The 144,179-nt window shown below is 47.4% G+C and overlaps 1 protein-coding gene, 1 long non-coding RNA gene and 1 pseudogene across 2 annotated transcripts; 2 read left to right on the forward strand and 1 right to left on the reverse strand.

Annotated features, from left to right (window-relative positions):
• Positions 1 to 6,550: 6,550 nt before the first annotated feature.
• LOC144134664 (uncharacterized) lies at positions 6,551 to 8,145 on the reverse strand. The gene is made up of 2 exons (XR_013315201.1): positions 8,002 to 8,145; positions 6,551 to 6,726 (listed from the first exon to the last, which is right to left on the reverse strand). It is a non-coding gene; the product is annotated as an uncharacterized LOC144134664 (long non-coding RNA).
• Positions 8,146 to 11,535: 3,390 nt separating this feature from the next.
• LOC144133821 (DNA-directed RNA polymerase II subunit RPB7-like) lies at positions 11,536 to 102,063 on the forward strand. Its single transcript, XM_077666906.1, has 6 exons — positions 11,536 to 11,640; positions 11,824 to 11,929; positions 12,916 to 13,091; positions 20,395 to 20,460; positions 89,650 to 89,831; positions 101,822 to 102,063. The coding sequence occupies exons 1-5, from the start codon at positions 11,536 to 11,538 to the stop codon at positions 89,809 to 89,811; spliced, it is 615 nt and encodes a 204-aa protein (XP_077523032.1). The 3' UTR covers positions 89,812 to 89,831; positions 101,822 to 102,063.
• Positions 21,012 to 24,900, forward strand: LOC144133612 (uncharacterized; annotated as a pseudogene).
• Positions 102,064 to 144,179: the final 42,116 nt, after the last annotated feature.

Genomic DNA, 144,179 nt, shown 5'->3' on the forward strand with positions numbered 1-144,179 from the left:
CGGCGTGGCTGTCGATACTCGCTAACATTCGCTTACAGACGAATGTCTGTGCGGAATCTGCTGTGGAGATGGCGAAATGTTCGTGTGTCGCCGATGTCTGTGAAAACGGAAACGTGTTGGCACTGTGTTTATCCATTACTACAGGTAAGGGCCTTGGCATCTTTGCCATTATTTAGCGGGACGGCAAGGCCGCGCTCGCCGGTGGTGACTCCGGTTGCCGCGCTTTTTATCTGACACGTTTGTTGCCGCCAACTTCTTGGTAACTGTCAGCAATGAACAGGTCGAGTCGACGGTATATTGTGTTCTCAGTTTAGAATATGCAGCTGTCTGTCTCGAGACGAAGCAGCGAATTAAGTCGGGATGTGAGTCTGGGAAGCAATCGCACAAAGAGAAATATGCTTTCGAAGAGATTCAGTCTTGTGCATAGATAGAGCATTCACACTGCATTTTCGCCGAAGTGGCCCGACAAAAGTTTTGCGTGACCGATCGTGTTGGTTGCCTCTCTCGGTGGCGTGAGGTTTTCTGTGCTAACGCTAAATCTGAAATGGTAATCCGTCAGAGAAAGTTGAGAAAGCGAAGGTGGCGCAAGTCAAATCCTATATCGTGTACGCGGGGTCGTATACCGTGACAACGTGGGGGCGTATACGTGACAGGTGATACTTGCCAAAAGTCCGCATGCTGCGTAGCCTTTCTTTTTCGTTTGTGCATCCATTACAGCTATCGGAGACCGTAAACTCGTTCCCGAGCGAGAAGCTCTGAAGCAGCCACTTAAGCAGGCATTCTGATCAGAAGCCCACCAGTAAACAGGTGTTAACAGGCTACTCTAACGACCTACGTCGAAATACATTCCGAGAGAAGTTTAGAGAAGCAGAAGTCGATTGCCTTCATCATGGGCCAGCGGGGGCATAGTCTGCTGTTTTACTTTCCTGAAACTTCACATCTTGTTATGATGAAATTAAAATAATTTTTTCATCGATTCGTTTCACAACCCCTTTGTGCGACGTCGGATATTTAGGAACTTTTAATTTGTAGGCACCATGAAACACACACGTTAGACGCACTGTTACTTTGACGAGGCAGTCTTCACAAATATTTTTATGTTTATGCAATTTCTGCAAACTCCAGTGCTCCTTCGTTTACAGGTGAAAATTTTCACTGCTCTCATGGCTTTCTTTTCCAACAGTGCAGCTAAAAAGGCATGTCATCCATGCTCAACTACTTCGCAGGATGTGCCTTGGCACCGAGCTAAAGATCTCATGCAGAACGGTGGAAGACATCCTGAGGCATGTATGCGAAATGTATAGCACACAAACGGTGGCAAAAGACAGAGTCTGTAATATGCATCATTCTTTAGAATGGCTCAGATATCGAAATGGACCCTTCACTGCAAGTATTGCGTATACATCTGTAGTTTGTGTTAATACTCCTCATGCAAAATTCACATGGCACATTTATTCATTCCTTACTGATATCCTATGCAAGACGAATTTGCGTGCCCTCCAAACTATACAAGGTCAGGCACTTCGCACATGCCTGGGTCTCCCTCGCAGTGCATCAACAGTTGCTACCATCGCAATCGCCCAGGACTAACCACTCTCGACATATATAACACTTGACACCCTGCGGATCCACATACGGCATCTAACAAGGATCCCCAGCACCACCTTGTGTCAGTAGCGGATCAAATACCACACGCACCGTTTCTAAAGGTTATAGCAGCCCACCAGTCGTTCATCCCATCACAGTTCACCCGGCAGCATGGCCTTCCTCTGCGCTGTGGTATCTGCGGGAGCCATGCGTGCGCCTTAGAATTCCGGGCATAACGAAAAAATCGAACTTATGAACTCCGGCCATTAAACAGTTGACGCTCTACCTACTCCACGCCGCATGTAGTGACCGCACTCATGTGTATGCTGATGATTTAGTCTCAGGTACAAGTTAAACCTACGCCGTGGTCATTCCTGCGAGACGGACCAGTATTATCCAGCAAACATCGCATCGGACAACCTCCACCGTGTCAGAATTGGCCGCTCTTCGTGCGGTTGTGCAGTACATCGGTGCACAAACACCCCACAAATGTGCTGTGTTCTGCGAATCAAAAGCAGCCCTAGAGGGTCTTAATTCTGCTTTACACCATGGCGGTCACGATCAACTCGTAGCTGAATGAAGACATCTCCAACACCAAATGCAGGAAGAGGGTCATGACATCGTCTTCCAGTGGATACGGGGACCCTCTGGCATTGTCGGAAACGAGGCAGCTGACGCTGCAGCTCGAGCGGCTTACGGCAGTGCCAACATTGTCCAGATACCGTTTACAAAAGCCGACGCAGAAAGACATCTGCGAATGCTTGGCCGAAGAGAGCGCGCGTAGCGTCACGGTCTTTTACAGGCAACTCCACATGCCGTCTGCACCGCCTAGACCCCTTACTCCAGCTCAGTCCTCCATCCGGCCTCTCCTGTTGCGACGCTACGCTGTTGTGTCGCCTGTGGCTGGGAGTGGCCTTCACAAATGTCTACTCCCACTTAATTGCACTGGCAAACTCTCTTGCCTATGAGATCTGTGGGTGCGACGAAACAATAGAACACCTTTGTAGCTGCCCTCGGTTTCAGCGTGAGCCTGCACTGCTGGCTGCAACACTCCACCGTTTAGATCCTCGGCCCCTTAGTGAAGCCAAGATTGTGGGTCCTTGGAGTAAACCTTCATGGCAGAGGACAGCTTTGAAGGCACTGTTCAAGTTCTTGAAGGACTCAGGATTGAATGCAAGGTTGTGAACTATCAGTGTGTGCCCTGCAAGTAATGGCCAACGGACATGTGGAAAAGTGATTATCTCTCTTTGTTCTCCCCCTTTATATCTCTCCCTCCGTTCCCCTTCCCACAAGTAGGGTAGCATACGAGGCGCTGCCTAGTTAACCTGCCTGCCTTTCCGTTTGTCTTTCTCTCTCTCTCTCTCTCTACTCAAATCCTGAGAAGCAAACATAACTGAACCTTAGCCCTTGCTACTTGAACCGCGAGAGGTGACAGCCTATCTGTTTCATACACAAATTGCAAGAAATAGAGCCAAGGACTTGAGACGTGCAAGAAAGGTTTAGCTTCACACCTGTTCTCTTGCATAGGGTGCTCCACTGATGGCATTGTCTGTTCCTCACGTAAGCGCTGTAGGGAGAGCGATGGTTTAGAGACCATGTGCCCATTTAAGACACGTAATAGCTTTAAAACTTATGAAGCATGACTTGAACGGCAGGCACGCGACGCAGCTCGCCTTAACACAATATAATAGAGGCCACTTCGCCTTTGGCAGTTATGATTACTTTTGCTGTATTAGTGTGCATTATGAGGCTACTGTTTTTGATGCATTAGTAATATAATTGATAAAATGTACATGGCACAAATCATGTCACAGTTCCTGCAGGATGTAAGGTGTTGGGCATTCCTAGTTGACACTGGATTTCTCACAGGTAGTCTATAAAGGATTAAAGCGTCACTCACAATCCTGCAGCTTAGTATAAAGTGCGGCACAATGGGAAATGCTACATAATTTTGCCCTAATGTACAAATATTGTAAATAAGATGTAAACTTCACGTAAGAGTTAAATTTGTACAGTATACAGTGAAATACCACGCATGGTATCTTGTGGGATTTGTTTTGGGTTCACAACTTAAGAATGACATGCTATAAAGAAGGCTTCATGTGGTTTTATGAAAAACCATATCACTTTATTGCCACCCACATGCTATATCTCATGTGCATATTCAGCTTATTGCTTTAAAAACAGTTGCTGTGTGTACTATGTAGCTCGAGATCTGCAACGATTCACACGATCACTTTTTGTGTTGCTGCTATGTCATTCATTCACTTCAGATTTCACTGTTCGTGAATGTTCACCAGTGTTGTGGATACTGCTGGTGGAGATGGCATGCATTTTCTACAATGGGCTTTAATAGGGGCGATAATGTTTTTCAAGTGAATCTGTGACTGCTGTAAATAGTGTTTTGAGTGGCTGAGCCAGGCGAGAGCCATGAGACAGCAGACTCGTTTTTCAGCAATAAAAGGCACTTCGCACGTACCGTAAACAATAGCGTCGTTTTTTCAACTTTGGTGTTTGGTGGGAGGTCATGAAATTATCGATACTGAATTGCACTGTTCCCTCCCTGCTGAAAACCAGGAGAGGGTGATGAAGTATTTGGCACAGCTGTTTCTAGCGGAGCCTTGTATGTCATTCTTCTGTGGTTTATAATAAGAATATTCCATGCATATCGTCCATGTGAGTATGCTTATTCATGGATAAACAGCAGAATTCCTTCTCAGTGCAAGCTCATTCTAATTATGCTGTGGTTGAAGCAGGAGAGCACTGGTGTAAAAATTGAAAATTCGGAAATAATATTGAAGTGTACGTCAGCTCGAAGTGAGGGCATAATGCATGAAGCGCAAATCCAGTGGCAGTGCAAAGGCTATGCGGGTATACAGCAGCCAATAGCTCCGTTAATACCATGTCTATGAGTGTTGCCATGTATTGCATTTTATGTAAGCTCCGCAATGGGGCAAGGCATAACAAATGCCTTTGAGTTATTCTGGACGGCTCCTATATTTTTTTTACTGCTCATACTACATTATATTCTGCACAAATCGAAGATTGACGCATTTGCTGCTGTTGCCCACTAAGGCTTAGAATGAAGTGTGTTAAATAAGTGAGACTAGTGAAGTAGTATCAAGAGGAGTATGTCAAATGCATGTGCATCATTAAGTACAGAATGTGACTACCATGGGGCACTGAAATATCAATGCCTTGTGAAAATGTGCGAATCTATTGAGAGATTTCTGACAGCTAGCCTTCTTGGCTAACATTCTGCTGAGCCTGCGTGGCTTATTATTGGGCGCTTAGCAGGTTTTGAAACCAAGTTCTGCTCCTCTGCATTTGTTTGATTCATGTGGACGCACATTAAATCTACAAAGAGCTCCAACATGCTAACGGCACTTCCTTGCAAGCGAAGAAGCATACCTTCCAGCGCACGTCTCGCCGCTGTTTGTGTGGACTTGGCCCCCAGGCGTGCGCCCTTCTCGAACCTAATTGCAATAAATGCACTTGTATAACGGTTCCCGTGTCGGCCTATCGTCGCTTCCTCGCAGTCCCCGCAATAAAAATACAGGGCACAAATTTACAGTCCGGAGAGCGATGCTGAATACAAGAACGATCAAACAACTCGCAGCAACGCGCGTGGTCCAATAGTGCCAGTGAGGCATTGAGAAAAGATGCGGCGAAAAAAGCCGAAAACCACGAATTGCTTGCCTGCACACATTTAGCGACAGCTTTAAATTAAAAGCACGAGTTTGAAGTGCGCTCTAACCTTAGCTGTTGCAGTTTACGCATGCCGACGTTGCGATAGCAAAGGTGAGTAGGAGCACAATTGCAGAGAAGTCTCGCACCTTAGTAAACTTAGGAGCAGATATTAGGCACTAGGAGACACGAAATCGTGCCACTAGAACTGGCGAGCATAGTACTGCTGGTGTGACTTTCGCCATCACAGGAAAAGCTCAGTACGACCAATCCTGCGGCGCCGATCGTTGCAGCACGAAGATGATCTATGAAATGGTGTGTCAGTGCGTTGTCACGGACAGCGGACCAGTGCAGATATCGTTTCTCGTTCGCATTTTCGGTTTTTGCGGCTGTATGAGCGTTCTGCCATCGTGTTTCCGTTAGTCTGACGAGGGGCGTCTGATATTGTACCTTTACTCTCCGTTTCTCGCCTGCGCCGCTAGGTGCCGCATAGATTGGTTCATTCGAAAACAGGCCTAAATTTCGACCGCTCCATGGCAGCCCTTTAGCGATATGTGAAGTACCTTCAGGCAGCAGACGGCCACGTTCTTCAGAAACACTGAAATGGAATCAGCGCTAAATACAAACAAGTAAAAGAAACATTTCACTGATTGAATAACTTATATTTACATCAGAAAAGACATTTCTCCCCGCGCCCGGCACGCAGCCCTGGGAGACGGGGAGTTGCGCGTCCGCGTTTAGAGGCTGGCGGCCAGTCATTCGCTGGTAGCGGCCTCTTCTGCAAGATAGAAAAAAGTAGATTGTGACCAACTTTTGGCGGAGTTGGAGCTCTCGTGTTTTATAGTACCGCTAAAGAAGAAATAAAAAAGCCCGGGAGGTAACCAGGGTTGCCGCTTTCGAAGCGCCAAATCCTATAGCCCTATATATGGTGGCAGGGTTTGACCAGGCAAAAGTAATGACTAGGCTGTGTTTTTATGGTTTATATGGATATGGCGTCCCAAAGCGACTCCTGCTATGAGGGACGCCGTAGTGAATGGGTGCTGAATTTTTGACCACCTGGGGTTCTGTAACGTGCACTTAGAATTTCGCATCCACAGAAATCCGACCACCGCAGCCGGGATCGAACCCGCCTCTTCAGGGTCAGCAGCCGAGCTCCATAGCCACTGAGCCACCGCGGCGTCTCAACAGGCTGTGTGCGAGTCAATGAAAGTAGCTTTTTTTTTAATTGGGGAGACAGAGAAAACTTTACTGCCAGGAAGGTGGTGATATTCTTGGGTCACTTCAGCCACTCCAGGGGGCAGGTAGTTTAAGTCTGTCGGGGACCTCCTGCGCTCTTGCCGTGGCCCGGGACTGAACGTCCGGGTCCGGGCTGGCGAGAACAGTTTCCCGATTTTCAAGGAAGACGGATCCCCCGTGCAGTTCCAGGTTATGTCGTCTAAGGTGGCAGGCTCGCTGCACAGGTGACAATACGGATTTACCAAATTATGAAAGATATTGGAGTACGTCCACGGGTTTGGCTTCGACCGCGTTTGCAGTCGCCACCACGTGGTGGCCTGTTCGCGCCTGAGTGAAACGTGCGGAGGAGGCAGGCTCGCTCTAAGCTCCCCGTAATAATTGGTTACGGCCTAATATGTCGTTTGCGCCTCGCCCCTGGGGCATCCGCGTCCGAGACCCCCTCACCTGCTCGGCTGACAAAACCTCGAGCATACTGGTGAGCGGCCTCGTTCTCTGGAACAGCCGTGTAGGCCGGGACCCACACCAGATCCACTTCCTTCCTATCATTTGGCACCGTAAGAATATTTTTTATGCAGTGGCGGAGATACGTCCCTTGGCGAAATTGCGAAGTGCTTAAGAGACTGCCGAGCTGCTTTCTGCGAGTGGCGCCACAAACGGAAATCCTGAAATAAGCGCTCGGCATCCCCGGCTGACACGAGGCGCTTGCAGTTGGAGTCTAGCAGTCAGATATCCTAAAAATAACGGCCTCCTGTCCAGCGGATTGTCTCTCTAATAAGCACCGACGCATGTCACATCTGGATGGTCAGCCTAGACACATCTTGTTGCAAATAAAAATAAAAGCAGTGTATGACAGGCTATGTATTTGGTTGATTTTTAAGTTTACTGAACATGACGGGAGACAGCTAGGCGGAGCGTGAATTGAGTGGGTGGGGTCGTGAGTAATTATAGTGTAGAGATCACGCGCATGAGTAGAGTGTCATATGGAATTATAACCGTAAAACGGAAATAACAGCTGTGATTTATATCATGGCAATACCAGATGAGCCATCACCACGCCAACGAGCCTGGTTTGAATAATTTAGCAACAGAACTGAATACATATAGGCTAGCGGAATAATTTGTTACTGTAGCAAAAAGACGCATATACCCTCGGCAACTATGCAAAGTGCGAACTCTTAAAGCTAAGTTTAATTTGCGCAAATATTTACTCACTTAATTACTCTACGAAACTAAACCGTACAATTATACTAGAGAGGGATCGAAAATACACCACAGGTGCTACTGGCGATACAGTTAGTACGCAAGCATGGTGCATATTTGGGGGTATACTACCGCCATAATTATGGTGGTGGTATAAAGTGTAAATAGAAGCTGCCGAAGTAATGCAGCCAAATCAGAATAAAACGATCACATGCCGTACTGCGCACTGGCATGAAATCACTGCCACCCCGTAAGCATGACGTGCAGAATACGCAAGCGCACGAAGCTCACCAGATTCTTGCAGTGCAGGCCACCGGTTACTTCGGCCTTCTCGACCAGGTGCCTCACGTTGTCCTCCATGCCACCATGCCTGGAAAGCTGATGGCGTTGCCAAATGCACGCGCTTCCTGAAGTGGCAACTTCGCTCGGGGTGATCCTGGACGCTGTAGCGTTAGCCGGTAGCGCTGTGGTCAAAACGGTGTTTGTCGCTCACCGAGGTAGCGCGAATGACGCGCTCGCTGGCGAATACGTCGCCTGGTAAGGGCGTAGGCTCGCTCAGTGGGTGTGCCGGCCTGTACTCAAGGTAAAACAAACAATACGAAACGAGGCGGAGGCGTCTGCTATGGTGCCTGCCTCGGATATTTGGATGGATGGATGGATGGATGGATGGATGGATGGATGGATGGATGGATGGATGGATGGATGGATGGATGGATGGATGGATGGATGGATGGATGGATTGATGGATGGATGGATGGATGGATGGATGGATGGATGGATGGATGGATGGATGGATGGATGGATGGATGGATGGATGGATGGATGGATGGATGGATGGATGGATGGATGGATACGGCTGAACACTTTAAATCGGGCGGTGGCTCAAGCCACCTAGCCATGACTTATAAAATTTTACTCTTCTCTTGATTTTAGCCATCAATCAGATAACCTTCGCTTGGTTACTTCTACCCGCTGAAAATCTACTTTTCCTTCAGTGTCTTTAAACCCCAATGCCTTGAATAAATAAGCTCCGCTGTTTCCAGTGTAGGGTGAAGCCCTTTACAGAAAAGTATCAAGTGTTCAGCCGTTTCCTCCTCCTTTCCGCACGCAACGCACTACGTGGCTATCTCAAAGTACCTGACTCTACATGTCTTAGTCCGCAAAACTCCCGTCCTGGCCTCAAACGACAAAGAGCTTCCCCTACATTTATCATAGATATTTTCTTTGGCAATTTCCTGCTTAAAAAACCTGTATGTTCCAGTGCTGATTTTGACAGCATACCTGTTTACCACAAAGCTCTCTCTGTTTCTTTAACCTTTTTCTTAACTGATAACTGCTTATTTTCCCCCAACTGCTGTCCAGATGTCTGCTTGTCAATTTTCTAGTCCGCTTTCTCCAATTCGTATCAACATTCCTTATATGCAGGTATCTGAAAACTTTCTTAGCCCGCTGCTTTTTCCCAATTTTTTTTTTCAATCGCTCCTCAAATGCTATCTTACTGCTAGCTTCTCTGCTCTCGAACGACGCCCACCCCATATCACCTTGTACCATCTGATTTGGTGTATTGCCATGAGCGCCCAAAGCTAGCCTCCCTACGTCACGTTCTTTATTTTCTAACCTTGCTCGAACACCTGATCGCATGCACAGGACCGCATTACCGAAAGTTAGGCTAGGAACCATCATCTCTATCCAGATCCCTCTTACCACTTCATACGTATTGTAATTCCACAGTGCCCTATTTTTCATGGCAGCTGCATTCCTACTAGCTTTATTCATTACATATTTTTCATGCTCTGTCAGATACTCAAAACCGTTATTTATCCACACCCCAAGATACTTGTACTCATTCACTATTTCTAGCGTGAACTCCTGTATTCTATGCTCGCCGACCTTATCATTAAATACCATGAGTGCAGATTTTTCCTTACTAAACTTGAAGCCTAATCTATCTCCCTCTGTATTACATATGTCTATCAACTTCTATAAATCATCCTTGCTGTCAGCCATTAGTACTACATCATCGGCGTATATTAGTCCCGGTAATGATTGCTTAACCAATTCTCCTTGCTTGAAAAAAGAAAGGTTGAAGCCTTGTCCGCTCCTCTCTTGCTTGGTCTCCAACCCTTGCAGTTACAACATGAACAACAAAGGAGACGGAGGACATCCTTACCTAAGCCCCCGCTGTATCTCTATAGGCTCTGATACCTTTCTTCTCATTTTATAAGCACTCTGGTACCTTTATATGTATCTTTTAAAAGATTAATTACATTATCTTCCTCATCCAATGTGCCCAGTATGTCCCACAGATACTCTTGAATAACGTTGTCGTAGGCCCCCTTAAAATATCCAGAAATGCTTGCCATAAGGGCCTGTGTTCCTTTTCAGCAATCTCTATATACTGCGCGAATGAAAACAGATTGTCCTCAAACCTCCTTTGTCTCAAGAACCTATTTTGTAACTGCCCTAGCACCCTCTCGTTCTCCACCCAAGCCTGCAATCTGTCCTTTATAATCTGCATCACCACCCTGTACACCACAGATGTCACTGTTATGGGACGGTAGTTACTTACGTAAGCTTTGTCCCCTTCCCCTTATATATCATGTTCATTCTATTTAATCGCTTTTCATCGGGGACTTTTCCATCCACTATCATCTTATTCTCTACCTGTATTAATGTTTTCTTGGGTTTTGGTCCTAGCTTTTTTATTAACATAATCGGAATACCATCTGGTCCTGTTGACGTGCCACTAGGAACCTTCTTCTGTGTCCTTTCCCACTCTCTTTGCTCAAGTGAAGCTATTGCAGAAGCGGCTCTATCCTCCGTCGATAAATTATGTGCAACATTTCTGTAAATTTTTTTGTCATCTTTGTTCCTATGTGTTTTATCGCTTCATCCCCTTCTAGTCGAATACCTGATCTGTAACAATAAACCTTTGCTCTAGCCTAGTCATATTACTCATTGCATTTAGATGCTTCCAGAAGCATCTAAATGATGCTTCGAACTGCTTTTGAGCTGCTTTTCTATCCTTTTTATTTACTTTCCTACACCTAAAACCTCCAGCACTACGCAACGTAAAAGCCTGCCAAAATTGCTACACAAAAACCTTCGGCACACACACTTCCGCTAGCCTTCCTACCCTTAACTGGGTTTAAAACTACCGCCGACAGCACGTACAATAAATAATAATATTAATTAGTTTTTAGGGAAAGTAAATGGCGCAGTATCTGTCTCATATATCGTTGGACACCTGAAACGCGCCGTAAGGGAACGGATACAAGAGGGAGTGAAAGAAGAAAGGAAAAGAGAGGTGCCGTAGTGGAGGGCTCCGGAATAATTTCGACCACCTGGGGATCTTTAACGTGCACTGACATCGCACAGCACACGGGCGCCTTAGCGTTTTTCCTCCATAAAAACGCAGCCGCCGCGGTCGGGTTCGAACCCGGGAACTCCGGATAAGTAGTCGAGCGCCCTAACCACTGAGCCACCGCGGAGGGTGTCACGTACAAGCGCAAACACCAAAAAAGCACTTAGCTTCAGACGTAGTCGCTGGAGCTCCGAAAAAAAGCGTCCTCCTCCGACAGCGTCACGAGCGAAAAAGCCGCGGACGACAGAAGCGCCCCCTTCCGTATGAAGGTTTTGCAGTTACGGTTTCGTTTTCAACAACTTTTGCATTACAAAACTTCCACACTGTTTGCAGAATTTGTTCAATAAAAATTACCTTGCAATTATTGCAGTTTTTTATACGTTTATCATTTTTGTCTGATTCCTTCGCATTAAAACTGTTAAAACACAAAACTTCGAAGCCACTGGCGTTTCAATTGCGGGATGCATCAATGCTGCAGCTCTTTTCTTGTGCAGTGCGTAGATAGCGTGGAGCATCTTTTTTCTTTGGCGCCCTGCGCTGTTTGGCGTGTCAAGACGTTTTACCACGTGAGTATTTCAGTGGGATATATGCAGACCTCTTGCGGAATGAAAGCTGAACATTTTAGTATGCGTCTTTTGTGTTCATTACGCGCGGTTATTTGCTGGAATGCATCGGGAAGAACAGTGCGCGCTGTCTCTCAGTGGCCTTTGTGTCACGTGATTGTTCCGCTTGCGTTTCGCGTGTTTCAGATCTCGCTGGAGCACGAAATCCTGCTGCACCCCCGATACTTCGGGCCGCAGCTGGTCGAGACCGTGAAGCAGAAGCTGTACGCCGACGTTGAGGGCACCTGCACGGGCAAGTGTGTATGGAGACCTGGTTTAAAAGCGTCGTGATTGGGCGACGCAATTTGAGCGGGCCGTGAAGTGCTTCGTTCAGAGTGGTTGTGGAGAAGTTGTGCTCAGAAGCTGCGATACAGGAGACTTTACAACATACAGTGCATTGCTTCGCAGGCTGATGGTTTGACGTCGCCGCAGCGGAGCTTACAGAAGTCCAGTGCAAGACGTTTTATGTTTTCTGGCATGAATAAATTCTTCACTTTAGTGGCTGAATCAGATTCAGTGCTGGAAACGCACAGTAGCACAGTAATATATCCCCGCCTGGCACTCATTATTACCTAACAGAGGAAAAATTTGCAGACCTTTGTGACGAACATGAACGCCAAACTTGCACTGGAAAAGTTTAATTGTGCAATTTTTTCGGCTCTTCCTGTGTCCACTTCTTGGCGCAACGCTGTTTTCAGTCTCAGTTATATCTTATATTTTTTACTCATTCATGTTGTATGAGGTAAATATGTAAACAAATCAGCATATTTTAGGCACTTTAAATACTCAAGATTACAATAAAAAGGAAACTGGAATACCCACACACTGGAACCATAAAATGTGGAAGAATGCATTTTAATAAACACATATCTGTGTTCATTTCGCGCACCTGCCTTAAAATGGTGCCACATGTTGTGTTCAATTTCACCCTAGTTTTGTTGCTTTCACTTTAGGGGACCTTATCGGTTTCATGTAAGAAATTGTTAGCGTTCAGGTTTTCTCAAAAAGTGTGTTTGCAGCGCCCAGAAAGCATGTGGTCTAAGCATTGTTTGGTATCAAGTGGCGTAGGATGTGTCTGTCTACTATGAAATCTAACTGAACCGGCATTCAGGCTTGAATTTTGTGTTTCATGCAAATGTCCTGTTAGGTGTGGAGTTATTGTAGTTCGCTAGGCAGTGCTTTGATGTGCCAAGATTATGGAGGCAACTGTGTCAAAGCATGCTCTCATTTATTGTGCAGTGCAATCTGGCATTAGGTATGGCTTCGTGGTTGCTGTCACAAACATCGACAACATTGGTGGCGGCCTGATACAGCCTGGCAGGGGCTTTGTCGTGTATCCTGTCCCGTACAAGGCCGTCGTCTTCAGGCCGTTCAAGGGGGAAGTGCTTGATGCTGTAGTCACACAAGTCAATAAGGTACGTTGTATGAAGAGATATGTGCCGGTTTGTTGTTACAGTTCTTCCTTTTTGTTTGAGAATTCACTGCTACGTTTTTCCGTGCTTAGTATGACCAAATTAGTGTTTTACTGGAGATGAACACTCACAGAGCTTGACATGGCCTCTCTGGAACTTTCATGTGTTCATAATTGTGGATATGTGTACTCTGTGCAAAATTAATTCAGATGCAGCCTTTCTATATTTGTGCAGTATAAATGTGTGTATTGTCGGTACGTTTATTGTCGCCACATGGCAGTTCATTGAACATGTGCTTAATGATAGTAACCTGCACTTGTATACAGTGTAAACACAGCACTAGTAATTCTTCCGTCAACATTGGTGCTATCCTTGTATCGTGGAATGACATCAATATGTTTAGAAAGAAGTGGTTCAGAAAAAAATGGCTGTGGTTTAGCCCGGTTAAACCTAGAGTGACGCGATAGCTACATCTGGTCGAGGGGAACTTGTTCAGTCGAATTGCACGGTCAGTCTTTTGCTGCTCCGTTTCGCTGGGCATTCCTCCTTCATCTTCGTCCCACTTGACACGACTCATGCGCACAGCTGTTGGAGGTGTTGCACGCCTCGCCGCTGGCAGCTGCTCCACTCCACGTGACCAACGGCTGCACCACGTGACCAACGGCACCTCCACGGAGCTCAAGTAGTGCCGCGCTGCAGAGTTGAAGAAATAGCATAGTGTAGCTGTTTCTTCAAAATGCATTGTTCATGAGAGCGTGCAATCACAAGCCTCCCAGAAAAAAATTAACACACAATCATACTATGTGATGCGACAAATCTGTGTAAGCAGTATTAGTTATGCATTTTTCTTTCTCAGTGATCACCTTCCCACTGTGTCAGAATTTGATTTCAGCATTGCTTTTTCGTTCTCATGCTGTATGGGTCTCTGGTGGGTAGTTGTGGGTAGCAGCTTGTAATTGGAAGGTGTAGTTTTACCAGCGATTGCCCCAAGGTGCACCCACTGCAGGGTTTGCCTCCGTAGGGTAGAGGCTTCACACACACACACACACATACATGTGTAGTAGTTAGAGGGTGGTGGAGGACTTCTGGATGTGGGGCAGAGGTCGGTGATAGGTGAAGGCTTGTGTTTTGGAGATGAATTTTTACCGTTAAAAGGGTGCTTCTTCCGGATGAACACAAAGCTTTTTATCGAAAAGTACTGTACTGCTAATGCAGGGAAAGAAAGGAGTACAAGCTGGGCATCCAGAGGGCACACACTCACCATGGCTTTTTGCCAAAAATGAAAATTGACCCAGGATTTCACCATAAAAGTGCCGTGCATCCGTGATGTATTCAGCTTTGAAAAACCACAGTCTGTAGCAGGAGTTCTATGATCTGGACCTGCTGTTAAACACTTGTATGCCACCGAACTCAGTTGTTGCCATGGCACAGTCCTGACAGGCACTTTCTGGAGAGTTTATAAGCACCAAGTCACCCTTGTTTACACCTCCTATATGAGTACAGTTGTAGGCTGACAGCAGGGTATTTAATGGCAAGTGAACAGCAGGTGGCATTGCGTAAAATGTGGTAAGGTATGCAGTCCCATGCAGTGTGCTCATACAGAATGCGATCGGATGCGCAGCTGTCTTTGGCTTTTTCTGCTAGGCATGCATAACAAATACATGACATGAGTTATTTCCTCTACACTGCCACAAGAAAACAGGTTGTCAGATCATGGGATATGTTCCTTATGTAGTGAAAAAGATGGCCACCATCTTCAAGTGCCTCTGGAGAAACTAGGATGTGTTGCAAGTACAGTCGCCGACCGATTTTTCAGACTCGAAGAGACCCGAAAAATGCTCCGAATAATCGAACAGTCCAAAAAATCCGTGAAGTACAAAAATATCACTCTATTGAAATGACATCGGATTAAAAAAGTCGCTGATATTATCTTGCGGCACATTTCTCTTGCTCGCGACGATTTGCGCCTGCATTTGCACCATAGTGCTTTCACTGTACACGCTAGACGGCAAGGTCACGGCGTTTAGTTAAATACTTCCCACGCTTCTTTGATGGACCCAGCGGGGTCATATTGTCCTCACACCAAGTGCGCACCACACCGCTCGTCAAACACACGCAAAGACAAGGCACTTTTCATTAAAAGCGGTGGAATAACGGGACGCAATCACAAAACGGCGAACGGATGCAACTTCGTGAAGGCAGCGCCACTCGGTCGATGCGGTCGGGGAAATCGAAGTGACGAAACGACAAATGACGCTGTGGTGGCTCAGTGGTTAGGGCACTCGGCTACTGATCCGGAATACCCGGGTTCGAACCTGAGAGCGGCGGCTGCGTTTTGATGGAGGCAAAACACAAAGGCGCCCGTGTGTGCGATCTAGGTGCATGTTAAAGATCCCCAGGTGGTCGAAAGTATTCCAGAGCTCTCCACTACGGCACATCTTTCTTCTCTCAGTCCCTTCCGTTATAATTTCCCTAAATGGGCGGTTCAGGTGTCCATCGAGATGCGAGACAGGTACTAAGCCATTTCCTTTCCCCAACAACCAATTTTCAACATATGAGACAAGTGATAGCTGCTAGCGGCAATGTTGCCCAAAATGAAGTTGGCGGCGATGACAATCTGACTGCCACCTCGAAGTGCCAGAGATCGCAGGGACCTCTACTGGCAAAAATGAGGTGCCGAAAGTTTGCCAAGCCAATTCAAATGCAGAGTAAATCCACCTCAATCCAAGATGGTGCCTTCTGCGGCGGCAAAAAGCCAATAAGATGGTCAATTTTGGACCTTAGGTGTCTGGAATTAGTCCCAAAAATCTAAATTTGGGATTTTTGAAGTCCGAAATATCCGTCGCGAATATGAATACGCTTCTATGGGGTTGCGGACGGTGCCTCATCGAAGTCAGAAATATCCTACAAGTTCGAATTATTGGAGTCTGAATTATCCATCGTCTTCTGTACATACAGTCAAATATTGATAAAACGAACATGGATATTCCGAACTATTGGCTATATCGAATTCTTCATAAATATTTTTAATAAACACATGTAATTTTCATTTGATGTTTCGAATGTGATCGGCCTCCAATCGGATATATCGAACACGCCAGCAACATATGGCATCCGCTCGGATGGCAGGTGTCAGGCTTCACCACACTATACAAGTGACTGATAATGGTGCCGCAAGCATTTGTGCCAAGATTCGCGCTTTTATCTCGAGCTGGTGTTCAGATCTTGTATTCGCCAACAATGCCATGGAAGTTAGAACGGCATGGAATGTTGGTAGCCAGGCGGTCAGCATGTGTTACGCCTCTCGCAGATGTTGACAACACCCCAGAAGCAGCGGCATGGATGGTTGTACCATTGCAGTGACCATCCTACGCTCATACCGACTGTCTCGGAAGTTATGAAAACACCAATAGCTTTCGCTCTGACATGCCATTATCCATGCTACTCTGTTGTGAAGCGGGGAAGCCACCCTAGCTAGCTCTTGACACGCCGGTGGTGGTGCTGTGCGGGGAAGACAACCTAACTACTGGCATTCACTTTTCTTTGCAGTCTCTAGAATCGCCGCGAGCATCTTCAAAAGCACCGCTAAAACATGAGAAAAGATCTCCCAGTTTCTTTGGTAAACATTGCCTGAGTTGTCGTCACTTCAATGACTAAAATGTACTGCTCTTGGGTGCATTGTTGACGATATTTAGTATTATGAATTTCGGCTATATCGAACTGTTTTACGTGTTTTACGTGTTCAGTATAATGAGGTTTGACTGTATACTATTGAAAACAAGAATGGTGCACACTAATCGAGCTGGGGTAGACTTCATCTTGCTGTTGAGACATGCAAGGAGGGGCCCATTTTTATCTCTCAGATGTGTCCGTTTGTTTTCTTCAACATGTGGCACTCCTGCTTAGTGGAAATGTCATAATGCATGGCAAGAGTCTCATGCAATGCATGGGTGCAAGTGGTGGGTGCACTTGCAGGTTCAGTGGCAGTAAATTGGACTGTTTGCCTTTTTCTGTTTGCCATAACCTGTTAATCGCAAAAAGTTGATTGAATGTCACACTCCACTGCATGCAGCTTGCTTGCTCTGATTGCGGCGTTTATTTCCTAATGCTAAGATGGAGAGAATTAGTTCAGGGATCCTGTATACAAGCAAGTTTTAATTGGTTTTGCTTTCTGGATTGTACCCTTGAAGGGGGGACACTGGTCTTTGGGACCAAAAAACAACCCAAAAATCAGTTTTAAGGCGCCCGTGTGCTGTGCGATGTCAGTGCACGTTAAAGATCCCCAGGTGGTCGAAATTATTCCGGGGCCCTTCACTACGGCACCTCTTCTTCCTTTCTTCCTTCACTCCCTCCTTTATCCCTTCCATTACGGCGCGGTTCAGGTGTCCAATGATATATGAGACAGATACTGCGCCATTTCCTTTCCCCCCAAAAAACCAATTATTATTAATAAAATGACATTTTTGGACCCTATATCTATTATTCTGCAACTCTTACAGCTTTTTCCTCCAGGAAATCGGTATTTTGACCATAATATTAAATTTAGATCACTGTGTGGGTTCAATTTGTTCAAGAGCAGGCGATTTAACATCATGGAAAATTTTGGACACCTGGCTGTCTTAGTACGTCAAAATCTCAATGTCTAGGACCAACAGATATATCATATTGTTTGCTAAGGGAAGCTGAAGGCACAATGTATCTAATAATCGAAGCACAATTGTTGAGTTCCTTACAGCCCCTGTGCAGCTGTGGCATGTTGCTTCTCACATATTGCACGGCCATGTGGCACTGTTTAAATAATTTATTGCATTCAGAAGAAGGCAGCTTTATGCAGCTGTGCTTTTCTGTTTGCATAGAAGAAAACTGCACTGTTTAACGACTATGCACCGAAGGATTTGTTCGCCATGTTAAAAGTGCTTGGGGTCTGTTGCAGGCTGCTTGAACAGGCTCATAGCAATATATATCATAAAAAGACCGTCATGTTATTCATGTGCATTTCATTCATCTGTGACCAAGACCATTCTTAGCAACGTTTTGGGTAACTGTCAGGAACTTTGATTGGCAAAATAAAAGAATAACACATTTGTTGTGTACAGCCAGGGACGATGGGTGGCTCCGTTATTCCATGAAGCCATTTGATAAAAAAAACACATTTTCTTGTCAGTTTCATCCCACACAGTGTTAGTCTCGAAATGAAGTTTAATTGTGTGGCATGTTTGCCCTTCTATACAAAAATGTATGGCAGCCTTTCAACTTCTTGCTGCTACTGCTGCTGGTCTGCCTGAAGAAGAGTCCACACTGGTAGGTATGTCAGTATGGGAATTTTAATGCTGATCCTCCAATACCAACTGCAGAATTACATATCATGGAAGGATGCAGTGACATTGCTGCTGTAAGGAAGAAAGAAAAGTAGGAAGGAGACATTACTTTTGCAGTCTGGTAACTGTGGTGGCTAAATAGGACAGTGTACTGTGGTGGAGTATGTGTACTCAACAAAGTGGGGACACTGCATGGGCCCTTTGAAATTTATATGAATTAGTGTATCATTGATAGAGAGCTATTTGAAAACTCACTTTATCATGGTGATTGCATTACCACCAGCTATTTACCTTTTTGCTAGAGGGCAGCCTAGAATTGTTGGACACGATGGATTATATCATTTTTGTCCATCGTGGCTGCATTAGTGTCTTGGTAGCATCCTAGGGCACGCCATATAGTAGTGATTTCTGGCTTGTACTGGGACCTTTTTGTGGCATTGCAGCAGTGTGCTCACATCTCTTTTTTTAATTTAAATACGAACTGTGGGTTACATATTTCATAACAGCTCTTTTCTTGGCTGGACTCATTAAACATTTGCTGCCGCTGCTTTCTTAGCCCTATACAGCATTCGGAATTGGGCTGGCCGTCTATCTGCAACCGTATTAAGATTGCACAGGCTAGTTGCAGTCCGGAAGTGGCAGGCAATGTTTTCAATAGGGGAGGAAAAAGACAAATTTAACTTTATTGCACACAGTAGCCCTGAAGTCCGCAACCCCTGTGGATAATCCGGTGTCATGTAGGCTGCAAGAAGCATAAAGCAAGAAGTGATTATCGACTGCAATGAGATGGTAGTATGATTTGCTTGTAAGTGATAGAATCCTGACAGAACCAGAACCTTGCCTGCTATAATACAAGGCCAGTGAACAGCCCTGGACAACACTTCACGGGATGAAGGTGTGTGGGAAAAAATTTGTAATCATGAGAGAAAAGCCACCCTTCATCCACTGGAATGAATATCAACTGATTGGGTGGCAAGGTAGTCCTGCAGAAACATCTTTTTCTACACGCCCACTTTTAATTAAATATTATTTTGCGACGGCACATGCCTTACCAAGGCTGGGTTCTTGTGTTCATTTCATCTGCTTTGGTTGTCGGTACAACCAGGCAGTAGGTCACATACTTAATGGTGCATATCCGAAAAGCCATAATACGCGGCTGATCTCCCTGGCATGACATTGATCTACTGTATCAGCGAAAATTTTTCGGAGCCCCTTATCTGTTGCCAAATATAAACAGTTGCATACAATATAAGGGTGCTTCCGTTTGGCAGCACTTCACTGCTATTTCTGCGGATGCAAGCAATCTGCAATTGCTAAGAATGGTAAGCTGGCTGAGTTGGGCTGCAAAGAGGATGCGAGTCAGTACGGCCTCCTTAACTATTTTATCTTGACAACAAATTGTTCGGATAATGTGTGTCCACTGCTGCGTGATAAGGGTGTTGTCTCTGCCCGCTCGTAGAGCTGCGTGATTGCATCGGTATCATTGCAAATTTCTGATGCCATATAACCTTGAGCATTCTGGTTGTGTTAACAGCTGGCTTTTTGTATGTTCCTTTTACTTTCCTACCACTGTGTTATTCCTAGCTTTTTATTTTTCTTTTCCATTCACATTTTAAAAGCGAGTAAAAGCTCAACAATTCCCTTTAATGTTCACTTGTGGTTTGACGTTTTGCCTTGAATGACCGTTCAGTTTCTTTCAGTTTTCGAAGCATTTATAAATTGTGAAATGAAGGGCTTGGCGGATGTGTGCTGTTTTCTTATCCTGTTCGAAATTGTTCTTGTGTTCATATCTTTATTCCTTTAATTGTATTTACTCTGCAAGAAATGAAGGCCACTTTTAATTATGACTTTATTTCGGCTGTGTGCAGTGTCCTTATTCTGATTGTTTATGAGTTTTGATTATGATTCTTTTCTAGCTGGTTGGTGACTTGTCGTGAGTTTTCACAATTCGTTACATCCTTTTCTATTTTCATTTTTATAAATTACAGTCCATTCCATCAGATATGCAGTTTGACGCGAACTCGAACCCACCATGCTACAAGACTCAAGACGAGGTGAGCTGGACGGGTTTCATATGACAGTTTGTAGACGCATGAAGTACTCGAGTTCTTGAACTTTTTAGCCTCAGGAAACTCTCAAGGCTTTCAAAAGTTGCTGCGGAACCTCCACGTCTTCGCCGCCATTGATTCCTCCTGACATGCATGCAGAAACCGTGAGCTTCCTGGTACCCAGTTGGAGAAATCCCGGCTGAACTCATACTGCAGATCAGCCGTGCAGTTTGTGCATTGCAGTTGAGTGCGATGGAGGACTCCTAGTTAGTGTTGAACCGCCACTAAAACGGCCAGTTGTTTATTTTACCACATGGTGTCGAGTAAAATGAACTGCAGGTTTGAAGACAGTCTTTATTTGTCATTACATTCTCGCAATGAACTCTACCAGAATTCTAGACTGAGCATAGACTATGCTTCTGTTTATTAAGCGAGCTTAACACGCTTCTCTGTGGAATTAGTAAGCACTGGGTTAGCTTTATACGTAACTTGGAAATGCATGTCTGAAAATATGGGCCATCTGAACTTTTCCTATGTTGCACAATGAAATCAGGTTAGCAGCCTGTGTTTTTTCACTGCATATGTTGAAAGGTTGTCTTGATGAAATTTGGATGTTTTGAATTATGGCCCGCAAGAAAACTCAAGAGGAGGGAAGTTAGATAGATTTGCGATGACCCATGGGTGCAAGACACAGGCATGGCACAAATCTGTTTCTCATGGCAGCAGCAGCTGGGCAATCTGAAAGAGGGGGCATTAGGGAAGCAATGGGCGCGTCGGTCTCACTGTTCGAACTTTTCAGGGGCAGCAGATGCTGTGCAGTCGTACACCTTTTTTCCAACTGTGTTTCCTCTACTGCTGTTCTGTTATATGAAACTCTATTTAAGGGGGGACACGGCTCATTCGGGACGAAAATTCGCGAAAAAAAATGGGGTTTTCAATTTTGTCATATTCGGATTCACGAGGTCATTTTGCACCTGACATCGAATTTTTAGAAAGAAATAGCCAGTATTTGCTTAGCAGTGGTGCTCCAGCTATGCCAATTGCGCCATTCTAATACATTTACATTCTCCTGCGCCATTCTGCTCCAAAAATGGCAAATTGATCAATATTGCGCCATTGCTGTGCCAATAACACGACACGGTTGCGCGAAAGCAGCTATTTTTGGAACCTTTCAAGCTTTCAGTTGGCAACCTACTAAAACGTACCCGCAGTTGGCAGCGCAGTGCGCTGGTGGTCCGTGGTAGGATTTACCAGCTAGTACCTGTTCATTCACGCAACTAGAGTTTACTCTTAATGCAAACGAACATGTGAAACGAGGCAGCAGTGCAAGTGCGACCTTCAGCATCGGAATTCGGCGCTTCTGCTACTGTGATCAAGGACGTGGTTTATGTGACATCGTTCGTTTATCAGCTCTCCGTAGGATCATTGATGATGAACAAGCGTAAATAATTTTCTGCACTTGTGGGATAAAAGTGGTGTGTGTGTGCAGGCATGGTTTATCATTCTTTGTTTGGGCAGTTTGTTAGCACTCTTTGGAGTTCCATTAACATGAAGCTACATTAACGTTAACACTCTTTTGAGTTTCATTAAAGTGAAATACATCAGCGCCATTTTAGCTGTTCAGGTTAGAGTTGTGTAATCATACTGTATGAAATTGCAGTGCGACAATCGGATTGTAGTTTTGAAAAAGCGGCATAGTTTCAACAGGTTGGAAATTCTCCGGCAATTCGCACTGCACGTTATGGCGTTCGCTCAAGCGCTTGCATGTGAAACAGGTTTTACACGGACATATTGAGCTTTCAGAATGCGCATTTTGCCACCACCGAATGTCTTTACATGCACAATCAGACGACTATAGTAGGAAGCTTGTTTAACGACCAAGGGAATCGCCTTGGGCAGGTTCACATTTGAGCGTTTTCGCCGCTCAGGAGTTAACTATTCGCGGTTTCGAAGTTTGCACTTTAACATGCGCTTGCGTATTCGTGGCTATCGAATAAGGAAGCTAATGTGTCCGTTAGCAAGACTCCACACAGATTCTCCGATTTTTTTCTTCAGGAGATTTACTTCGGGCTAATGTTTCTTGATGGGAACATGTGTTCAGTGTGGAATTATTTATTTCCTTCATTTAAAAGTGTGATCCTGTTATTTGTAACGCAAAGTTTTGTTTTTTCTTTCTAGGGAGAAGCACAAAATCTAATGAATTCGTCCTCAATGAAGTAGATTCCAACAATGCTGTCATTAATATGTGGTGCGAAAAGACAACTAAAGAAACAGATGCCATTTGTGTGCTCTGCAATAGTCATTTCATGTGCTATGCATTGAATTGCAGCCATCAAATGCCATGCAACGCTGAAAAGACACATTGAATTTGCTGTAAAGCACAGGGACAAAGATGGAAACCTGCAGCCACTGAAGCTAGTGCAAACTACGTTGGTCTTCTCACACGGGACAGCTGGCATGTCTGTCCAAGATCAAGTTATGAAAGCAGAAGCCATTTTTGCTAAGTCCGTTGTCTTCAAGTTGGTACCTTTTTCCTGGGGAGACACAGCAACAGAAAGGTACCAGTCCATGTTTCCAGATAGTCAGGTTGCAAAGGGGTCCAGCTGTGGCAGTACCAAGTTGTCCCACATTGTTTTTCATTGGCTTGGTCCTTACTTCAAATCTCAAGTATTAAGTGAACTGTGCCACCCAAATGTCTACTTCTTAATAATGGTTGATGAAACCCCGAAACCGGAGCAAAGGGTGCAGCAGCTGGATGTACTTGTAAGATACTTTTCTAACAAGCAGTAACAAGTGGTTGTTGACCACCTCCAATCATTTCATCTTGGACGTGGGACTGCAGAGAAAATTGTTGAATGCATTAAAGATGCTTTGACAGAACTTCCGAAGCAAGGGCTTATTTGCTTCTTTAGCGAAGGCCCTAATGTCATGAAAAACGTCAGAAACAAACTTGACAAGTACACAATGTCAGGCCTGGTGGACATTGGCCACTGCAATTTGCACGAACTGTATAACGCCTTTTCAAAGGGACTGGAGGCATTTAGTGCAGACGTCGAGGAGCTTGTGCGAAGCATCTACTACTCTTTAAGGGCGCCGTCCGCAGCGAAGGCATTAAGGAATGCCAAGATGCGCGAGGAATTTCTTCCCATGTGTTTCTTAGGCACGTCTGAAATCACTGGTTGACGCTTCAAGATTATCTTTGTCGCATACAGGAGCAATTTGAAGCACTCCAGACATACTTCCGCAAAGATGATTTACCTGTACGGCGCTTCGAAGCTCGAAACCTGCACGACAAGCTTTTTTCGGTATTTGCAGACAAAACCCTGTATGCTAAGCTGCTGTTTTTAAAGAGCTGTGCAGACCTTTTCTTGGGTTTCCAGAAGTTATTTCAAAGTGAAGAAACACTTCTGCACGTGCTTCACTTGGCGATGATGTCGTTAGGGAAGCGAATCCTCAGTCGGTTTTTGCGAAGTGAAGCCTACGTCAACAAAAGTGCAGATGACTTGAAGGCTCTCAATATGGAGGACCCCGCGCTGTGGAAAATGAAACACGAAGCTGGTGCGGACACCGAGCAAGCTATGGTGGTGTGGAATGCAAGTCAATGAAAGCGATTGCGTCTTGGTGCACGGGCATTCTACACTGCATGCTCGAAGGACCTAATGCAGAAATTGCCTCTGAACAACACAGTTCTTCAAAGTGCAAGTAATCTTGGACTTGAGCATGACAGGGTAAATCCCGAAGTGCGTTCTTTACGAATGCTCACCTGCGAACTTCCACAAGTCATTCAAAGTACTCAAGTGTCTGGATTAATAGATGAGTGGCATATGCTCAAATGTGACTTGGCTAACGACATTCACCTTGCAAAAGGTCATAAAGATGATCGATGGGCAAAGCTGGTTCAACAAAAGAGTGCGGCTGGTGAAATTAAGTATCCATTTCTTTCAAAGCTGGTAAAAGCGTTATCTCTACCCCACGGCAATGCTGACTGTGAGCGTGGCTTCAGTCAAAATAAACGAATGCTTGAAAGTCGAGCTTCACTATCCACCGAGAGCATCAATGGCTTACAACATGTGAAGATATATTTAAGAAGATATGGCAGTGATGCCACGAAGGTGCCTTTGTCAGCGCAGCTTCTACAAAGCGTAAAAGGAGCATGAGCCAGGTACGCAGAAATAATTCAGAGCCGAGCAGCAGACCTAAAAAGAAAGACACCTGAGAATGCAGCGGGTACGGAGATGACTGTGACGTGAAACGGTCACAGAAGCAACTCGAAGAAAAGGTTGCATCGTGTCGATCAACCTTGAAGAGGGCCGAAGAAGTCATCTCTTCTGGGTTGAAGAACAAAAGCTTGGGACAGATCGAATGTGGTCGAGTTTGTTGGAACAAGGAAATTCCAGCCTTGCTGATTCACTTCGCGAGCTCGATGAGTTTAAAAACAATTCCTAGAAGCGTTAAGATAGTGCCGACATAAAAAATGGTTATAGTAAACATGTTCTTTGGACTCTAGGACACTTGACGGACAGGCCGCCATTGGAGTCTGAACCTGGCAACGTTTAACGCTAGATTTTTAGCTAGTGAGGCTAGCCTAGCAGTGCTGTTTGAGGAACTAGCGGGAATTAAATGGGATGTGATAGGGCTTAGCGAAGTTAGGAGGACAGGTGAGGCGTATGCAGTACTAAAGGAAGGACACATACTGTGCTATCGCGGGTTAGAGGATAGACGAGAACTAAGTGTGGGATTCCTCATTAATAAGGATATAGCTGGCAACGTACAGGAGTTCTACAGTATTAACGAGAGGGTAGCAGCTATAGTAATTAGGCTGAATAGGAGGTACAAGCTGAAAGTGGTGCAGGCCTACGCACCCACATCCAGCCATGATGACCAGACCGTTGAAAGTTTCTATGAGGACGTAGAATCAGCAATGAATAAAGTAAAATCGCAGTACACTGTACTGATGGGCGACTTCAATGCGAAGGTGGGCAAGAAGCAGGCTGACGACCACGCGGTAGGTGACTATGGGATAGGCTCTAGAAATCGCAGGGGAGAGTTATTAGTCGAATTCGCGGATAGAAATAATTTACGGATCAAGAATACCTTCTTCCGCAAACGAGAAAACAGGAAGTGGACCTGGAAGAGCCCCAATGGTGAGAATAAAAATGAAATCGACTTCATACTATGCCCTGAACCTGGCATCATTCAGGATGTGGCCGTCCTCGGAAAGGTGCGTTGCAGCAACCACAGAATGGTAAGGTCTAGACTTAGCTTAGACTTGAAGAGGGAACGGAAGAAGCTAGCGAAGAAGAAGACCATTAACGAGTTAGCCATAAGAGGGAAAGCACAGGAGTTTAGGATAGCGCTGCAAAACAGATATTCGGCTTTAACTGAGGAAGATGATCTTTATGTTCATTCAATGCACGCTAATCTGACATCAATAATTACGGAGTGCGCAGTACAAGTAGGCGGTAGGACAGTTCGATAGGATACCAGGAAGCTATCCCAGGTGACGAAAGATCTGATTAAGAAGCGCCAAAACATGAGGGTACCTAACCCTACCGATAGAATAGAACTAACGGAGCTATCAAAGTTAATAAATAAGCGCAAGGTAGCCGACATAAGGAAGTTTAATATGGAGAGAATCGAGCATGCTATAAAGAACGGAGGTAGCCTAAAAACAGTGAAGAGGAAACTAGGCATAGGTAAAAACCAGATGTATGCATTAAGAGACAAGCAGTGCAATGTCATTAGCAATATGGATAAGATAGTCAACGTAGCCGAAGAGTTCTACACAGACCTGTACAGTAGGCAATGTAATCAGAGCGTTAATGAGAAAGACAACAGTGCACAGCAATGCGTCATCCCGCCAGTAACGAAAGATGAAGTAAAGAAAGCCTTAGAAGCAATGAAAAGAGGAAAAGCAGCTGGGGAGGATCAGGTATCAGCAGATCTGTTGAAGGATGGAGGGGACATCGTGCTAGAAAAACTAGCCACCCTGAATACGCAATGCCTTATGACCTCGACTGTACCAGAAACTTGGAAGAATGCAAACATTATCTTAATTCATAAGAAGGGAGACGCCAAGGACTTGAAAAATTACAGGCCGATCAGCTTACTATCCGTTGCCTACAAAGTATTTACTAAGGTAATCGCTAATAGAGTCCGGGCAACGTTAGACTTTACTCAACCAAATGATCAGGCAGGCTTTCGTAAAGGATATTCCACAATAGATCATATTCACACTATCAACCAAGTGATAGAGAAATGCGCAGAATATAACCAACCTTTATATATAGCTTTCATTGATTACGAGAAAGCATTCGACTCAGTGGAAACCTCAGCAGTGATACAGGCATTGCGTAGTCAGGGGGCAGAAGAGCCTTATGTCAAAATACTGGAAGATATATATAGCAACTGCACAGCTACTATAGTCCTCCATAAAGTCAGCAATAAAATTCCAATAAGGAAGGGCATCAGGCAAGGAGACACGATTTCGCCAATGCTGTTCACCGCGTGTTTACAGGAGGTATTTCGAGGCCTGAGTTGGGAACAGTTGGGAATAAGAATAAATGGAGAATACCTAAATAATCTGCGATTTGCTGATGACTTTGCCTTGCTGAGTCATTCAGGAGGTGAACTGCAAATCATGATCAATGAGTTAGACAGGCAGAGCAGATCGATGGGTCTAAAAATTAACATGCAGAAAACCAAGGTAATGTTCAACAGCCTAGCAAGGGAACAACAGTTCACAATTGGCAGTGAGAGCGTAGAAATTGTGACGGAATACGTCTACTTAGGGCAGGTAGTGACAGCTGATCCGGATCATGAGAGGGAGATAACTAGAAGGATAAGAATGGGGTGGAGCGCATATGGCAAATTCTCGCAGATCATGAGTGGCAGTTTACCAATTTCTCTCAAGAGGAAAGTGTACAACAGCATAATCTTACCGGTACTCACCTACGGGGCAGAAACGTGGAGGCTAACGAAAAGAGTTCAGCTTAAGTTAAGGACAACGCAGCGAGCCATGGAAAGAAAAATGGTAGCTGTAACGTTAAGAGATCGGAAGCGGGCAGAGTGGGTGAGGGAACAAACACGGGTTAATGACATCCTAGTCGAAATCAAGAGAAAGAAATGGGCTTGGGCAAGGCATGTAATGCGAAGGCAAGATAACCGCTGGTCCTTAAGGGTAACGGAGTGGATTTCAAGAGAAAGTAAGCGTAGCAGGGGGCGGCAGAAGGTTAGGTGGGCGGATGAGATTAAAAAGTTTGCAGGCAAAGGGTGGATGCAGATGGCAAAGGATAGGGTTAATTGGAGAGACATGGGAGAGGCCTTTGCCCTGCAGCGGGTGTAGTAAGGCCGATGATGATGATGACACTTGACTGTACACACCTGCAGGGCAGTGCCAGCAATATTAAAATGTTTTTGTCAATGTTTTTTGTGAAACTTTGTTTTTTTCTTAGCTACACATGGGTGAACTGATCTCGTTAATAACAACCGCTTCTGGGTGACTCCTTTATTCCATTCGTGCTGCTCCGGGGTCGCTCCAGAATTATTGTTCTTATACAAAGGTGCTCCAGAATGTCTATTTGTGTGCTCCAAAACTTGCTTCAAAACATGAAATGGCTGGACCACCACTGGCTTAGTAATAGCCACTTAAATTCCCGAAAGCACACGTTGTGCCTTTTAAATTGAGTTCAAATCATGTCTCGTCGTTGCTCTGTACCTCCGTGCTCCCCCGACGCCGTTTTGGTCATGTTCGAAAGCCAGCGCCTCCGGCTTTTTTTTTTTTTAAATCGGTAAGCGACGCTGCGATTTTTCCGTTCGAGGACAAAATGAAAGCAAAGAAAACGTGCGCGCCGCGTTGTCATTGGTTAGAAAAGCCATATAATCAGAATGGTGCTCTGATTGGGTAGGCCTCGGGTTAGGCTTGTCTGCTCCAGAAGCGCGGCGCCATTTTGAGAGAGTCTGCCGCGCGGCGCGTGTGGATAGAGTATCAGTCGTTTCATCGGTTCGGCGCCCGGCAAAGGCGAAAACGCAAAAGGCACAAGGAGCCTGGGCTCTCGCAGCCTCCGCGAAGAGAAGGTCAAAGTGCGGATGGCGCGCTGCCAGCCGCACCGTGGACGATCGTGAAGCGGGTCGCAGATCCTCGCTGTCAACAACGACGCATCGCTAGTGCCGTCGCTGGCTCCACTCCCGAGCAAAAACCAAGAAAACGCAGTTCGAGTCGACGCTGCAGTTGACGCAGACTCTGCAGGGTGAAGGTCAAAGTGTCGTTGGCGCGTTGCCAACCGCGTCGGGAACAACCGCCAAGCGCGTCGCGGACCCGCGCCGTGAACGACGGCACACCTCTAGAACCGTCGCCGGCTCCGCTCCCGGGCAAAACGATGTGCAGCTCGAGTTACGCCAGCCGCGTATGCATCTATGCTGAAATTATGACCGATAGCGATGTGGTGGAAACTAGTGCCCGTGAACGAGTGATACTTGGTTTTCAATTGGCGCTAGCGACAACGCGAAAGACGAGCGTTTCGTGGCGTCTGTTTCTGAGACCCCACCAAGAGGCAAAAGTTACCTGTGGGCATCATTCTGATGGCAAAAAGGCGGCAGAGAAATGAAATGCATCCTGGTTATGCCCCTGGTGCCTTCCTCTGAGGTTGAAGTGGTTCCTGTGGCATAAAGATGGTTGGAAACGTTTTTTGTCGTTTTCTCAAAACACCAATTTGAACACATTTGCAAAAGTGCAGGAATATCTCTGGTTGTGAGCGGGCTAGCTGCATAATTCGTTTTTGTTGGAAAGATGAACTCACGCAGAGTGAAATAAGGCTACATCAAGGCCAGTTGCTAATCAGGATAATTTTAAAACAATAAATTTCGTCTGAGCCGCCATATTGAATTTTCCTTGGTAAGGTTTAATGTGCTGTAACTTCTGCTAAAATGGGCCTCAAACATTCATATTACCTTATTTCACACAATGGACATTCTAGAGCATGTCTGTATGCAAAACTTCACTGTGGCCTTTACTGTTACATAATTAAATTACCTGCATGTTTCAAACAAGGATTACTTATTATTTTGAGAACAACTTGTTTCACTGAAAAACTAAAAGCATATTTGAAATCAGCTTATTGAAATACATAAACGTGGTAAGTTTCATGAATATCTATCAAGAATTAAGAAAAATAGTTCTAAGAGGGGTGTCCCCTCTTAATATAATTGAAGTGCCTTGTTTGCATAGTGTGGCTTTTCTAGCAAAATAGGGCTGTGTATGTAGCTTAAATTTCGGCAATGGGTGATCAGTATGCTGAAATTTGTTTTGCACTTCAGTTATCTCCTGACTTTGTTGAGCTGTAATTCTTTTTCTCCGCTGTTGCTGCACAGTTATTGCTGAGCCCAAAGTTCTAGATCTACTCCCGACCACAGCAGGTGCATTTCGATGGAGGTGAAATGCATAGACATTCATGTGTTGTGGGAGGTTAGCGCATGTTAAGGAACCCCATGTGGTCAAAATCAATCCAGAGCCCTTTACCACGGCGACTCTCATAGATCAGGTGCAGCTTAGTGACTTGAGACGCGTGTACCACACTTAACACAATTCGTGAACAGCCTTAGCTTTGCCTACACCCTTGAATCAAGCTCCTTATTCAAGGTGTGCTTTCATGAATAGCAACAATTTTTGTGCCAGAACTGCACAGCAGTTTGATCATTAAATCTGGCTGGTGAGAACAGAAAGCAGTAATTGACTTATTTTTTGGTGATAATTTGGGCTTACACAATGTTCCAGACTTTCACCGAGCACCTCAGAGAACCATGTACATATTCCTGATATATAACACTCTGTAGAGCGCGAAGGTTTGATTTCCAGGTTGTGAGCGGGCATCGGGGCCACTATCGAGTTTACTTTTTGCCATCATGGAATGCACCTTTGTGTATTCGGTGTGCAGATGGGTTGGCTTGGATGGGATTTAAGTGCAGCGTTGCTGCCACTGGAGGAAACAGGGCATGCTATTGTTTATGATGCATTGTGCACCATGGTCTTTTATAGCAGCAGCAATGCAAGGAAAACAGCCTATGAAGCCAGTGCTTGTTCATGCTGATAATGTGATAGTGGAGGTATCCTTTGTGGCTCAGATGCTGCCAAAGAGAATCGGGAGGAGGGGGTTGCTGTCAGTCTTCCAATTTGTGGATTTTGGCTGTCTTGGTCCTCCCAGCCATAGTTGCGCTGGAAATACTCTATTCTTGCGTCGCACAGCATGCATCTGCTGAAATTGCAAAAACATATGTGCCTGTAGGAAGTGGGTGGAGAGGGGGACCATGCACTGTGGCACGTTAGTGCAGAACTACCTAGTGTGATGCACTCGGTTGATGAGCCTATGGTGGCGGGGCTGAATCCCAGCCACGGGAGCACCACTTCGATGGAGGCGAAAAACAAAAGTGTCCCTTGTGCTGTGCAACGTCAGTGTACGTTAAGGAATCCGAAGCGGTCTGAGTTAATCCAGAGCCTTCCACATGACATCCCTCATAGGTGATGGGCAGGTTTAAGACGGTAAACAATAATGAAGAATGTCAATAAAGAGATTTCTTGAAGTTCATGAGTTTCTTGTTCTGTTTGATTAGGGGCTGTGATGAAAATGTGCATTGCTTTGGACTTGTGTTATATTCAAACCAAAACTGTTTGAGGCTATGCTAGATTGCATAACATGAAGTGCTTCCAGAAAATGGCTTTGGACTACCTTGAGCTTGGTGCATGATGGCCTTAGCTGCCTATGTGCCATAAAACCCAACACAACACAAACATGCTTTGGATTAACCATGTGCTTGGCGCATGATACTCTGATGTGAAGCAAGTCCAAAATTTGTAATATCCAGCAATCTTCTTTTTTACACTGTTACAAGGAGCCTGTTATGGCATGTGTGTCATGCTACGTATGTTCACCATGTGGATAGACTGGATGCCTTAAATGTGATAGTATTCTCGGGGCCCAACAGTATTAGCAAGTACTGCTCTATCACCATTTATCATAATCTCTTACTTCCAATTCTTCTAGCATGCTCACAGCATAACAAACTTCTGTGTCTAATTGCACTGCATGAATTACTTTTGCTTAGTGCTGTGGGCAGTTAGTGCATATGACGAGTAAAAGATAAGTAGCACGGTAAGGTGTTATAGTAGTTATAGAAAGTACATGCAGTCGGCGGCCGATTTTTCAAACTCGAAGGGACCCAAAAAATGATCCAAATAATCGAACAGTTCGAGTAATCCGTGAAGTACAAAAAATCATTTTATTGAGACTGAATCGGCTTAAAAATGTCCCTGATTTTACTTTGTGGCAAATTTCTCTTGTTGGCGACGATTTGCGCCTGTATTTGTGCCAATGTTGTGGTTCTACTGTGCATGCAAGGTCACAGCATTTAGTTGGAATACTTCCCGTGCTTGTTTGATGGACCCAGCGGGGCCATGTGGTCCACAATCTGAGTGTGCACCACACCGCTCGTTAAACACACACAAAGATAAGGCCCTTTTCTTTCAAAGTGGAGGAACCGCCGGATGCAATCACAAAACGGCGAACAGATGTAACTTCGTAAGGACTGAGCGCCACTCGGTCAACGCGGTCAGAGATACCCAAGTGACGAAACGGCGAATGGCGAACGTATGAGACACTCCACGGTGGCTCAGTGGTTAGAGCGCTCGGCTAGTGATCCAAAATACCTGGGTTAGAACCCGACGGCGGTGGGCGCGTTTCATTGGAGGCGAAACGCAAAGGCGCTCATGTGCTGTGTGTTGTAGGTGCACGTTAAAGATCCCCAGGTGTTCGAAATTATTCCGGAGCCCTCAATTATCGCACCTCTTTTTTCCTTTCTTCTCTGAGTCCCTCCTTTATCCTTTCCTACCGAGATGTGAGATAGCTCTTGCACAATTCCCTTTTCAACAACCAATTTACAACGTATGGTTCAAGCGATAACTGCTCGCGACACGGCGACAAAAGCAAGTTGGCGACGATGACAATGCGGCTGCCCCTCGAACTTTGAAGAGATCGCAGAAACCTCTACTGGCAACAATGAAATACCAAAAGTGTGTCAAGCCAAGCCAACTGCAGCATAAATCCACCTCAATTCAAGATTGCGCCTTTGGCGCCGCCGAAAAGCCGATAAGATGGCCGACTTCGGCCCGCAGGCGACTGAAATTAGTGCGAAAAATCGAACTTTCGGACTTTTTAAGCGCGAAATATTCGTCGTGAATATGTATGGGCTTCTATGGGGAGACTGACGGTGCCTCAGCGCGGTCCGAAATATTATACATGTCCGAATTATTGGAGTCCGAATTACCCGTCGGCTACTGTAATATTGTTACAGGTTCTATTTACAAATAATATTTACAAGGCAGGTCGAGAGGAGCCTGGTGCGCCGGCGGCAGGATCCTTGACTTCCTCTTCTACTTCCAGCCGCCGCACGTCTTCTTTATTCCTCAGAGCCCATGCGCAGCACGTGACATTTCCCCGTTCGCAGACGAAGCCCTCTGGGCCAGTCAATCAATCGGGGTCCCGAGAGCGGAATGGCTTCAGCCGTGCGACATGCACGACCTGGGTTGTCCTTGAGCGGCGTCCTTGCGTTGATTGGGGAGAGATGACATAGTTGAGGTCATTGAGGCGAGCAACAACGATGAACGGGCCTGTGTAGTGGGATAGCAGCTTTTCTGATAAGCCACGCTTGCGTAGGGGCGTCCACAACCATACAACGTCACCGGGGAGGTAGGAGACATCCTTGCGCCGGCGGTCATAACGCTGCTTAGAGCGATGCTGTGATGCCAAGGTGCGTATCCGGGCAATCCGACGGGCTTCTTCAGCGCGACATAAAGTGTTGACAATAGAAGGCTCGGTGTCGAGAGAGAAATGTAAGATGCTGTCGAGGGAGCTTCGAGGCGGACGGGCATAAAGAAGGAAGAATGGGCTGTAACCAGTTATTTCATGCCTCGACGTGTTATAGGCGTATGTAATGAAGGGAAGCACGTCGTCCCAGTTCTTATGGCGGGAATCGACATACATGGCCAGTATGGTCGTGAGTGTCCGATTGGTACGTTCAACCAGTCCATTAGTCTGGGGGTGGTACGGCGTCGAGTGGCGAAAATGGCATGAACTAAAACGCAGAAGCTCTTCCACAACGTCTGCCGTAAACTGGCGACCGCGGTCACTGATAACAACTCGAGGAGGTCCATGCCGGAGGATGACAGCACGAAGAAGGAAGAGCGAGACCTCAGCAGCGGTGGCGCAAGGTAGGGCGGCGGTCTCACAGTAACGGGTGTGGTGATCAACGCACACTATAATCCAGCGGTTACCGTTGGACGAGCGGGGAAACGGACCGAGCAGATCGAGTCCAACTTGTTCATATGGCGTGCTTGGAGGTGGCAAAGGATGCAGGCGTCCAGGCGGAGAAGTCGTGGGAAGCTTGAACCGCTGACACTGCACGCAGGTGGCCACGTAGCGCTGAACTATGTGACGCATTTTTGGCCAGTAAAAACGTTCCTTGATGCGGTTAAGGGTCCTGGCAAACCTCAAGTGCCCAGCCGTGACGTCATCGTGCATTGCCTGCAGAACAGAGGAGTACAGAGTAGCCGGAACGACGAGGAGAAAGCGCGCACCTCCAGGCGAGTAATTCGTTCTGTAGAGTAAACCGTCGCGAACGCAGAAAGGGCTTGCGGATGTCGGGTCACGGGCTTCGGCAAAAAGCGGCGCCAAGTGCTGATCCTTGCGTTGTTCCATCTGGAAAGTGCCAAGATCTGGAAACTCTTGGCAAACGGCAGCGAGATAGTCATCGAAGTTTTCATCATCGGAAGTAGTAACCGGGAGCGGCAGCCGCGAGAGGCAATCTGCGTCGGCGTGTTGGCGGCCACTTTTGTAAGACACTTTGAAGTTAAACTCTTGGAGGCGTAACGCCCAGCGGGCCAACCGACCGCAGGGGTCGCGTAGATTGACCAGCCAGCACAGAGAGTGATGGTCTGTGACGACTGTAAAAGCACGTCCATAAAGGTATGAACGAAACCGTTGTACGCCGAAAACAACGGCGAGACACTCTTGCTCTGTTACAGTGTAATTGCGTTCCGACTTGCTGAGGGTGCGACTTGCATAAGCGACAACGTGTTGATTGCCCTCATGGCGTTGGATAAGCACAGCACCCACGCCGATGCCGCTGGCGTCAGTGTGGAGTTCAGTCGGTGCTGTCGGGCAGAAATGACGCAATATTGGCCGCGAGGTGAGGAGAAACTTGAGCTGCCGAAACGCGGAGTAGCATTCGGGAGTCCAGTGGAAAGGGGTGTCTTTCTGCAGGAGACTTGTAAGCGGGTAGGCTAAATCAGAAAACTTTGGAACGAAACGCCGAAAATATGAGCAAAGTCCTAGGAAACTCCTGAGCTCTTTCACTGATTTGGGTTCTTTGACACTGCTTACAGCTTCAACCTTCTGCGGGTCGGGTCTGAGGCCATCCTTGTCAACGAGATGACCAAGCACAGTAATTTGGCGTTCACCGAAGCGACACTTCTTCGAGTTCAGCACGAGGCCCGCTCTCTCTATGCAGTCTAGGACAATGGCTAAGCGGCTGTTATGTTCGGCGAAGGTCCTACCAAAAATAACAACATCGTCCAGATAACACATGCAAACTTGCCACTTCAGGCCACGTAAAAGCGTATCCATAAATCGTTCAAAAGTGGCAGGAGCGTTGCAAAGGCCGAAAGGCATAACATTAAATTCATACAACCCGTCAGGTGTCACGAATGCTGTCTTCTCTTTGTCTTGCGGGTGCATCGGGATCTGCCAGTTCCCGCACCGTAGATCCACCGAGGAAAAGTAGGAGGCTGAGTGGAGGCAGTCAATGGCATCATCAACGCGCGGGAGCGGGTAAACATCCTTCTTTGTGACAGTGTTAAGCCGGCGGTAGTCGACACAAAATCGCCAAGTGCCATCTTTCTTTTTGACAAGGATCACTGGAGCAGCCCACGGGCTTGAAGATTCCTGAATGATGCCGCGGTGCAACATGTCACGGACTTGTTCATCGATTATCTTACGTTCGGAAGGCGAGACGCGGTATGGCTTCTGGCGAATCGGCTGTGCAGATCCAGTATTGATCATGTGATGGGTACGGGAAGCTGGAATCGGCGGTGGTTGGTCGCGAGCAAAGTCAAACACGTCCGCATGCTTCATAAGAACGGCCACTAGTACCTGGCGGTCGCTAGTGGGTAGGGATTTGTTGACCATGGCTAGGAATTGAGAGTCGCTCAGAACGCGGCGTCTAGTTGGACGAGACACGTTGTCAGTGATCGCGGCAACTGGTACAGAAAAACGTTCTTCAAAGCCAGCAAGTTTTAAACCACATGGCAATACTGCAGGTTCGTTGGAATGATTCACAGTCCAAAGAGTGGCATGGCCCTTGGTCACATGGACGACGCTGCGGGGTACTAGCACACTTTTCTTTGCACAGTTAAGGGAACAAGGTTCCACCACAGCATCGAAGGCATCAGAAATCGTGCTCGAGGACACAACGGGAACGAATATGGCAGACATTGCTGGAACGACGGTATCTTCAGAGACAGAAAACACTTGGGCAACCACTGGCGAGTCTTCTATGAGAGCTGACCGAAGGCCAGGACTTAACGATATGCCACCACTGCGGAAATCGAGAGTAGCGCCGCACTGGTGCAAAAAGTCAATACCGAGGATGATGTCATGCGTAGAACGAGGGAGCACCGTGAATTCAGTTTGGAACATGTGGCCAGCGATCACTACATTCACAAAACAAATACCAATCGGAACCAATGATTCTCTCCCTACACCCCGGAATGTAACAGCACGATCCCAAGCGAACATTATTTTACGACCCAGACGGTTCTTGAAAGTTGAACTCATTACTGACACCGTGGCACCAGTGTCCACTAAGGCCATGACGCAAATACCGTCCACTAAAACTTCAAGGCGGTTCCTTAACATAACAATGGGCAGAGGAAGTGGCACTATCGATGATCCGGCGACCGCACCTCAATCGGCCGCACACGCTAGTTTCCCGGGGACGGTGGGGAACGACGTTGGGGGGAAGGCGAGCGGCGAGAGCGGTGCGAAGGTGGAGTCAGACTTCGGTCAGAGGCAGGGGAGTCGTTCCGTGGTGGCGCGTAACTGAATGGGCGCTGAGACGATGTGAAGACACGGTCATGAACAGGCGCATTGAAACTCAGGCGAGGGTTCGACCATTGGCGCTGGGAGCGGGAAATCTGGCCCCGGCGACGGCAGAATCTAGAGATGTGACCGATCATACCACAGCGGTAACAAAGTGGTGGGTCGGGGGGGCACTCGGGATAACACTCCTCGTAGCCAGTGTCGAAACGACCATCGTACTCCGGCTGCCGCAGGTGGCGTTGCGGATGAGCTGGCGCCCTGGGGCGGGGGCGGGGGCGGGTGATCCGGGGAGCGTCGCTGTAATCAATGCGAGTAGCACTGGTAGGGGCCTGGGCAGACAAACTCCAAGGGGAGGAGCGGTAGGCGGGAGCCGCCTGCAGAGAACAGCTCCCATACGGGACCTCACTGCGGCGCGCAATATCTTGATTCCGGGAGAGTTCGTCACGCACGATTTGACGAATGACGTCAGGGAGAGTCGCCGCATTCACAGGCTCGTGGAAATCCACGCTGGCGACGGTGGTGACGTTAGGCAGGCGACCGAACTTGGGAGTAATTCGACGCAGTTTTAGAGCTTCAAAGGTGCGGCAGTGCTTGATGATATCCGTGGGCGAGTCTAAATTTTCTTTACTAATAAGAAAGCTGTAGACGTCCTTTGCGATGCCCTTGAGGAGATGACCAACGCGATCTTCGTCGGACATACTGGGATTAACGACGTAGCACAGCTTCAAGACCTCTTCTATGTAAGTCGTGCAGGTCTCTCCAGGCACTTGCGCTCTCTGAAGCAAAGACTGCTCAGCGCATTTTCGTTTGGCAACAGTATCCCCGAAGCAGCTGCGGAGCTCTTCCATGAAGCGGTCCCAACTTGTTATTGATGCCTCATGGTTTTCGAACCAAGTTAGCGCGGTGCCATCGAGAAAGAAGACGACATTGGCCAGCTGAAGAGTGGCATCCCAGCCGTTGTATTTGCTCACCCGCTTGTAATTGGTGAGCCAATCATCCACGTCTTCGCCAGCCTTCCCGGAAAACGTCCGCGGCTCACGGTAGTGGTGCCAAGCGGGCGTTGCGGCGCCGGTCGGTCGTGCGTCGGCTTCCTTGGGCATTTGCACGGGCAACGGTGGCAATCCGGCGATTCTTCGGCTGCAGCGGTTGCGAGAGGGATCCGTGGTGATCGACTCAGCACCTCCACCACACTGTTACAGGTTCTATTTACAAATAATATTTACAAGGCAGGTCGAGAGGAGCCTGGTGCGCCGGCGGCAGGATCCTTGACTTCCTCTTCTACTTCCAGCCGCCGCACGTCTTCTTTATTCCTCAGAGCCCATGCGCAGCACGTGACAATATGTTGCTATGTACAGTGCAGTCCACTTAAAACGATACTGAGAAAACGCAAAATCCGATGGTTATAACCGACTATCGTAATATCTGGACGAGCCAAAAAGCTCCCTGCTCCTAACCGGGATCATCGCTATCACAGCTCACCGCACCGCCACAGTTCTTGAAACGGCGAGATTAGTCTGCTGGTCAATGTTGTCATAATTTCCCGCAGCACCGAATATTCGAAGCTGCAAGATTGTGAGTAATGTGGACTGAGCACTCGAGCACATCTGCAGCATGCAGAACTTCTTTCACGTGTTGCATATTTGTTGTACATTTCAACCTTGTGATGTTCTTTGCTTTCAAGATGCATTTCCTTATCCTTTAGTCTCTTTTTAAACCCCTCCCTGGTCCTCTACTGCTTTTCACTCTGGTTCACCCTTGAACTGGAGTCCTAGATAGGATACTTTTTTCTTCAACATCAAACTTTTGTATTGACAAGTTTTATAATAATATTAATTGGTTTTTGGTGGAAAGGAAATGGCCCAGTATCTGTCTCATATATCGTTGGACACCTGAACAGCGCCGTAAGGGAAGGGATAAAGGAGGGAGTGAAAGAAGAAAGAGAGAAATAGGTGCCGTAGTGGAGGGCTCCGGAATAATTTCGACCACCTGGGGATCTTTAACGTGCACTGACATCGCACAGCACACGGACGCCTTAGCGTTTTTCCTCCATAAAAACGCAGCCGCAGCGGTCTGCTTCTAACCCGGGAACTCCGGATCAGTAGTCGAGCGCCCTAACCACTGAGCCACCGCGGCGGGGCTCTTCCTGCTTTCAGGACATCATCATCCAGCAAGAGGACGAGATCAGGCTAAAGATTGTGGGCACTCGGGTCGATGCATCATGCATCGTGAGTTCTCTATCAATTTGCCTCGCTAGGTGCCTAGTCATTTACGTTTTACACATTTTTACGATTACACATTTGAGGGCAGATGTGCCATGGACCTCAGTATAGCTGGAGGTGAACTAGGCTAGCGGTGTAGTCCTGTCATCTCATCAAGTCTTATTGCTACAACTCTGATAAAGGAAAAAAAACGGACAAGAGTATTTTAGTCAATTCAATTATGGCTCCAGAAATTTAAGCTGTATGAGATTTTGGTAAACCTTCCAGTTGTGATTTATATTTTTACTTTGTTTTGTTCATGCCATGAAATACAAGTAGAGAGGTATAGTAACGTCTGGTAGCTCCATCAGCGCTCACGTGGGCTACTGTGAGTGACATATAATCATAAGAAGGTATTTTGACATCGTTAACAGCCGCGGCTAAAATCATGAAAGGACAACGGCATCTTCCTCACAGTCCATTTTACTTTCTATCATCCCCTGCTACGTTTGCCCTCCCTTGGAATCCACTCTGTTACTCTAAAGCAGGGGTTCCCAAACTTTTTTGCCTCAGCATACTACAGTGTGTGCCAAGAAACCCATCTCTCCCTGCATTGCGTTGTGTCAGTGCTTCGGTTGGTGTTGCTTGTGGTTGGACACTTCGTGGTTTCAAAATGTCAGTTTTTTTATGAGCAAGTGTTTCTCTTCTTGAATCACTTTTTTTAAATGCCTATTTCTCACCCATGCTGAGACCTAACAATGGAGAAAATCACAGTCACAAACAAATGTCCCACGGCATTTGCATGCACAATCAGCTGGGATGCGCTCAGAATCATGTTGTGGCGTGCCATGAGCTTGCTGATGGCAAAAGCTTGCCCTGCCGCCACCACACTTAAAAGCCATGCTTAAATTTTCAGCAGAGATAGGGTGGTTGGTTTTTGTCTTGGGTTCGCTCGGCTAGCTTGGAGGTGCGGCCCACTCTTTCAGTTGCCACACACACATGCTGCGCTATCTGCTGGCTAGGAACAGAAGTGAAAATGCAGGCTGAATATGATGAGGCTGAGCTGATGTTTAGTAGTGCGAAAGGAGAGATGGGGTAGTGTTGCCGCTGCCAGTGCTGTGCCCTGTCTGGCTGGTCCAACATGCGGATACTTCAGCTTTTCAAAGCTCTGGTATAGTAAAAGCGAGTTTTAGCAAACAAGGCACTATCTACACGTGGCCGCAAGAAGTGCACAAGAAAATGAGGACAGGCCAGTGTGGGTGCTCGCAGAACCCAAAAAATCAGCCCGCAGAACGCAGTTTGGGAACCCCTGCCCTAAAGGACCATCAGTTCTGTGTTTTTCACATTGCATTATCCCACCCACATCTATTTCCTCCTCTTATGATTTAATAAATGAGAGTTGTTCCCTAACCCACTCTGGTATCTTCCTGTCTCTTAAAGTTACCCTCATCATTTGCCCTTTCCATATCTCACAGTGCAGTCGGCAATTTAGTTTTAAGCCTTTCGGTTCACATTTAGGTGTACATGCGTACTGGCTTGATGCAGCTGTTCAATACTTTTCTTTTGAGAAACACTGGTAAGTTGCTGTTCACAGCCTGAGAGTACCTACCATATGCACTCCAACCTAATTTATTTCACATTCTAATTTCTCTCTGTTGTGTTGGAACTGCGGTTACTTCTTGGTCTAGAAAGATGCACTTGCTTACTGCTTCTTTTACCTCCTGTCATGAACTCTTGTTCCGACCTCACATCGTTGATCATTATTTCTGTGTTCTTCATATGTTAGCTTTACAGGCTTCATGTTCTACTTAAGCGTTCAGGTGCTGAATCGGATGTTGCTATTCCTCCCCAGAGTTACTTAACCAGACCAAACCAAAAATTACTAAGGTGTTCGTTTTTTTAAACCGTAAAATGTCATTGGCTCGACCCCTGCAAATTTGGCCAGCTGATTTTAACTGCCGTCATGATCCTGGCTTGCACCCACATGTGTCTGTGCTGCTAAGCATCCATTAATTGAGAGGCAGCTGTGCTCACTTTGGTTAATTCAGGCGGGCCTCAGACAGAGGGCTGTCTTGGCGCAGCAGGCGATCATCAAAATATCACTAAGGTTACAGTTTGGGCTAGTTGATGTAGGATAACAATGAGTATACAATACTGAAGAAACAGGACACAAGTGACAAACATGAAGGATAAGCGCTCTTTCATGTCTCCACTTGTGTCCTGTTTCTTCAGCGCTATATATACTTTTTACTATTTGGAAAGGATCCTGAATAGCACAGTGTGCTGTTGCCCATGCACTCTGACATGCATGCAGTGGCAGGTGTTACACTATTCGTGGAGCTGAGAAATTCTTTGGCTGCATAGTTTGGACATCATTTTTTCGAGTTTTGAGCGCAGCTGCGCTGCGTTTTGGACACTGATTGGCATTTCGCACGTCTTTTTAATTTTAGAAGACCTGTCGCCTTCCGATGCTGACAGGTGTTTCCCTCGCTTCCATCAAAGTGTCTTTTTGTCTCTTTGTCCCAGTGCACTGAAAGCAGTGCACCCAGCACATGCCACTTGCCAGTTCTGCTGTGGAGCCTCCTCACATGCGACGCTGCCACTTGTGATGAGGAGGCTGTACTGCTACCACGCTTAACCCGAGAAGGAAGCCGCAAAGGCTTTACCATTTAGGAGCTGCTCTGTTTTGATATTCCTGAAAGTGCGCGTGCAGTAAAGCATCAGATTGAATCATGGAAAATTTGTTATTGCCGCACAGTTTTTGTTCTAAAAGCAGGCGACCATTTCCCATCTTCTCACAAAATAAATTTGCTGTATTCATAATGGGAATATTTTTCGCAGTTTCTTTTGGAGGGGTCGGGGACATTCAAGAAATAAAATGTTTTTCTAGATTCTTGAAGTAATGAAAGGTAACCGTTAGGATAGGGCATAGGATGTAGGCTATGGGATAGGATTGGCATTTGTAGAATCCTTGGCAAGATCCTTCGTCTGGTAGTTTTTAAAAAAGTCTTAAAGTAGTAACACTTGCTTTACATTCGACTTCCATCTAACTCAAAGGGGCCTGGAAATCTTAAATTACGCAGAGCCTTTTTAATACACCTGGTTTTCAAGGCAAGCACCGTAGTACCAGTTTTAATAAATTGAAGTTCAAATGAGTTCATGGTGCACACGTCTCAGACACTCCTAGTACACTGCAGCACACTACAGTGCTATCATTTACTTTTTTCTTAATTGTAAACCAGGGTGTCATAGAAGTCGATGCTATCGTGGCTGAAATTAAAAGGAAAGAAGTTTGGGCAAGGCACAGAACAGATATAGAGTCCTATTTTGTGGCCAGTTTCAGTCATGAGTTCTCAACATTGCTCTTAATCTGCAAAGAAGCGTGAAATCTTTTTCAGTATAGCGAAATACAAATTGAGGACTGGAACGCAAGAGGCACCCGGGTTGCGGGGGAAGGGTGGAATGAACTACTCCTGGCCAACAATTGTAGCATCTGAATGTGTGCCACGATAGGCACAGAGCATAGATAACAGGAGTACAGCCTTTTGCCCTATTGTGGATGTTACGTAGCTTAATAGTGCCTATCTACAGAGCCTAACGGACTGTGCTGTAGACTGGAATCATGATCACTGCAAAAGGTGTCCTAACTCAATTATCCAATTGTCAGATCACTGAAGATATTTATAATACTCATCAAGTCGATAGATACATTGGTCGACTCAAGTACTGTCTGACTATTTAGTCAGCTATTGATAACTGGCATGAACTTAATCTGCCATGAAGTTAATCGTCCAAACTTGGCAGCCTGCATTGAAATAGAGTGTCCCAGTTCTATTACATAAGAAGCACAAATCAGCCATATCCACTGATATCCTTTTTGAAGTGGCACATTGGGAGACAGGGATAAAAATTTTATGTTTTGTTTTTATTTATTCAGGCTGAAGTTAAGCAGCAAAAGTGTACTTAATAGAGTGCAGATGTGATCTGCATACTGTTCCTTGGAGTTAATACCGTTCCTTGGCTCTTAACTTCACCTATGATTGGATATCTGGGCAACCAACCATTTGACCTGCCCTCGACCTGATTGCTCTTGCTGAAACCCCAGCTGATGTGAAGTGACTGTGGGCACGTGTGCAAATGCGAAACCGCACCTGTGGTATAGTTTAGTTTTTTAACTGATTTTAGTTGAAGAGTTGCCACCTAGATTATTCGTTCGTCGTGTCATTCAGTTTCTGTTTTCTTCGCTTTCTTGTTGTTCTGTTCTGGCTGTTCTGTTTATACTTGATTTATTTTCATTATTATCTTCTGTTTGCTTTAGTTTCCTGTAGTAATTACTGAGATTCTTCTTAATTATTTGGTTTTCCTGTGTTGCGTGTTAACTCATCTACATAAGAAAAAATATTGTTTATTGAATGTCTGTCGGGCAGTATGCAGGTACGTAAATAAGCAAATAAGCTTCATTTTTTTCTGCAGTTTGCCATTGGCATACTTAAGGATGACTATCTCGGTAAGTAAGCAAACCAACAAAGAAAATCTCCCTCTAGCTCGATGGATATCTCTATTTTTTAACATTTGTTGTCATTGGTAACATCTTTTTCATGTTCATCCTGCAGCCGCTAAAGGTTCTGATGCTTTGTAAAATGCTAGGTTGAACAAATTGTACAGAATCGATTAGTAGAGTGGTGGCTTCTGTAACGAAGTGCTCACATGCAAAATCAATACTTTTTAGACATATTTTCAGTGACTGATATCTCTTCACAACTGCCGTGACTGGATAAATTCGTGGTGGTGGTGGTAAACACAAGAAATAGTTGCTGCTTGACCTGGCTTTTCTGAGGTTGTCTGTATAAGACGCTAAAAGACGCAATAAATTGCTGGACTATATCTCTTTCAACAGTGTCAGCACTGTACCTATCAGCAAAAGGAAATGATAGGCAAAGGAATGTAAAGGTACAGCGCAGTCCACTTCAGCGCAGTGATCAAGCTCTCCAGCTTACTTAGTTGATCCTTCATGGGATAGGCCATGAATTTGATATACGCCTAAAGCTGTTCTTTCACCTGTGCTTGCATTGGGGTGCATGGAAGCGATTTCATTTGTCGGAAATGTGTGTTTGAGGATAGTAAGCACCATTACACTGTGTGGCTAGTAGTGCAGCTTTTCTCGAAGTATGGCATATTTCTTTTTCAGCTTGGTTGGAAAGGAACACATGAAAGCTGATTGGTGAATGCAGTTGAACTGGCTGCATCTGTTCTTGAATTCTCATGCTTAATTCAGTATGCAGACAGTTGGCCAGTCAGTTGTTCACTATAGTTTAAGCACGTCGTAAGATATGTCATGTGCTTCGGAATATAATAGTATACCACTCTTGGAGCTTTCGCAGCAGCACGCTTTGAGTAAGTTTACTGGTTGTTATTTTTATTTCGTGCCACAAACCTATGGAGCAAGCTACCAGAACTGTTGCTTTATTTACATCATTTGATTTATCGGAATGGGTGCCTTATTTAGGCTCGAACTTCATACTGGTGTTGAAAAGATCTACAGCTTGTACATATTATTCTTTAACTTGTCATTGAACTCAACTTTGTGCCTCTTTCTTTTAAGCTTTGTGCTTGAACAGCAAAGGTTTCACTCACATAATATATATATATATATATATATATATATATATATATATATATATATATATATATATATATATATATATATATATATATATATATATATATATATATATACTTATGAAGGGAGCGAACAGTCACCGAAACCGAGGTGCATAGGGGAACGTTATCTTTTTTTCTTTTTATTTTTTTTTTCATGTTCCTCTATTTTTGTTTTTATTTTTTTATTTTTTTTTTTTATTTTTTTATTTTTTTTATTTATTTCTTTAATTTTTTTTTCCTTTTTTACTTTTTTTAATGTCTTATGCTTATCAGTGGGATAACATTACTTAGATTAATTAATCGCTTAAAGAAAATTACTTATATAAAGCAGCAGAAAAAACAACCATGCCGCCGGTGGGATCCGAACCCACGACCTCCGAATATCGCGTCCGGTGCTCTTACCAACTGAGCTACGGCGACGGCTGTCCAATCTGCTGCTTTCTTGGGTATTTATGTTCACTGGGTGTAAGCGAGCCTTGAGAGTGTTCACCAGCGCCACCCTCGACCATAGCGGCGGACGTAGCACGTCCTGTATTACCGCGAGCGTGACGTGGAACGTCATCTAATGGCGAGGGCGGAAACTGTGCGAGAGCCCTCTTAAGCAACCTGTGGCATCAAGACTGCCAGAACCGAGACCCTCGTTAAGCTATTAGCAGACAAGGTAAAGTAAATGAGGGGCCCGTTAGACAAACTTATGAAGGGAGCGAACAGTCACCGAAACCGAGGTGCATAGGGGAACGTTATCTTTTTTTTTTTTAATGTCTTATGCTTATCAGTGGGATAACATTACTTAGATTAATTAATCGCTTAAAGAAAATTACTTATATAAAGCAGCAGAAAAAACAACCATGCCGCCGGTGGGATCCGAACCCACGACCTCCGAATATCGCGTCCGGTGCTCTTACCAACTGAGCTACGGCGACGGCTGTCCAATCTGCTGCTTTCTTGGGTATTTATGTTCACTGGGTGTAAGCGAGCCTTGAGAGTGTTCACCAGCGCCACCCTCGACCATAGCGGCGGACGTAGCACGTCCTGTATTACCGCGAGCGTGACGTGGAACGTCATCTAATGGCGAGGGCGGAAACTGTGCGAGAGCCCTCTTAAGCAACCTGTGGCATCAAGACTGCCAGAACCGAGACCCTCGTTAAGCTATTAGCCGACAAGGTAAAGTAAATGAGGGGCCCGTTAGACAAACTTATGAAGGGAGCGAACAGTCACCGAAACCGAGGTGCATAGGGGAACGTTATCTTTTTTTTTTAATGTCTTATGCTTATCAGTGGGATAACATTACTTAGATTAATTAATCGCTTAAAGAAAATTACTTATATAAAGCAACAGAAAAAACAACCATGCCGCCGGTGGGATCCGAACCCACGACCTCCGAATATCGCGTCCGGTGCTCTTACCAACTGAGCTACGGCGACGGCTGTCCAATCTGCTGCTTTCTTGGGTATTTATGTTCACTGGGTGTAAGCGAGCCTTGAGAGTGTTCACCAGCGCCACCCTCGACCATAGCGGCGGACGTAGCACGTCCTGTATTACCGCGAGCGTGACGTGGAACGTCATCTAATGGCGAGGGCGGAGGGTGGCGCTGGTGAACACTCTCAAGGCTCGCTTACACCCAGTGAACATAAATACCCAAGAAAGCAGCAGATTGGACAGCCGTCGCCGTAGCTCAGTTGGTAAGAGCACCGGACGCGATATTCGGAGGTCGTGGGTTCGGATCCCACCGGCGGCATGGTTGTTTTTTCTGCTGCTTTATATAAGTAATTTTCTTTAAGCGATTAATTAATCTAAGTAATGTTATCCCACTGATAAGCATAAGACATTAAAAAAAAAAGATAACGTTCCCCTATGCACCTCGGTTTCGGTGACTGTTCGCTCCCTTCATAAGTTTGTCTAACGGGCCCCTCATTTACTTTACCTTGTCTGCTAATATATATATATATATATATATATATATATATATATATATATATATATATATATACTCCAGCATTTGGTTCATGAGAGGCTTAGTTGCTTCTTCACCAGCAAACCCAATTATAACTGACCAGCTTTTTTAATTGTAGGCCTTCACAAACTACTGCACTGGGTGCTGGGCTTCAGGGTTGGTATACCTAGTTTTACCCAGGGACTGTCAGCAAATACTTTTTCATTCCATTTGCAGGTGCCTCGCTAGTTAAGCATTAGCAAATACTTCTTGCCTTTGGCAACCTGTTTGCTTTGTAAAATTAATCCTTCAGGTTACTAACATGAGCAGAACAGTTACTGTAAGTGTTCTTGCTGCACTAATACCACGTGTGTACCCTCTACAGTAAAAAAGTAACCACGCCGCCATGAACACAGCTGGGGCATACTTGTAGCACGGCAATAGTGGTGTGTTCGGCAGCATTCGCTGGCATTTGTCAGCTGCCTGGGTAAACTGAGCCCACACCCTCGGCTTATTTCTCTGGGTGATAAAAAGTTGCCTGCTAGCATGGGCGGCATTCACTTTCACGCACTGAGAAAATAGCATAGTTGGACGGCGGTGCTTTTCAATGCAAAGGGTGCTTCTTCACTCCCTCGGGCCGACACTGTGAAGTTAGAGCACGTTACGTTCTTGGCTACAAAACCTAGCGCATTTAATTTCAGCCCCCCAAAATGTGCAACGTGTTGAATTTTCTGCGCATTGAGGCTGTCTTTGGAGTAAAATTAGATGTGGCAGCTGATATTACAATGCGCTCCTCTTCACAACGCCTGCTCCGTCCATTCTGTTTTGCAGCCGGAGTGCACAGAAATGAAGCTGACTTTAGATTATTTGGAGTGTGCTTCTCATTGCCAACAGGTGTTGTAGGCAAGGCATTATTATTATTCAACAACAGCTCAGGAAGCTCATTGGCTCGTCAAGTTGATTTGCGCCGTAGCGCTTGGGCTAGTGTCGCTGGCCTGGCAATGTATAACAGCTGCATCAGTGCTCTGCCGCTATGTTTAGCGGGCATGGTGACGCCACCAGAGGATTAGTTGGCTCTCCATAAACTAGTGGCACCAACGAAATTGAAGCATCGAGGCAAGAAACATCACAATTATTTAACATCGATTTATGAGTGGAACTTCTGTGGCTGTGGTAAGTCATGCTTGGGAAGCCCTGATGAGGTCCTTGTGCTATCCCCAAACCAGGCTTGGCACGATTTATGTCTCCGCAATTTCTTTTGTCTGGCCTTCCTATTGTATGTGTCTTCCAATTAAGGTCTCGTCTTCCGAATTTATAAATTTCACACTGGCTAAAGCTGCATAATATTTCTACTATTTTTGCTTTGCACTGTCACATTAAGTGAACTGATAATTTCAGGAGGAGCAGCTTCTCACTGTTGCTGCAAAACTCCTTTGGCTTTGCTTAGCGCAGCAAACACTGCCCTTTATTTCTAGGCAACATGATGTCGCTAATCTGATCAGCCAGTACCTCACAGAAAAGTGATAAGCAGACATGAAGCGTTAGAAGCATGCTTAAATTGGTTAATGGCTTGCTTCATTGCCGTACACTGCAGATGCATTAAGTGGATGGGCAGAACAGAAGCAGTCATGGAGAAACGTGCACTGAATTTTCAGCAGCCGGTCCTCATTTTATTTTGCAGACACTCCATGTATGCAGAAAAGCAATTCCTTGCCCATTTCCTTAATGACAGAAGCAGTAGACTGAAATTTAATGTGCAATTTTGTAGCTAGAACGCGAAGCTTTTGAGCTTTGCAATGCTTGCCTGAGAGTAGTAAAGTGGCACCTTTTGCAGCGTACAACGCCCTCGCGCAGGATTACTGCACTTGAAAAGCATAATATCGCATAATGGGGTGACATTTTATCATCCAGAGGAAGGAAACGAAGGCGCAAACGCTTGTCATCATGATTTTTCTGATAGCTCGGAAGTGCTCGGAGGGCGATCTACTGTAGCACCTTTGCTTGACTGTGAGCCCACTCCAGCTTTGTTCACAGCTGCCTGGCTAGTTTTTGAAAAAGGCAGTGCATGCATCATTCAGCAACACATGCTGCTGTGTAGCTGGTTCGCTGTGGCTAAAGGGAGAGGAAATTCACTGTTTTTTTTTAATTGTGAACACAAGACACTCATCACTGGACTGGCGCTGATGCCGGTTGTGTTTACACGCCCCTTTATATGCTTGTGACAAAGATTTATGCATGCACGCAAGCGTGGATGGTGCGAACAAAAACAAAAACTGCTTCAGTTGAGGAGCAAAAATTATTCTCTATCACCTACACTTTAGCATCTTTCCTTCACCAGCTAGCAAGGAGACTAATGTGCAGCGGTGGTGGCCTAGTGGGTTGAGCATCCGCCTTGCATGTGGCAGCTGTGGGGTTTGAGCCCCAGTGCTGCCTGGTACACACTGGTGATACAGAGTTCACAAGCTTTCCCCTGACTTGCTGCTTGACTTCCGAATATGTGGAAAATGAGTTTGATCCCACTTTGTAGGGACAAAAATACCTTGTGCCATTGGCAATCTTTTGCCTAGATTCACTTGTGCCATTAAAATTCAGCAAAATCATGATTTAAAAGTCTGACTAGTTAATCAAGCATTCATTCGTACACATCATACCTGTACACCTGGACTGCCATTCTTAAAGAGTTTTATCCCTAATAGTGCATTAAGTTGATGTGTGGTTCTAAGATTAGTAACTGGAGGCAGTAGTGCTTAAAATTTTGTGTACTCTGTCATAGTGAGTTTGGCTGAGCTCTCTGTATTGACCAAAATTTTTTGTCTTTTTAAATTATTTTTGTAGGTCTGAGCTGAACAGGTGGAGCTTGAGTTGTCACCTTATTGCACACCAGTCACTCTTCGTGGGCCTGCCATCTGTGTTTTTTGAGGCTGCTGGCTTGTGCTTGTTTTGAAGTTTGTTGTACAGAGGGATAAGTAAGAACTCTTGTGACTGTTATGGCTTGACCTTGAATTAATCTACTTTGAAGACAAAGCAGATCGCAATTATACTACTTAATAATTGGTTTTTGGTGGAATGGAAATGGCGCAGTATCTGTCTCATATATCGTTGGACACCTGAAGCGCGCCGTAAGGGAAGGGATAAAGGAGGGAGCTTGCGCAAAAACTGTTTTGCTCCAAAGAGCTGCAGTCCGTATATAACGCTTCTTTTTTTCTGCACCAGTAACATGTAGCAGCAGCTAAACTGTTTCTATGGCCTTTGAAATTTTGTTTTAGTACCATTGCTACTACTGAAGTGGGGCAAGCATTCCAGTCTCAAAACTTGGGCTTAGTATCTGGGAATAATTTATGCCCAGTGTTGGGAGCTTCACAGACAGACGACAGTTATGAAGTGTGCGCTGGCTTTTGTGGTGCCCTGCAACTTTTCACATTGATGAGTACTAATGAACTGTTCTGCCTGACTGCCATACAAGGCAAGATTGTCTGCTGATTTCTAAATTTCAGCCCCTTTCACTTGTATTTTCTCTCGTGGATAGTCATAGGCAGTCCCCAGTTTCAGGTAGTTAGACATGGTAGTTTCGCATGTGATGTGTCAATGAAAATTTGCACAGCAGATGTCGGTTGGAACTACTTCTCTTAATTGGAAAGTTTGTTTGCACTGCATTAAGGAACATCCCAAATTGGCATTCCTTTGACATAATGGCCAAAATACTAGGTTTTATACAGCTATAGCGTCTTAGTTTTGTGGGTCCTACAACATCCAGCTGTATATCTGCAGACTCTTTAGCTGTATAGTTGACAAGTGGTAACAGTGTACTAGCTTTATATCCGCGGAGAAGCTCTCACTTTAGATGCTTGAGACTTGCCTGAGTGCTGAGATTCATGAGATAAAAAAGCTTCACATGCCTTTCACATAACATTCATAGGATTGTTTCATCTCGCAGTCAGTAGTTTCGCTCGGCAAGCTTCATCTCGGGGGAAAAAAACTGCTGTCGTTCCTCTCGAAAGGACGAAAAATTGCTTAGAGTGTGTAGGAAATCGTACAATATGGTGTAGTACATCTGAACTAGGAGTATTCATTGCACACTCCGCATTTACATCCATCACCTTTCCATTTTTTTTGGAATTTTATTTCACCTTTCTATTTATATGTTCGAGCTGTCTGTGCCTCGTAAGTGTCCGGGCCGAAGGCCGTGGCTATAGTACACAAACCTTGTCAAAAAATGCTGAACAAGTTCTGTCTGAGTGCATGCTCTCGTCCCAGTTTAAGCTTATAAAGTTAGTCTTCTGCTAACTCAATGCGATTATCAATAAATGAAGCCAGTGTATCATCTAGTGTGCGATAACTTGTGGTCGCGCGCTGAGTGGACGGTAAACTATGCCCAAAGCAATCATTCCTTTATCAGGAGTGAGGAACCTGCACCAAACTGAATCGGGATAGCTTTTTTCCACATCCATTGTAGTACCCTGAAAGATTTCCTTAACTAAGATAAAAACTCCGCGGCCTCTAGAGTTCCTGTCTTTTCTAATGGTCCGATAACCCGAAGGAAACACTTCACCGTCTCTTACTGAGTCGTGTAGCTATGATTCCGTAGCAAAAATGCGTTGAGCATCGGCACCAATTGACCATAAAGCTAATCGATTTTTTTAATACTTTCGCAGTTTATTAAGAGAACAGAGCATTCATAATATTGTGACTTCCTATTACTTGAAACTGGTCATTCCTTATATAGTTTATTTACAGACTGGGTTTCCTCATCCCACCCAAAAGCCTCTCCATTAATGGTTAGTTTATCATAAGCCAGGGACACATTGTCCTTGCCGCTAAGACGTCTTGGCTTACCAACAACCCAGAGCTTCTGACGAATTTCTCTGACACGCGGAGTGTAGTTCCGTGAGAAAACGTAATCAGAGCTTTTTAGTTTATTGCCGTTGCTTAGGATAAGTTCGATATCCTTGTATGATGCAGAGTTTGCCATTATTAGTCGTTTACGCTCAATAGTGTGTTTGCCTATCTTATGGGCCCGCTGAATCTCCCCTATGTTCACTTTTAACCTGCTCTGACAAAGGTTCCTAACAAAGTCTTCAGTAGTTTGCCAGCTTTCGCTTGGTTCCTTGTCTTCGAAGCTATAGAAAATTAGGCTTATCCTTCTGCTGTTATTTTCTAAGTGATATATTTTTTTGGCAGTCATATCGACTTTTTCCGACCGATGTTTATACTAAGTCTCCCGTTCTTTGGTTTCGAGAATGGCAATCCTTGATTGTTTTTAATCTAACCTTACCATGAAATCACCCATTATGTTTTAAAGCTTGGTTTATCTTTCCATTAGGTCACTTAGCCTATTAAGAATTGTTGCCTGGCCCTCTTGCAAACTTTGAAGGATAATAGTCATTTCAGGACCGAGGTTTTGTTCAATGTCACCCGACTGCAACAACAGTCTGGCGAAGAACGCCTTCACTGATATAACTGGATCGCATATCCTTTGTGGAAAAGGCAGCAGCAGCAAAAAGCGATCGTCACTTATATAGCAAGAGAATGCAAGTCCTACCTGCAGTGTAAAAAATTGCTTGGTTAGAATCATGTTCGTGCCGTTGCCGCTGCCTTTCCCATTTAAGTAAAAAAGGTACGGATGGAGCCTTTCATGCTGAACGTCTTCTAGACTGACATGTGGTGCCCTCGTCGGTGGATGATATGGGTAATCAAACCAGGATTATTGCGGTTGTAATGAAGGCGGCGAATTCCATGGGCGCTATCTTGAGGAGGGTGTCTCCTTGTCACCGAAAGCACGCCGTTGTCACCAATGGCGGAGAGCAGCAACGGTAGTGTGAAATATTGCCTGGTTAGAAGCATGTTCGTGCCGTTGCCGCTGCCTTTCCCACTTTTAGGAAGGGTGTCTCGTTCTGAACATGTTATTTGCTCAGTGGAAAAAAACTGGCAGTGGCTTAGCTCGGCCATGCCAGGATATACGTAGCGAAAGGCTTGTTTCCCTGGCTGAGCTTGTTGTGATCACTGTATGTTTAGCAATGAGAGACATTGGGCTCCATCTCGGCGGCTATGCGGCGTCTTTCACGCTTGCCAGTTTGGCATCTCCGTTTGGCAAGCTGTTCGTCTCTCTGCTCGGGCGCCTCCGCTGCTCTCACTGCCTTCTCACGCTCATTCTATCTTTGTCGAGTAGCCAAGTGCCAGGCAACAAGCTCATGATCGGAAGAGTTAATCTCTTGTCTGTACCTGCGATTTAGCAGTGGCTGGACTCTCCTTATGTACATCCATATCAAACGTTTTAATGCAGCCGCCCATTACATCGCATTTTATATGCAATGCTGCACATGTGACGCGCGCCGCCACGGTGGCTCAGTGGTTAGTGCGCTAGGCTCCTGATTCAGAGTACCCAGGTTTGAACCCGACCGCGGCGGCCGCGTTTCGATGGAGGCGAAACGCAAAGGCGCCCGTGTGCTGTGCATTGTCAGTGCACGCTGAAGATCCCCAGGTGCTCGAAATTCTGAAGTCCTCCACTAAGGCACCCCTTCCTTCCATTCTCTCACTCCCTGCTTTATCCCTTCCCTTACGGTGCGATTCAGGTGTCTGCCGAGATGTGAGACAGATACCGTGCTATTTCTTTTCCCCCAAAACCAATTTTAATTTTTTTTGGCCCGTGCAATTTTCTATTCATCTACCTCCAGTCGCAACAACATCCGATGACAGAGATGTACTATTGAGGTATCTGTGGTCAGGTGTCGCATTCAGCTCACGCGTGATGCGCGGCCCGCTCTGGAGGGCTTCCCTAAGGAGCAGCAAACGTCTCCTCCTGTTAATCCCAGGTCACAGATTCTCCGTTGCTTCCACCCGAAGCGCACACGTTCAGTCGAGGCGACACCCTACCAATCCATCAGCAGGCCGGAAACCATCCTTTACCCTTAACAACGTGGAATTGTATTGTGAGACATTGCGTCGAGAGCAGGTTGCAGGCGACACGCTATAAATGGCCGCTAGCCCATGGCTGGAGGCGACCTCAATGGCCTGCTCGATTGCCCGTACTTGAATCTTGGGGTCCGAACTGACAAGCACGGCCTCCCAACGCTCGGGAGAAGGGAGCTGTAAAAACGTGGGACGCCCCCGCCAAAATCCAGCACGACTGACAGAGTTAAAAATAAAAATTGGTTTTGAGGAAAGGAACGGACGCAGTAACTGTCTTAAATACTCTGTGGACACCCGAACCGCACTGTCATAATAATTGATTGGTTTTTATGGGGAAAGAAAATGGCGCACACCTGAACCGCGCCGTAATGGAAGGAATAAAGGAGGGAGTGAAAGTAGAAAGGAAGAAGAGGTGCCGTAGTGGAGGGCTCCGGAATAATTTCGACCACCTGGGGATCTTTAACGTGCACTGACATCGCACAGCACACGGGCGCCTCAGCGTTTTTCCTCCATAAAAACGCAGCCGCCGCAGTCGGGTTTGAACCCGGGAACTCCGGATCAGTAGTCGAGCGCCCTAACCACTGAGCCACCGCGGCGGGGCAAAACCGCACTGTCAGAGAATGGATAAAGGAGCGAGTGAAAAAAGAAAGGAAGAGGTGCCGTAGTTAAGGTCTCGGGAATAATTTCGACCACTTGGAGATTTTTAACATGCACTGACATCGCACAGCACACGGACGCCTTTAGCGTTTCGCCTCCATCGAAACGCGGCTGCCGCTGTCGGCTAATAATAATAATTGGTTTTCGGGGAAAGGAAATGGCGCAGTATCTGTCTCATATATCGTTGGACACCTGATCCGCACCGTAAGGAGAGGGATAAAGGAGGGAGTGGAATAAAGGAAGGAAGAGGTGCCGTAGTGGAGGGCTCCGGAATAATTTCGACCGCCTGGGGATCTTTAACGTGCACTGACACCGCATAGCACACGGGCGCCTTAGCGCTTTGCGGTCGGGTTCAAACCCGGGTACAATGGCTCAGTAGACGAGAGCCTTAACCATGTGACACCATGGCGGGCTGACAAAGTTTGGTGATCAGATATTTGAGGGGTGATATACGCGAGACCTCCTCGATAAGAGCGGTATGTCTTCCTCAAGAACTCCTCAGTGGACCTGCCGATGTACCATGGGGTCTGACACCGGTCGACTTTGGACGAAGTTGGCGGTGAAAACGTAATAATAGAGAGACGTGTTGAGGTCGGGTCACGCCCTTACAACCAATAGTTGGGACGCCTAGTCAGGCACCCCATTTGCGGTGCCGTAGCCCGGGCGCACTTCGTTAAGTGGGCATCAAGGGTGCAGCAGTCGGACAATGTCGTCCCCCATTCCTCTCGGGTGGGATTTGGGATAGGGGCTACGGATGGGTTTTGCTGGCTGTCCCGCACCATGTGGTAGGTGTCAGACACCTCCCCACAGTGTGAGCACCGCCCATCGAATTGAGGATCGAAATGCTTTAGAGTGGCTGAGCGCCCGGCTCGCTTCACAGTGCATGGAGACAATAGACACCTTTAGCATACTGCTAGCCATGCTACCGTTAGCGTTACCGGAGTACCGCGAGCCCACGTGTCGTCAGTGCGCATGCGCAGATTGCCTTGAGGGCTCCAGATGGCGCCAGGTACCCGGGAGCTGTCCGCACCCGTGGCTCATTGGGACCAATCAGCGCGGGCGCACTGGCAATGGGTAGGCTCCCGGTATACAGGTAACCGAAACGGAACCATGGTACACGGTATGCAAAAGGTGTCTCGCCATGCAAATTGAGGCTAGCTGGGCGCTCGTCCAAGGTCTGCCTGTACCAGACTTTGGCAGGTTTGCTGAGGAGTTCTTTAAGAGGTTGGACCCGCGCTCATTGAGGAGATTGCACTGACGGACGGGACGAGGAGCGACAGCTCGGCTGACATATACGACGTATTTAAGCGTAAGCTGCCCAGCTGTCCGCTTCTGATGTCGACCGACAGGGCCCGAAGCGTATGAGGGTATATGCACGGGGACCGGTATACAATAAGGGGATCAACCGATATTTGGAAAAGTGATGAAATAAAGGTCCAGATCATGGAGATTGAAATAGTATGTGCCAGTTTGATACTCCCATTTAGGTACATTCGTGTTTAGTGTGTTCCAGGGAGCGGCCGCAAATTAAATGATTCCGGTCTGATTCCGCAATTCCCTATCTCTCAGCTGCAGAATACATTTTCTGTTAATTGTTCCTGCAGAGCGGAACAAGAACGAGACGAGAAGGAGAGAATGACAAAAATATAGGAGGAGAAGCGGAGATTGTTTAAAACGTTTGAAGTGGTTTAGAGGGTTACTTATTTCCATATGCACAAGGCCCAGAATATTAAGCACATGGATGAATGAAAGAAAGAATTAACTTTATTTCCGTCATAACGGTCTGGGATGCTGTGTGATTTAGCCCCAGGAAAAACCCTGACACTCCGAAATTACGTGATTTTGTGAAGTCGTTCTGTGGGAGATACTGCAGAGCTCAGGTTCACCAGTGTCTTCATCTTCATCGTGTAGCATAAACTACGTAAAACATCTGTTGACCTGAAGCCTCCATCAGGCCCTGCACTCCTTTGGAAAGTTGTGAACAGCTGCTTCATTGTCAGACAAGATGATCTTGGCTTTGGTACTGACACACAGCAGGGCAATCGCCTCCTCCTCTGCCACTAACACATTCCGAATATTATTGGATGATACAGTCACTTTCTCCTCATTACCATCAACGGCGGCAATGACCATGGCGCCATCGGACCTGCAGGCTGTGTCACAGTAGGCTATGTCCCCTGGCGGGTCCCGGGGAAGATTATTTATTATTCTTCAAGCTCTATGTCTTCTCCTTTCTTTATCATGCTCCAGGTGCATGTTTTTAGGTATACTGGCTATTTTGAGAAGCTTCCGTATGTCTAAGGGGATTAGCTCTGCAGTATACGGGGGATTCCTCTCGCTCTTCCCTGGGTCATTTAGGATCTGCCTGCCTGCTATTGAGGAGCTAAGCCTCCAAATTCGCGCCTCTCTTACTGCCCTAATGATCTCCGCACAGGTATCGTGGACTCCCATAATAAGCAGTTTCTCCGTTGAGGAGTTCAGTGGGATGCCGAGAGCTCTTTTGTATGCACTTCGTATTATTTGTCTATTTTCTCCTCCTCTTGCGATTAAGATTCAGAGATGGAGTTGCGTATGCAATCCTACTTACTATGAATGCTTGTACTAAATATTCAGGCACATGTGGCTATCGGTGTCTTACTCAAATTTCATGTGCGCTTTTATTGCGTTGCAGAACTTCTTAGGTTCAAAATGTTTGCGATACTTTTTGAAACAGACCACCACTCATGCACTCCCACATTTGGAAGGCTTTGTTGCCTGATTTCTTGGTAACATTTAGTGCACATTTTACGTTCCTGACCATCGCTTAGTATTCCTGCGAATGGGCAGATGAGCGTGTTTTCTCTCCATCCTCTGAGTCTTCTCGCTATGACGCCTGGAGTAACTGATTGCAGTGTTCCTCACCCAAAGTAAATTAGACCAGTCGTGTTCCTGTAGAAACATAACTAATCATTTAACGCAGCTTTTTTTCCCTAGCGCATTCGATAGGTCACATATGGATGTTGAAGGTTCTAGTTTTGCTACATATATGCTTTGCTACGCGCATCCGGAAAGAGGACAGCAATTAAGCAAGGCCATATACACCTTGGCTAAGACAGCTCACAAAACCACTTAAGCACAGATACATACGTCCCACTGGTCAAAAACACCATTTCACTACAACATAAGGCAATGAACGGCGGCTGGCATATTGGTTACGGTGGTTTATTTCGGATGACTTCACTATTTTTCTGTTCAGTTCATTCTTCCTTTAGAAACACAACTGCTGCCTTCACCTTCTTCACTGCCACTATCATCATCTCCGAGGAAGCCACCTGTGCACGTTCTCACAAAGAACCGTGGCACAATGCAGCACGCCCTTCCACGTCCGCCACACTAAGGCTCAAAGCGGCTTCTTGCTTTTCGTATGCCCTTACCTTAGCCTTCGCAAATACCTTCGACCAACCCAACCCCTTGGTCTCCACCGCCATGTCGCGCGCCGGCAGTCCGAGGTCGGGCACCCCATCCGCCGCGTCCGTCAGTTTCTCCATGGTGCCCGCCACCGGCGTAGCATCGACCGACGAAGTGCAGACTGGCGGAACGTACGTCCACGGCAGCTACCAACGGCGGACGCTCTCTTTGGGCATCACCACCATGGTGGCCCTGCTATGCCACAGCCAGCCATTCGCCCTCATCTCGGGCTCCGTGGACCACAGGTGCAAGCCCCCGCCGCAGTTCTCTCATTTGTGGGTCGAGACCTGGAAAAAACCCCTGGACGAAATAGGCGGCTGCAGCCAGCGCTAAGCCTACGTCCATCCCACAGTCGGTAACGGCAGCGGCCCCACGGAGACATCTGCATGCGATGCGTCGGACTACGATCAAGGACTGGCCAGGCGGACAGCCCGCAGCTTCTGGAACATGGTCTGCCACCGGTCGTGGCTGCGGGCTTTGGCCGACGCTGTTTACATGAGTGGAGCATTGGTACTCGTTCCATTGACCGCGTACGTACTGACATGTCGGGCCGGCAGCCCGTAATCGCCACAACTGTGATGGCTATGCTCTTCAGCGCTCTGGACAGCTGCTGCGCGCACACGTACTTTGTCTACCTGACCACATGGTTCGTCAGGTCAGGAGGTGCGAGCACCATCTTTGTAATCGCTTTTATCCTCATATGTTAGGTGTCTCCGTTAAGGTACTAGGCATCGTACCTAGTCCTCAAGAACTCCATCCCGTTTGTTTGCACCAATATGTTCATCCTCGCCATGGTCCGCCTTGATTTGCCCTGGTTTTGGCTGCAGACAGTCGTCTTGAGTCCCACGCTCTTCCTGCACTCTGCTTTCGGCGTCATCAGCGAGTCACCTCTTTGGCTCATCACGATGTCCCGATTGCGCGAAGCGGAGGAAGTCATGAAGCGAGTTGACAAGGTAAACGGCGTGAAGATCGAAGCAGCCCAGCAGTAGGTGCGCAGACTGCGGTCGCAGCTAAAAGGTCTGGAGTGCAGTCACACCACCGTCTCACCGGCTGTCGTCGTGAGCGCTGTACAACTTCGCGAGCGAGCCGCTATCGTCTTCTTCGTGAACTAGGGTCACGGACTTGTGCGTGGGGATACCCTGCTACACAGCCCTCTACATCGCCATCAATGTCGCCGGCAGGAAGCAGATTCTCTTGTTCATGCTACCTCTTAAAATCAGTTGCTGGGCGAGTTGGTACTTCATGCTTACATTCACAGCGCAAAGACAAATATGGACTTGAGGGGAGACACCACAAAGCGCCGATTTTTTTATACAATGCGGCATTGGTCGCTGAGAGAGACAGAGCCCTGAGAAAAATGAACTTGCTTAAAATCAGTTGCTGGGCGAGTTGGTACTTCATGCTTACATTCACAGCGCAAAGACAAACACGGACTTGTGGGGAGACACCACAAAGCGCCGCTGTGGTGTCTCACACCACAAAGACACCACAAAGCGCTTTGTGGTGTCTCCCCTCAAGTCCGTGTTTGTCTTTGCGCTGTGAATGTAAGAATGCTACCTCTGCTCGGAGGTCTGCGCAGTATGTGTGGCGTGGCTGTGTACGCGCGTCTCTGGTACTTCCCATACATCCTCATGACCATCACCAAGCAGTGCTCCATACTGACCACGATTGCGCATTTGGTCTTCACAGCGGAACTGTTCCCGACGAGCGCTCGATGCGCGGACATGTGCGCAGCGTACACCTGTGGTCGCGTAGGGGGTATTGTCGCCTCTTCGCTCCGACGGGTCAAGGCGTACAGGCGCGAGGATGTGAGCTTTGCCATCAACGGCAGCACGGCATTTGTCTGCCTGGTATTTGTTCCGAGACTGCTGGAGACAAGCTTTCGACGCCAAGAACACCCAAACATACAGCAGAGGAAGGATCCGCTCGTTTTATTGCAAGAGTCTCTGAAAGCAATGCCACGCGCCAGTGGACACAGCAGTCTATGTGCAGCTCGCTGTGCTCGTCGATAGTGTCGGCGCGTCGTGCGAGGAGCGTGAACAATGTGCTTCAAAGGCAGCCCGTATCCGAACTGCCTCTGCCTATGTATACAGCTTGAACATGTCCCCTAAATAACTTAACCGTTACTCTACAAAACTGATATCGTCGTATCGATAGAAAATGTGAAAATCCTGCTGTATTGTACTATGTGCGCAGTACCGCACGCCATGCAGCTCAGTGTATCGCTGTGCTCGGTCGTTTTTCTCTGGTAGCGTTCTTTTTTAAAAATTTGGAAATGACTGATTCAAACGAAAAACAATGGAATATCATACCTTCTTCGTGCTTGTAGTCTCTGTCTATGGCCAAGCAGAATAAATTGTCCTAAGCGTCGTAGTTTTTCTCGGTTCCAATCGCCACTGCCCGCTTGTCTTCATTTTCTGCGCAATTTCCTCTGGGATCCGACATCCACGACACTTGACAGGTTTTAAATTTGGCTGGCTGTCGACGCTACACTTTGCTCGGATGAACACAACGCTTCAATCAGTCAGTAATAAATGCGCAGCATCCAATCCTCCCACTTAACTATTGGCATTACACGAATCTTCGTTACGCATGCCGGAACCGCCAGAGCTCTACGAACGGCGAAATTTCCGAAGTATCTTAGTTGTGGCGCCAATTTTGAGATGCAGCGCGATGCCTCACTGTAAAATATCTTACTTTAGCGTCTTCTGTTAGACTAGACGTTTCAGCATTTTGGAGCCGCGTTGGTGTTCGCAGCCTCTGCGTCATGGTTGTGTATATATTGTAGCGTGTATCAGGGAGCCTAAAGGGAGACTGATGAGGAAAGGAAGTTGGCATATATAAATAGAATATCAGCTCCTAACCACAAAAAGGCCACTCTTACTGAAAACAAGGCTCTGCTAATGTAGAAATAAGCAACTACTAAAATACAGGTATCGTCGCCCCAGACCAATTGCACGAGTACAAGGGCGATGACGAAATAACTGAAAACTGCACATCTTATGCTGTTAAAAGTCCATGGAGACCACACATATGAGTATTGGAGTCTATGTGTGTTTTGCACTCTTATCACACGAGGAAGGCGGGAGAAGAAGACAACCTGAATATTGTAAGAAAAAAATTAACGTGGATTAGCCCAGCTAATCCAGGGTATAGAAAGAACTCGAGATAGAGGTCAACACTGACCCATGGAGCCGGTTGTGCGCCTTTCCTTTCGTGAAAATGAACGGCCTTTGCAAAGTTGTCAACGTCAATGAACTCATGAACGCCGTCGGCTCACTTGTTTTGTTTGGTCTTTGAGAAAGGTAAATGGCACAGTAACCGGCTCACATATCTCGGTGGACACTCGAACCGCGCCTTAAAGGAAGAGATAAAGAGGGGAGGGAAAGAAGAAAAAGAAAACTGAAAATTGAAAGTTGGATTTTGAGAAAAGGCACGGCGCTGTGCAGCGGCGGAACAGCTGTGGCTCGGTGCTAATAGTGGCGCACGCGCAGTTGTGACTAGGGATCGAGAGAAAGAGTCGGCGGCGAACACCTGCGCCGTGCGTGACGTCAATCATGCTTCGACATACGCCGGCTCGCTCGAAGCGCGGTGTTGGCTAGCGTAGTGAAGCTTTTCGCTTGAAAAATTGCTGGTGGTTTAGCTCTGGTTAACTCTGGTCGAAAGCTAAAAGCTGCATTTCCCTGGCTACGTTTTTGGTCGAGCGACTGGCGGTTCCTATAGATAGCCATACTGAAAAACTCAGAGTAGTAGACGTCATTTTATTTGTTAGCTATTTTACTCTCTTCGACACGACATGAACTTCGCGACCATAGCTTCTCGGCACGCGGCTACAGCAGGATGCTCATCTTCCTCCATCGCCCAGGAGTCTGGCAGTGGGCGCGCACACACGCGCTTATATACCCCTTCCCTTCTTACTCCTCTTTTATATGACGCCAGCTACAGCAGCGACACCAGCGGCTATTGCTCCAACTGTCTCGACTTTGACCTTTGACTTTGACCTTATGGACCACCTTGGGGTAGAACCTGACTACCACTAGTTATGTTCATGGTTTCACCTCTAGCTACATTCAAGGTGAAATTTGCGGCCCCGCTGCGTAGTGAAGATTTCCGCTTCAAAACCTATACTTGGTTCCGCAGCAGGCGGCCAGCCGAGTTTCTGCAGGTATTGGTAGGTGTATGGGTGCGCCGCGGCAAGCGCGTTTCGTGTCCGCATGGCTTCGTTTTAGGCACGCCTCGATTGACAAGTGCGGAGCGGCAAAGGAGCTCCCCTCTCAACGCCCTGCGGATGAAGTTCATGCCACAGCATGCACCTGCAAAGAAGAAAACACCCGTGGCTAGCTAATGTTCCACGAGCCTCGTTGGCAAACCCACCGCCCGGCGTGTTCGCTTCTTCATCATACCAGGTCTCTAGGATGCATAATCAGCACTACAAGTGCTATTATTACGGAATTTAAGTACCTCCGCACGTGCCAGTGTTTACTGATGAATCCTGAAGCTAGCTCGGTGGTGACAGCTACCGCACCAGTAGCTTGGCATGCTACCGACGCTGGCGACTCCTCGGCGCTCAGACTATCCTGCCACACTCGCCGCCTCAGCCTTCAAAAGTGTCGCACGCTGTGCGAGGTTGATGTCGGTAAAGAGCAGGCTGCAGTTCTTTGCGAGAACTTTGTTGTCGGAATCGCGTCCGTCGTAACGCTGGCGTGGTTTGGAACCCGACCGCGGCGGCTGCGTTTTTATGGAGGCAAAACGCTAAGGCGCCCGTGTGCTGTGCGATGTCAGTGCACGTTAAAGATCTCCAATTGGTCGAAATTATTCTGGAGCCTTCCACTACGGCACCTCTTTCTTCTTTCACTCCCTCCTTTAACCCTTCCCTTACGGCGCGGTTCAGGTGTCTAACGATATATGTGAGAGATACTTCGCCATTTCCTTCCCCCAAAACCAATTATTATTATTATTATTAACACTGGCGCGAACGTAAACGAAGCGATGTTAGCGAAGGCTGTTGGAGGCCTTTACAAGAAAAGCTGTACAGTTTTCAGTGCTGGAGATGTTCCAGACAAGAAGATGCTATTGTACCTATGTATATCTTAACCTCGTTTTTCTATCTGCAGCTGACTGGAGCTTGCTAAGGTGCAACCTGTTCTCTTCTGTTCTCTTTGAGTTTGTATCGAGCATTTTTGGCTGCATTAGTATTGAGTAGTGTCTTCGTTTACTTTCACGATGAACTATACGATCTGCGGTGCTGCAGTGGAAACAGGTTGTACATGGTCGCTATCCTTAGTCCGGGACACCGTACGACGAGGCCCCGTCTCGGGCCCGCTTTAGCAGAGCAATTTGGGACTCGAGTGTGGGGCGGTTGAGGAGGGAAGTCTCCCATGCCTCTCGGGTAGGGGTAGGGGAATGGTGAGGATTCGGAGTACATGCCCACACCACGATTTGTGAACGCGGCTCGTCGACAGTGGTGCGTCGGGCAGCGGAGCGCTGCCCGTGCCAGCTCAGCGTTACGTGTGTGCGCGTGCGAATGGTGTACGCGAGGCGACGGCGACAGAGAGCGTGCCGAGCCCGAGGAGCGGAGAGCTGACTTGTCAGAAAATCGAGGTGTGAAGGGACACAGCGCAGCGGAGGTCGTGTCATTCAAGCGTGGAGGTGGCAGCCGTCGGACGTTGGGACTGTGCGGTCGTGACAACCCTTGGATCACTGAAGTAAGCCTCCTGCGTTCTTTGCAAGTGTGGAGGTGGCAGCCGATGGAATGAGGGTCGGTTTTGCCGTAAGGCACTCTTGGATAGCCTTATTTAAGCCTCTGGCGTTTTGTGACGCTGTTGACGGGACCTGGCTGCGTTTTTTTTTTGCGGCTGCCAAGTTCTTCGGGCTGTTGGCGGGAGATCAGCGGATTCTCCCTGTGTTCCTCTCCGCTCCTACTATCACCTGGCTCCCTTCCGCCACTTCCTCCTACGCATCACCAGCGGCGCGTGGCACTACATCGACCCGCGTTCGCGCTGTCTGCAAGGCATCCCCGCTTCACCTGGGACTCTCAGTACCTGGTGAACTCTTTCGTTTTATTCTAAAGTGTTGTACACTTGTTGAGTGCGGGTTTTTCTTGTGGGCGTATGCGTTTGTTATCGGCTGCTTTTCGTTTAAATTATAAATACGACATCGTTTTGTTTTTCCTTCATCTTTCTGCATTCTTTTCCTCTTGTTCGAGCCTGCACGCGATAGCGTTCTCCTTCGGGGCTTGGCGGCACCGGCGCGAACAGAATGAACAATTCACTTCTCACCCTTCTCCAGGTGGTGGCCTATTCTGCACAAGTTCTACCGGAAAATGGCCTCGTCAACGTATCGTGGAACACGGATTTCCTTTGCGCCGCACAAGAAACAGGAGCGGCTGCAACAAGCTTTGACGAATGGCAATGGACCGGCAACCGCTGCGTCGGCACAGCACCAGGAGCATCGACATTATCGGCGGAAGCGTTTTCTTTGAACCTGCTTGTCCCTGATTTCGGCAGTGGGCTTGGCGGCACCGGCGCGAACAGAATGAACAATTCACTTCTCACCCTTCTCCAGGTGGTGGCCTATTCTGCACAAGTTCTACCGGAACATGGCCTCGTCAACGTATCGTGGAACACGGCTTTCCTTTGCGCCGCACAAGAAACAGGAGCGGCTGCAACAAGCTTTGACGAATGGCAATAGACCGGCAACCGCTGCGTCGGCACAGCACCAGGAGCATCGACATTATCGGCGGAGGCGTTTTCCTTGAACCTGCCTGTCCCTGATTTCGGCAGTGGGCTTGGCGGCACCGGCTCGAACAGAATGAACAATTCACTTCTCACCCTTCTCCAGGTGGTGGCCTATTCTGCACAAGTTCTACCGGAAAATGGCCTCGTCAACGTATCGTGGAACACGGATTTCCTTTGCGCCGCACAAGAAACAGGAGCGGCTGCAACAAGCTTTGACGAATGGCAATGGACCGGCAACCGCTGCGTCGGCACAGCACCAGGAGCATCGACATTATCGGCGGAGGCGTTTTCTTTGAACCTGCTTGTCCCTGATTTCGGCAGTGGGCTTGGCGGCACCGGCGCGAACAGAATGAACAATTCACTTCTCACCCTTCTCCAGGTGGTGGCCTATTCTGCACAAGTTCTACCGGAAAATGGCCTCGTCAACGTATCGTGGAACACGGATTTCCTTTGCGCCGCACAAGAAACAGGAGCGGCTGCAACAAGCTTTGACGAATGGCAATGGACCGGCAACCGCTGCGTCGGCACAGCACCAGGAGCATCGACATTATCGGCGGAAGCGTTTTCTTTGAACCTGCTTGTCCCTGATTTCGGCAGTGGGCTTGGCGGCACCGGCGCGAACAGAATGAACAATTCACTTCTCACCCTTCTCCAGGTGGTGGCCTATTCTGCACAAGTTCTACCGGAACATGGCCTCGTCAACGTATCGTGGAACACGGCTTTCCTTTGCGCCGCACAAGAAACAGGAGCGGCTGCAACAAGCTTTGACGAATGGCAATAGACCGGCAACCGCTGCGTCGGCACAGCACCAGGAGCATCGACATTATCGGCGGAGGCGTTTTCCTTGAACCTGCCTATCCCTGATTTCGGCAGTGGGCTTGGCGGCACCGGCTCGAACAGAATGAACAATTCACTTCTCACCCTTCTCCAGGTTAGTGAAAAACGTTATTACAGCAGTATTAGGGACGATTGTCCTGGTTTGCTAGTGCTGCCGAGCCCACATGCCCTCTTGTCTATTGCTGTTGAGTGTTGCGATGTCATTTCTGGCATTCTGCTGTGCTGTGGCGATATTGAAACGAACCCGGGGCCCGACACGGCGGCTTTGTTACAAACTATTCTTGATGGTCAAAACGAAATCAAGGCGGATATATCAGAAATGAAGCATAAGCTGTCTAACATGGAAACGGTGGTATCTCATGTGACCGAATTGGCTAAAAGGCTTGAGGAGTCTGAGAAAGAACTATCTAGTTTGCGTGCAAGCAAGGATAACATGCTGAGAAAGATCGACGTCGAGAATCGTTCTCGTCGAAACAATGTTGTCATTCACGGTATTCGTGAGGTTCCAGATGAAACGTACGAACAGCTAAAAACCAGTGTAGTAAGCGGTGTTTTTCATAAAAAACTGGGCGTTTCCGTGGCGAGCACCGAACGTATTCATAGGATAGGACGACCAAGCACAGAGCGTCCCAGGCCTGTAATTGTGCGTTTTGGCAACTACAATGAAAAGGTAGAAGTACTAAAAAATACCAAGAAGTTGAAGGATACAAATTTTTCCGTTCACGAAGATTTCTCAAGTATCGTCAGGAACAGAAGGCAAAACCTTTGGAAGAGTGCTGCAGATAACCGAAAGAACGGACAAAAAGTGGCTTTAATTTTTGACAAGCTGAAAATAGATGGTGTCATGTATGCTTGGAATGACGTTACAAGCGAACGTTATCAGGTTCATCAGCCGCTATCGAATGCTTCCACGTCTGCCCGAGAGAGAGCTTCTACGCCTACCCGGGGGAGTGCTCCTCCATCTGTTCAAGACTGACAGACAAGCGGAAATGAATTTCATATACTAAACATAAATGCACGCAGTCTTGTTAATAAGGTAGAGGAGCTGGAGCACGTTTTATTAGAACACCAACCTGATGTCGCAGTTGTCACGGAAACTTGGCTTCACCCTGATATTTTGGATACGGAGATATGCCCCCCTGGGTATGGCGTTATCAGATTTGACCGCAGCAGCCGAGGGGGAGGCGTAGCTATTTTCATTGACAATACGATACAGCACACGGTTATTTCAGGCCCTTATAACATCGAATCCGCTTTTTGCCGAGTCTATCGCGGAACACATGAAATTTTAATTGGCGCTGTGTATCGTCCTCTGGGCGCAACTTCAGACGTCATTGATGCATTGAACGACTTTGTACACCATTTGCGAATTCAAAACAAAAACGCGATAATCGCGGGGGATTTTAACGTTGCGGATGTGAAATGGGATGAAATGATGCCGGGGCAACATGAACGAGAGGCAGCGGTCGGTCTTCTAGATTTGTGCTTTTCTCATGGGCTTCAGCAGGTAGTACGAGATTACACAAGAGTACAGGGTAACAGCAAATCAGTTTTAAACCTTGTTTTTCTAACTCAAGGTCTTTTGTCACAGCCGGTGAAGGTAGAAGTGTTGCCTGGTCTTTCCGATTATTGTTTAGTTAGTATAAAATCGTCCTTTGCCTCTTTTCGAAAGAAAACGATTGAAGTGTCATCTTACAGAGATTTTAACAGGGCAGACGACACCGCCGTACTTGACGAGCTAGATTACTGCTTTGGCCCGTTTGAAGAACTAAGCTGTAACGAATCAGTGACTGTTAATGAACTATGGTTAGAATTCAAATCTAGTCCATAGGTGCATAACTCGTTATGTGCCACTGGTCACAAAAAAGAAACGTGCGTGCAGTCCGTGGATAACAAGGAACATTATTCAACTAAAAAGAAAAATCGGCAGGCGTAGGAAAAAGTACCGACGCACACTCGTTCCGGCTGCGTTGAGTGACATGCTAGCTCTAAGTAGTAATATGAGGCCACATATAAAGGAATCTAAATTTAAGTTTTATAACGTTACATTGGAAAAATTTCTACGAGAATCACCTCAAAAGTTTTGGAGACACATGGCAGTACCAAAGAAAAAAGTCGCGGAGATAAGCTCAGAGAGCGGACCTATAAGTGAAAAGACTGAAATGTGCGATCTTTTCAATAGATACTTCGCAAGTGTTTTCAGTGAAGACGATAACAAGCCAGCGGATACTAGGTTCGCTGCTGAAAAACGCGCAATTGACGACATAAGCTTATCGATAGAAGGCGTACTGAATTCATTGTTGAGCCTAAAAACATCAAAATCAATCGGCCCTGATGATATTCCTAATCTGTTTTTGAAGCGATACGCAGAATGGTCAGCTAGATACCTCGTACTAGTGTTTAGGAAGTCACTATCAACAAGCACTGTTCCCGAAGATTGGAAAACTAGCAAAATATTTCCTATTCTCAAGACTGGAGATTCAAAAACGGTCAGTAATTATCGTCCCATCGCACTAACGCCAACCTGTTGTAAGCTTCTAGAGCACATTGTCTCAAAGCACATTCGACAATACTTAACAGATATTGAATTCTTGAACAGGTGTCAGCATGGTTTTCGACAGGGCATGTCAACGGTTACGCAATTAATAGAAACTTTACATGATTTTAGCGAAATCATTGACCAGAAAGGGCAAATTGATATAATATTCCTAGACTTTAGGAAAGCCTTCGATCAGGTGAACCATAGAAAACTTTTAAGCAAATTTCAATCAGTACTCAAAAACTCAAATATAGTTCGTTGGCTAGATTTCTTTTGGGCCGCAGGCAATTTGTAAGTATTGACGGGAGCGCATCCCAAGTGTGTGACGTGACATCGGGAGTGCCACAGGGCTCGGTACTCGGACCGTTATGGTTTCTTGTTTACATAAACGACCTCATTGAAGATTCAGAAATCAAGGCCAGATTATTTGCAGACGATTGCATTATTTATACTAATATTAATTCAGTTGAAGATCAAGTTAAGCTTAATGGTTACCTGCTCAACATTAACGAATGGTGTAGAAAGTGGCAAATGTCTTTAAACCCCAGTAAAACAGTATGTATGACAATCACACACAAACATCAGCCACTCAAATTTGACTACTCATTACAAGAAAACAAACTTAATCGAGTAACAGAATATACATACCTGGGAGTGACAATTACTTCAGACCTGCGTTGGAACACTCACGTACATAACATTGTTGCTAAAGCAAATAAAAGATTAGGATTCATTAGGCGGTCACTTAAGCATGCTACACAGGATACTAAACATGCGGCTTATAAGATGCTCGTACGCCCGATAATGGAATATGCGTGTGAGGTGTGGGATCCCTACACTCAAACACTTGCAGCTGAACTGGAGCGAGTGCAGCGACGTGCACTTCGGTTTATCTATTCTCGCTTCCGAAGACAAGATCAGGTAACCCCACTTTACACTTTAGCGAACTTGCGCCCTCTTCAATGTCGCCGGAAACAAAAAAGACTCATTCTTTTCTATAAGATTATGAACAACATGGTACATATCGATAAGCAGCAATACATAAGCGAAACTACTTCACGTATCACTCGGGGTAAACATTGCAGACACGTAAAAGAACAAAAGTTTTCTAAGCACTGCTACAAGCATTCCTTCTTCCTGTCCACAGCGAGAGAATGGAACAGACTGCCAGAGAATGTGGTGCTCGCATCGGGTGTGGATGTGTTCTCTGTCGGAGTTCGTGATTGTTGGTATAGTGCCTGATATAATGCGCCTTGCATTTGTGTTGGGCATGGTGTTTTCACATTGTTTTCTGTTTCGTTGCAGCGATATTTTTGCGCATTTTTATTTGTTGCTTAGAAGTCAGTTCCATTTTTTTGATATGTTAAAACTTGGCACCGACTGGATGGTGCTGGTGTTTTGTTTGTCGTGTTCCGCCTTTGTAATCTGTACCCTGTATCGCTCCTATCTTGGTCCTGACCGGACTGATAGTATCTCTAATAAATAAATAAATAAATTCGGGGACGCGTTACCTATTCGCGACGAAGTGTCTCTCTAAGGCAGGAAAGAGAAGACAGCTTGTCTGCAGGTGCCGCAGAGTTCGTTCCTCCGCCTCACTCAGCCCTTTGGCAGGGGCAGGGTAAATTTAGTGGCTGTTGCAGTAATGGATTAAAATTTCACCGAGCCGTAGGAGCGGTTGACGAGCTTCAGAACAAGGAGAGTAAGCAAGGATGAAGAGCACGGTGTTTAAGCGCTTGGGCAGCTGCGTCAGCGGCCTCATTATCTCGTAGATCCTGATGGCCAGGAGCCCAGATCATGCTTGAGTTGGAGCGGCGGCAGCTCGTGTTAGAAAATGAGAGGAAGAAGGTAGCATTAACCCGTCATCTTAAAATTTGGGCCGTTCTGGTTTGAGGGTACATGCTGGACGCTTCCAAACCGGCTATAAGTTCGGTCGCCACCTATCATGACAAGGGAAAGTCGCTGCGGAACTCTGCTGAAGTAGATATAAGCTGCTGCACAAGCAACGCATGCATTCAAGATAAAGGGCCGCTTTTTTTCACATAGGCGAATGTGTGTATGTACTACCGTGGGCAAAAGTAGCAGACCCCGCCCGTGGCACTATAAGAATAACACGCGTCCAACACGCCAGTCGTTATCAGAGTCATTCTCAAGTACAGGCAAGAATCATTTGCTTATTTTTTACACAATATATCAGCGCGCGTTAAAGAATCCTAGGTGGTAGAAATTTCCGGAACCTTTCATTACGGCGTCCCTCATAGCCTAAGTCGCTCTTGGGGCGTTAAACTCCCATAAACCAATAATCATTTCTTGCACAACACGCTAGATAGGTTGCACATAGCCATGGTGATCAAGTACGCCTGCGCATAAGAAATAGTTCCTAATGACGAGATGCAGTTGTCTACTTTGGAAGTTTAACGCATATAGAAACAAATAAGGACGAAACAGTAGGGCGGCGCTTAAGCTTCGCCGTAAGAGTAGAATGAATAGCGCCTTCTCTGTGTGTTCATTCCTTTTATTTTTATTTCTCAACGATTCCCAATCCACAATTACATTACCTATCACGATTATAAATTACAATCAAAATTACCGACCACGTTGCAGATTAACAAAACCCAATCACCATCTAGGCTACATTGCACGATGTACTACGCCACTACGTAATCATATATATACGTACGATATGTTTCCGTACAATAAACAACCATAACACTGCCCTTTCATTTCACAAAAATTATATCGCCTCATCAGCAGTTTTATATATGGTTTTATTTTTAAATTTAGTATAACATCACTACACGTCCCAAACACACGTAACGTTACTAAGCCATGCACACCACAACGCATTCTCTATATAGGTGCCTTTCGCTTGAACAAACTGCCCTTCGAGCACCGATGTAGTGGCAACCTTATCTCCCCTTTCTAGAGAACAGTGTATTAAAGCGGGCGCAACTGATGTGTGTTCAATCGGCCACAACGTCTTCGCCGTCAACCTTACCTGTCAATGCGTGGCTTTATTCAAAAGGGGAATTTTGAACCTTGATCAGTGAACTGTCTCCAGTGTCAGCCGCCAGAAATTGTGGATTATTGCTTTGTGTTTGTCGTGATGCGGGGCTTTTATGGGACAGTCTTCAAATTATTCTAAAAGAGGACATTGAGATTAGGTCCTATGCTATAGTTGAACACTAGAAAATGCGTGATCACAGGGCACGACGCTCGCCAGCGCAGGAATCCCTTAGTAGCAAGTGGCAGCGTAAATTTATGAAGCCACAACGGAAGAACGACGCTGGACAAGCGCAATCTCAAGTAGTATGTACCATCAAGCCCAAATCGACGCTCTTCCAAACCTCCTTTATGACGTGGACCTAATATTTCGCTGTGGGCAACGAATATTGGTATATTAGGAGGCCAATGCTTCGTTTCTGGCCATTGCTGATACTGCTCACAGTCGGTTGAGCCAATGCACCTGCAGCTACCACGTTTGACCCAGGACTTCCCTTACACAGGTTCCCGCTGGGCATCGTAGAAGTGAATTCTCTAGATTTAAGCAAAAAAGTGTCTTAGTAAATTATTTAATAAAATAAAACTTATTTCGGGCTGAAAAGAAAGAGCCTTCGGGCAGATCTCCGGATAAGCGCGTGTGCAGAGCTTTCAAAAACTCTTTCAAAGCATAACCTTGCATCAAAAATGTAGAAGGGTCATTATACCCAAGAATTGGACAAGGGCAACAGCGTAAGCTTAAGATGTGCCTGTGCACCTCTAGGAAGAATAATTTTTTTTATTACCAGATTGGTTGTGCCATATACAGGCTGGTAAACATAATATTTTACTAAATTTTTAAAAATGGCACTTTTGATTTACAAGAGCGCTGTTTTCGGCATAGCATTGTCAGCGGAGTAGTACATGAGAATAGAGCTAAGATATGGAACTGGCAGATGGTTGCACGTGTATTCACTAGTTAAGTTTAGCAATTATTGTTAGTCTCCTTAAATATTGAGGGGCGTTTAGCCCACGGTGAGTAATATTCATATAATATTTTGTAATTTAGTAAATGCGCTATGTTACAACAAACCTCTGCCATTTCGACGAGTTAAGTTAACTGGTCGGGTTGCTTTGTCTTGAAGCTTCTCAAAGCCTGTGTATTTTGGTGCGATGTAGCCAAATTTGTCGGTCAGAGAGCCAAGGCTGACAGCGTTTCTAAAATAAAAATATATCGCTATTCCTTACGGTGAGCTACACGCCTCTAAAAAATTGTTAAGGCTCACGGTGTTGGGAAGTCTAAGCTATTTTTTGATGTACTGCATCGCTGATAATAATAATAATTGGTTTTTGGTGGAAAGCAAATGGCGCAGTATCTGTCTCATATATCGTTGGACAACTGAGCCGCGCCGTAAGGGAAGGGATAAAGGAGGGAGTGAAAGAAGAGAGGATCAAATAGGTCCGTAGTGGAGGGCTCCGGAATAATTTCGGCCACCTGGGGATCTTTAACGTGCACTGACATCGCACAGCACACGGGCGCCTTAGCGTTTTTCCTGCATAAAAACGCAGCCGCCGCGGTCGGGTTCGAACCCGGGAACTCCGAATCAGTAGTCGAGCGCCCTAACCACTGAGCCACCGCGGCGGGGCTCGCTGATAAAGCTAATTCGAGAAAAGCACTCTTCCTAATTAAAATCCTGTTTTTAAAGATTGTTGAAAGTCTTACGTGAAATACTCTGTATAATTACATGAATAATTTCAACTGAGCAACGCCAGCACGCATTAATTGCTGAATTCGCGGGAGATTTTCAGACATTTAGGAGGTAAGTTGCGGCCATTTGTAGTTTCGTAATATTTAATTATTTATGTAGAGAAATAACTGCAGCGCCCGAAAGCATTAATGCAGGGGGAAAGTTCATGTTGTTCTGTTTGCGAGAAGGCGTTGTGTGAGAAAGAAAGAAAAGGAAAAGACGAGAAAAGAGTAGAATGACGCCACAATAACAAGAAAAAATTCAAAGGTATGAACGAGCAATTTAAACAAAGGCGCCGCGCAACCAGGTACACCAGACTAACTTACGTCGAGTTTCTGGATTGCAATACATTCTGTAGAGCATTTATAACAGCAAATTTTTTCTGGGTATCCTTAACAGTTCCCATTCCAACCCATCCCTACGTAATGTAACGCTACACGTCAAGTTATAATTATTGCAGAGAAATCTAGCTGCATGGTTTTGTATCCTTTAAAGCATGTCGGGAAGAAGTTTAGTATGTGGTTGCCAAACTGTGCAGGCGTACTTCAAAATAGACTTTACGTGAGTAACGTATTTCTATAATTTTGGCAGGCGCTTTTCTGAAATTACGTTTGTTGAAATTTAGCATTTTGCAAGCCCTTGCTTCTATGTATTCGACGTGTTTATTCCAGGTTAGTTTAGATGAAAAATAAAGCAACAAATATTTGCATTCGCTCACTCGCGACCGCTGTACAGTGTCTATAATATAATTAAACAGAGATGGCTTGCGTTACATGTAAAGGAGACAAATTGACACTTAGTCGGTCAAGAGACATCAACCACTTAATATAGAATTCTGTAGATGACACAGACCTATAGAAGTGACACACTTTTTAGAGAGCTGGTCAATTTCATCCTATCTCGATAGTTAAGAGCTAACATGGTACTCATGTCAATAAAACTGGTTTTCTTTGCTATCACAATATCGAATGTTGGCATGGAAATTCAACAGGCACCCCAATGTCCACCTACGGTAGCCAATATAGATTAAACGTATAGAGACGTTATAGAGACAACCTTGGCAACTTTTTTGAGGGGCACAGCCAGTTGTGGCAAAGAATGGAGGACCTCTAGCTTACTTTGCGCATGATTGCCAGTTTTTTATTTATTTAATTATGTCATCCACATATGCCCCTTGGACGGGGGTTTTATATGAGGGGTGGGCGGCTTTACACATGATTTCAATGGTGCGCGGCTTCACAAAAAAAAAATTTCAACGGCTGTCCTGATATATGATGCACTCGAGTGGTGAACCGGTTCTTCAGGCAGATCATTCCAGTATTTCGCTGTTTTGGAAAAAACGAATGAACATGCGATGATGTGCACGCGTGCGGCGTGTATACGCACTTGGAATGACTGGTCCGAGATGCATGGCGATGAGCGGGAGATATAACGCAGTTTTCAATTGGAAAATGATAGAACTTGTGGTAGAGAAGGATCCAGGCTAATTTACGTCGTTTCGGGGTTGCGAAGATTTTCATTACATTTTAGAGCTGTGACTCTAGTATATCATGGTCTATGATTTTATGATGGTACAGGCAATACTGGGGAAGAAACAGCCAACCTGGGCGAATACTCAGTGCGATAACGACTGACACTGTCCATATCAGATACAGGTTGGTAGGTCTGGGCCTACTTAGGGCCACGCTGTTTTGCCAGTGGAATTCTTGCATTGTGCTACGTTGGTAGGAGGTTACCACAATGCCCTTCACCGCACCCTGACATATGATGGACTACTACATCCTCCTCACCTCCATCAATCTTTACACTCACAAGATGGTTAGAAAGTGCGCTTAAGGATGTATACAGGACATTGAGATAGGAACGTATCACCACACGATCACCCTTTTCCGCACTTTCTAACTGTCCTCGAACAAGCCCCAACTAGCCCGCAAGAACGTCCTATTAGCACTTCTTTCACAGTGAACTTCGCAATGAATAGGTAGGTACAGTATAGACAGTTTAGTAGTGCTTCGTGGTCATTGAACAGTATTACAGCAGATAAATATGTTTTAGGTGTTAGCATGGAAAGGTGCAGCGCAATGAAAACAAAGGACGACATAGTGACAAATTAAACAGGACTGGCCTATGCGAAGGTAGTAATTGAGGCGCGAGTTTGACGCAAGAATTCAGACCCTGTTGAAGTGCAGCCCTACATACTTTGGGCCACGTTTTACTATCTAAATGGCCTCGACAGCAGCGTCAATTCTGTATAGTCTTTTGAGATTGCTGAGCATCCTGTGCTTATCTGTATCAGACCCACTGCTCATCAATCGGGCGTCGACCATGTGCACATTGTATGCAAGCCAAGCGAAGCGATGCCAGGGAGGCAGCGATTTGATGAATTCCACCTGCGAATGTGCGATTTCGTTTCTTAGTTTGAATGGCATACAGAAAACTTAAAATTGGCCGGCAGTTTCTTTGGAAGTGAGCTAAATGCAGACAACAAGTTTCAGTGAAGTTGAGGCGTAACAGGAATTTCACCCAAACTTATTTCCTTCGAAAAAGTACCACAGAGGACATGTAAAGTGTTTGAAGATTATCATGTGAAAGCTTCAAAATGGTAGCTGGAAATAAGCAATCTCCGCGCTTCTATCGGTTTCTGTCCAAGCGGATTTTTCTCATTTCGACGAGAGTTCGCTACATGCACAAAACTTCCTATTTGAGACCTGCCCATAAAGAGAAAAACAGTTCCATGTCCACGAGCCTTCCAAGCTTGCACTACCTGACTACGCCCACGAGATGAGAAAGGCATCTTCCATATCTCTCCAATTATGCTGACCTGTGCCAGCTGCGGCCACCCTATCCTCGAAAACTTTTGTCTCATCCGGCAATCTAACATTCTGCCGCCCCTTGCTACGCTTCCCTTCCCGGAATTTAGTCTGTTACCGTTATGGACCATCGCATTCTACTGCATTCCCATCACATGCACAGCGCAAGCCAGTTTCTTTCTCTTGGTTTGAACTAGGGTGTCCTTAACAAGTGCTTGATACCTGACCCCCTCTTCCTGTCGCTTAACGTTACGGGTATATATTTTTTTTTGTGGCTCACTGCGTGGTCCTTAACTTAAGCTGAACCCTTTTTTGTTAGCCTCAAACCTCCTGGTCCTTAGGCCAGTACCGGCAAGCTACAGCTGTTATATGCTTTTCTATTGAATACTGGGAAACTGCCATTGAGGATCTGAGACAACATGCCAAAGGCATTCCTCCCCGTTCTTGTTCTTCCGGTTACTTCACTCTCATGGTCCCGACCTGCAGCCAATACCAGCCCTAAGTAGACGTATTCGCCTACCACTTCCAGCACTTCCAGCACTTTCCTTTCTGAGACGGGAAAAAAGAAAATTTGTTCCCTTTACTTCCTGCTTTGAATTACTTCCTACTACCACTTAGCAAACGCACATATGTGGACAAAAAACTTGTGGCGTATGTTTGCTTCAAATGCGGTGGCGAAGTTTCCGATCACTGGCGTCTTGGGAAACTGCATACATGCCTTGATTGCGATAATTTCATATCTAAATTAGTCTGGGTAACAACATATTTGCTACAGGCAGGCGTGAGCCTCTGTCGAGGAATGAAAGACTGTAAATGTCGGTTCCAATAAAGGAAGACAGTATTGAGGTCCATTTAGTATTAAAATACCAGTGCAACAGCGCCCCTAGAAGTTTTGCGCAGACTGTGTTGTGACAATGGTTATCTCATTTCATCAGACATTCCTGCTTTCACTTGTGGCCTGCGCAGTGCGCTGTGACTGACTGTGACATGACCTTGTCTATGACTGTACTGTGGCTTCGGTTATTCCATTTTTGTTTTTAGATTTTTACTTCCCTGTTTTCTCTTTCAATTGATTTTTTTTTATTTGGAGAGTTTAGCTCCTAATTTTTCTTTTGCGTGTCCGAGCTCCCTCTGTCTTTAGATGTGGAGCGCGCCGTCTGCCTTTCGCATAACATTTACAGAGCTGTTCTTTCGCTCCCAACTGTCTCCTTCCTGTACTGCTACGCACTGTCTAGGTCCCATAATAACGGGAGATGTTAAGGCATAGCATATATGATTCCGCTCTTAACACAGGAAAGTCAAGCTACTTGCATCGCTTTAACGCAAAACATCAGATTCAATACATGTAACGATTACAACAAGTGAATAGCGCTTGGTGGTCAAGGTGGTCAAGATTACCAAATACGGTGTTGGTAATTTGCGTAATTCACGCTCGCGTGTCAAGGCAGACGGTAAACTGAATTCAAGAACGCAGAAATAATTCCTCCCGGGAAGTTAGTTTCAGAAATATTTTTCTGGAGGAAAACACCACGCACAACCCAACTTTCCACAATTGCTTAAGGGAATGCAAGGTAGATTTCTGTGACCATTTTGAGTGAAGAGTTTCTCTTTCAAAATAAACGCTGAAAGTGTTTGAGTAGTCAGGCTTTGGCAAAAAACTGAAGCCATAGTGTAGATTGGCTACTTTTGCAGAGATGATCGGCAGACGATAAAGAATATTGTTGCAAATGTCATTATTTGTATTTATTGTAATTGAGGCTATTGTACTGATCGGCGACACTTCATTTTTTCAAGGCAGCCAAGATGTAGCGAATTTCATTGACGGCAAAAAATAGCGGGAAAATTTAGACCCTTTTCTGCCAAAGAGAGACCAAAATTAGCATAATGATTTAAATGGACAGATGTTTCGGTCTATTTCTATGGGGCACAATTTAACATTACAATACCAAGAGAACATTAAAAATTTCTGTAATTCATGGGTGAATCTGTACGGAGCTCCTGCTTCTCAGTCATGCAATGCTGGGACGAAAGATCCCAGTGTCAGGCTGTGCTACCCATGTGCATGGATGAAACTGCGTTGCGTTTCCTGTAATTTTTTCAAGCAAACGCAAACAAAGGATTGTTGCAAAAGACCTTTCGGTTCAGAATATCTGCTGACGCACACTGTCTGACACAGCCAATGACGCCAATGTTTGAATGTTCTTAGCTTAGCAGTCAAGCTTTCATCGGTCTCGGAGAGAACGAAATACCGGTCAGAAAGTTTCTGCAAGCCGACCGCAATTTGCTCGGCGAGATATCCCGACGTCGAGCCTGCCTTCTCCACATCGCAGGCCTGAAAAAAAATTAAGAGCGTGGTATGACGCGGCAAGATAACCGCTGGTCCTTAAGGGTAACGGAGTGGATTCCAAGAGGAAGTAAGCGTAGCAGGGGGCGGCAGAAGGTTAGGTGGGCGGAGGAGATTAAGAAGTTTGCAGGCAAAGGGTGGATGCAGCTGGCAAAAGATAGGGTTAATTGGAGAGACATGGGAGAGGCCTTTGCCCTGCAATGGGTGTAGTAAGGCTGATGATGATGATGACGCGGACCGCGCCACATGCGGGAAATGAGATCATTCACTGAAGTCCCCATGCTCGTCAATTTGGTGAACGCGAAATACAATGGAATGTTCGGGACCTTGTCGAATATCCTTAAGACAACCTGCTCGGCCCTGCACCACTTAACTAAACGCAATAAAACAATATGCTCTCCTTGAAATCACGTAAATATCCACATGTAGTAGAAACGCTAACATTCGCGCTGAATGTGGAGACAATAGTTAAGCATTTGCATTAAATGCGTTCGCATTAGAAGCCCGATTTTGTGAGTACTGGCAGTGACGATGTGTGTAAAATTGTGTGCACAGAAGAACCACCTCCCAAATTGGTGACGGGCTAAGTGGAGATGGAAATTTCTTTCTCCACTTGTGTTGGACAGGATGGTGAAGCCTCGTGGTGGTTCCCATGAGAAGAACCTCCACGGGAAACCGAACCTGAACGAGCAGGCTACTTTCCAAACTATGAACAGTGAGAAGCCGAGTACCAGGCCGTGCGATGACTTGCACCCAATTTTGCAAACCGGCTAGTATCAGCCGGCAGGGGTAGGGGAAATAATTACCGCTCGAAAACGTGCGGTGGCTTCATTTCGTGGCCACGGTAATCTCTAGATCTGATACTCTATAGTTCGGGTATACTGGTTTCTATGCTGTCTAGCAGCAGCTTACTGCGCCCGAATTTTCTAAAGCGTGAAATGCCTTCATCGCCTAAAAGTAAAATTGCCAGTCCAGTCCCGTTTTAGCCCGTAGGAGATTAAGGACGTAAATTTTAATTTGAGTAATGAAGCAGAGCTGTAGGGTTACTTTTGACCCGCAACTTAAGTAAACTAAATCGGTCGCTCATTCCACTGAACGTAGCTTTGAGTGGCAACAAGCGACACACCTGTGCGACAGTTTTTAGTAAGTACCATTCAGGCAAAGCATACACTTCTGCACGTTAGCATGAGAAGGGGCTTTGTTATTACTGTCTCAAAATTTGTACGAAATAACTATAGCCCTACTGCTGAATGACAATATCTTATGCCCTCCCGAGGTGTCATATTTTCGTGCATATATCTTGGAAACAGCAAACTTGTGACGAAGATTGCATCGCAGAAACGAGCGACGCTTTGGTTCAAGGAAAACACTTGTGTTAGTTCTTTATATTCCTTCGCGATTGGCCGCAAAACATGAACCTCAATTCTTCATATTGCATTGCTTCAATGGTGTGAACACTCGATGAAAGCTTACGTCAGGATAAAAATCACCTTTAATTCAAATCATCAAGAAACAGAATTTAAGTTATCTGGCTCATGAAGGGTGAACCTTCATCATATCGTGCACCATGAAATTTCTCCGAAGCGAAGATTTTCTGTGATGTGGAGCTCTTGCCTGGACTTTTATCGTTTAATGAGTTGTGCGAACTCTAACGGGGTAGCGATTTCTGTGTTGAACAGCAAAATGTCGCTAAACGCAGGCAGGAAACTCTTGCGCAATAAAATGAGGGGTATATATGCGAAAACTGAACCACGCTCGTTCCAGCGCTGTAAAGAAATAGTGCGGCCGTATATCGACAAATAATTCTGCGGCGTGATTCGTGCGCGGGTGAATTTTTTTTTTTTTAGAATTTCCGTAACAGAAGTATATCCACTCCTGCAGAGAGAGTACACTTTGTAAAATTGCGGTGATTCTGGAAAAGGGAGTGTAACAAGAGACAAGAGTATACGGCATCGAAAGCAGCTGCCAGAACGTTTGCATTTCTAAGAGCGTAGCATTCTGAAAAAGAAGCAGGAGCTACGAAGAAACTTCGCAGCTACACATGCTACTACGTAGTGCACCAGCGCTTTTAATAGAAACAGATTGTAAGTGGTAAATGCAACTAAGCATTCGTCCAATAATTTGGTGGCAGCCTTAGGCAAGAGGGAGTTGTTAAAATTAGCCTGAGTGATCGGCTACACTCCACTGCCACCATTTGTTTATTCTTAATTTTTATTCAATAAATTCCCAGCATTGCCTCAACCTCAAAGTTGGAGGGAGATCTCATCCCCCTATACTTCGAGGATTAATCATACAGGCATTAATATCTCAACATTACAATGCTCACTCATTGGGACACACTGTCAAAATTGTTTAGATGCTCTCGAAAAGTAATAGTTATAGTTTCGCGTTACGAAAGAAAACCAAATCGGCTTTCTTGAGGCTTGCATGGCCTTTTGACGAGAAAGTATTCTCTTAAGAAGATAGAGCTAGCGGAGTTGGGAAGAGGTAACGGCTTATAGCGCGTTGTAACACACCACTCATTGGTTTTCCTTTACGAGACCATTCAAATTTGATTCTATTCAGTGTAACCTTCATGCCCATTAGCTTTTCATTTCGGGCGTCCGAGTCCTCCACATACGTTGTAGCAAATTGGTCTGTGTAGTTAATTAAAAGCATATTATCGAGACAGAGATGAGGATGTCACATTAAATGTTCTTGCTCACTTCGCCGACTTAAAGCTCAAGAGTTCATCCTGCAGACAAGCAGCGAAAAGGAAACGCGAGCGTGTTTCTCACGCTTTGACATTGTTTTTATTGCTAATGGTTTTGTTACTATTTTCGATCGAGTTGTTTTTAATGGGACTAGTTGAATCTTGCGGGATGTTAACCTTCCTGATTACATTCCCGATAAATTTAAAGCTCACTCCGCCCACTTCGTCCCATTGCCAATTCCGCAAGCCATGGCACGCCCATTCAGATTTTCGGACTCGGCCGCCTCTCGTCAGAGCTTGCCGCTCTGCTTAGAGCGGCAGGGAAGGCATACATCTGTTCATTTTAGGCTCACAAGAGACTTTAGGTTGACGAGAGTACGCTTCCTTGCAAAGGTGCCCCTTATTTTTCAAAAGAATTACTGCAATATGAGCGCTCTTTCATGTCCATTTTATATACGAGGTTATGAGTTGTTCAATCAATATCAAATATGTTTTCATGATTCAATGGTTACAACCCAGATGAGGCGATCATTGCTTACCACGTCAAGGGTTGTCAACGTAAACTCGTCGCATTTCTTGTACAGCTGTATATCTTTGACGTGGCTTATCTTTTCGGTGTGCTTGTATGACAAAGCGCTGCTCTCCACCGACACACCGACGATAATGTGTGCGTTGCAGTGAGGATAAGATTTCGTTACAAACTCCCTAATTTGGCCCTGCAAGGAAAACATTGAACGAGGAGGCGAAACTTTAATACTCTAACTATGTCTTCTCTGAATTCTAATGTTTCTCTGTTTAGTAAGCAGCCGCTGTTAGAGCTGTAATACGAAACTACAGCTGTCCTAGGACGGAGGGTAAATAACTGCACGATTTTGTAGCTGAATTTTTGAGCTCTAATTCTCACTGACAAGGTAAAAATATAAAGGTGAGATTAACTTGAAGTGCGAAGACCTGGGAACAATATAGAAACCCTTGGTTGCCGCTTGATTAGACCAGGACACAATCCACGAGTCACTCTCACTCTCACTTCTACACAATTTGGAGATCGTCACAACTGTTCGCAGATCAGAAAACAGCGTCGTGAGCAGCCTACTTATGATACGTTCATGACTTTCACTACAGGTGTTGTCAGTAAGCGAAGACCGCCTGCATAATATTTCTGATCAGAACATAAAATATGCACGGGTATGCTCACCTCTAATAAACACTTCATGAAACGGACCTACGTGGTTTCCACAGCATACAGCCTTTTAAATTAATCACTCACATATAAATACACTGTAATCGAGGTGGGTCTAATCAGATATGATTCACTACTTAAAATATTAAAGAATAATTCGCGAATGCAATTCAAATGAAGAGCGTTAGATAAGTTGTTTTCACCTATGCTTTCTACCAAGCTTTCATTGTTACTAACGATGATTATTAAAGTTCACCTTCGTTATATCTGAGGCTAAAACTGGTTATATCCGAATTTTTCTCCCAGGTCCCAAATTCAGATTCCAGCGTGTACATCACGAAACGGCGATTCGTTTCATACCAACCCGTATGCCTCTGCGGCCTCTGGTTCGTCCGCCACTGCCCTCCGAAGAACTGACCTATTACGATTTCAAGGACCAAAGGTCGTAGGTACGCATCAATCACACATTCCAGGCTTCAATTCGAATAACACCTTTGTGCGCCTATTCGTTTGCCGCCACATAAACCCTCTGCGCCAAACGCGTTGGCCACAATTTTTCACCATTGGTGACTTCAAGTGGTGCTAGTTTCGGCACCCACTCAGATGGATCATAAATCTATAGCCAAACGCCAGCAGACCGGGGAAACCAGGCCTCCGTGCCGGCCCGACAACTTCTCACGCTGTCACGTGGTGGGTGTCATGTTTGAGGACATGACCGGCCGCTATCTTCACATCTCGGACGAACAAGAAACATTCCAAAGCGAGTAGTAAGAGCGGACACTGTTAAAAATTGCAGAAGACACTCAAGTCTTCTTACGTGCTTTGAATGCGAAATGATTCCCTGGAGCTGCATTGAGAAAGTTCATTAAAGATTTCTGCCTTTTTATGGAAATGACACACCAACTCATTAGCATACAGTCGTAAGGATACGCATACAACGGGTTCGAATTGATATGTTAAATGAAAGGGTTTATTTACAGCAAAAGCTGCGAAGCACGTGTTCCTGGGTTTCACGTCGTAGTAGTAGTGGGCTGTTTGGCTGCGTTGCCTTATAACCACTAGTAGCGTTGTTACCGGGAAAGAAGACGGTATCGGGAGAGGGCGGCATCCATAAACTAGAGAATGGTTACCATGAAAGCAGCAAGGTATAGCAAGAGTATGAAAAGGCGCAAGTGGTCTGCGGTTGCCACGGGAAACAGCCGGAGAGTAGCTACCCGGAAAGCGATTGTTACTGCACCAGGTGAATGGTACGGGCGAAGCGGAGGAATTCTGAACCGCAAAATAGTTACCATGGAAGGAGGACGGCATAGCGAAAACGTAAGAGGGCGCTTGCGATGGAACCCCCAAAATTACAACCCTGAAAAAAGGAGGATGTGACGAGAACGTAAGAACGTGGGTGCTTGCCACGGGACCCACCTGGTGGGTGTTTAACCAGAACGGACACTCTTTACCGTGGAAGGAGGAGTATAGAGGGAGAGCGCAATGAAAAGTTGAGGGGACAATTGAGCTCCGCTTTAAAGGTATTACGCAATAGCGTTAATAGGTTAAAACCCACATTGCGGCATTGGTAATTCTCGAATTTCAATCCATAGATTCCTGGAAGTCATCATACCACCCCTGGCCGAGTAGTCGAGCGGTTACATGATGCGCGACTGCCCTGCGATTGCAGGTGCTGCCACCGGTGGGGCTTAAGCGAACCAGACTGCTAACTCTCGCGACCAGTCCTCAACTGGCATCTGCGAAGGTCACTTTGCTCACAAACCGGTGGGCAAACTCTCATGACGCCACAAGGCCACATGACCTAGGTTGTCTACCTAGGTCGTCTTTCCGGAGATTTTTCGCTCACAACGCCGACGATGCCGGATTTTCTGTATAAAGGGGGCCTTAAAATCATTGGCGGGGATTAAAGAGGGTCATCTCTTCGCGGAAGAAAGCCCGGTGAGGGGAGGAGGGTGTGAAGTGGGAATGGTACTTGGATGGGGAGGGTGGATCTTGTCCAAGCATGATGGCTGCTTAAGTCGATCAACCCTGTGACAGGCAAAACTGAAAAGTAAAAGACTGCTCAGCAGAAAGGAATCCCGAGGTGTGGAGTGCGTGAGATAGCGAGCACCGGCTTGAAAGTCTGTGTGTTCAGCTGCGACACGTGGCTTGGAATGACTGGCTGCGTTTACCTGAAAAACTCAGATAAGCAATTAGCATGGCAGATGAAAACACCGTGAAAAAAAATTAAATAAAACAAAAAGACAAAACAATAGGATGAGTTCAGAGAAAGCATGAAAGGAAGGTGTCGGAAATCAATGTGGAAGCCGAGTGTTCCTGAGAAATGATGGCAAAGAAGCAGGGCACAAACTAAAGGTAAAATTGAACAAAAAAGAGCGAAAAAAATTCTCATTGGGGGCAAAGGACCGGTCGGAACGGAAGAGTGGGGTGAAAGAAAAGATAAAGTGGAGCTGTGAAGTGCTGGTAAATGCTCTGACCAAGTGCAGGACATGTTTAAAGAATCACGCCAGTGTCGCAATGTACCTGAGAGTTTCTAAGTTTCCTGTGGATATGCTAATCCCTGCTGGTTGTTAGGATTTAAATTTTTTAATTAGTAAAACCTCCCTGTATTTTGTATGCTTTGCAGATTCGAAGTCTTATTGAAGAACTAACAATTGAGCTCATCGAAGTTGTGACCTCGTTTAATAAAATGTTCCGCCACGGCCTTCTGTAGGTACTCGATGACAATTTTTTTGGCGCTCATTGATGGCCCGGCTTGTCCAATATATTGTTTCTGACAAGGTCAGCATTGAATGCTGTAGAAAACATTAGACGACGCACACTTTAAGCTAGTCTTTATAACGAAGCTGAAGTCGCTTGCAGTGTTTCCAACAGTAGAGTCACATTGTAAATGCTTACATGTCTTACCTCTGCGTCGAGATCATATCGAGCCTAGTGTGTACGACAATGTCTTTCAGCTTTGTGTTGCGTCTGTATGTTACCCTTGGTGCGTCGGCAAATAATTTCTTGAGACGATCTTTGCCAGTTGAATAGGGTGGTATTTCTGCAGAATATTGATTACGTTCGGAAGGACGTTTGATTATTTTAACTGCTTGAGGCCGCTTATTATTAGCTTTTATTCGTTTTTATGCACCTCGCTTCGTTTAGAGTAGTTGCTCGTTGACAAACAATATTAGGGGACTTCTGAGGAGCTTCTAACGGATTAGGGTACTTTTTATTGAGGGGACGTGTTTCAAATAGTTGTCGGTACGTATTTTTCTCAGGCGTGCTGCCTATCTTTAAAATATGCCTTGCTTACAGAGACTTTGATGATGGCTACTGAAATCCAGGTATTGCTGTCGGTTTGTAGGCGTTTTGCGAAGGGTGGTTTTAAGCTTTTTGGTCTAAACGAAAGGTAGTGTAGAGAAAATTCACTTCGGTTTGGAGTATCGGACGGAAAATTTAATGACGGTCATTGAATGTTTTTTTTTTCAATTTTATCTTTAGCTTCTAGTCTGCTTCACTGCCGTCATTCCTCAGAACATGGCTTCCGCATTCTTTTCCAGCCCCTTCAAGTTTTCTCTGCATTCGCTGTATTTTCTCTTTTTTAATTTACTTTTATTTTCCGGCTTTTCGTTCTGCGATGCTGGCCAATTTTTCTCCTTAGTTATTTAAGTCAACGCAGCCAGTCATACCAAGCTGCCTGTCGCAGCTGGAAGCACAGCCTTTCAAGCCCACGCTTGATATCTCTCCATGATCCACACCACCGAATCCCTTTCTGCTCAGCTGGCCTTTTTCTTTTCACTGTTTTGCAGGTCGGCTGGTTAATCAACTTAAGCAGCCATCATGCCTGGACAAGATTCACCCTCTCCATCCTAACATCATTCCCATTCCACACCCTCCTCGCCCTCAAAGGGTCTTCCTCCTTGGAGGGCTCAAACTGTTTAAACCCTGGCAATGTGTTAGGTGCACACCAAATCGTCGGGCGATTTTTTGAGTACGGTGCGTCGAGAGCAGAGAGTTGCGTGTGCCAGCCCAGCGGTGCCGTGTGCATGCGAGAATTGTGTTGGCAAGGCGACGGCCACAAAGAGCGTCGAAAGCACAAGGAGCGGAGAGCGGAGGTGTCAGAAAACCGAGGTGTGAAGGGAGACAGCGCAGTGGAGATCAGGTCATTCAAGCGTGGCGGTGGCAGCCGTCGGACGTTGGGTCCGTGTTGCCGTGGACCTTCCTTGGATCAACGAAGCAAGCCTCCAGTGTTTCTTTCAAGCGTGGAGGTGGTATCCGATGAAGTGAGGGTACGTGCCTATTGGATAGCCTGCATTAAGCTTGCGGCGTTTCAGGACCCCCTCGGCGGGTCCTAGCTACGCTTCTCCTGCTGCAGCCAAGATCCTGGGGCTCCTGACGGGAGTCGACCGGCGTCTCCCTGTGGTCCTGTTCGCTCCTCTAACACCTGGCTCTCTCCCACCGCTTCCTTCGACACAGCGCCAGCCACGCGTCGCAGTTCATCCACCGATGTTCGTCCTGTCTACAAGGCATCCGGCTTCACCTGGGATGCTCATTATCTACAGAACATTTTCGTTTAACCTGTCGAGTTGTACACGTGCTGAGTGTGTGTTTTTATGTGTGTTTTCATTTCCGATTGGCTCGTTTTCTTTAAATTATAAATACGGCTTCGTTTTGTTTTGTCTGATATGTTTGTTGTATTGTACACGCGATAGCGTACCCTTCCGCAGTTGGGGGGACGCGTTACAAATTCACGACAGCTGGCGTCGGCGACAGGACGAGGCCGTGTTTTTTTTGTTTTCTTTCGTGGGTCCGTAGAAAGATACGATGGCAACACTAAAAGATTTCTTCGAGTGGGGCGAACGAATGGGGTGGAGAGATGCCGAGCTGCATTCATGAGTTGCCGATGAGAGGGAGAAAGAACGCTTTGCACGTGCAGCTCAACGCGAGCACGCCAAGGCACTACGGAAGCTTGAGAATAGTCAGGAAGAGGCTGAACAGCGTAGACTGCAAATCCAATTAAGGCTCGCAGAAGCCGATGGGGTAATCGAGAACCCGCACCGTTGCCCTCAGTATCGGTTAGCCCACACAAATTTCTCCCTCCTTTTGGCGATCGCAGAGATAACTTGGTTGCATACCTCAAATGTTTTGAGCGTACAGCAGAACGGCACAGCACGTACAAGAAAAAATCGGCTAGTGCACTCAGTATGTCTTTGACCGGGGAGGCTCTTCATGTGTTCGGTCGATTGTCTCAAGCAGATTCAATGCATTACGATACGGCAAAACTAGACCTGCTCCCACATTTTCGGTTCACAGCAGAATGTTATCGCGAAAGCTTGCGCAAATTCCAGCTGCTTGATAAAGAAACAGGCAAGCAATACGCAGCACTCTTGCTCAATCTTTTTGATCGATGGATTGAGATGTCGGGTACGGCCACAACGTGCTACGATTTACGTGAATTTAAGTGTCCGAACAGTTCATGATAAATTGTCATAGTCGTCTGGAGATCTTCCTTCGCGAAACATAGTGCAAGACGTTGGATAAAATGGCTGAGAAGACAAATAATTTTCTAGACGCCCAGCGGCAAAGAAGCTTGTCTTCGTTAAAAGAAGCGTTTGAGGTGGACCTCTCGAGACAAAAGGATGTTCGACGAAGTAGCCAGTCGGGAAGGTGTCTCATTTGTAATCGACCTGGGCATAGGGCTGCCGGCTGTCGCTCTATGCCAGAACAGCTTTATTGCATTTATTGCCGAATGGGAGGGCATGATGTAAGTTCCTGCTCAAGGAAGCACGAAAAACAGAAGCAGTCGTCTTGTTGTGTTCAGCCTGAGTGTTGTGCCTGAAATGGTGTCCACAACAGCATGCATGCTTGAACCAGCTGAGAATAAAGTGGTGGTCGTACTTGTCTGGCAAAAGCCTGCAGACGCACAACTCATGCCTGTTCCAGAGGGAGAGCTCCGAGGCCTACCCGTCTGTGTTTTACGGGACACGGGGAGCAATAGGGTAGTTGTGTGGGGGGCCCTAGTTCCTGACAGGTCTCACCGGCTCGAGATCTACGGTATTCCTTAATGATGGCAGTAGTCTGGAAGTTGCCGAGGCAGAAGTCTTTATCGCTTCTCCTTATTTCACTGGCATGGCCCTGGTGAAATGCTCGAATACACCTTTGTACGATTTCATACTTGGAAGTATACCGGAGGCCCGTGAGCCGTCAAATATAGATATTAATTGAAAGAAATCGGAGGGCGTTGCTGAATTATGTCCTGGCAGAGAAATGGACGAAGTTGCCAGTGAAAATAGCAAAGGCAAGGGCGCAGAAGTGGTGCTGGCTGGAAAGGAAGTTTCCAGATGAAGTAAAGAAAATTCTCCTTTAAGCGTAGGTACCATTCGGTTCACCCAGAAAGTGCTAGAAAAATAGCGAAAAGAGCATGGGTCGTAGAAGGCGTCTCGGGTAAAAGTAGGAAAGGTGTTCCATGGCACGCACGGCAATTCGCACTGGTATCCGTCGAAAAGGATTTGCTGTACCGCTTTTATCATTTCTCCTCTGGCAAACAGGTTCGACAGGTGGTACTTCCAAAGTCTTGCAGATTGCAAGTGTTAAGGCTTGCCCACGATAAACCGTTGGCGGTGGATCAGTGCATTAAGAAGACTACACATCGAGTTTTGGGTGAATTCTACTGCACAGGGGTGCAAGAGCAGATTAGGAGGTATGTAAGGTCGTGCGACACCTGCCAAAGAACGTGCCTGAAAGGCAAAGTAGGGAAAGCGCTGTTGGGATATAATCCTCTTTTCGACACTCTATTTGATAGCGTCAATGTCAATATTATCGGTTCGCTGTCGCCCCCATCGGTAAGATGGAACATATACATTCTCACTCTCGTCGAATTTGCCACGCGGTAACGAAACACCGCAGCCGTGGCCGGAGGTTTGGTGATGTTTGCACGGATAGGGTTTCCGAGAGACATCCTTTTTTTCCAAGGCTCCTGTTTCACTTCTGAAATGATGAGAGACCTTGATGATCTCTAGGGGGTGGAACATCTGAGGACGACTCCTCACGATACAATGTGCAATGGGATGGTGGAGAAATTTAACGCCACACTGAAGCAGATGCTACGGAAACTCAGTCAGGAGCAGCCCAGTGCATGGAATTATTATATCGCTCCGTTTCTCTTCGCATACAGACAGGTGCCGCAGGCGAGCAGGAGTTTTTCCGTTTGAGTTGATATTTTGACGCCATGTGCGAGGACCGCTTGCAGTCCTTAGAGAGAGCTGGGCCAGGGAAGAGCGGGGAAAATACACGAAAATGACATATGGTTGCGTCTCCGATCTACGAGAACGTCTCGAACAAACTGTGAGAGGAGCACACCAAAATGTATTAGGTGCCCAATAGTCTCAGAGCAGATATTATGAGAGGAACAGCAAGCAGCGGTATTTAAGTGTTCGAGATCGAGCCTTCATTTCTTTGCCGAGTAGCCATAATAAACTCTTTATTTAGTGCAAGGGTCTATTTGTGGTTTCTGGAAAAAATAACGACGTGGACTACTGAATCGAGTTGGGTTACACTAAAAAGATACTGCACATCTATACGCTTAAACAATATGAACAGCGTGCGTCCCATGAGACTGTGGATGCGTCTTTTGTTGTTACCAAAGAAGGTGACTCAAAAAGACCGTTTACATGGAAATGAGGTGTTCAGTGTGTATATTTTGGGCTTTATGGTTCACACTTGTGTATAGTTTGTGTCCGATAAATCGTAAAAACTTTTCGTCCTTTTTGCCTGATATATAGCCTTTGGCCCCATGTTCCATCTGTGCGCGTCTCCATATGCCTCCATGTGTCTTTGCGTGAAGTGCTTTCGGTGCCTTTGGTGGCATGTAACTTGTTTGCATACCACGTGAAGATTAGAGTTATGTGGGCCAACTGCAGTTTTTTTACGAAGCTTTTCCGAAGCGTGGCATATGTGAGGTCCCAAATCGTCGTGAGATTTTTTAAGTGCAGTGCGTTGACAATGGTGCGTCGACAGCGGAGCGCTGCGCGTGCCAGCCCAGCGTTACACGTGTGCGCGTGCGAAAGGTGTTGACTAGGTGACGACGACGAGAAGCGTGGCGAGCACGAGGAGCGAAGAGCTAAGGTGTCAGAAAACCGAGGTGTGGAAGGAGACAACGCAGCTGAGGTCGTGTCATTCAAACGTGGAGGTGGCAGCCGTCGGACGTTCGGTCCGTGCTGCCGTGGGCTTCCCTTGCATCACCGGCGAGAGCGTCCTGCGTTGCTTTCAAGCGTGAAGGTGGCAGCCGATGTACAGAGAGTCCGTTCTGCAGATAGGCTATATTAGATAGCCTGCATTAAGCTTACGGCGTTTTGCGACGCCGTCGACGGGTGCTAGCTTTGCTTCTTCTACTGCTGCCAGGTTCCTGGCGCTGCTGACGGGGGTCTACCGAGGCCTCTCCGTGGTCCTCTCTGCTCCTACTACCACCTGGCTCTCTTCTGTCGCTTCCTTCGACGCAACGCCAGTGACTCCCTGCAGCTCATCCACCCGCGTCCGTCCTGTCTACAAGGCATCGCCGGTTAACATTGGATGCTCAATATCTGGTGAACATTTTCCTTTGATCTATAGTGTTTTATGCGTACTGAGTGTGTTTTTTTCCTTTCTTTACGGCTATTTTTCTTTGAATTATAAATACGGCTCTGTTTTGTTTTGTCTGATCTGTTTGTTGTCTTGTTCGAACCTGCACGCGCTTGCGTTCGCCTTCTGCAGTGGGTCATGCGTTACAAATTCACAACACAATAATGAACGCTTTCCACCAGACGAAGAAATATCTTATCAGAACGTTGGAAAGGACCATAAGGATTTTCATCCATCGTTCTCTTTGTGATACCCAAGATGGTAGTTACTCTGTAGGAGGAGAAGGATTACACACAGAAAAAAGGGCATGAAGAGAACGTTTGAAGGAGCAGAGGGCGGTTACCACTGGAACAGTCGGAAAGGTGGTTACCTTGGAAGGGCAAAATTGTGGCGATAGTACAGGAGGATCTTCACCATGGAGGGAGGGTAGTATAAGGCAGACATAGGGAACCTTGACTTTAGGGTTGTTACAGTGGAAGGAGGAGGCTAGTAGAGTGACAAAGCAGGAATGCGTAAATGGAACGTGGTTATCACAGAAACCATTCGGGGGTGGTTATAATAGAAACAGGAGGGGAAATATGGCGAGAATAATAGAATGTAGCACGGTCAATTTGCGGAAGCTGCTTCGAAACGTGCCGCCTGAAGAGAGTGTCAGCGATGACAACAAGCGCCTAGAACGGCAGACTGATGATATGAGCTGGTCAGGAACCAAAAATGTGTGAAAAAAAGAGTGGTCAGAATTTTCTCTAACCTTGTTGTTTCTTCTTCAGCATAGCGTTTATCACCATGTGATCTTACGAAGCACCCACGGGAGATGCCGAAGGACAGAGGGGCATGCGTGGCTGCGCTAATAAGTGTTTGCTCCGAAAGATTTTTAGCATCAATATTCAAGAGGGCTGTTATGTTTAGGCGTCACGGGCTCAGCGGTTCATGTCTAAACAAACGCTATCGGTGGTCCAATAAATAGACTTCGTAATTCTGCAGGAGGTCTCTAAGTGTAAGTTCAGCTTTTTTACCTACTTTGCATCGACAAACAGCAAACCGAAGAAATCGTTTGAATCACGTCAGGTATGTTTTAGTCAATTAATATGTGCTTCCAGCTTGTCCCGATGGCGGCGCTTCCAGATACATGTGCTTAGATTGCCTAGACTCCTTCACTGAGCACCGTGTATATTATGAATGCCTGCCAACAGTTTTCTAATACTCATTGGAAAGCAAAAGTTTCCCATCTAAGTAACACTGTCTCTTTTTTCAGGAGGAAACAAATTCTTCACATAAGCTTTCGCATCATTGTGTGAACTTGGCTGTCTCCAGGCTTGAAGACCTCTCTCATTATTCCGAACAAGTTTGTCGCGTTATATCCTTTCAACAAGTGAAACTCTGCTAGTTGCGCTACCTCTAGTAGCAAGGGGAGGTTTGCGTATATTCACAAATGAAGGGAAGTTGCCATCGACAGCCGTTACAATAGCCGGAGGGAGCACTTTGCAATTGGTGATGTTTTCATAAATGTGTGTGGATATGACCGCGATGACAACGTCCGCACCGTAACAGCAGAGGATGCAATGCGCACAATCTGTCTTAACTATGCTCTGGAATACCGCTGTTGGAATAAATATAGGTGTATTTATTTAAAGTTAAGGAACGTGCTTCTGCTCCCACCTTAGAGAGACAACATATGCAACAAAATTTTGGCCCGCACAAAATGTCTTCTGGTCGAGCGAAGCTCTTTTAGCAGTGTTAACTGCGCTTCCAGAACTAGGGAAAATGTCTACGGACAGTACGTAAAAGATGACCACATCACTAAACTCTTCACCAGTACACTAATCGGCTCTATCATCTCTTCACTACCCTCCATACCCAACACCTACCCCCGACAAATCAAACCCCTATCGCTTCCTACGCCGGGGACACTAAGGAGGTTCTTGATGCCTCCCTCCCAGAGACAGAGGTTTAATACGCCCTCGCGAATTTCAAAACCATATCTGCACCAAGCACTGACCTGATTACCAATAAAATCCTCCAAAATCTCGATATACCCTCTATCCAAGCTCTCACTATTTCAACTACTGCTTAGACACTGGCAACCGGCCACACGCGTGGAAGGACGGCAGGGTCATATCCATCCTCAAGAGCCACAAACCTCCTCATTTTCATAGCTTTCGGCCTATTCGCATCATCTTCGGCCTTGGCAGGACGTTTCAGCATGTCATACAGAACGCCTTACCAAACATGGCGGACAGTCTCTTGTATACCTTTGAAATGCTTTGTTTTTGCCAGTATCTTCTATGCCTAGCTGTCATACTCTGCCTTAATCTCGACATCCTTGTCCCTAATGGCAGCATGGATACACGAGCCATACTACGTCTCGACCTACATGGCGCATTTAACAATGAGGCCTCTGCTACCACTTATGCTGGTCTTATATTTCTTGCGGCTTCGAAACCAATTGCTACTTTAGCGGCTTCCTTTCACCTCGTACCGCTACCCTCATTTTTGGTTTGATATAATGCCCCTCCTACAACATGAGAAGTTTCGGTACTCCATAAGGCTCTGTCCTTTCACCATTCCTCTTTAATCTCGCTGTGCTGCCCGTACCTAATTCTCTTCTTTCCTCCCCTCCCTCAATTTCTCTCGCTAGGCTGACGACATTTCTCTCTGGGTATTCGAAGGCTCTGGTGGTCACATCCAAGATACCCTCCAAATGGCTACAAACATGGTAGTAGAGCATATTGCCACCATAAACCTGCACTGTGCCGCTAACAAATCTAAACTCCTGCTCCTTCCCTCACGCCGCCGTTATCGACACTCTTATCACGCCATTCACAAGGTCCCTAAAATTCGGGTTGTCAGCTTTTTTTTGAGGCCCTTAGTACAGCTGTCGATCACACCCTCCGCCTCATAGGTAGCGTGTCGAACAACCATGGGGCCTCCGTGAGTCGGAGCTTCGTATTTTCCAGATGTTTGTACTTAGCAGGGCGAAGTGCCCACTACCGTTCATTTACCTCTGCAGTGCGGAAATCGACGCCGTGGGCGTTCTTCCCCGTCGTGTCCATAAATACTCTCTCTGTATCCCACTAATGCATGCACCGAACGTCTTATTCGAAGTGGCGTTCCTCAGCACCCGCCCCAGTGGTCGGCATATAGAGGGTATTCATGTGACGTCATATTCCCCGTTTTGTTGTTCAGCGCGTAGCTTCAGCAGTTTAGGCGGGGGCAGGAGGCCATAATCCTACTAGATACGCCTGCAGCCTTTTGAAGTGCTCTGCAGACACCAAAATAGCGGCCGCTGTGGCGTCAGTGATTACTCCCTATACTTCAGCTCTTGCCAATCGATTTTATCTCGACTACCCAGTCCAAACACATTATTTCCTAGCGGAATCACCAAAGCCTACACATACCAAAGAACCTTCCTACTTGCCTTTACCCAAGAACATGCACCCTGTTCACTATCCACAACGAGGTCAAGAACAGGCGGCAGCCCTTTAAAAACCATTTCCAATGCCAAGTTTGGGCTCTATGTCGGCGCCGCTGAATATCGCAACGGCCTCTCCTTTGCCCTCTCAGCCATTGATGTCAGCGGCCTCCCTAAAACGGCTGTCACCTTAAGCACCTCCTTTTCGGAGGAGGCAGACAAGGCAGCCCTCGCTCTGGCTCTGACCACTCCGGACATTACCGCCATTGTCAGTGATTCTAAACCAGCCATCCACAATTTATGTGCGAGTCGGATATCCCTTCCTTCCGCGTCCCTCCTCCTAAGACACCCTCCATCCCAATGTGCCAACTTTCTTTGAACCCCCACGCACGCGGGCCTCGATGGTAAAGCGGTGGCTCAAGCCGACGCCCGAGGTTTCAGTGTCCGGGAGTCGGCTATGAAGTCCGCCTTCAGCCACGTGGCCCTACTTACTGCGCGGGACCACCTTCTCTATATTGATGGCATAGGTACCTATTACCGCCTCGATCGGCTAGTGTACCTTTCTAAGCTGATGCCGTCATTGGGCTTTAGGAAGCCACCTTATCGTATGGTCTAGTGCTGGCGTCATGCGAGACGACTGTGACGTCATCTTAGGTTTTTGCGACCATTGCTGCTTGAAAACTCACGACCGACGCCGGGTTTTCTTGCCGATGAGCCATATAACACTTTCGTTTTAACAACTGGAGGAACACGTACGCTCCGCGTTAAGTGTCTGACGCGACAGGGTTAATCTGTCCTTTCAGCGGCTTGGGTTTCTCTTTGCATATCGATTCACGCACACAACGACACTGTTTTCTTTCGCCATCACATAGTGCTCTTAGTGCTCTATCACTAACCCCCCCTCGACTGCCTTATTTGAAATTTATTTTATTTCTGTGTTCTCCTAATATGTTTACTTAATTTTCGTTCGTTTTCCTACTTTTACTCTCCTTCTTATTTTTTCGTTACACACAAGGTCTTCCTATATCTAGGCCGACGGAAAGTGCCGTGATGGCATAGGAGTAGCGCGTCCGACTTGAGACTCAAGAATCACGGCTTTGATTCCCATCAAATGGTAGAAATGTTCTTTTCCGCAGAATTTATTTACATTCTTGCAAGTCATAGTGACGTTCGAGTCATGTTGCGACCTTATAATTACAATTTATTTAGTGGTTTACTTCATTTTCAATAGCGCTGCTCTACCTGTGACGGGACTTCCCTCTGACCAATAAGAACTTCTTCAAACTGCAGTTATCCCCGCAGAGTCCTTCGCTCAAAAGGACGCTTAACGCGATTCCTTTGAAACACCCCCCAAATTATTCATCCTAAAACCACAGAGCGCTGTCATTCCTTGGTAAGTGGCATTCTTAGCGAAAGATTCCCTTTGTGTTCAGGTTCGCAGATGAAAAAAGTAGAACTCACCCTTTTGCGATGGCCGTCTTGAATAGATCCTTGTACTTCGTCCATGTGGCGCCTTCGTTGTACCGAAACGTGCCGATCGCTATGATGGTCCTTCTGGTTACGTCCTTGCCTTGAAGGCCTTTCATTTCCTGGAAAGATGAAGAAAGTGTTACTTCAAGTAAGTCGCTGCTCCTAGCGACAATCAGAATTTCAGAACCTGCCCACCAAACTGATTTTCGTGTGCAGATGATTGTTTAATGCATATCCGTTTGAATAACGCAGTGTTGAGCAATGACTTTGAACTTGTAGGCGGTAACGACCGTGTGCCATTTTTTACCACAATATCTTACAAACCAGTAATTGTATGAATTTTGTTAGACTCACTAAGCAGCCACCTCAACCTCAAAGCCGTCACTGCAAACACAACTTGCATGTAGGAGTAGGCGCCGGAACCAGATTTAAAGTTAAGCTGTTTTCTGCCTCAAGATTTCTTCATCCACAGCCTGTGTTTGTTGCGGTTCAAAAAAGTACTGGATGATATCCCCACCGCATATCTTTGCATAATATTTCTATTGCATTTGTATGCTTTTTTTGTTCAACACCGAATCTTTCACGTCTGCACTTGTGGTTGTTGCATTCCTTGTCAGTTGAGTTTTTCCCGATGACTCTCTCACACAAAATTAACTTCTTTGCATTTACTTCACGGAGTTGTTTGCCTGCTCGCTTTTTTCTTTTTGCTCAGAATAATTATTTAAACGCATTGCATTTTGTGATGTTCTTTGACATTTGCACTGTTTGCCTAGTGACCCACTCCTGTATAAGCCTTTATTCTTTCTTATAAAGACGAAGAATGCATGCTTAATCTAGATGCTTCACGTGGCATCACGTGACCACCGGTGCATTGTAGGCTCTACTTGAGGATATCTGGCCTCACATGTCTTCGTTTTGTTTTATTGAGACGTGTATGTGATCAAAGTGAAACTCGGGCGAGTTGGTGTGACATTACCGGAACAGCGCAAAGGCATGTACATGAAGACAAGACATATTAGAGCGATGGCTTACAATTGATTTTATTGATGCTTTGGCTACGGCTTATATACTATAGCAAAAAATGCGAACCGCAAGGACATAAAAACTGGAAACAACAATGCGTGTGGCAATGGTGACATTCGGAGGACTTAGCGCATTTTGGGTTTTACACCTTTTATAAAACTGTGCTTCTTCTCGATCAGTGCTACCAAGAAGGTGCTTACGAGTTTGTCTTGGCGCTTTCCAGCTTTGCGTTGCGTCTGTATGCTGCCCTTGGTGCGTCGGCAAATAATTTCTTAAGACGATCTTTGCCAGTTTAATGGGGTGGTTTTTTCGCAGAATATTGTTTACGTTCGGAAGGATGTTCGAGTATTTTGTTTTAACTGCTGGAGATCGCTCACTATCAGCTTTTGTTCGTTTTTAAGCACCTTGCTTCGTTTAGAGTATTTGCTCGTTGACAAACAATATTATGGGACCTCTCAGGAGCTTCTTACGGATTAGGGTATATTTTAGCGAGTGGATGTGTTTCAAATAGTTGTCGTCGGTACACATTCTTCTCAGGCGCGCTGCCTGTTCTTCAGGTATGCCTTGCTTAATGGGACTTTGATGATGGCTACCGAAATCGAAGTAGCGCGATCGGTTTCTTCTGCAGGGGGTGGTTTTAAGCTTTCTGGTCTAAACGAAAGGTAGAGTCGAGAAAATTTACCCCGGTTGTGGAGTATTGGATGGCAGATTTAATGACGGTCATTTAATGTTTTCTTTCTTCAATGTTATCTTTAGCTTCTACTCTGCTTCATTGCCGTCATTCCTCAGAACATGGCTTCCGCATTCCTTTAAAGCCTCTTTCAGGCTTTCTCTGCACTCGCTATGTTTTCTTTTTACTCTAATTTTATTTTTCCGGCTTTTTGTTCTGCAATGCTGGCAAATTTTTCTCCTTAGTTATTTAAGTCAACGCAGCCAGTCAGACCAAGCTGCCTGTCGCAGCTGGACGCACAGCCTTCAAGCCAACGCTCGCTATCTATCTATGCTCCAGACCACCGGATTCTTTTCTGCTCAGCTGGCCTTTTTCTTTTATCAGTTTTGCAGGTCGGCTCGTTAATCAACTTCAGCAGCCATCATGCCTGTACAAGATTCACCTTCGGCATCCAAACACCATTCTCATTCCACACCCTCCTCGCCCTCAAAAGGTCTTCCTCCTTGGAGGCCTGAACTGTTTAAACCCTGGCAATGTGTTAGGTGCATATAAAATCGTCGGGAGATTTTTTGAGTACTGTGCGTCGAGAGAGGAGAGTTGTGTGTTCCAGCCCAGCGTTGCGCGTGTGCACGTGCGAATTGCGCTGGCAAGGCGACGGCCACAAAGAGTGTCGCGAGCACGAGGAGTGGAGAGCGGAGGTGTCAGAAAACAGAGGTGTGAAGGGGACAGTGCAGTGGAGATCGGGTCATTCAAGCGTAGTTGTGGCAGCCGTCGGACGTTGGGTCCGTGTTGCCATGGACCTCCCTTAGATCAACGACGTAAGCCTCCTGTGTTCCTTTTAAGCGTGGAGGTGGCATCCGATGGAGTGAGGGTACGTGCCTACGAGAAGCCCTATTGGATAGCCTGCTTACAGCGTTTCCGGAAGCCGTCGGCGGGTTCTAGCTCCGCTTCTCCTGCTGCAGCCAAGATCCTGGGGCTCCTGACGGTACTCCACCGGTGTCTCCCTGTGTCTTGATCGCTTCTATAATACCTGGCTCTCTCCCACCGCTTCCTTCGATGCAACGCCAGCCACACGTCGCAGTTCATCCACCGATGTCCGTACTGTCTACAAGGCATCCTGCTGCACCTGGGATGCACATTACCTAGAGAACATTTTCGTTTAACCTGTCGATTTGTACACGTGCTGAGTGTGTGTTTTTATATGTGTTTTCATTTCTTATGCGCACGTTTTCATTAATTATAAATACGGCTTCGTTTTGTTTTCTCTAATCTGTTTGTTGTATTGTACACGCGATAGCGTACTCTTCTGCAGCTAGAGACGGGTTACAAATTCACGACAACAGGCGTCCGTGACAGGACGAGGTAATGTTTTTTTTGTTTCCTTCGTGGGTCCATAGAAAGATACAATGGTAACACTAAAGTATTTCTTCAAGTGGGGTGAACGAATGGGGTGGAGAGACGCCGAGCTGCATTCATGAGTTGCCGATGAGCGGGAGAAATAACGCGCTGTACGTGCAGCTGAACGCGAGCACACCAAGGCACAATGGAAGCTTGAGAATAGTCAGGCAGAGGCTGAACAGCGTAGACTGAAAATCCAATTAAGGCTCGCAGAATCTGATGAGGTAATCCAGAACCGGCACCGTTGCCCTCAGTAGCGGTCAGCCCACACAAGTTGCTCCCGCCTTTTGACGATCGTAGGAATGACTGGTGTATACCTCAAACGTTTTGAGCATACAGCAGAAGGGCACAGCAGGCACATGAAAAAATCGGCTAGTGCACTCAGTATGTCTTTGACTGGGAAGGCTCTCCGTGTGTTCGGTCTATTGTCTCGAGCAGATTCATTGCATTACGATACGGCAAAAATAGCCCTGCTCCATCATTTTCGGTTCACAGCAGAAGGTTATCGCGAAAGGTTCTGTAAATGCTAGCTGCTTGATAAGGAAACAGGCAAGCAATACGCAGCACGCTTGCTCAGTCTTATTGATCGATGGGTTGAGATGTCGGGTGCGGCCACAACGTACAACGATTTACGTGACTTTTAGGTGGCCGAACAGTTGATGAGGAATTGTCATACCTGTCTGGAGATCTTCTTTCGCAAAACATAGTGCAAGACGCTGGATAAAATGGCTGAGGACCCGGCCGTCCAGCGCGGATTGGTGCGGAGAGCCTACCTGGTGGCATACCTCAGTGGAGCCCTGGACCAGGGGCCCCAACCCTGTTAAGACGGGCTGCAATAACTGATCGGAAGATGAAGAAGACAGCCCGCGACCGCTGATAACACATTTAATATCAAATATAAATAAAGTTTTTCCTCCTCCTCCTCCTCGACGAAGTGGACAGTCGGGAAGGTGCCTCATTTGTAATCGACCTGGACATAGGGATGCCGGCTGTCGCTCTTAGCCAAAAAACTTTATTGCGTTTATTGCCAAAGGGAGGGCATAATGTAAGTTCCTGGTCAAGGAAGCACGAAAAACAGAAGCAGTCGTCTTATTGTGTTCAGCCAGAGTGTTGTGCCTGAAGTGATGTCCACAACAGCATGCAGGCTTGAACCAGCTGAGAATAAAGTGGTGGTCGTGCTTTTCCGGCAAAAGCCTGCAGACGCACAACACATGCTTGACCCAGCGGGAGAGCTCCGAGGCCTACCCGTACGTATTTTGCGGGACACGAGCAGCAATAGGTTAGTTGTGTGGAGGGCCCTAGTTCCTGACAGGTCTCACCTGCTCGAAATCTACCGTATTCCTTGTTGATGGCAGTAGTCTGGAAGTTGCCGAGGCAGAAGCCTTTACGCTTCCCCTTATTTCACTGCCATGGCCCTGTTGAAATGCCAGGAGACACCTATGTATGATGTCATAATTGGAAGTATACCGGAGGCCCGTGAGCCGTCAAATTGAGATATTAATTGAAAGAAATCAGAGCGCGCTCCTAAATTATGTCCTCGCATAGAAAATGACGAGGTTGCCAGTTAAAATGGCGAAGACAAGGGCGCAGAAGTGGGGCTGGCTGGAAGGGAAGTTTCCGTACGAAGTAGAAAATTCTTCTTTAAGCGTCGGTCCCATTCGGTTCACCAAGAAACTGCTAGAAAAAGAGCAAATAGAGGATGGGTCGTAGAAGGCGTCTTGGGTGAAAGTAGGAAAGGTGTTCAATGACAAGCATGGCAATTTTCACTCGTATTCCTTCGAAAAGGGTTTGCTGTACCGCTTCTATCATTTGTCCACTGACAGATAGGTTTGACAGGTGGTACTTCCAAAGTCTTGCAAATCGCAGGTGTTAAGGCTTGCCCGCGATAAACCGTCGGCGGTGCATCAGTGCATTAAGAAGGCTACACTTCGAGTTTGGGATGAATTATACAGGCCTGGGGTGCAAGAGAAGATTACGAGGTTTGTAAGGTCGTACGACATCTGCCAAAGGAGATGCCTGAAAGGCAAAGTAGAAACAGCGCCGTTCGGAAACAATCCTCTTTTCGACACACTATTTGATCGCGTCACTGTCGCCCACATCGGTAAGTTGGAAAATATACATTCTCACTCTCGTCGAATTTGCTACGCGGTAACCAAACGCCGTAGCTTTGCGAATGTTAGATTCAGCAACCATGGTCGAATATTTCATGTTTGCACGGATAGGTTTTCCGAGAGAAAATCTTTTTTGCCAGGGCTCCTGTTTCACTTCCGAAATGATGAGATAGCTTCATGATCTCTTGTGGGTGAAACATCTCAGGACGACTCCTTACAATTAAATGTGCAATGGGATGGTGGATAAATTTAACGCCGCAATCAAGCAGAGGGTGCGGAAACTCAGACAGGAGCAGCCTAATGCATGGAATCATTATATCTCTCCGTTTCTCTTTGCATACAGACAGGCGCCACAGGCGAGTAGGGTTTTCTCCGTTTGAGTTGATATTTGTAAGACGTGCAAGGACCGTTTGCAGTCCTCAGAGAGCTCTGGATGAGGGAAGAGCTAGGAGAAGACACGAAAATGACATATGGTTATGTCTCCGATCTACGACAACGTCTCGAGCAAACTTTGAGAGGAGGACACCAAAATTTTTTGGGTGCCCAATAATCTCAGAGCAGACGTTATGAGAGGAACAGCAAGCAGTGGTATATAAGAGTTCGAGATCGAGCCATCATTTTTTTGCCGTGTACCCATAATAAACTCTTTATTTATTGCAAGGGTCTATTTGTGGTTTCTGAAAAAATAATGAGGCGGACTACTGAATCCAGTTGGGTCACACTAAAAAGCTGCTCCCCATTTATATGCTTAAACCATATGAAGAGCGTGCGTCCCAAGAGACCGTCTTTTGTTGTTACCGAAGAAGGTGACTCAAAACGACTCTTTACGCGGTTACGCGATGCTCATGTGTAAATTTTACCCTTTATGGCTCAGCCATGTGTAAAAGTTGTGTTCGATAAATCGTAGGAATTTTTTTGTCCTTTTTGCCTGATATATAGTCTTTGGCCCCATGTTCCATCTGTGCGCGTCTCCATATGCCTCCATGTGTCTTAGAGTGAAGTTCCTTCGGTGACTTTGGCGGCATATAACTTGTCCGCTTACCACGTGAAGATTAGTGTCATGTGGACCAACGGCAGTTTTTTTTTACGAAGAAGCTTTTCCGAAGCGTGGCATATGTGAAGTCCCAAATATTCGGGAGATTTCTTTAGTGCAGTGCGTTGACAGTGGTGCGTCGAAAGCGGAGCGCTGCGCGTGCCAGCCCAGCGTTGCAAGTGTGCACGTGCGATTGGTGTTGACAAGGTGACGACGATGAGGAGCGTGGCGAGCACGAGGAGCTAAGAGCTGAGGTGTCAGGAAACCGAGGCATGTCCCCGCCGCGGTGGCTCAGTGGTTAGGGCGCTCGACTACTGATCCGGAGTTCCCGGGTTCGAACCCGACCGCGGCGGCTGCGTTTTTATGGAGGAAAAACGCTAAGGCGCCCGTGTGCTGTGCGATGTCAGTGCACGTTAAAGATCCCCAGGTGGTCGAAATTATTCCGGAGCCCTCCACTACGGTACCTATTCTTCCTTTCTTCTTTCACTCCCTCCTTTATCCCTTCCCTTACGGCGCGGTTCAGGTGTCCAACGATACATGAGACAGATACTGCGCCATTTCCTTTCCCAAAAACCAATTATTATTATTAAGGCGACAGCGCAGCTGAGGTCGGGTTATTCTAGCTTGGAGGTGGCAGCCGTCGAACGTTGGGTCCGTGCTGCCGTGGATTTCCTTTGCATCACCGGCTCGAGCCTGCATTGCTTTCAAACGTGGACGTGGCAGCCGATGTACAGAGAGTCCGTGCTGCCGAGAGGCTGTCTTAGATAGCCTGCATTCAGCTTACGGCGTTTCGCGACGCCGTCGACTGGTCCTAACTTCACTTCTCCTACTGCTGCCAGGTTCCTGGGGCTGCTGACAGGAGTCCACTGGCGCCTCTCCGTGGTCCTCTCCGCTCCTACTACCACGTGGCTCTCTTCTGTCGCTTCCTTCGACGCAACGGTAGTGACGCCCTGCAGGTCATTCAACCGCGTCCAGCCTGTCTATAAGGCATCGCCGCTTCACCTGGGACGCTCAATATCTGGTGGACATTTTCCATTATTCTGTAGTATTTTATGCGTGCTGAGTGTGTGTTTTTCGTTTCTTTCTGGCTCTTTCCTTTTGAATAATAAATGCAGCTTCCTTTTGTTTTGTCTTATCTGTTGTCTTGCTCGAGCCTGCACGCGATAGCGTTCGCCATCCGCTGTGGGACATGCGTTGAAAATTCACGACACAATATTGAACGCATTCCCCAGACGAAGAAATATCTTCTTATCAAAATGTTGGAAAAAACCATAAAGTTTTCTATCCCTCATTCTCTTTGTGATCACCCTGATGGTTGTTACTCTGTAGGAGGAGGAGGATTACACACAGAAAAAAGGGCTTGGAGAGAACGTTCGAAGGCGCAAACAGGGGGCGGTTACGATTGGAACAGTCCAAAAGGTGGTTACAATGGAAGAAGAAAGATGTGGCGATAATAAAGGAGGATCTTCACCGTGGAGGAAGGGTAGTATAGAGAAGACACAGGGAACCTTGAGTGTAGGGTGATTACCGTGGAAGGAGGAGGCTAGTAGAGTGACAGCGCAGGAATGCGTAACTGGAAGGTGGTTACCACAGAAAACATTCGGTGTTGGTTATTATGGAAACAGGAAGAGAAATATTGCGAAAATAGTAGAATGTAGCACGGTCAATTTGCGGCAGCTGCTCAGAAATGTGGCATCGGAGAGAGTCAGCGATGACGCCAGGCACCTAGAACGGCAGACTGATGAGATGAGCGGTTCGGGAACCGAAATTTTGTGGAAAACAGAAAAAGAATGGCTAGAATTTTCTCTAGACTTGCTGTTTCTTCTTCAGCATGGCGTTTATCACCATTTGATCTTATGAAGTAACCAGGGGAGTTGCCGAAAGACAGAGCGGCAAGCGTGGCTCCGCTAATAAGTGTTTGGACCTAAAAATTTTTAGCATCCCTGTTCAAAAGGGCTATTATGTTTAGGCGTCATGGCCCGGGCTCAGCGGATCATGTGTAATTAAACACTATCGGTGGTCCAATAAATAGAGGCTTCGTAATTTTGCAGGAGGTCTCTAAGCGTAAATTCAGATTCTTTTCCTACTTTGCATCGACAACCAGCAAACCGAAGAAATTATTTTGATCACGTCAGGTATGTTTCAGTCAGTTAAGGCGTGCTTCCTGCTTATTCCGATGGTAGCGCTTCCAGATACATGTGCTGAGAGTGCCTAGACGCCATCACTGAGACCCGTGTATATTATGAATGCCTGCCAACTGTTTTCTAAAGGTCATAGGAACGCATAGGTTTGCCATCAAACTAACACAAAGTTTCTTCTTGCCAGAAAGGAGAAATATTTTCACATACGGTTTCGCATCACTGCGTGAACTTGGCTTTCTCCCAGCTTGAAGAACTCTCAATATTACGAACAAGTGTATCGCATTATACCCTTTCAATATCGGAACCATTGCAGGTTGCGCTACTTATGGTAGCAAGGGGAGGTTTGCGTATACTCACGATTGAAGGGAAGTTTCCGTCGTCAGCCATTACAATAGCCGGCGGGAGCACTTTGCAATTGATGTTTTCTTGGATGTGGGTGGATGTGACCGCGATGACAACGTCCGCACCGTAGCTGCAGAGGATGTAGCGCGCACAATCTGTCTTAACTACGCACTAGAATACCACTGTTAGAATCAATGTTGGTTTAATTACTTAAAGTTAAGGAACATGCTTCTGTTCCCACCTTAGAGCGACAACACATGCAAAAAAATTTTGGCCCGCACAATATGTCTTGCGGTCGAGCGAAGCTCATTTAGCAGTTTTAACTGCGTTTCCAGAACTAAGGAAAATGTCCACGGAGACTACGTAAAAGATGACCACATCACTAAACTCTTCACCAGTACTCAAATCGTCTCTATCGTCTCTTCACTACCCTCCGAACCCAACACCTACCCCTGACAAATCACACCTCTATCCCTTCTTACGCCGGCGACACTAACGAGGTTTTTGATGCCGCCTCCCAGAAGCAGAAATTTAATACGCCCTCGCGAATTTACAAACTATATCTGCACCCAGCACTGACCTCATTACCAATAAAATCTTCCGAAATCGCTACATTCTCTCTATCCAAGCTCTCACTATTTCAACTACTGCTTAGACACTGGCAACCAGCCACCCTCGTTGAAGGACGGCAGGGTCGTCATATTCATCCTCAAGACCCACAAACCTCCACATTTTCACAGCTTTCAGCCTATTCGCCTCATCTTCGGCCTTGGCAGGACGTTTCAGCATGGCATACTCAATGCCTTACCAAACATGGTGGTCAATCTCTTGTATACTTTTGAAATGCTTGGTTTTTTCTAGTCTCTTCCATGCCAAGATGTCATGCTCTGTCTTCAGCTCGACATCCTTGTCCGTAATGGCAGCATTGACGCAGGAGTCATATTAGGTCTCGACCTACATGGCGCATTTAACAATGAGGCCTCTGCTGCCACTTATGCTGGTCCTGTCTATTTCTTGCGGCTTCAAAAGCTATTGCTACTTTATCGGCTTCCTTTTACCTCGTACCGCTACCCTCATCTTCGGTTATATATAATGCCCCTCCTTCACCATGAGAAGTTTCGGTACCCCGTAAGGCTCTGTCCTTTCATCATTCCTCTTTAATCTCGCTGTGCTGTCCGTACCTACTTCTCTTTGTTTCTCCCCTCCCTCAATTTCTTGCGCTACGCTGACGACATTTCTCTCTGGGTATTTGGAGGCTCGGGTGGTCACATCCCAGATACCCTCCAAATAGCTAAAAACACGGTAGTGGAGCATATTTCCACCATAAACCTGCACTGTGCCGCTAACAGATCTGAACTCCTGCTCCTTCCCTAACGCCTCTGTTATCGACACTATTATCACGCCATTCACAAGGTCCCTAAAATTCGGGTTCTCCGCTTTTTCTTTGAGGTCCTTCGTACAGCTGTCGATCACACCCTCCGCCTCATAGGGAGTGTGTCCAACAAGTATGGAGGTCGCCGTGAGTCGGAGTTTCGTATTTTCCAGGTGTTTGTCCTTAGCAGGGCGAAGTGCTCACTACCGTTAATTTACCTCAGCCGTGCGGAAATCGACGCCGTGGGCGTCCTTCTCCGTCGTGTTCATAAATATTCTCTTTGTATCCCTCTAATGCATGCACCGAACGTCTTCTTCGAAGCGGCATTCCTCAGCACCCACCCTAGTGGTCGGCATACAGAAGGTATTCATGTGACGTCACATGCCCCGTTTTGTGGTCCAGCGCGTTGCTTGAGGAGTGCAGGCGGGAGCTGGAGGCCATTATTCTACTAGACACGCCTGCAGCCTTTCGAAGTGCTCTGCAGACACCATAATAGCAGGCACTGTGGCGTCAGTGTTTACTCCCTATACTTGAGCCATTACCCATCGTTTTTACCTCGACTTCCCAGCCCAAACACATTATTGCCTAGCATATTCACCAAAACCTACACATAGTCAAGAACCTACCTACTTACTTTTACCCAAGAACATGCACCCGGTTCACTGTTCACAACCAGGTCAAGAACAGGCGGAAGCCCTTTAAAAAAGCCTTTTATATGCCAAGTAAGGGCTCTATGTCGACGCAGCTGAATATCGCACCGGCCTCTCCTTTGCCCATTCAGCCATTGATGACAGCGGCTTCCCTAAAACGGCTTTCACCTTACGCACCTCCTCTTCAGAGGAGGCGGACGAGACAGCCCTTGCTCTTGCTCTTGCCACTCCCGACATTACCCCCATTGTCAGTGATTCTAAACCAGCCATCCACAATTTATGTGCGAGTAGGATATCCCGTCCTTCCGTGTTCCTCCTCACCCTCCATCCCAATGTGTCAACTTTCTTTTAGCCCCTGCACACGCGGGCCTAGATGGTAAAGCGGTGGCTCACCCCGGTGCCCGAGGTTTCACTTTCCGGGATCCGGCTATGAAGTCCGCCTTCAGCCACGTGGCCCTACTTACTGCACGGGACCGCCTTCTCTCCTTTGATGGCATAGGTACCTATTACCGCCTCGATCGCCTAGTGTACCTTTCTTAGCTGATGCCGTCAAAGAGATTTAGGACGCCACTTTATCTTATGGTCTAGTCCTGCCGTCATGCGAGACGACTGTGACGTCATCTTAGGCTTTTGCGACCATTCCTGCTTGAAAAATCACGCCCCACGCCGGGTTTTCTTGCCGATGAGCCATATAACGCTTTGATTTTAATAACTGGAGGGACACGTACGCCCCGCGTTGTCTGACGCGATAGGGCTATTGTGTCCCTTCAACGACTTGGGTTTCTCTTTGCACATCTTTTCACGCACACAAAGACACTGTTTTTTCTTTCGCCATCTCGTTGTGCTCAATCACTCCCCCCATCTCGACCACATTATTTCAAATTATTTGTTTTTTGTGTTCTCCTAATATGCTTACTTAATTTTCGTTCATTCTCCTACTTTTATTATCATTCTTATTTTTTGTTCACTACGAAACACACAAGGTCTCCCTAAATCTAAGTCGACGGAAAGTGCCTTGATGGCAGAGGAGTAGCTCCTCCGACTTGCGACTCAGGGATCATGGCTTTGTTTCCATCAAATGATTGAAATTTTCTTTTCGCAGAAGTTATTTACATTATTACAAGTCATACTGACGTTCGAGTCATGTTGCGACCTTATAATTAGAATTTATTTAGTGGTTTAATCCGTTTTCAATAGCGCTACTCTACTTATGACGGGACATCCTTCTGACAAATAAGGACTTCTTCAAACTGCCCTTATCCCTCAGTCCTTCGCTCAAAATGACGGCTAACGCGATTCCATTGAAATACCCCCAAATTATTCATCCTAAACCACGGAGCGCAGTCTGCCTTTGGTAAGTAGCAATAATTTCGAAAGCTCCACTTTGTGTTCAGTTTCTCATGTGGGAAAAGTAGGAGAACTCTCTCTTGCGATGGCCGTCTTGAATAGATCCTTGTACTTCGTCCATGTGGCGCCTTCGCTGTACCGAAACGTGCCGATTTTTATGATGGTCCTTCTGGTTAGGTTCTTGCCTTGAAGGCCTTTCAATTCCTGGAAAGGTGAAGAAAGTGTTATTGCAAGTCAGTCGCTGCTCCTAGCGACAATCAGAATTTCAAAACCTGCGCACCAAACTGAATTTCGAGTGCCGATGATTGTTTAATGCATATCCGCTTGAAAAACGCAGTGTTGAACAATGACTTTGAACTTGTAGGCGGTAACGACGTGTGCCATTTTATACCGCAATATCTTACAAACCAGTAATTGTATGAATTTTGTTAGACTCACTAAGCAGCCACCTCAACCTCAAAGCCGTCACTGCAAACAGGACTTGAATGTAGGAGTAGGCGCCAGAAGCAGATTTAAAGTTAAGCTGTTTTCAGTCTCAAGACTTATTCATCCACAGCCTGTGTTGGGCGCGGTTCAAAGAAGAACTGGCTGAAATCCCCACCGCATATCTTTGCATAATATTCCTATTGCATATGTATGCTCTTTTTTGTTCAGCATCGAATCTTTGGGGTCTGCACTTGTCACTGTTGCATTCCTTCTCAGGTGAGTTTTCCCGATGACTCTCTCACACATTACATTCTTTGCAGTTACGCCACTGAGCTGTTTGCCTGCTCGTTTTTTCCTTTTGCTCAGAATAATAATTGAAACGCATTGCATTTTCTGCTGTTCTTTGACATTTGCACTGTTTGCCTAGTGGCCCACTTCTGTATAAGCATTTATTCTTTCAGGGTTTATAGTATATATAAATATATAACCTTCCCGATATCATCCCGTTGACAGGTACGTCGTAAAGAAGAAGAATGCGTGCTTAAGCTAGATGCTTCACGTGGCGTCACGTGCCCACCGATGCATTGTAGGCTCTACTTCAGGATATCTGGCGTCACATGTCTTCGTTTTGTTTTATTGCGACGTGTATCTGATCAAAGTGAAACTCGGGCGAGTTGGTGTGACTACCAGTACAGCGCAAAGACGTGTACATGAAGACAAGACATATCGGAGTGATGACTTACAATTGATTTATTGGTGCTTTTGCTACGGCTAATATACCATCGAAAAAATGTGAACCGCATGGACATAAAAACTGGAAAGAACAATGCGTATGGCAATGTTGACATTCGGAGTAGTTAGCTTATTATTGGTTTTACATCTTTTATAAAACTATGCCTCTTCTCGATCTGTGCTACCAAGAATGTGCTTACGAGTTTTTCTTGGTGTTTTCGATCTCGTGCGCAGAGATTATTCTCCGTTTTGTCGCGACTTCCTGTTAAGACCTCGCACTGGCTTAGAAACAGATAGCATGCTTTCTTCTTTTTTCGTGCATTCTCTGTAGTGTTTGAATGTGAAACGCTATTGTTTGGCTCCCTTTTTTGCTGTCGCAGTGCGCCACGCTTGCAAACTTTCTTACTGCCTTCGAGCGAAAGTTCTGCCACCAGAGATAATGGCATTGTTTTCGGAATTTCGACATTCGAGAAGCCATAAGATAAATATATGCAAGGTATTGCGTTTGGAACTGCATAGGGAATCTCGCCACTGCAGAAAACGCAAGCATGATGCTTCGTCCTGAACAAATACTGCAAGGAATTGGCGGCAGTGGTCTCAGGTAGCTGACCGGCCAGCTGCCAGTCCAACCTGCGAGCGCCCTTTCAAATGGACTGATGTGTTTGTAAGTGTAAACTACCCCCGTTGTAAATTTTCGCTTGAATCCACATTACCATTCCTTATGAAAAACTCACTGGATTCACTTCCGGCATATAAAGCTGGCTCCATCATGTTACCTGAAAAACTTTGCTTGTCGTGCTGCGGAAGATTACAATCCCGGCACGATAACTGTGAGGAGAAATGAACCTTTAAAAGCTGGACGATTCTGCAGAGAAATGCACTGAGCCATGGCAGAGACTCTTTTGGTCAGCAAGGACGCTTAAGCAGGATTGTCCTCTTTGCGCAAGCGTCACTGAAGATAGAACATGCCAAAAGCTTGCCTGTATTCCTGCAGGACAACCTGAAGCTTTTACCCATTCTTCCTAGTCATCATGAGCCTGACTATGCCCTCTGCAGCATTCCAGAATGCTGACTCTACAAATATCAGCAGTTTTCTATTATCTTAACCCAATATTTTCTTCTTGGAATACTTGTAAGATATATATAGGCGTCTGTATTGGCTCATGCATAGCTCCGTTTTTAACTGACATTTAGCTCGTGCAAAATGAAAGGCTTTTTGAAGGAGACCTGGTGGAAGCAGCTATAACCGGGGCGTCGGTCTCAAAAGTTTTTGGGATTTTTCTTAGCGCCTTGCACAGCTTGTTTCGACACGTAAAAATTCCTTGAGAAGAAACACTGAAAGTTTTTCGATCGTTGCCAGCATTTCTCGCGTTGTCATGTGTGCTGTTGACACCAGCTGCGGAGCCAGAAGCCTCTCACATCATTCTGTTGTGCACATACAAAACGATGCACCGTGCAGCTGTTAAGTTATGTCTTTGCAACACATAGCAAAAATTGTGCACTCCTGCTTTACAAGGCAACTTTGAAAAGCAGTACAGCGCCCAAAGACAGAAAGGTATCAAAAATGAGACTAATCTCCCTGAGAAACCTTTTTTAGCGAGTTCTCAAGTCAAGGGCGCGGAGAGAGCACGGTAAAACACACAGAAGAAAAATTGCAGGTCGCATTATACCATACCTGCATCATTATCGCGGAGCCTCAGGAGGGTGGGATACGGTGCACATGTGAATTCTTTTTCTCCATCCCAAGGGTTTAGTGATATGCAACATTTTAAACTCCTCCAACAGTAAAAAGATTCGCTGCACCAAGAAGCACCGCAGAGCAGATTTTCTTCTTGTGCTAGAGGCTGCGCGCAGGATCCCTTCCTCATGACAAGCACTTCACGGGAAATGCGGCCAGACGTCTCACACTCTAATGGAACACAAAACAACGTGAGCACCTTTGTGGCCGGTGAACTGGTGATTCACTGCAGAGACTGCACAGAAGAAATTAAAGCCAGATAGGGTAGAAGCATGCTATCTGATTCTCAGCCACTGCGAGGTGTTAACAGAAAGTCGAAACAAAACAAGAGAACTAATCGAAGCTCCCACCCACTTCGTGGCCGACTTTATATTCGAGATGTTTGCCATTAGGCATAACGAGAAAGGGAGAGGGGATATGGAACAAAGTTAGAAGAAGGAGTGCAGACAAGCCTCGCTTAAAAAGTCGCAAAAATTCTCGACAAAGCGATTCTGAAGTGTCGACTTGCGGTAGTTGCCTCCAACGTCCCATCGCGGGTCTACCTTCCTTAGGAAGCGCTTTCACGAAGAAGCCCACTTCATGGGCTTCGAAGCACCCACTCGTCAGCACGGCCAAAAAAACTTCGTTTTCAAAAAGATAACGAAAAAATTTGTACATTTGTTCATATGTCACCATTGCCATGCTTAGAGTTCATGTTTATTGTGTGTTTTCAGAGGAAATTATCTGCCGCGGTATATGATATAAGAAGCGGGAAACGCTATATAAAATTATTTGTAACTGACCACCTTGTCCCTGCCTTTTTTTCCTTTGACGGCCTTGCGCGATTCCAATAATGTTTATCGATCGGGCTTCGTTTACAGAACAGCAGTACAAAATTTTAAAGCTTCCTTTCAGGAAAAGGCGCAGCACGCTGATTTAGATCAAGACAATAGTGAATCGACATAAGAATCTCATACTTACCAGGATCCAAGTGATGCCTTAGCGATCAAAACGCGAGTGTTCTCTTAATGCAACTGCACGAATTTAAACTTGCACGCTTCATCTCTCGGCCTCCATCATCAGCACCCGTATCCAACATCCCCACCTTCTCAGCGGCGTCACGCATTATTTAACTTTGAAAATGTCGCCGACTTTCCATCGCGAATGCAGCGAGTGGAAGCGCCGCACACCGCATGAAATGCGCAGAATAAAATTACCCGTGTCGTAGTGTTTACAATTACTGATATCGTAGTACCATCGAACATGGACACACGCATGGTCTTTCAGCGGTCTAAAAGGTTCCCGGCTCAAGTTCGGCGAGTTTGAAAAGTTACCGCCGCACCGTACAAGCGACCTTCTAGCACGCAGCCAGCAACCAGAAGCGTCCCGAAGCAGTGCATCCGTCCACAGCACAAAGCTCGGGGTTTCCTACGTAGTAGATTTAACTCAACTAGAAGGCTCACCTTGAGAAGGTCCTTGGCTTTTTCCACCCAGCCTTGCAAAATGTCGATTAGTGCTATCATGTTAAGAAATCCGTAACTGCCGATGTTGTTGGATGCAAGCGTCGAGATAACAGTTTTAGTATGCTTCATGCTGTTGAGGTCAACGTATCTATGACAGATAACAAAACAAAGAAACACTTGGCACCTACCAGTGGCTCCAGTGTGAGAAATTACAACAAAAAGCCAAGCGTAGGCTTTTTGGTAGGCTGTACATGATTATGCGGAAATGAGTGTACGGGTGCGATGGCGAGATCTATGAATTGCACAACTGACATCAGTCGCTACAGCGGAAAGTCACAACCGCCGAATCACCATGACACGTAGAAGACATTTCTCTCAATGAAAAATTTCCCTCAATTGGTATTTCAATGAAGAATACCACAACTGCTACACTGAAATATAAGCCCCAGATCACAGGGCTGATTGCCTGGGGTTAGACGAAAGCGGGTGAATGAGCTGGGAGATTGAAGAAACAGCTTAACGCTGTTTCACAAAGTATGCGAAATTCAGCTTTAAAATTTTGCATAAGTGCCTTTAACCGTGGCGGCCGCGTTTCGATAGAGGCGAAATGCAAAAGGCGCCCGTGTGCCATGTGATGCCGGTGCACGTTAAAAATCCCCAGGTAGTCGAAATTATTCTGGAGCCCTCCACTACGACCCCTCTTTCTCTTTCTTCTTTCACTTCCACTTTCCTCTCTTCCCTTACGGCGTGGTTCGGGTGTCCACCGAGATACTTGAGACAATAACTGCGACATTCCTTTTCTCAAAACTAGTTTGAATTTTTTCTTTCATATTCCCCTGCTACTTTGCTACTGCGTCTGGAAAAATTTACTGCACGCCTAGCTTGGCGCGCCAGAGACACAAGTTATCTTTATTTACAAAGACAGTAACGGTTTTTAAAGCCAAAATATACATCATTCCAACCAGCAATATTGCTTATCGGTGAGTGCTTCCAGCCGTTCTGAATGGTATGGCTGGAATATCCAAAACAAGTGCTTTATAGAAATGCACTCACTTAATGTCGAAGGATAAGCCTCCCTTGGTCTTCGAACACGTCTTCAAGGCATCTTTGAACCTCTAGAAGGAGACTTGTAGCTCAGTTGCTATGACGTTTTCATTGTCCAAGAAGACGTCCGTGTAGTACATGTAGTGACAGACGCCATCGGGAGCATACATCTCCGCATGTACGGCGTGTGGGCCCACCGTACAGATGAGTAACTTGAGGCCTGAAGCAAGGAAAGAACACGCAATAACGAATCCTACAACAAACGTACGAGAACTGACACACACATTACATCTTCAAAGATTAAAACTTAAAAAATTCATAAAGAATGACAAGATTTTATTTTGCTTTTTATATTTTCCAGCAAGACCCGTGGACATCACTGACGGTATGGCGCAGGTGCTCAAGCGCATTCTGCTAGTAACCACAGTGTGCCCGCCAATATCATGTCAAGCAGCTAAGATTCAGTGATACTAATTGCGCACTGTTTTATAGGTTCACCCTTTCGAATTTCTTTTGTCTGCCGAGTGCAGAAAGAACATCGCAGAGTGCAAGGATAAGTAGGCTCCTCAGTGTAAAATTCTTTTTTAGGCTTCACAGGCCCTGACGGTCCACTAGGGCTTGAAAGGAGGCGTTCAGCTGCATTAGAACAAGCGTTTGTTTCTTTGCGTAGCGACGCTCCCAGTATTTGCGAGCCAAACTTCCTGTCATATTCTGAGGGGACTAGTGCTTGTATTTCCGCGTGGCCTAAATTGCCAGACAGATAAACTTGTAAAGCTAAGCTTACCGGCAGATCGCACTAGCTGAATAATTCTGTGTAGCTTTGGGTAAAGCCATTTAGTTAATCTCACCTTCCACACTTTTGGTGTTTACAGCTAATGTACTGTCTCTGTACCAGCATCTCATTAAATATGCGTGTTGAAATCATCGGTCATATATCAAGATACGCGCATATGAAAGGAAATAAACATGCTGACACGCCTTGCAAAGGCCCAGAGGCTGGGACGGTGGCCCTGGTATATGGGTCGGGGTTTTTGTGGTAGTTGTAGTAGGTGTGGAGGTTGTAGTTGTGGTTGTAGGACTTGTAGGGGGTTCGGTACGTAAAGCAGTCCTTTCTGTAGTGCTCTCCTCCGGTGTACCAGGTCTCGTAATTCTGGTGAAGTTCGCTCTCTTTACGGCTTCTCTTTTTCCTGCAGAGTCAAGAAAAATTTCATTCCAGTATTACAATCAAAACAAACAGGCCATCACAAAGACATCACATCTACTTCATCATAGTGACGCTGGTCTCAGAGTGTTGCTTGAGGTATCAAGGTAATTTTTTCTTGAACTCCGCACATTTAGGGATGCTTGCTTTCACTATACTGCAGGTCGCTTCGATCATCTGTCCAGGAATTTCAAATATCCGCCCACACAGCGCTGATAGTGCATGTGTGGTACTGTTATTTCTTTGTCCCACTACAATGCTGAATACAACGGCCTTGCAGTGTTAAAGCGGTCCATAAATTGTGGGCACAATAAAGCTAGCTTTTCCTAAAAGTAGTACAAGCGCACCTTGGTCTCGTTTCTGCAGGTTCTACAGTCTAATTTTTTGTGGCGCATGAATAAAATGGGAACGGCTCAGCTGGCATCAAATGCATTCCTTTAAGGCTCCAAAATCTTCCGAAGGTTCCCATTAAGCATTGTTTCGTGACAGACTAAAGAGCCACCACTAATGTTCTTAACCCGATTCCGGCTGTTGGCCCCTTCACATCACCTATAGCTATTTATTTGTTTTCCCTTTAAAGTCCACAAGGTATATGACATATCTGGTGTGCCATAAAGAAAGAGTATTATCCTGATAACAGACCGTCTTAAAAAGGTGATTTCCGAAAAGTCGGAAGAAAGATCATTCCAGTCGCTAGCTGTTCTGAGGAAAAAAGGCTAAGGATGTGTTTCTGTGCATGTTTTATCAAAATACACACCATTTGGGTGACTATTACGAAAACTCCAATGAGCGCTGGAGAGAGCTTCGCGATTGGAAGCATGACAAAAATTGATACAAAGACACACTATTTTGCGACAACAGGTGAGTGAAAGAGAAGGATCTGAGATTTCAATAGCGCAACGCTAGTTTAAATGAAATAGTAGGAGTATATAAATCGAGTAGCGCGTTCTAGACTAATTTGAGCATGGTGATGAAGTTAGCACAGTAGAGAAGATAAGCGGCTAATGCGAAATAATGTTTTGAGCATATAAATGTTAGGCAAGCAAGAAGATTTGTGGAACGGGGGTGTATCGAAAGGTTACGGCGTAATAACCTAAACTTGTTAGCAGAAGTATTGGCGTGATAAATAAGCTACGCCCATGCTAAATCTTTATAAAGTATCTGTCAAAGAACTCGCTAGAGCGAACTGAGGTAGGCTTATTGGCGACATTGGTAATTATGTAGGTAGTACCCTGGTTGTTGCGCTGGCGACAGAAAGAAAGAAGAGATATTTTAGCACTTTTTATAGGCATGTGATCTCAGGTCTACTGCACTCCTAAACACGTGCAAGATATTCTTTAATGATGGTTATATCAGATGGATTATTATATTGGCGTTAGATAAGTCATCAGCAAATAGTCGAACATTAGATATACTATATCAGGGTGAATCATTTCTGTAGATAAAAAATAAAGCAGGGCCTGAGAAGGTACCTTGTGGGTACTGTCTTACCTTAACTTTCGAACGTTTCTCATCGAAAAACTACGCGTTGGAAGATTTGACGGTTCGACCGTTAGCCGTTGAGCTGCCAGAATTGAATAATACATTTTTCTTTTTTCAAGGGATGCTGAACGAGTATTTTGCATCTGTGGCTTTTGATGCAAATGAAAGTTCACGTGCTAAAAATGAGGAATACGACACGCTCATACCGAACAATTTTGAACAAATCCGTTTTTGAGCGGCATACCGTTTATGAACGCAGTTTTATCATATACAGGCAGAAGAATTCGCTATAACAATGATTGCATCCCCCGCTCACCGACGGCACTCCTGTATTTTTTTCTTCTAACTTTTTCTTATCGTAAAAAGCGTTCCCCATTAGTTTTGTACGGCAGTCCTAACTGTTCGATGCGATTTGTGGAAAAACTTTAAAAGGAAGATTTGTAAAAAAAACAGTTTCATAACACTGTTTTAAAATTTTCCAATTTTCAAAATTGTTTTTCGATAATGCTAGGCATGTTGTGGGAGAAAAAGCTGGATAAATGTTTTTTCGCGATTTTGGGCCATACGACCGCAACTGGCCGCCCCATATGGAAGATGTAGATGTGACGTCATGACACCTTGATACTACAGAGTGATTCAAATCACTATACGGCCGCGGTAGTTGAGGAAGAGCTTTCTGTGGCAAGCGTTCTCTAACTCCGCTTTTCGTCAGTGCATTTTTGTAATAAACCTTTCAGTGCTGTGGGAATAAATGACTTGGTACTGCTGCGTCCATTACCCTGAGAACGACATAGTTGTTCGAGGCATATTTTTGAGTACGTTTCTGAGAGAAAAGCAGCTCCGAAGAATCGTGCTTTGGAGCCATTACGGCTAAACTGGACGGCAGTGAGTGCTCCTTTTTTTCTTCGCGTGCATTTGACCACTGTGTGGCTGTGCTGAGAATACCTGGCATCAAGCTCTGAAGACTGCGCCGAAACCCTTACGCTGTTACTAGTCTTCTCAAGAAAACACAAAGCAGAGAGGGCCAGCTCGGAATTTCAGTTGAGGACGATAAGGAAGGCTGGCGATGCTTTCATCTTTTCTTAGTTTCTTAAAGGTGAGCAGTGCGCTTCGGTGAATTTAACGCATATGATTGTAAATAAATGCAGATTTATTTCTGTGCGTTTTTATTGATGGGAATTAGAACGTTGTCCGCAATAGCATTGAAAAGTTTTCTTAAGGTGGAGAATTTGGAAGGCGCCTGGGACGAGTTTTTTTTTACACAGGACCGGGGCAAAATTCCATTTTTCAAGCACTTCATGTCACAGGAGCTCAGCAGCAGGCGAGGAGAAAGCTTATACTCATTGTATCGTCGGCGGTGCCCTGCGGCGCTGATCCTCAAACCGGTTGTGCACAGCTGCGGTACACATTTCTTCTCTTGATCCAAGTCTTATTATGAATGCCACATGTAGGAGTGCAAAGATGAAACAAAAAGAGCAAAGCCAAAAAAGCACAACCCTTAGTTTACTGAAATGCTTAAGTCAACGCATCCTTGAGTTCTTTGCGTTCAGTTGGCTTACTCCTGAGCAGCGCTTAGCTGTCCCCTGTAGAGAGCAGTGTACGATTACTGATTCACGCAGTTCACATTCAAACGAGCTTGCGTTTATCTAATGACTGTTCGTTATAACCGTAACAGCAGCCTTTTTCGAAACTGCGCACACAGAAACAGTGAGCATAGCGTCGGATTTACCAGTATTTAAGCTACTGGAGCGATTGTAGTTTATGAACGCGAGGGAAAGCATTAAGATGTTATTTGCACCGACATGCCTGACCGATACCTGCGCAGCCTTACCTTCCTCTCCATCTAATTACATCTCTGTTAATGGAAGCATATCAGGTGTCCATGGTCATATTACATGCTTGAGTACATAATTTTATGCAACGGCATGCTTCAAATACAGCAGCACCTGTAAGATAACGCTTTAAGCGGAAACTTTGTTCTTTGAATTTATACGCATTACATACTGTATGCAGCGCTCATAGAACATGCAAAATAAAAGCATCTGATAAAAAATCCCTAATTTACAACTCCATGTCGCTATGATGCAGATTAAGCGCAAAGCAAGAAATCAACTGAAACAGCACTACTGGACATTAATGCTTTGAAATTAAATATGTAAAAAATCTACTTTGTACTGAGGGATGTACTGAAGGAGGGATAAAGAGATGTACTGAATCAGTGCACTTACCAGTAAATTATTAGAGAGTTATAATTATGTGCCCGCAAGCAGTTCACAAGAATATATGATGTAAACACTGATCGTGTTACGAAATTTGTGGACACGAGGTTCAATTTTGGGAATTTTTTTGACTTTATATGTCGATGGTAATATTGACATTCCATGCACTGCTTATGCCGTATTGAATCAGGATGATAAAGGTGCTAACCTTCAACCTCTTCAACTGCAATCAAATGCCTGGATTCAAGAGTAATTGATTTCGCTCTCTCTTATTGAAATAGAATATCTCCAAGACGAAATTTGTTTTCCTACCCAAAATTAGAAAATAGACTGTCACATAAGATTACAAATGAACGCAAAAATGGAGGAAATTGATAGGTGCTGTTTTCTCTGTATATCAACAGTGGCGCAGGGTGGACAAAGCAAGTGAATAATAATAATAATTATAATAATAATAATAATAATAATATAATCAGCCTGACAACACCCACTATAGGGCAAAGGCATCTCTCATGTCTCTCCAATTCACCCTTCCTTTGCCAGTTGCGCCCAAGGTGCCCCAGCAGACTTCTTAGGGTTATCCGCGCATCTAACTTTCTGCCGCCTCTGCTACGCTTGCTTTCGCTTGGAATCCACTCCGTTATCCTTAAAGACCAGCTGTTATCTTGCCTTCTCATTACGTGTTCTGCTTAAGCCCATTTCTTCCTCTTGATTCCGACTAGGATGTAATTAACACGCGCTTGTTCCCTCACCCACTCTGCCCGCTTCAGGTCTTTTAACATTACACCTTTCAATTTTCTTTCCATGGCTCTCTGCGTTGTCCTCAACGTAAGCTTAACCCTTTTCGTTAGCCTCCCCGCTTCTGCCCCGCAGGTGAATACTGTTAATATACAGCAGGTGTATACTTTTCTCTTCAGGGATATTGATAATCTGCCATTAATAAACTCTGAGAACCTGCCACATGCGCTCCACCTTAGACCGTGCTGGTGAAACTTCGTGCTGGAGAAACTCCGTGCTGGAGAAACTTCGCGCTGGAGAAACTCCGCACTGGAGAAACTCCGTGCTGGAGAAAATCCGTGTTAGAGAAACTCCGTGTCGGAGAAACTTCGTGTTGGAGAAACACCGTGTTGGAGAAAGTCCGTGTTGGAGAAACTCCGTGTAGGAGAAACTCCGTGTTGGAGAAAGTCCGTAGGGGAGAAACTCCTTAATGGAGAAACTCAGTGTTGGAGAAACTCCGCGCTGGAGAAACTTCGTGCTCTTGAAACTCCGTGCTGGAGAAACTCCGTGCAGGAGAAACTCCGTGCTGGAAAAAAATCCTTGCTGGAGAAGCTCCTCGCTGGAGAAACTGCGTCGGAGAAATTCTGCGTTGGAGAAACTCCGCGCTGGAGAAACTCCGTGTTGGAGAAACTGCGTGTTGGAGAAACTCCGTGTTGCAGACACTCCGCGCTGGAAGAACTCCGCGGTGGAGAAACACCGTGCTGAAGAAACTCCGTGTTGGAGAAACTCCGCGCTGGAGAAACTCCGCGCTGGAGATACCCCGCGCTGCAGAATCTTCGTGCAGGAGAAACTGTGCTGGAGAAACTCTGTGCTGGAGAAACACCCGCGCTTTAAAAACTCCGCGCTGGAAAAACTCCGTGCTTGAGAAACTCCGCGCTGGAGAATCTCCGTGCTGGAGAAACTCCATGCTGGAGAAACTCCGCGTTGAAGAAACTCCGTGCTGGAGAAACTCCGTGTTGAAGAAACTCCGTGTTGAACAAACTCCGTGTTGGAGAAACTCCGCGCTGGAGAATATCTGTGCTGGAGAATATCTGTTCTGGAGAAACTCCGTGCTGGAGAAACTGCGTGCTGGAGAATATCTGTGCTGGAGAAACTCCGTGCTGGAGAAACTCCGAGCTGGAGAAACTCCTTGCTGAAGAAACTCTGCGCTGGAGAAACTGCGTTGGAGAAACTCTGTGTTGGAGAAACACCGCGCTGGAGAAACTCCGCGCTGGAGAAACTCTGTGTTGCAGAAACTCTGCATTGGAGAAACTCTGCGCTGGAGAAAGTCCGTGTTTGAGAAACTGCGTGTTGGAGAAACTCCATGTTACAGAAACTCCGCGCTGGAGAAAATCCGCGATGGAGAAACTCCGCGCTGCAGAAACTCCGTGCTGGAGAAACTCCGTGCTGGAGAAACTCCGTGCTCTAGAAACTCCGTGCTGGAGAAACTCCGTGAAGGGGAAACTCCGTGTTGGAGAAACTCCTTGCTGGAGAAACTCCGCGCTGGAGAAACTGCGTCGGAGAAATTCTGCGTTGGAGAAACTCCGCGCTGGAGAAACTCCGCGCTGAAGAAAACTCTTCGTTGGAGAAACTCTGCGTTGGAGAAACTCCGCGCTGGAGAAACTCCGTGTTGGAGAAACTGCGTGTTGGAGAAACTCGGTGTTGCAGACACTCCTCGCTGGAGAAACTCCGCGGTGGAGAAACTCCGTGCTGAAGAAACTCCGTGTTGGAGAAACTCCGCGCTGGAGAAACTCCGCGCTGGAGATACCCTGTGCTGGAGAATCTTCGTGCAGGAGAAACTCTGTGCTGGAGAAACTCCGTGCTAGAGAAACTCCGCGCTTTAAAAACTCCGCGGTGGAAAAACTGCGTGCTGGAGAAACTCCGCGTTGGAGAATCTCCGTGCTGGAGAAACTCCATGCTGGAGAAACTCCTCGTTGGAGAAACTCCGTACTGGAGAAATTCTGCGTTGGAGAAACTCCGCGCTGGAGAAACTCCGCGCTGAAGAAAACTCTTCGTTGGAGAAACTCCGCGCTGGAGAAACTCCGCGCTGGAGAAACTCCGTGTTGGAGAAACTCCGTGTTGGAGACACTCCGCGCTGGAGAAACTCCGCTGTGGAGAAACTCCGTGTTGGATAAACTCTGCGCTGGAGACACTCCGCGCTGGAGATACCCCGCGCTGGAGAATCTTCGTGCAGGAGAAACTCTGTGCTGGAGACACTCCGTGCTGGAGAAACTCCGCGCTTTAAAAACACCGCGCTGGAAAAACTCCGTGCTGGAGATACTCCGCGCTGGAGAATCTCCGTGCTGGAGAAACTCCATGCTGGAGAAACTCCGTGTTGGAGAAACACCGTGCTGGGGAAATTCCGTGCTGGAGAAACTCCGTGCTCTAGAAACTCCGTGCTGGAGAAACTCCGTGAAGGGGAAACTCCGTGTTGGAGAAACTCCTTGCTGGAGAAACTCCGCGCTGGAGAAACTGCGTCGGAGAAATTCTGCGTTGGAGAAACTCCGCGCTGGAGAAACTCCGCGCTGAAGAAAACTCTTCGTTGGAGAAACTCTGCGTTGGAGAAACTCCGCGCTGGAGAAACTCCGTGTTGGAGAAACTGCGTGTTGGAGAAACTCGGTGTTGCAGACACTCCTCGCTGGAGAAACTCCGCGGTGGAGAAACTCCGTGCTGAAGAAACTCCGTGTTGGAGAAACTCCGCGCTGGAGAAACTCCGCGCTGGAGATACCCTGTGCTGGAGAATCTTCGTGCAGGAGAAACTCTGTGCTGGAGAAACTCCGTGCTAGAGAAACTCCGCGCTTTAAAAACTCCGCGCTGGAAAAACTCCGTGCTGGAGAAACTCCGCGTTGGAGAATCTCCGTGCTGGAGAAACTCCATGCTGGAGAAACTCCTCGTTGGAGAAACTCCGTACTGGAGAAATTCTGCGTTGGAGAAACTCCGCGCTGGAGAAACTCCGCGCTGAAGAAAACTCTTCGTTGGAGAAACTCCGCGCTGGAGAAACTCCGCGCTGGAGAAACTCCGTGTTGGAGAAACTCCGTGTTGGAGACACTCCGCGCTGGAGAAACTCCGCTGTGGAGAAACTTCGTGTTGGATAAACTCTGCGCTGGAGACACTCCGCGCTGGAGATACCCCGCGCTGGAGAATCTTCGTGCAGGAGAAACTCTGTGCTGGAGACACTCCGTGCTGGAGAAACTCCGCGCTTTAAAAACTCCGCGCTGGAAAAACTCCGTGCTGGAGATACTCCGCGCTGGAGAATCTCCGTGCTGGAGAAACTCCATGCTGGAGAAACTCCGTGTTGGAGAAACACCGTGCTGGGGAAATTCCGTGCTGGAGATACTCCGTGCTGGAGAAACTTCGTGCTGGAGAAACTTCGTGCTGGAGAAACTCCGTGCTGGAGAATATCTGTGCTGGAGAAACTCCATGCTGGAGAAACTCTGTGCTGGAGAAACTCCGTGCTGGAGAAACTCCGTGGTGGAGAAGTTCCGTGCTGGTGAAACTCCGTGCTGGAGAAACTTCGCGCTGGAGAAACTCCGTGCTGGAGAAACTCCGTGTTTGAGAAATTCCGTGTTGGAGAAACTCCGTGTTGGACAAACTCCGTGTTGGAGAAACTTCGTGCTGCAGAAACTTCGTGCTGGAGAAACTTCGTGCTGGAGAAACTCCGTGCTGGAGAATATCTGTGCTGGAGAATATCTGTGCTGGAGAAACTCCGTGCTGGAGAAAATGCGTGCTTGAGAATATCTGTGCTGGAGAATATCTGTGCTGGAGAAACTCCGTGCTGGAGAAACTCCGAGCTGGAGAAACTCTTTGCTGGAGAAACTCTGCGCTGGAGAAACTGCGTTGGAGAAACTCTGTGCTGGAGAAACACCGCGCTGGAGAAACTCCGCTCTGGAGAAACTCTATGTTGCAGAAACTCCGCATTGGAGAAACTCTGCGCTGGAGAAACTCCGTGTTGGAGAAACTGCGTGTTGGAGAAACTCCATGTTACAGAAACTCCGCGCTGGAGAAAATCCGCGATGGAGAAACTCCACGCTGCAGAAACTCCGTGCTGGAGAAACTCCGTGCTCTAGAAACTCCGTGCTGGAGAACCTCCGTGCAGGGGAAACGCCGTGTTGGAGAAACTGCGTCGGAGAAATTCTGCGTTGGAGAAACTCCGCGCTGGAGAAACTCCGCGCTGAAGAAAACTCTTCGTTGGAGAAACTCCGTGCTGGAGAAACTCCGCGCTGGAGAAATTCCGTTTTGCACACACTCCGCGCAGGAGAAACTCCGCGGTGGAGAAACTCCGTGTTGGAGAAACTCTGCGCTGGAGACACTCCGCGCTGGAGAAACCCCGCGCTGGAGAATCTTCGTGCAGGAGAAACTCTGTGCTGGAGAAACTCCGCGCTGGAGAATCTCCGTGCTGGAGAAACTCCATGCTGGATAAACTCCGCGTTGGAGAAACTCCGTACTGGAGAAATTCCGTGTTGGAGAAACTCCGTGTTGGAGAAACTCCGTGCTGGAGAAACTCCGTGTTGAAGAAACTCCGTGTTGAAGAAACTCCGTGTTGAACAAACTCCGTGTTGGAGAAACTCCGCGCTGGAGAATATCTGTGCTGGAGAATATCTGTTCTGGAGAAACTCCGTGCTGGAGAAACTGCGTGCTGGAGAATATCTGTGCTGGAGAAACTCCGTGCTGGAGAAACTCCGAGCTGGAGAAACTCCTTGCTGAAGAAACTCTGCGCTGGAGAAACTGCGTTGGAGAAACTCTGTGTTGGAGAAACTCCGCGCTGGAGAAACTCCGCGCTGGAGAAACTCTGTGTTGCAGAAACTCTGCATTGGAGAAACTCTGCGCTGGAGAAAGTCCGTGTTTGAGAAACTGCGTGTTGGAGAAACTCCATGTTACAGAAACTCCGCGCTGGAGAAAATCCGCGATGGAGAAACTCCGCGCTGCAGAAACTCCGTGCTGGAGAAACTCCGTGCTGGAGAAACTCCGTGCTCTAGAAACTCCGTGCTGGAGAAACTCCGTGAAGGGGAAACTCCGTGTTGGAGAAACTCCTTGCTGGAGAAACTCCGCGCTGGAGAAACTGCGTCGGAGAAATTCTGCGTTGGAGAAACTCCGCGCTGGAGAAACTCCGCGCTGAAGAAAACTCTTCGTTGGAGAAACTCTGCGTTGGAGAAACTCCGCGCTGGAGAAACTCCGTGTTGGAGAAACTGCGTGTTGGAGAAACTCGGTGTTGCAGACACTCCTCGCTGGAGAAACTCCGCGGTGGAGAAACTCCGTGCTGAAGAAACTCCGTGTTGGAGAAACTCCGCGCTGGAGAAACTCCGCGCTGGAGATACCCTGTGCTGGAGAATCTTCGTGCAGGAGAAACTCTGTGCTGGAGAAACTCCGTGCTAGAGAAACTCCGCGCTTTAAAAACTCCGCGGTGGAAAACTCCGTGCTGGAGAAACTCCGCGTTGGAGAATCTCCGTGCTGGAGAAACTCCATGCTGGAGAAACTCCTCGTTGGAGAAACTCCGTACTGGAGAAATTCTGCGTTGGAGAAACTCCGCGCTAGAGAAACTCCGCGCTGAAGAAAACTCTTCGTTGGAGAAACTCCGCGCTGGAGAAACTCCGCGCTGGAGAAACTCCGTGTTGGAGAAAATCCGTGTTGGAGACACTCCGCGCTGGAGAAACTCCGCTGTGGAGAAACTCCGTGTTGGATAAACTCTGCGCTGGAGACACTCCGCGCTGGAGATACCCCGCGCTGGAGAATATTCGTGCAGGAGAAACTCTGTGCTGGAGACACTCCGTGCTGGAGAAACTCCGCGCTTTAAAAACTCCGCGCTGGAAAAACTCCGTGCTGGAGATACTCCGCGCTGGAGAATCTCCGTGCTGGAGAAACTCCATGCTGGAGAAACTCCGTGTTGGAGAAACACCGTGCTGGGGAAATTCCGTGCTGGAGAAACTCCGTGCTCTAGAAACTCCGTGCTGGAGAAACTCCGTGAAGGGGAAACTCCGTGTTGGAGAAACTCCTTGCTGGAGAAACTCCGCGCTGGAGAAACTGCGTCGGAGAAATTCTGCGTTGGAGAAACTCCGCGCTGGAGAAACTCCGCGCTGAAGAAAACTCTTCGTTGGAGAAACTCTGCGTTGGAGAAACTCCGCGCTGGAGAAACTCCGTGTTGGAGAAACTGCGTGTTGGAGAAACTCGGTGTTGCAGACACTCCTCGCTGGAGAAACTCCGCGGTGGAGAAACTCCGTGCTGAAGAAACTCCGTGTTGGAGAAACTCCGCGCTGGAGAAACTCCGCGCTGGAGATACCCTGTGCTGGAGAATCTTCGTGCAGGAGAAACTCTGTGCTGGAGAAACTCCGTGCTAGAGAAACTCCGCGCTTTAAAAACTCCGCGCTGGAAAAACTCCGTGCTGGAGAAACTCCGCGTTGGAGAATCTCCGTGCTGGAGAAACTCCATGCTGGAGAAACTCCTCGTTGGAGAAACTCCGTACTGGAGAAATTCTGCGTTGGAGAAACTCCGCGCTGGAGAAACTCCGCGCTGAAGAAAACTCTTCGTTGGAGAAACTCCGTGCTGGAGAAACTCCGCGCAGGAGAAACTCCATGTTGGAGAAACTCCGTGTTGGAGACACTCCGCGCTGGAGAAACTCCGCTGTGGAGAAACTCCGTGTTGGATAAACTCTGCGCTGGAGACACTCCGCGCTGGAGATACCCCGCGCTGGAGAATCTTCGTGCAGGAGAAACTCTGTGCTGGAGACACTCCGTGCTGGAGAAACTCCGCGCTTTAAAAACTCCGCGCTGGAAAAACTCCGTGCTGGAGATACTCCGCGCTGGAGAATCTCCGTGCTGGAGAAACTCCATGCTGGAGAAACTCCGTGTTGGAGAAACACCGTGCTGGGGAAATTCCGTGCTGGAGATACTCCGTGCTGGAGAAACTTCGTGCTGGAGAAACTTCGTGCTGGAGAAACTCCGTGCTGGAGAATATCTGTGCTGGAGAAACTCCATGCTGGAGAAACTCTGTGCTGGAGAAACTCCGTGCTGGAGAAACTCCGTGGTGGAGAAGTTCCGTGCTGGTGAAACTCCGTGCTGGAGAAACTTCGCGCTGGAGAAACTCCGTGCTGGAGAAACTCCGTGTTGGAGAAATTCCGTGTTGGAGAAACTCCGTGTTGGACAAACTCCGTGTTGGAGAAACTTCGTGCTGCAGAAACTTCGTGCTGGTGAAACTTCGTGCTGGAGAAACTCCGTGCTGGAGAATATCTGTGCTGGAGAATATCTGTGCTGGAGAAACTCCGTGCTGGAGAAAATGCGTGCTTGAGAATATCTGTGCTGGAGAATATCTGTGCTGGAGAAACTCCGTGCTGGAGAAACTCCGAGCTGGAGAAACTCTTTGCTGGAGAAACTCTGCGCTGGAGAAACTGCGTTGGAGAAACTCTGTGCTGGAGAAACACCGCGCTGGAGAAACTCCGCTCTGGAGAAACTCTATGTTGCAGAAACTCCGCGGTGGAGAAACTCCGTGTTGGAGAAACTCTGCGCTGGAGACACTCCGCGCTGTAGAAACCCCGCGCTGGAGAATCTTCGTGCAGGAGAAACTCTGTGCTGGAGAAACTCCGCGCTGGAGAATCTCCGTGCTGGAGAAACTCCATGCTGGATAAACTCCGCGTTGGAGAAACTCCGTACTGGAGCAATTCCGTGTTGGAGAAACTCCGTGTTGGAGAAACTCCGTGCTGGAGAAACTCCGTGTTGAAGAAACTCCGTGTTGAAGAAACTCCGTGTTGAACAAACTCCGTGTTGGAGAAACTCCGCGCTGGAGAATATCTGTGCTGGAGAATATCTGTTCTGGAGAAACTCCGTGCTGGAGAAACTGCGTGCTGGAGAATATCTGTGCTGGAGAAACTCCGTGCTGGAGAAACTCCGAGCTGGAGAAACTCCTTGCTGAAGAAACTCTGCACTGGAGAAACTGCGTTGGAGAAACTCTGTGTTGGAGAAACTCCGCGCTGGAGAAACTCCGCGCTGGAGAAACTCTGTGTTGCAGAAACTCTGCATTGGAGAAACTCTGCGCTGGAGAAAGTCCGTGTTTGAGAAACTGCGTGTTGGAGAAACTCCATGTTACAGAAACTCCGCGCTGGAGAAAATCCGCGATGGAGAAACTCCGCGCTGCAGAAACTCCGTGCTGGAGAAACTCCGTGCTGGAGAAACTCCGTGCTCTAGAAACTCCGTGCTGGAGAAACTCCGTGAAGGGGAAACTCCGTGTTGGAGAAACTCCTTGCTGGAGAAACTCCGCGCTGGAGAAACTGCGTCGGAGAAATTCTGCGTTGGAGAAACTCCGCGCTGGAGAAACTCCGCGCTGAAGAAAACTCTTCGTTGGAGAAACTCTGCGTTGGAGAAACTCCGCGCTGGAGAAACTCCGTGTTGGAGAAACTGCGTGTTGGAGAAACTCGGTGTTGCAGACACTCCTCGCTGGAGAAACTCCGCGGTGGAGAAACTCCGTGCTGAAGAAACTCCGTGCTGGAGAAACTCCGCGCTGGAGAAACTCCGCGCTGGAGATACCCTGTGCTGGAGAATCTTCGTGCAGGAGAAACTCTGTGCTGGAGAAACTCCGTGCTAGAGAAACTCCGCGCTTTAAAAACTCCGCGGTGGAAAACTCCGTGCTGGAGAAACTCCGCGTTGGAGAATCTCCGTGCTGGAGAAACTCCATGCTGGAGAAACTCCTCGTTGGAGAAACTCCGTACTGGAGAAATTCTGCGTTGGAGAAACTCCGCGCTAGAGAAACTCCGCGCTGAAGAAAACTCTTCGTTGGAGAAACTCCGCGCTGGAGAAACTCCGCGCTGGAGAAACTCCGTGTTGGAGAAACTCCGTGTTGGAGACACTCCGCGCTGGAGAAACTCCGCTGTGGAGAAACTCCGTGTTGGATAAACTCTGCGCTGGAGACACTCCGCGCTGGAGATACCCCGCGCTGGAGAATATTCGTGCAGGAGAAACTCTGTGCTGGAGACACTCCGTGCTGGAGAAACTCCGCGCTTTAAAAACTCCGCGCTGGAAAAACTCCGTGCTGGAGATACTCCGCGCTGGAGAATCTCCGTGCTGGAGAAACTCCATGCTGGAGAAACTCCGTGTTGGAGAAACACCGTGTTGGGGAAATTCCGTGCTGGAGAAACTCCGTGCTCTAGAAACTCCGTGCTGGAGAAACTCCGTGAAGGGGAAACTCCGTGTTGGAGAAACTCCTTGCTGGAGAAACTCCGCGCTGGAGAAACTGCGTCGGAGAAATTCTGCGTTGGAGAAACTCCGCGCTGGAGAAACTCCGCGCTGAAGAAAACTCTTCGTTGGAGAAACTCTGCGTTGGAGAAACTCCGCGCTGGAGAAACTCCGTGTTGGAGAAACTGCGTGTTGGAGAAACTCGGTGTTGCAGACACTCCTCGCTGGAGAAACTCCGCGGTGGAGAAACTCCGTGCTGAAGAAACTCCGTGTTGGAGAAACTCCGCGCTGGAGAAACTCCGCGCTGGAGATACCCTGTGCTGGAGAATCTTCGTGCAGGAGAAACTCTGTGCTGGAGAAACTCCGTGCTAGAGAAACTCCGCGCTTTAAAAACTCCGCGCTGGAAAAACTCCGTGCTGGAGAAACTCCGCGTTGGAGAATCTCCGTGCTGGAGAAACTCCATGCTGGAGAAACTCCTCGTTGGAGAAACTCCGTACTGGAGAAATTCTGCGTTGGAGAAACTCCGCGCTGGAGAAACTCCGCGCTGAAGAAAACTCTTCGTTGGAGAAACTCCGTGCTGGAGAAACTCCGCGCAGGAGAAACTCCATGTTGGAGAAACTCCGTGTTGGAGACACTCCGCGCTGGAGAAACTCCGCTGTGGAGAAACTCCGTGTTGGATAAACTCTGCGCTGGAGACACTCCGCGCTGGAGATACCCCGCGCTGGAGAATCTTCGTGCAGGAGAAACTCTGTGCTGGAGACACTCCGTGCTGGAGAAACTCCGCGCTTTAAAAACTCCGCGCTGGAAAAACTCCGTGCTGGAGATACTCCGCGCTGGAGAATCTCCGTGCTGGAGAAACTCCATGCTGGAGAAACTCCGTGTTGGAGAAACACCGTGCTGGGGAAATTCCGTGCTGGAGATACTCCGTGCTGGAGAAACTTCGTGCTGGAGAAACTTCGTGCTGGAGAAACTCCGTGCTGGAGAATATCTGTGCTGGAGAAACTCCATGCTGGAGAAACTCTGTGCTGGAGAAACTCCGTGCTGGAGAAACTCCGTGGTGGAGAAGTTCCGTGCTGGTGAAACTCCGTGCTGGAGAAACTTCGCGCTGGAGAAACTCCGTGCTGGAGAAACTCCGTGTTGGAGAAATTCCGTGTTGGAGAAACTCCGTGTTGGACAAACTCCGTGTTGGAGAAACTTCGTGCTGCAGAAACTTCGTGCTGGAGAAACTTCGTGCTGGAGAAACTCCGTGCTGGAGAATATCTGTGCTGGAGAATATCTGTGCTGGAGAAACTCCGTGCTGGAAAAAATGCGTGCTTGAGAATATCTGTGCTGGAGAATATCTGTGCTGGAGAAACTCCGTGCTGGAGAAACTCCGAGCTGGAGAAACTCTTTGCTGGAGAAACTCTGCGCTGGAGAAACTGCGTTGGAGAAACTCTGTGCTGGAGAAACACCGCGCTGGAGAAACTCCGCTCTGGAGAAACTCTATGTTGCAGAAACTCCGCATTGGAGAAACTCTGCGCTGGAGAAACTCCGTGTTGGAGAAACTGCGTGTTGGAGAAACTCCATGTTACAGAAACTCCGCGGTGGAGAAAATCCGCGATGGAGAAACTCCACGCTGCAGAAACTCCGTGCTGGAGAAACTCCGTGCTCTAGAAACTCCGTGCTGGAGAAACTCCGTGCAGGGGAAACGCCGTGTTGGAGAAACTGCGTCGGAGAAATTCTGCGTTGGAGAAACTCCGCGCTGGAGAAACTCCGCGCTGAAGAAAACTCTTCGTTGGAGAAACTCCGTGCTGGAGAAACTCCGCGCTGGAGAAATTCCGTTTTGCACACACTCCGCGCAGGAGAAACTCCGCGGTGGAGAAACTCCGTGTTGGAGAAACTCTGCGCTGGAGACACTCCGCGCTGGAGAAACCCCGCGCTGGAGAATCTTCGTGCAGGAGAAACTCTGTGCTGGAGAAACTCCGCGCTGGAGAATCTCCGTGCTGGAGAAACTCCATGCTGGATAAACTCCGCGTTGGAGAAACTCCGTACTGGAGAAATTCCGTGTTGGAGAAACTCCGTGTTGGAGAAACTCCGTGCTGGAGAAACTTCGTGCTGGAGAAACTATTTGCTGTAGAAACTCCGTTCTGGAGAAACACCGTGCTGGAGAAATTCCGTGCTGGAGACTCCGTGCTGGAGAAACTTCGTGCTGGAGAAACTTCGTGCTGGAGAAACTCCGTGCTGGAGAATATCTGTGCTGGAGAAACTCCGCGCTGGAGAAAATCTGTGCTGGAGAAACTCCGTGCTGGAGAAACTCCGTGTTGGAGAAGCTCCGTGGTGGTTAAACTCCGTGCTGGAGAAACTTCGCGCTGGAGAAACTCCGTGCTGGAGAAACTCCATGTTGGAGAAACTCCGTGTTGGACAAACTCCGTGCTGATGAAATTCCGCGCTGGAGAAACTCCGTGTTGGAGAAACTCCGTGCTGGAGAAACTCCGTGAAGGGGAAACTCCGTGTTGGAGAAACTCCTTGCTGGAGAAACTCCGCGCTGGAGAAACTGCGTCGGAGAAATTCTGCGTTGGAGAAACTCCGCGCTGGAGAAACTCCGCGCTGAAGAAAACTCTTCGTTGGAGAAACTCTGCGTTGGAGAAACTCCGCGCTGGAGAAACTCCGTGTTGGAGAAACTCCGCGCTGGAGAAACTCCGCGCTGAAGAAAACTCTTCGTTGGAGAAACTCTGCGTTGGAGAAACTCCGCGCTGGAGAAACTCCGTGTTGGAGAAACTGCGTGTTGGAGAAACTCGGTGTTGCAGACACTCCTCGCTGGAGAAACTCCGCGGTGGAGAAACTCCGTGCTGAAGAAACTCCGTGTTGGAGAAACTCCGCGCTGGAGAAACTCCGCGCTGGAGATACCCTGTGCTGGAGAATCTTCGTGCAGGAGAAACTCTGTGCTGGAGAAACTCCGTGCTAGAGAAACTCCGCGCTTTAAAAACTCCGCGGTGGAAAACTCCGTGCTGGAGAAACTCCGCGTTGGAGAATCTCCGTGCTGGAGAAACTCCATGCTGGAGAAACTCCTCGTTGGAGAAACTCCGTACTGGAGAAATTCTGCGTTGGAGAAACTCCGCGCTAGAGAAACTCCGCGCTGAAGAAAACTCTTCGTTGGAGAAACTCCGCGCTGGAGAAACTCCGCGCTGGAGAAACTCCGTGTTGGAGAAACTCCGTGTTGGAGACACTCCGCGCTGGAGAAACTCCGCTGTGGAGAAACTCCGTGTTGGATAAACTCTGCGCTGGAGACACTCCGCGCTGGAGATACCCCGCGCTGGAGAATATTCGTGCAGGAGAAACTCTGTGCTGGAGACACTCCGTGCTGGAGAAACTCCGCGCTTTAAAAACTCCGCGCTGGAAAAACTCCGTGCTGGAGATACTCCGCGCTGGAGAATCTCCGTGCTGGAGAAACTCCATGCTGGAGAAACTCCGTGTTGGAGAAACACCGTGCTGGGGAAATTCCGTGCTGGAGAAACTCCGTGCTCTAGAAACTCCGTGCTGGAGAAACTCCGTGAAGGGGAAACTCCGTGTTGGAGAAACTCCTTGCTGGAGAAACTCCGCGCTGGAGAAACTGCGTCGGAGAAATTCTGCGTTGGAGAAACTCCGCGCTGGAGAAACTCCGCGCTGAAGAAAACTCTTCGTTGGAGAAACTCTGCGTTGGAGAAACTCCGCGCTGGAGAAACTCCGTGTTGGAGAAACTGCGTGTTGGAGAAACTCGGTGTTGCAGACACTCCTCGCTGGAGAAACTCCGCGGTGGAGAAACTCCGTGCTGAAGAAACTCCGTGTTGGAGAAACTCCGCGCTGGAGAAACTCCGCGCTGGAGATACCCTGTGCTGGAGAATCTTCGTGCAGGAGAAACTCTGTGCTGGAGAAACTCCGTGCTAGAGAAACTCCGCGCTTTAAAAACTCCGCGCTGGAAAAACTCCGTGCTGGAGAAACTCCGCGTTGGAGAATCTCCGTGCTGGAGAAACTCCATGCTGGAGAAACTCCTCGTTGGAGAAACTCCGTACTGGAGAAATTCTGCGTTGGAGAAACTCCGCGCTGGAGAAACTCCGCGCTGAAGAAAACTCTTCGTTGGAGAAACTCCGTGCTGGAGAAACTCCGCGCAGGAGAAACTCCATGTTGGAGAAACTCCGTGTTGGAGACACTCCGCGCTGGAGAAACTCCGCTGTGGAGAAACTCCGTGTTGGATAAACTCTGCGCTGGAGACACTCCGCGCTGGAGATACCCCGCGCTGGAGAATCTTCGTGCAGGAGAAACTCTGTGCTGGAGACACTCCGTGCTGGAGAAACTCCGCGCTTTAAAAACTCCGCGCTGGAAAAACTCCGTGCTGGAGATACTCCGCGCTGGAGAATCTCCGTGCTGGAGAAACTCCATGCTGGAGAAACTCCGTGTTGGAGAAACACCGTGCTGGGGAAATTCCGTGCTGGAGATACTCCGTGCTGGAGAAACTTCGTGCTGGAGAAACTTCGTGCTGGAGAAACTCCGTGCTGGAGAATATCTGTGCTGGAGAAACTCCATGCTGGAGAAACTCTGTGCTGGAGAAACTCCGTGCTGGAGAAACTCCGTGGTGGAGAAGTTCCGTGCTGGTGAAACTCCGTGCTGGAGAAACTTCGCGCTGGAGAAACTCCGTGCTGGAGAAACTCCGTGTTGGAGAAATTCCGTGTTGGAGAAACTCCGTGTTGGACAAACTCCGTGTTGGAGAAACTTCGTGCTGCAGAAACTTCGTGCTGGAGAAACTTCGTGCTGGAGAAACTCCGTGCTGGAGAATATCTGTGCTGGAGAATATCTGTGCTGGAGAAACTCCGTGCTGGAGAAAATGCGTGCTTGAGAATATCTGTGCTGGAGAATATCTGTGCTGGAGAAACTCCGTGCTGGAGAAACTCCGAGCTGGAGAAACTCTTTGCTGGAGAAACTCTGCGCTGGAGAAACTGCGTTGGAGAAACTCTGTGCTGGAGAAACACCGCGCTGGAGAAACTCCGCTCTCGAGAAACTCTATGTTGCAGAAACTCCGCGGTGGAGAAACTCCGTGTTGGAGAAACTCTGCGCTGGAGACACTCCGCGCTGGAGAAACCCCGCGCTGGATAATCTTCGTGCAGGAGAAACTCTGTGCTGGAGAAACTCCGCGCTGGAGAATCTCCGTGCTGGAGAAACTCCATGCTGGATAAACTCCGCGTTGGAGAAACTCCGTACTGGAGAAATTCCGTGTTGGAGAAACTCCGTGTTGGAGAAACTCCGTGCTGGAGAAACTCCGTGTTGAAGAAACTCCGTGTTGAAGAAACTCCGTGTTGAACAAACTCCGTGTTGGAGAAACTCCGCGCTGGAGAATATCTGTGCTGGAGAATATCTGTTCTGGAGAAACTCCGTGCTGGAGAAACTGCGTGCTGGAGAATATCTGTGCTGGAGAAACTCCGTGCTGGAGAAACTCCGAGCTGGAGAAACTCCTTGCTGAAGAAACTCTGCGCTGGAGAAACTGCGTTGGAGAAACTCTGTGTTGGAGAAACTCCGCGCTGGAGAAACTCCGCGCTGGAGAAACTCTGTGTTGCAGAAACTCTGCATTGGAGAAACTCTGCGCTGGAGAAAGTCCGTGTTTGAGAAACTGCGTGTTGGAGAAACTCCATGTTACAGAAACTCCGCGCTGGAGAAAATCCGCGATGGAGAAACTCCGCGCTGCAGAAACTCCGTGCTGGAGAAACTCCGTGCTGGAGAAACTCCGTGCTCTAGAAACTCCGTGCTGGAGAAACTCCGTGAAGGGGAAACTCCGTGTTGGAGAAACTCCTTGCTGGAGAAACTCCGCGCTGGAGAAACTGCGTCGGAGAAATTCTGCGTTGGAGAAACTCCGCGCTGGAGAAACTCCGCGCTGAAGAAAACTCTTCGTTGGAGAAACTCTGCGTTGGAGAAACTCCGCGCTGGAGAAACTCCGTGTTGGAGAAACTGCGTGTTGGAGAAACTCGGTGTTGCAGACACTCCTCGCTGGAGAAACTCCGCGGTGGAGAAACTCCGTGCTGAAGAAACTCCGTGTTGGAGAAACTCCGCGCTGGAGAAACTCCGCGCTGGAGATACCCTGTGCTGGAGAATCTTCGTGCAGGAGAAACTCTGTGCTGGAGAAACTCCGTGCTAGAGAAACTCCGCGCTTTAAAAACTCCGCGGTGGAAAACTCCGTGCTGGAGAAACTCCGCGTTGGAGAATCTCCGTGCTGGAGAAACTCCATGCTGGAGAAACTCCTCGTTGGAGAAACTCCGTACTGGAGAAATTCTGCGTTGGAGAAACTCCGCGCTAGAGAAACTCCGCGCTGAAGAAAACTCTTCGTTGGAGAAACTCCGCGCTGGAGAAACTCCGCGCTGGAGAAACTCCGTGTTGGAGAAACTCCGTGTTGGAGACACTCCGCGCTGGAGAAACTCCGCTGTGGAGAAACTCCGTGTTGGATAAACTCTGCGCTGGAGACACTCCGCGCTGGAGATACCCCGCGCTGGAGAATATTCGTGCAGGAGAAACTCTGTGCTGGAGACACTCCGTGCTGGAGAAACTCCGCGCTTTAAAAACTCCGCGCTGGAAAAACTCCGTGCTGGAGATACTCCGCGCTGGAGAATCTCCGTGCTGGAGAAACTCCATGCTGGAGAAACTCCGTGTTGGAGAAACACCGTGCTGGGGAAATTCCGTGCTGGAGAAACTCCGTGCTCTAGAAACTCCGTGCTGGAGAAACTCCGTGAAGGGGAAACTCCGTGTTGGAGAAACTCCTTGCTGGAGAAACTCCGCGCTGGAGAAACTGCGTCGGAGAAATTCTGCGTTGGAGAAACTCCGCGCTGGAGAAACTCCGCGCTGAAGAAAACTCTTCGTTGGAGAAACTCTGCGTTGGAGAAACTCCGCGCTGGAGAAACTCCGTGTTGGAGAAACTGCGTGTTGGAGAAACTCGGTGTTGCAGACACTCCTCGCTGGAGAAACTCCGCGGTGGAGAAACTCCGTGCTGAAGAAACTCCGTGTTGGAGAAACTCCGCGCTGGAGAAACTCCGCGCTGGAGATACCCTGTGCTGGAGAATCTTCGTGCAGGAGAAACTCTGTGCTGGAGAAACTCCGTGCTAGAGAAACTCCGCGCTTTAAAAACTCCGCGCTGGAAAAACTCCGTGCTGGAGAAACTCCGCGTTGGAGAATCTCCGTGCTGGAGAAACTCCATGCTGGAGAAACTCCTCGTTGGAGAAACTCCGTACTGGAGAAATTCTGCGTTGGAGAAACTCCGCGCTGGAGAAACTCCGCGCTGAAGAAAACTCTTCGTTGGAGAAACTCCGTGCTGGAGAAACTCCGCGCAGGAGAAACTCCATGTTGGAGAAACTCCGTGTTGGAGACACTCCGCGCTGGAGAAACTCCGCTGTGGAGAAACTCCGTGTTGGATAAACTCTGCGCTGGAGACACTCCGCGCTGGAGATACCCCGCGCTGGAGAATCTTCGTGCAGGAGAAACTCTGTGCTGGAGACACTCCGTGCTGGAGAAACTCCGCGCTTTAAAAACTCCGCGCTGGAAAAACTCCGTGCTGGAGATACTCCGCGCTGGAGAATCTCCGTGCTGGAGAAACTCCATGCTGGAGAAACTCCGTGTTGGAGAAACACCGTGCTGGGGAAATTCCGTGCTGGAGATACTCCGTGCTGGAGAAACTTCGTGCTGGAGAAACTTCGTGCTGGAGAAACTCCGTGCTGGAGAATATCTGTGCTGGAGAAACTCCATGCTGGAGAAACTCTGTGCTGGAGAAACTCCGTGCTGGAGAAACTCCGTGGTGGAGAAGTTCCGTGCTGGTGAAACTCCGTGCTGGAGAAACTTCGCGCTGGAGAAACTCCGTGCTGGAGAAACTCCGTGTTGGAGAAATTCCGTGTTGGAGAAACTCCGTGTTGGACAAACTCCGTGTTGGAGAAACTTCGTGCTGCAGAAACTTCGTGCTGGAGAAACTTCGTGCTGGAGAAACTCCGTGCTGGAGAATATCTGTGCTGGAGAATATCTGTGCTGGAGAAACTCCGTGCTGGAAAAAATGCGTGCTTGAGAATATCTGTGCTGGAGAATATCTGTGCTGGAGAAACTCCGTGCTGGAGAAACTCCGAGCTGGAGAAACTCTTTGCTGGAGAAACTCTGCGCTGGAGAAACTGCGTTGGAGAAACTCTGTGCTGGAGAAACACCGCGCTGGAGAAACTCCGCTCTGGAGAAACTCTATGTTGCAGAAACTCCGCATTGGAGAAACTCTGCGCTGGAGAAACTCCGTGTTGGAGAAACTGCGTGTTGGAGAAACTCCATGTTACAGAAACTCCGCGGTGGAGAAAATCCGCGATGGAGAAACTCCACGCTGCAGAAACTCCGTGCTGGAGAAACTCCGTGCTCTAGAAACTCCGTGCTGGAGAAACTCCGTGCAGGGGAAACGCCGTGTTGGAGAAACTGCGTCGGAGAAATTCTGCGTTGGAGAAACTCCGCGCTGGAGAAACTCCGCGCTGAAGAAAACTCTTCGTTGGAGAAACTCCGTGCTGGAGAAACTCCGCGCTGGAGAAATTCCGTTTTGCACACACTCCGCGCAGGAGAAACTCCGCGGTGGAGAAACTCCGTGTTGGAGAAACTCTGCGCTGGAGACACTCCGCGCTGGAGAAACCCCGCGCTGGAGAATCTTCGTGCAGGAGAAACTCTGTGCTGGAGAAACTCCGCGCTGGAGAATCTCCGTGCTGGAGAAACTCCATGCTGGATAAACTCCGCGTTGGAGAAACTCCGTACTGGAGAAATTCCGTGTTGGAGAAACTCCGTGTTGGAGAAACTCCGTGCTGGAGAAACTTCGTGCTGGAGAAACTCTTTGCTGTAGAAACTCCGTTCTGGAGAAACACCGTGCTGGAGAAATTCCGTGCTGGAGACTCCGTGCTGGAGAAACTTCGTGCTGGAGAAACTTCGTGCTGGAGAAACTCCGTGCTGGAGAATATCTGTGCTGGAGAAACTCCGCGCTGGAGAAAATCTGTGCTGGAGAAACTCCGTGCTGGAGAAACTCCGTGTTGGAGAAGCTCCGTGGTGGTTAAACTCCGTGCTGGAGAAACTTCGCGCTGGAGAAACTCCGTGCTGGAGAAACTCCATGTTGGAGAAACTCCGTGTTGGACAAACTCCGTGCTGATGAAATTCCGCGCTGGAGAAACTCCGTGTTGGAGAAACTCCGTGCTGGAGAAACTCCGTGAAGGGGAAACTCCGTGTTGGAGAAACTCCTTGCTGGAGAAACTCCGCGCTGGAGAAACTGCGTCGGAGAAATTCTGCGTTGGAGAAACTCCGCGCTGGAGAAACTCCGCGCTGAAGAAAACTCTTCGTTGGAGAAACTCTGCGTTGGAGAAACTCCGCGCTGGAGAAACTCCGTGTTGGAGAAACTGCGTGTTGGAGAAACTCGGTGTTGCAGACACTCCTCGCTGGAGAAACTCCGCGGTGGAGAAACTCCGTGCTGAAGAAACTCCGTGTTGGAGAAACTCCGCGCTGGAGAAACTCCGCGCTGGAGATACCCTGTGCTGGAGAATCTTCGTGCAGGAGAAACTCTGTGCTGGAGAAACTCCGTGCTAGAGAAACTCCGCGCTTTAAAAACTCCGCGCTGGAAAAACTCCGTGCTGGAGAAACTCCGCGTTGGAGAATCTCCGTGCTGGAGAAACTCCATGCTGGAGAAACTCCTCGTTGGAGAAACTCCGTACTGGAGAAATTCTGCGTTGGAGAAACTCCGCGCTGGAGAAACTCCGCGCTGAAGAAAACTCTTCGTTGGAGAAACTCCGTGCTGGAGAAACTCCGCGCAGGAGAAACTCCATGTTGGAGAAACTCCGTGTTGGAGACACTCCGCGCTGGAGAAACTCCGCTGTGGAGAAACTCCGTGTTGGATAAACTCTGCGCTGGAGACACTCCGCGCTGGAGATACCCCGCGCTGGAGAATCTTCGTGCAGGAGAAACTCTGTGCTGGAGACACTCCGTGCTGGAGAAACTCCGCGCTTTAAAAACTCCGCGCTGGAAAAACTCCGTGCTGGAGATACTCCGCGCTGGAGAATCTCCGTGCTGGAGAAACTCCATGCTGGAGAAACTCCGTGTTGGAGAAACACCGTGCTGGGGAAATTCCGTGCTGGAGATACTCCGTGCTGGAGAAACTTCGTGCTGGAGAAACTTCGTGCTGGAGAAACTCCGTGCTGGAGAATATCTGTGCTGGAGAAACTCCATGCTGGAGAAACTCTGTGCTGGAGAAACTCCGTGCTGGAGAAACTCCGTGGTGGAGAAGTTCCGTGCTGGTGAAACTCCGTGCTGGAGAAACTTCGCGCTGGAGAAACTCCGTGCTGGAGAAACTCCGTGTTGGAGAAATTCCGTGTTGGAGAAACTCCGTGTTGGACAAACTCCGTGTTGGAGAAACTTCGTGCTGCAGAAACTTCGTGCTGGAGAAACTTCGTGCTGGAGAAACTCCGTGCTGGAGAATATCTGTGCTGGAGAATATCTGTGCTGGAGAAACTCCGTGCTGGAGAAAATGCGTGCTTGAGAATATCTGTGCTGGAGAATATCTGTGCTGGAGAAACTCCGTGCTGGAGAAACTCCGAGCTGGAGAAACTCTTTGCTGGAGAAACTCTGCGCTGGAGAAACTGCGTTGGAGAAACTCTGTGCTGGAGAAACACCGCGCTGGAGAAACTCCGCTCTGGAGAAACTCTATGTTGCAGAAACTCCGCATTGGAGAAACTCTGCGCTGGAGAAACTCCGTGTTGGAGAAACTGCGTGTTGGAGAAACTCCATGTTACAGAAACTCCGCGGTGGAGAAAATCCGCGATGGAGAAACTCCACGCTGCAGAAACTCCGTGCTGGAGAAACTCCGTGCTCTAGAAACTCCGTGCTGGAGAAACTCCGTGCAGGGGAAACGCCGTGTTGGAGAAACTGCGTCGGAGAAATTCTGCGTTGGAGAAACTCCGCGCTGGAGAAACTCCGCGCTGAAGAAAACTCTTCGTTGGAGAAACTCCGTGCTGGAGAAACTCCGCGCTGGAGAAATTCCGTTTTGCACACACTCCGCGCAGGAGAAACTCCGCGGTGGAGAAACTCCGTGTTGGAGAAACTCTGCGCTGGAGACACTCCGCGCTGGAGAAACCCCGCGCTGGAGAATCTTCGTGCAGGAGAAACTCTGTGCTGGAGAAACTCCGCGCTGGAGAATCTCCGTGCTGGAGAAACTCCATGCTGGATAAACTCCGCGTTGGAGAAACTCCGTACTGGAGAAATTCCGTGTTGGAGAAACTCCGTGTTGGAGAAACTCCGTGCTGGAGAAACTCCGTGCTGGAGAATATCCGTGCTGGAGAAACTCCGTGCTGGAGAAACTTCGTGCTGGAGAAACATCGTGCTGGAGAAACTCCGTGCTGGAGAAACTCTTTGCTGGAGAAACTCGGCACTGGAGAAACTGCGTTGGAGAAACTGCGTTGGAGAAACTCCACGCTGGAGAAACTCCACGCTGGAGAAACTCCGCGCTGGACAAACTCCGGGCTGGAGATACCCCGCGCTGGAGAAATTCCGTGCTGGAGAAACTCTGTCCTGTAGAAGCTCCGTGCTGGAGAGACCCCGTGCTGGAGAAACTTCATGCTGGAGAAACTTTGTGCTGGAGAAACTGCGTGCTGGAGAAACTGCGTGCTGGAGAATATCTGTGCTGGAGAATATCTGTGCTGGAGAAACTCCGTGCTGGAGAAACTCCGTGCTGGAGAAACTCCGAGCTGGAGAAACTCCTTGCTGGAGAAATTCTGCGCTGGAGAAACTGCTTTGGAGAAACTCTGTGTTGGAGAAACTCCGCATTGGAGAAACTCTGCGCTGGAAAAACTCCGCACTTTAAAAACTCCGCGCTGGAAAAACTCCGTGCTGGAGAAACTCCGCGCTGGAGAATCTCCGTGCTGGAGAAACTCCAAGCTGGAGAAACTCCTCGTTGGAGAAACTCCGTACTGGAGAAACTCCGCGCTGGAGAAACTCCGTGTTGGAGAAACTGCGTGTTGGAGAAACTCCGTGTTGCAGACACTCCGCACTGGAGAAACTCCGCGGTGGAGAAACTCCGTGTTGGATAAACTCTGCGCTGGAGACACTCCGCGCTGGAGATACCCCGCGCTGGAGAATCTTCGTGCAGGAGAAACTCTGTGCTGGAGACACTCCGTGCTGGAGAAACTCCGCTCTTTAAAAACTCCGCGCTGGAAAAATTCCGTGCTGGAGAAACTCCGCGCTGGAGAATCTCCGTGCTGGAGAAACTCCGTGCTGGAGAAACTTCGTGCTGGAGAAACTCCGTGCTGGAGAATATCTGTGCTGGAGAAACTCCGTGCTGGAGAAACTCTGTGCTGGAGAAACTCCGTGCTGGAGAAACTCCGTGGTGGAGAAGTTCCGTGCTGGTGAAACTCCGTGCTGGAGAAACTTCGCGCTGGAGAAACTCCGTGCAGGAGAAACTCCGTGTTGGAGAAACTCCGTGTTGGACAAACTCCGTGTTGGAGAAACTTCGTGCTGGAGAAACTTCGTGCTGGAGAAACTTCGTGCTGGAGAAACTCCGTGCTGGAGAATATCTGTGCTGGAGAATATCTGTGCTGGAGAAACTCCGTGCTGGAGAAAATGCGTGCTGGAGAATATCTGTGCTGGAGAATATCTGTGCTGGAGAAACTCCGTGCTGGAGAAACTCCGAGCTGGAGAAACTCCTTGCTGGAGAAACTCTGCGCTGGAGAAACTGCGTTGGAGAAACTCTGTGTTGGATAAACACCGCGCTGGAGAAACTCCGCTCTGGAGAAACTCTGTGTTGCAGAAACTCCGCATTGGAGAAACTCTGCGCTGGAGAAACTCCGTGTTGGAGAAACTGCGTGTTGGAGAAACTCCATGTTACAGAAACTCCGCGCTGTAGAAAATCCACGATGGAGAAACTCCACGCTGCAGAAACTCCGTGCTGGAGAAACTCCGTGCTGGAGAAACTCCGTGCAGGGGAAACTCCGTGTTGGAGAAACTGCGTCGGAGAAATTCTGCGTTGGAGAAACTCCGCGCTGGAGAAACTCCGCGCTGAAGAAAACTCTTCGTTGGAGAAACTCCGTGCTGGAGAAACTCCGCGCTGGAGAAACTCCGTGTTGGAGAAACTGCGTGTTCGAGAAACTCCGTGTTGCAGACACTCCGCGCTGGAGAAACTCCGCGGTGGAGAAACTCCGTGTTGGAGAAACTCTGCGCTGGAGACACTCCGCGCTGGAGATACCCCGCGCTGGAGAATCTTCGTGCAGGAGAAACTCTGCTGGAGAAACTCCGCGCTGGAGAATCTCCGTGCTGGAGAAGCTCCATGCTGGAGAAACTCCGCGTTGGAGAAACTCCGTGCTGGAGAAACTTCGTGCTGGAGAAACTCTGTGCTGTAGAAACTCCGTTCTGGAGAAACACCGTGCTGGAGAAATTCCGTGCTGGAGACTCCGTGCTGGAGAAACTTCGTGCTGGAGAAAAACCGTGCTGGAGAATATCTGTGCTGGAGAAACTCCGTGCTGGAGAAACTCTGTGCTGGAGAAACTCCGTGCTGGAGAAACTCCGTGGTGGAGAAGCTCCGTGCTGGTGAAACTCCGTGCTGGAGAAACTCCATGTTGGAGAAACTCCGTGTTGGACAAACTCCGTGTTGGAGAAACTCCGAGCTGGAGAAACTCCTTGCTGGAGAAACTCTGCGCTGGAGAAACTGCTTTGGAGAAACTCTGTGTTGGAGAAACTCCGCGCTGGAGAAACTCCGCGCTGGAGAAACTCTGTGTTGCAGAAACTCCGCATTGGAGAAACTCTGCGCTGGAGAAACTCCGTGCTAGAGAAACTCCGTGCTGGAGAAACTCCGTGTTGCAGAAACTCCGCTCTGGAGAAACTCCGCGCTGGAGAAACTTCGTGCTGAAGAAACTCCGTGTTGGAGAAAATCCGTGATGGAGAAACACCGTGCTGGAGAAACTCCGTGCTGGAGAGACTCCGTGCTGGAGAAACTCCGTGCTGGACAAACTCCGGGCTGGAGATACCCCGCGCTGGAGAAACTCCGTGCTGGAGAAACTCTGTCCTGTAGAAGCTCCGTGCTGGAGAGACCCCGTGCTGGAGGAACTTCATGCTGGAGAAACTTTGTGCTGGAGAAACTGCGTGCTGGAGAAACTGCCTGCTGGAGAATATCTGTGCTGGAGAATATCTGTGCTGGAGAAACTCCGTGCTGGAGAAACTCCGTGCTGGAGAAACTCCGAGCTGGAGAAACTCCTTGCTGGAGAAATTCTGCGCTGGAGAAACTGCTTTGGAGAAACTCTGTGTTGGAGAAACTCCGCATTGGAGAAACTCTGCGCTGGAGAAACTCCGCACTTTAAAAACTCCGCGCAGGAAAAACTCCGTGCTGGAGAAACTCCGCGCTGGAGAATCTCCGTGCTGGAGAAACTTCATGCGGGAGAAACTCCTCGTTGGAGAAACTCCGTACTGGAGAAACTCCGCGCTGGAGAAACTCCGTGTTGGAGAAACTGCGTGTTGGAGAAACTCCGTGTTGCAGACACTCCGCACTGGAGAAACTCCGCGGTGGAGAAACTCCGTGTTGGATAAACTCTGCGCTGGAGACACTCCGCGCTGGAGATACCCCGCGCTGGAGAATCTTCGTGCAGGAGAAACTCTGTGCTGGAGACACTCCGTGCTGGAGAAACTCCGCTCTTTATAAACTCCGCGCTGGAAAAATTCCGTGCTGGAGAAACTCCGCGCTGGAGAATCTCCGTGCTGGAGAAACTCCATGCTGGAGAAACTCCGTGTTGGAGAAACACCGTGCTGGAGAAATTCCGTGCTGGAGATACTCCGTGCTGGAGAAACTTCGTGCTGGAGAAACTTCGTGCTGGAGAAACTCCGTGCTGGAGAATATCTGTGCTGGAGAAACTCCGTGCTGGAGAAACTCTGTGCTGGAGAAACTCCGTGCTGGAGAAACTCCGTGGTGGAGAAGTTCCGTGCTGGTGAAACTCCGTGCTGGAGAAACTTCGCGCTGGAGAAACTCCGTGCTGGAGAAACTCCATGTTGGAGTAACTCCGTGTTGGAGAAACTCCGTGTTGGACAAACTCCGTGTTGAAGAAACTTCGTGCTGGAGAAACTTCATGCTGGAGAAACTTCGTGCTGGAGAAACTCCGTGCTGGAGAATATCTGTGCTGGAGAATATCTGTGCTGGAGAAACTCCGTGCTGGAGAAAATGCGTGCTGGAGAATATCTGTGCTGGAGAATATCTGTGCTGGAGAAACTCCGTGCTGGAGAAACTCCGTGCTGGAGAAACTCCGAGCTGGAGAAACTCCTTGCTGGAGAAACTCTGCGCTGGACAAACTGCGTTGGAGAAACTCCGTTCTGGAGAAACACCGTGCTGGAGAAATTCCGTGCTGGAGACTTCGTGCTGGAGAAACTTCGTGCTGGAGAAACTCCGTGCTGGAGAATATCTGTGCTGGAGAAACTCCGTGCTAGAGAAACTCTGTGCTGGAGAAACTCCGTGCTGAAGAAACTCCGTGGTGGAGAAGCTCCGTGCTGGTGAAACTCCGTGCTGGAGAAACTCCATGTCGGAGAAACTCCGTGTTGGACAAACTCCGTGTTGGAGAAACTCCGAGCTGGAGAAACTCCTTGCTGGAGAAACTCTGCGCTGGAGAAACTGCTTTGGAGAAACTCTGTGTTGGAGAAACTCCGCGCTGGAGAAACTCCGCGCTGGAGAAACTCTGTGTTGCAGAAACTCCGCATTGGAGAAACTCTGCGCTGGAGAAACTCCGTGCTGGAGAAACTCCGTGCTGGAGAAACTCCGTGCTAGAGAAACTCCGTGTTGCAGAAACTCCGCGCTGGAGAAACTCCGCGCTGGAGAAACTTCGTGCTGAAGAAACTCCGTGTTGGAGAAAATCCGTGATGGAGAAACACCGTGCTGGAGAAACTCCGTGCTGGAGAGACTCCGTGCTGGAGAAACTTCGTCCTGGAGAATTCCGTGCTGGCGAATATCTATGCTGGAGAATATCTCTGCTGGAGAAACTCGGTGCTGGAGAAACTCTGTGCTGGAGAAACTCCGTGGTGGAGAAGCTCCGTGCTGGAGAAACTCCGTGCTGGAGAAACTCCGTGTTGAAGAATCTTCTTGTTGGAGAAATTCCGTCTTGGAGAAACTCCGTGTTGGACAAACTCCCTGTTGGAGAAACTCCGCGCTGGAGAAACTCCGCTCTGGATAATCTCCGTGCTGGAGAAACTGCATGCTGGAGAAACTCCGCGTTGGAGAAACTCCGTGCTGGAGAAGCTCCGCGCTGGAGAAACTGCGTCGGAGAAACTCTGCGTTGGAGAAACTCCGCGCTGGAGAAACTCCGCGCTGAAGATACCTCTTCGTTGGAGAAACTCCGCGCTGGAGAAACTCCGCGCAGGGAAACTTCGTGTTGGAGAAACTGCGTGTTGGAGAAACTCCATGCTACAGAAACTCCGCGCTGGAGAAAATCTGCGATGGAGAAACTCCGCGCTGCAGAAACTCCGTCCTGGAGAAACTCTGTGCTGGAGAAACTCCGTGCTCTAGAAACTCCGTGCTGGAGAAACTCCGTGAAGGGGAAACACCGTGTTGGAGAAACTCCTTGCTGGAGAGACTCAGCGCTGGAGAAACTGCGTCGGAGAAATTCTGCGTTGGAGAAACTCCCCGCTGGAGAAACAACGCGCTGAAGAAAACTCTTCGTTGGAGAAACTCCGCGCTGGAGAAACTCCGTGTTGGAGAAACTGCGTGTTGGAGAAATTCCGTGTTGCAGACACTCCGCGCTGGAGAAACTCCGCGGTGGAGAAACTCCGTGCTGAAGAAACTCCGTGTTGGAGAAACTCGGCGCTGGAGAAACTCCGCGCTGGAGATACCCCGTGCTGGAGAATCTTCGTGCAGGAGAAACTCCGCGCTGGAGAATCTCCGTGCTGGAGAAACTCCGCGTTGGAGAAACTCCGTACTGGAGAAACTCCGTGTTGGAGAATATCCGTGCTGGAGAAACTGCGTGCTGGAGAATATCTGTGCTGGAGAATATCTGTGCTGGAGAAACTCCGTGCTGGAGAAACTCCGTGCTGGAGAAACTCCGAGCTGGAGAAACTCCTTGCCGGAGAAACTGCGCTGGAGAAACTGCTTTGGAGAAACTTTTTGTTGGAGAAACTCCGCGCTGGAGAAACTCTGCGCTGGAGAAACTCCG

The sequence above is a fragment of the Amblyomma americanum genome, chromosome 5, assembly GCF_052857255.1.
Source record: "Amblyomma americanum isolate KBUSLIRL-KWMA chromosome 5, ASM5285725v1, whole genome shotgun sequence".
NCBI lineage: Eukaryota > Metazoa > Arthropoda > Arachnida > Ixodida > Ixodidae > Amblyomma > Amblyomma americanum.

Coding starts and splice junctions, on each gene's coding strand:
- LOC144133821 (XM_077666906.1), top strand. CDS start 11,536: ATGCATCAATGCTGCAGCTCTTTTCTTGTGCAGTGCGTAGATAGCGTG. Junction 11,930..12,915: donor CGTTGAGGGCACCTGCACGG/GCAAGTGTGTAT, acceptor TTTATTGTGCAG/TGCAATCTGGCATTAGGTAT. Junction 20,461..89,649: donor GCTACAAGACTCAAGACGAG/GTGAGCTGGACG, acceptor TACTGCTGCCAG/GTTCCTGGCGCTGCTGACGG.